Below are 141366 nucleotides of genomic sequence, written 5' to 3'. Positions count from 1 at the left end.
ATCTGGACCCCATTCGTGACATTTTTTAAATCAGTTTTCTAAGCAAAGACTAAAGTGTATTTTGTTTTTCCTGTGAAGGCAGATTATGTCAAGTAAATTTGTCAACAAATTTGCTAAGAACCATTAAATTGACTTGAGAGCAGGAATTCTCCTTGAGCATTTGACGATGTCGTTGCATGTCGATTATTTTTCTCCTCCATCCTCACTCCCAGCGGCCCCCTGGGAGCCCTGTGAAGGACGCCAGGGGGGCTCTGGGCTCTGCCCTGGGCAGGATGGGGGCTGGCTGGCCAAAGGGGAAGGCCTGAACAGGAGATTTGATTTAAGCCTCTGGACTCTAATTCTGAATACTGGCTGCACTTTAGAATCGCCCAAGGAGCTTAAAAGTACATATGCTAATATGCAGATCCCAGTCCCAGAATTTCTGATTTTATTGGGCTGTGCTGAGACCTGGGCACTGGGAGCCTCCAGTGTGTAGCAGGGTGAGACTCACCAGGACAGGGAAGAGAACCCCGACTCCTCAATCAGACTGACCAGACTGGAATCGAGGCTCTGCTTGGCAACTTTGAGCAGGTTAATCAACCTCTCTGAGCCTCAACTTTCTCATTGCCAACACTGGGTTGACCGCAGATGGGTTAACTATCTCAATAATTTTCCCTTGTCAAAAAAACGCAAATTTACCATCAGTAATTAACTATGTTATTAATACCAATAATAATTCAGTTTTTATCAGTTAAAAGTGCTGCTTTGGGGGCTGTGGATAAGAAGACACTTTGGCAGGTGTCAGAACAGAGGCTCCTTTCCTTCTTAACAGTCCTGTTTCAGGACACTGGCTCTTGTGAATCGAACTGTAGTTAGTTCCTTGAGTTTCAGGGGAACTTTTGCATATATTTAAAGCCCTCATGCTAGACCTTATTGTAAGGAAATGAATTCTTTTCTGTTAGAAATAATCACATTTGTATCACAATATAAATAGGAAGTAACTCAGAAACTGAGCCCGGAACTTAATGTCAGATCACCTGGGTTCTAGAGCATTCATGTGCCTTTTGCTAATACCCCTCACTGCTTCTAGCCTCCATTTGCTCAACTAAACTTTAGATCGTGATTCTGAAAAGTGAGGTTGAAATTGCTGCTGCTGCGAAGACCGGGCCATTCTGCAGCTCAGGCTGGATGCAAACATCGGCAGGAGGAGGATGCAGTTTCACCGCACGGTAGGGTGCGACCCAGAGGCATTAAGAGAACCAGCTTTTCCTGAGCGGCCCCCTTTCATCAGACTTTCTGAACCGCTGCTGGTTCTGCACTCGGCCAGGTGTAGAGAGGGATAAAGATAAAATAGATACGAATTCTGCCTGCCTGCCCTCCAGTAGATTGAGGTGTGGAAGTTCAGACAAGTTATGTATGTAACTAACTCTAACACACAGTAAAGAAGGGATCCGGCCAGGAGTCAGAGCAGGCTTGCTAGAGGAGGTAGTATTTCAACTGTGCATTGAGGGGAAGCGGAGTTTGGGTAATGGGGCAGGAAATGCTCTTCTCCCAATGTCAAGGATGCCAAGTAGCCCGGGATGTGAGGCAGATCTCGGATTACTTTTGAGATATTTCTAGAGATGAAGTTGCTTCTCAAGAGGTATGCATATTTTAAGGCCTTTGGTACACATCGCTCAAGTGACGTCCAGAAAACATGCTCCAGTCTACACATTGCCAGGCAGTAAGATGCCGGCAGCCTTGATCTGAAAATGCAGGAGGAGGAGGTGCAGGGACTGGAAGTGGGAGTGGGGTTTGTCTTGTCAGCTCAACAAATCTTTGCCCATCACTGGGCTGGGTGTGGTGTGCAGAGATGCATGGACACATTCCTGCCCTCGGGGAGCTCAGCCAGCTGGGAGACACAGACCATAGCCCAGCTGAGTGGGCAAGCCCAGGGCTCCCTTGAAAGCTACAAGCAGGTTTTTAAGCTGGGAAGATTCTGTTCCTTCTGGGTTCTTCCTTTTGGAGGCACCTCATTCACCTCCGCAGAATGATTCACACGGATCCACCAGCTCTCCTTAGCATCCTTGATTCTCCAGAGGGCAGGGAAATATCCTGGCTGCACAGTGGCTGACACCACTTTCTGCCACATTCCTTGTCCAACCACTTGCCTTCAGCACTGGAGGAATTTCCAAGGTGCTCGGAGGAATCTGCCCAACTCCCTACAAGTGACTTAGCTGTGCCTTCGCAAGCCCGCGGGCAGGAAAGCCATCACTGCGATGGGGGGAGCCCCTGCAGTGGGCATCCAAGGCCTTAAAAATATGCATGCCTGTTAACCTGGCTTTTAGAAATGATCCTTAAAGGAATAAGCACGAGCATTTGCAGAGATTTATCTACAAGAGTACGCATGAGAGCCTTGTTTATGAGAGGGGGAAAAATCATTGAAAATGATCTCAATTTTCATCCATAGGGCTTGGTTAAATAATGTATGGCATATTCACACAATGCAGGCATAAATTACATCGTGGAGGAATATTTAATGACATGAAAAGAAACTTAAGACAACTGCAAAATAGTGTGTGCTGTATGATCCTATTTCTGATAGCAAATATATATATACATATATTAGAGACACAAGGGAGACAGAAAAGTTATGGGTCAAAAATATAAAACATTCATGATTTCAGGGTAGTGGAATTATAAGAAATTGGAATGATCTTCTCTGGATGTTTTCTACAATAATGTTCATTGCTTATGTAATCAGAATAAAAGATAGTCTATTTTTTAAAATGACATATCCCGGGCACAGGACAATGGGTCATATTTGATGCATGCGAAGGTAGGAGCTGGGTGCTGGGTGCTGAGTTGCTGCACTGCCCAGGGCAGGCCTAGGCCAGCAGAGTCCCTCAGAGCCCCGGCGGCTGGGGCATGCTGCCCAGCCCTGCCCTCCTCCGCAGGGTGCCACGCAGCTACCCTGCTTATGCAACGAGCTGCAGGAGAAATGCGCCTGGCAGCCTTGCCCCAGCCCTGGGCAAACAGATCTTCTGACTCCTCAGCTCCATTACAGGCTGCAGTGGGACAAACCAGACCTCAGGCCTGGTGGTTGCGTAAAAGCAGGATGGATGGATTTTCTGGTCACTGCGTTCCACTCAGCTGAGCAGGCACATTGGAGCTCCTTTCCTCCCAGACGGCTTAGCCATGCAAAGCAGGCGCCTTCTTCAGGCAGCCTTTCCGGCTAGCCCTGCTATGCTGTGTGCTGCCAATGCCCCTGCTCTAATTAATAATTAACACTTATAGAGTGCTTTACTCGTAATAACCCAAATGATTCTCCCAACAACCCTGTGAGGTGGTACTGTGATGCTCTCATTACAAATCAGGCATCAGAGGTACAGAGAGCATAAACGACTTCCTCAAAGTCACAGACTAATGAATGGCAGAGCCTGGAGTCAACCTGGGCAGTGCAGCCCCGGGAGCGGCCCTGGGAGACACCATGCCATGCAGCCTCTCTGGCAGACAATTGCTGTCATGGTCATGTTTCCATGGTGATGCTCAGATCTTTCCTGGAAGACTGGATTCCTCAAGTGTATGAACTGTGCCTTTCACTTCCATGGGACCACCCAGGACCCAAGAGAGTGCTGGGTACACAGCACCTTCCCAGGGATTTGTAGGCACCCAAAGCCCCTCTTCCTTACTACTCCAGCTGCAGAGAAGTGGGTGAATCCTACTGAGCTAGACTCTAGCTGCTACAGGCTTGTCTATTAAGTGATTATGCAACAGTCTGGCAAAACACCTCTTTAGGGAAAAAATGTGAGGCTGGAGGACCTTATTCACAGCTTCAGGATGTGTTAGGTCTCAGCTTTCTGTAGGGCTCAAGGCTTCTTGCCACTTCTCCGGAACATCTTCCAAATGCCTGTTCAGCCCCGGGTACCTGGGCAGGAGCCAACTCTACAAAGGATCATGGCCCAAGTCCTTCCACTCCAATGGGGAAGACAGACCCTGTGAGAGAAGGAGCATGCAGCCCAGAGGGGGAGCTGGGCACAGTCACCCTCTCAGCTGTCATTCGCTTCTCTGGGTTTCCAGGCTGGATTCCAACCCAGGATGTAAGAGGCTGTTACCAAGTCTGGGCAGAACAGTGCAGACATATTAACAGGGGTAATCTCAGCATGGCGTGATTACAGATGACTTTTTTCTTGGCTTTGCTTCTCTGCCTTTTCTAATTTTCTGCAATGCACATGACTATTTGGGCAATTAAATAATTAAAGGGAGAAGAAAGTCACCGTCTTGCTCTGGCCCTTGGAGGACTCTTTCCCTAGCCTTACGTAGGCTGCTAAGCACCAACGTGCCCTCTGTTTCATGCGGCCTCCTCCGAGATCTTTCTGGTCTTCACACCAGCAAATTCCATCCCCGTGCCGTGCGTTCACACCCCTCCCTGCATACTGACCTGCTCAGGACTCTGCAGATGACAAAGTGCTTCACTGGCCTGAGTCTGCTGGTCCCCACAGCCCTGATTTCATGAGAAGTCATCTTTCATGTCTTCGCAGAGGAAGTCTGGATCGTATCTCCGTCCTTGGTCCCTCGCCTGGACTTTAGCTCCAATTAACTGTGGAACACCTGCAGCTGGATGTCCTCGAGAAGCATCTCCCCTCCCCCTCCTTTGCTCTGCTCTGCTCAGCAACCCCGCCTCCTGTGCTCACACTTACTGCTGGCCAATTCTTTCAGGGGTTCAGCGTGGCCCTCTCTCCTGTGCTGGGCTGATGACAGTAATGGTCCCCATCTGTTCGCACCTCCCTTTATTGTTCTATTGGGTAGTCTCCTCCCAATTACTCTGCCCTTGGCCATGTGACTTGCTTTGGTCAATGGGAAACAGCAGAGAGGATGTTAGCAGAGACTTCAAAAGTGCTTGCCCATGGGGGGTTGCCATTTTTTGCTGCTCTTGGAAATCCAGCAACTGTCACCACATAACCAAACTCAGGCTAGCCCAGTTACCCTCATCCTCTCAGCTGACAGCCAGCCAATGTATGAGTCGGGACATACTGCTGGACCCACTGAATTATGAGCTAAATAAGTGGTTATTGCTTTAAGCCACTGAGTTTTGGGGGTAGGGTGTTACATAGCGCATGAGCTTGTAAGACTGTGTGTTTGTTGACTGGAGGAAGAGATGCTATGAAGACCACCTTTTGAAACTTCCCAGGTATAGCGACAGACATCCTGATGCAAGTATGAAAACATACACTAAGATTTGTGGTTTATTTTTTATTATTTTGTTTAAGAAGGTCCATAGTGGAGGAAGGAGGGGGTAGGTGAAAGGAGACAAGGAAAAGACAAGGGCCAGGGGAGAGAGAGCACAAGTTCACATAACCAGCATGGACCCTTCCTGGGAGAACCCCAGAGCCCAGTCAGGAGAGAGGCCAGCCCAAAGTGCCAGCAGGGCCTGGCTGGAGGAAGCTGGGGCCATTTGTCCAAGGGACCACTCGGTTCCCTCAGCCACTTCCTCCTTTGAACATGCACACATACCCTGTTGCAAGACTGGCCAGGACTAGCGTGTGGCTGGAACTGTCTGCATCCTAAACATAAGCCCTGGCTTCTCCTTTTCCTAATGCCCACCGGCCCTAGCAGTCAACCAATGTCCTTGGAACTGATGCACGGCACAGCCGATTGACCTGCCCCAGAGCAAATGGAAACCTGTCCCTCCTTAGCTAGCACAGTGCCCTACTCTCCGAGTGAACAGACCCAGCCTGGGGGTTAGGGGGGAACCATCTAATAGGCTTGGTAACCTTATGTTTTCATAAGCTGAGCCTTTAGAAAATGGGGAACCCTAGATTCCTCCGCTATAAGAAGCAGCCCCTTTCTAAAAAAGTATGAGTGAGTCAGGGCTCGGTTATGGTCATGTCTGTCTTCCCCGCCCTCCCCTACTCAGTAGGCCCGTGGGAAGCTCCACACCTGAGCCAGAATCACCCAAGTACGGCACCATGAAGTGAAAATCAGCTTTGGAGGGAGTTGAATAAATATAATGGATCATTTGTTAGTGAACAAAACCATCGGACAGACCTAGAGAAAGTTGAGAAATAGGTCAGATCAAGAGTGGTGAGGGGTTACAAGGGTGGATGTGTCTTGCAGTGGGCTGTCCCCCCATCTGTGGCACTGCGGGGCAGCCTGGCCCCCTGGCATCACTCTGCTTTGCCAACCTGCTTTGCCAACCCAGCCCGTCAGAAGTGCCTTAACACGAAGCCACTGTCATATTTAGTTGGGCATTTATTCCATAGATGTTTATCAAGGGCTTACTATGCACCAGGCACTGCTAAAAGTAACAGACCCATTACTTGACTGAATTATCTAGTTGCTTTTTAGCCCTATCTATAGGCCTGTGTAGACCCCACCTCAGTGTGGGTTGAAAGGCATATTTCCCACAAGAGATTCTGCTTGGGATTACCTAAAATCAGAATGGAGATTTAACTTGTGCCTGCCTTTCTCCCCCCTCAACAGGGCACCAGCAGTCACTCTGCAAAGCACAGGGCTTTATGAGATGACCTTCGGGCCCTGGGCCACCCATGAGAGGCTGCAGCTCAGGGCTGAGGCCAGTAACTCTCCACTGTCACCAGCATCTAGGCCAGGCGGGTGCAGTGGCTCACGCCTGTAATCCTAGCCCTCTGGGAGGCCAAGGTGGGAGGATCGCTTGAGCTCAGGAGTTCGAGATCAGCCTGAGCAAAAGCAAGACCCCATCTTTACTAAAAATAGAAAAATTAGCCGGGTGTGGTGCTGTGCACCTGTAGTCCCAGCTACTTGGGAAGCTGAGGCAGGAGGATCGCTTGAGCCCAGGAGTTTGAGGTTGCTGTGAGCTAGGTTGATGCCACGGCACTCTAGCCCAGGTGACAGAGTGAGCGAGACTCTTTCTCAAAAAAAAAAAAAAAAAAAAAAAAGGAACTGTGGCATCTAATGATGTTTTTTCCTGTCTGGAGAAGGAAATGTTATAAAAAGGTGAGGACAAGCAAGGTGACCAAAAACATAGGCTCTGGCCAGGCTCTTCCACTAACTTGCCAGGCAAGCGCCTGACCCCTCTGGATCTCAAGCTCCCATCAGTCGCATAGAAACAAGACCTGCTCTGCCTCTTTCTGTGGGTTACTGACAAAATCAAATGAGATCATGAAAGTGCTTTGAAAAAGAAAAAGCATTATTCAGATCCAAAGTGCTAGAATTACTTTTTTTTACATTGTGAATGCTGTCAGGATTAAACAGAAAAGACTTTTTTAAGTTTTACCATTTACTAATAAAGTCAAGTCTATCAGAAGTTTGATAATACACAGTAGTTGAGTACAGTAAGCGCCATTTGTTATGGACCCAAGAGCCATTTCTCCTCTCCTTCTTCTGAGCTCAGGGAACCCCAATTCTTACAGTAAGGACAGATGCAGCTTGATCTACGCCAACCCCAGGGGAAGAGTTAGGATTGGTCTTAGTCATGGCAGTCACATTCCATTTTGCCAGCAATTTGTCCACGGAGGGCATATGGCCCAGTTCCAGCTAAAGAGAAATAAGGGAAAGTCTGACTTCCCTTCCCTGACTTGGAACAAAGAATTTCAAGAAGAGAAACCTATTGCCTCTGTCCCACCTTTGCTACTGGTGTGCAGACGTGATGCATCCATCTTGCACCTGCGAAGCAATAAGCACCAGCACACAGTGGCAGAATAGAAGAAGTGAGGTGGGACTCTTAGTGATGCCACTGTGTGACTGCACCCGCCCCCTCCAGGCTCCTGGTTCCGAGAGATAACTAAATGTTGTTAATACTTAAGCCACTGCTACTTGCAGCCATTGCATATGTAAATTGGTGCAATCTCTAAGGAATGTAACTTGTCATTATATTTCTATTTTGAATGCACGTACCCTTTGACTCATTTCTACTTATCAGAATTTCTCCCACAGGTATACTCACACAGCGCTCAAATAAGTATATTTAAACATATTAATTATATTATATATGTAACAATATGGTTAGGTGGATTGTGGTGCATCCATGAAATAGGATATATGGTGACTTTAAAAAGATTGGCCCAGCTCAGTAGGAAATTGCATTCTAGCTATACTAAGTGAAGGAAGTAAGATTAATAATGGTTGAAGCTGGATGATGGGTATGTGGAGATTTGTTATGCTAGTTTTTCTTGTAAATGTATTATGGGGATCAGGAAATTTCAAAAGTAAAAATATTTAAAGACAAGGGCAGGAACAGCAGTATGAATAGTATGACATTTATGTGTGTGTGTGTTTGTGTGTGTGTGAAAATACATATATGAAGGATGGAAAAAGAATATTCCTGGAAAGACAAGAAACTAGTAACAACAGTTACTTCTAGGTAGAGAAGGAGGACTTAGGGGGAAACTGACTCTTCATATCTCTTTGTCCCTTTTGAACTTTTTTAATCCTGTCATTTGCTATTCATTTTAAAACTCAACCAAATGCAAAAAACAGACAGGTGATATATAGATAGACAAGCAGTCCATATCCTCATAATATGGTCTCAAGTGCTGCTTGAATTCAGGCGATAACCACAGGTCCCAACCTGCCCAGTGACTCCAGAAAAGGTGACAATGCTAAGACAGGGAAGCCCCAGGCTGCCAACCCCTGCAAATAAGCTAAGTCTTTGTTTCAAGCAAAATTGGAAAGATGTAGGAAAAACTTGGTTATATCCAGCATCTGTACTGAGTCAGTGCTACTGCCTATGTACATATGCAAAACAAAACAAAACCCTACCATTCCTGTGGGATGTAAAAGATCTCACTTTAAAAGTAATTCCATTGTGGACATTTTTAAAAAGCAGAGAAGTGCAAAGACGAGATTAAAAATCATTCCGAATTTTACTCCCAGTAATGACATTGTATTTTGATGTGCATGTGTGTGTGTCTGCACGTATATGATCAGAAAACACATACCACTTTGTAATCTGATTCTTTTCAGTTTACAAAATATGATTTTTTCCTACATTATTGAATATTACTTTACAAAATAAATTTTAACGTCTGTATATTGCTCTAATGTGTCTTAAATATTCATACCAGTTCCCTATGTTGAACATTTAGGTGGTTTCCTCCCTTTTGGTGGCAACATAGTTATAAATCATAACAATTTCTGACTTCCACAAATATATAACTCAATTTTCTTCCTCCCTGCTTTCCTTCCTGTCTTCAACAAATAATTATTAAGACCAAAACAACCAAGTTGAAACAAAGTAACTGTAAAAGTCATTTCAAAGACATGTTGGAGAAATCTGATGTAGACTAGTTCTTCCATGATGTTAAGGAACTATTAGCATGTGATGATAGTCTTGCTGTTACATAGAAATTCTTATTTGTTATGAAGCACTGAAGTATTTAAGGATAAAATGTCATGATGTATGCAATTTGCTTCAAAATATTTTTGCTAAAAAAATAAATGAAACAAATATGGAACATAATAATGGTTAATTCTAGGTGATGGGTATATTGTAGTTCATTATACTATTGCCTACTTTTTAGTATGTTTGAAATTTTCATTTAAAACATGTTTTAAAAATGAAATACTTTGAGCTAGGCACTGGGCTACAAACTGGGGGTATAGCAGTGAACGAAACAGACCCCTACTGTCTTGCAGAACACGGAGGCTTTGGGGATCATGTTTCCATTAGGAAGTCTCAAATGCAATATGACTGGTGTCTCCAAGACCTGTGTGAGCCTGGCTTTCCTTGTTCCCTTCACACCATCATCACTGCAGATGTATTTTCCCAAGTTTTTTAAAAAATCCAGTGGCCCTGAGTCTAGACTGGGAATCCCCAAACAGCGGTGTACTCATACACATCAAAAATCAGCTCTGTGGTGTGTGGCACCCCTGGGGTTCAATGCGGGCAAACTTTTCCTGGGCACCCATGTGTGCTTGGCACTATACAGGTCCCAGCACTTGAAAAGTGGGTGGCCCTGCCCCTATCCTCCACTCACAACAGAACCCCCCAAAGCAGCCTCGAGGAGGGGAGTTGGCCAGAGGGTAACCTGGATAAGCTTCTTCAGTGGTGGCGAGAGATACCCCAGTGGAATCGAGAGATTAAGGGACGATGAGCAGTCCCAACTTCCCACAAAGGGACTGGAATAAAGGCCCAAGGGGCCAAGCCCTGGTGCACACGGGTTCCCTAGTTCAGGGATCAGCAATTTTTTTCTCTAAAGGGCCAGATAGTAAACATTTCAGGCTTTGCAGGCCAAGAGGCTAAATCGAGGATATTACGTAGGTACTTATACAACAAAACTGAAAACATTTCCACAATTTTTTTGTTGACAACATTCAAAGCTTTATAGACACTGAAATGTAAATTTCCTATCATTTTCACATATCAGAACTATTATTCTTTTTTCGATTTCAACTTTTTTAAACTGTAAAAACCATGCTTAGTTTGTGGGCAGTATCCAACAAGGTGGTGGCAGGATCTGGGTCACCAGAGTAGTTTCCGGACCCCTACCTTACATGATGGCTCTAACCCAACGGTTTGGCTTGGGAGCTTCTCTTCGAATGGGCCTGACCAGTTGTCGCACCCGGGTTCCTGGACGATCTCTGCTCCTTACCAGCTGGGGGTTCTAAGGAAAGTCACTGAACCTCCCTGGACCTCAGTTTTCTAATCCTTGAAGCCTGAGGATACCACCACCCTACGCACAGGCTGTGGTGAGGGAAATGTCGCTATGTCTGAGACACAGTAAATGCTGGGTTGAGGATGGAGATTCCTGGCGTGTCCAGAGCGTCCCCAAAGGCCGAAGTGTCCGGAGCGCTCCAGAGTGAGCGCGCTCCACGTAGCCTTGGAGACAGACTCCTCATAACCAGGCACGCGTGTCTTGCGGGGGTGCCAGCCGGAGACAACCCGTCTGAACTTTGGAACCCGGTTCTCCTCCCGCCAGAGCAGGGGTGGGACAGCAGCACCCCGCCCCCCCCCACACACACTCATTGTGGGTGTGGGCGCTGGGCACACGGCGGGGCGCTCCCTCTAACCGGGGCTTCCCGGGCGCCGCCAAGAACCTTTGGCGCTGAGAACTCGCTCTTCCTCACCGCCCGGCAGTGCCGGCTGCGCGGGGCTCGCCATCTGGGTGCCACCTGACCGCGGGGACGCCGCCGGGTCCCCCAGCCGGCTCCGCAGAGCCCCTCGCCGCCGCCCAGCTCTGGCCGCTCCCCGCACTGCTGGAGGCACTGTCCCGCACGGGCCGATCCTGTGCCACAGTCGCCTCTGGCGGGACCTCGAGGATTTCTGGCTCTTGCCAGCCGCCCCCACACTTTCGGGACGCACCCGAGGCTGAGCGCGTGGCCCCTGGCTCAACCGAGGCTCTCCCTCGAGGCGCCCCGAGGCGTGCACCGCGGCCCGGCCCGCAGCCGCTGGACCTGACGCTGCCCCGTGGGGCGGGGCGGGAGCTGGCGCTCGGGGTGCGCCCGGCCTGCCCGGCACTTGCGCAAGTTGCGCCGCGGGGCTATAAGAGCGGCGGGCAGGCATGGAGCCCCGGAGGAGTCTCGGCGGCCAACAGCTGCGAGGTAAGGTCCCGGCGCGCTCCCTTCTTTTTCTCCACTGGTCTTTCTTGGCAGGCCACAGCGCCCCAGCCTACTCTGGAGATCGGGGAAACTGAGGCAGGCGGGAGGCAGGGTGGATGGCTTGGTTCTGGACTGTGGTAGCTTTGCACAGAGTTCTAGCCAGAGGGAATGTGCTGGGAGCTGGGGAGCGTTGGATTCGGGGTTGGGGCTGTGCCAAGTACCCAAAAGTTAGGACTCTGTCCTTGTAGAGCCAGCAAGGGCCCCAGGAGACCGTCCGACCCGCCTGCCTTGACGAGTCCGCAGAACCGAGATGCTTTGGAAATTGCCTTGGGCACATCCCCAAAGATCAGGGTGCCCCACCCCCATCTTGAGGGGATAAATTTGGGGGTGCAGGGGACCCACGTGCTAGCGGCCAGTTTCTGAGGACTGAACATCGCCTTGCGCTGCGGATAGGAATCCAGGCATTGTTTTCCAGCGAGGGGCCTGTCCCCTGAATGGGAGGGGCTGTGTAAGGCCGAGCGCCAGGACGAGGGCCACCATGGCGTAGAGGTGAGAGAAAAACTGTCAGGAAGAACCCAATGCTTCCAGAGAACTTGTGCCGGGTGTCACCACTCAGGCCTTAAAGCCATGCAAATTGCCTTCCTCACAATGCATAAAATGGGGTTTCATGGAAAAGGCCAATTACCGGCATGTTTCTCACTGTTACGGAATTTCTAGGCAGGACTACTGAAGACACGCTGTTGGCACGTGGGCTCCAAGAGAGACCCTCCCGCCCACCTATCACCTTCCTTCTCTCCAGGCTTGGTCTAGATTTCACTGTGGGTGTGGTCACCCTTACACTCCTGTCTGTATAGCTTAACGATGGTGACACTTTGGAAAAGTCACTCTAATACAGTTAGGTCCAAGTGAGATGCATGGCCTGGTTGTCATTTGAGAATAGCAGCTTTGAAGAGGATGAGATGATTAATTACTGTGGGAAGGGTGGTCTTCAGGGGAGGTAGGTGGAGGGCAGGGTCTTGGCCGTACCACTCCAGGAGCATGAGCTCTCCGACTACCCTTTGCAGTGTAGGAATTGACCTCTGTCAGTTTGTTGTGTTTGTTCTGTTGGATTCTGAGGCCGGCAGAGGGCAGCTGGGACTGGGGAGAGAGTTCCCAATCTCTTTCCCACCAGGATGGTCGGGGGAACCAAACGGGGAGAGGAGGGCTTCTACCAACCTGGCGCTTCCATTCTAAGGCCCAGAAAGGCCAAGCTCAGCATTTGTCTCATTTAGGCAGGGGGAGGAAGGACAGGAAGGAGAAGGGATGCTTTCAGGTTCTTTCCTTTCTCAAGCAATTGAGAACATTGGGCTGAGGGGAACGTTTCCATGTTGGCTAAAGGAGCGTCCTTCTCATATTTGGTACATCTTATGCTCAAAATAACTCTTCTTGGTATTTGGGGGAAATATTTCCCTCCCCCTCTGTTCCAGGAAATGGCTCCAAGCGCCAAGGACAGAGCCAGGGAGGTTGCAGTGAATTCCTGCCCATGAGCCCCAGGCGGATTCCTCGCATGTCTGAGTGACCCATGCAGGGCACCAAGGTGGCCGCCTGGGAGAGCTGTCCTCCCAAGTCACTGTCCCGCCTCCGCCTAGCCACCACCCAGGGCAGCACTGGAGTCATGGAGAGAAGAGAAGCTCCAGGGAGGTAGCTTCCTTGTGGTGTAGGCATCCCTGAACAGCATCGGTGTGATTTAAAGGAAAATTGAGCCAAATTCTCCAGCAGTCAGTCAATCAATCAGTAGGCCCCATCCCCACCTGGGGACTCCAGCAGCTGCAGCTCCCTCTGGCCTCTCAGCAGAGACCTTTGAAATTCTTCGTTGTGCACACAGTTGTCTCAGAGAAAACAGGAAGAGAGGTTGTTTCTGCTTAAAAACAACACACCTGGTACCTGGGCCCACAGAGTCCTTTGCACTTATGCCACCTGTGACAACAGATATGTCGTTTTTCTCAGCAAATGGCATGTTACCACCTTTCCTGCTCAATTTGGTAGCTTTCCGGAACGGAAGCTGCAGTCAGCGTCCATGCCAACATTTCGCTGACACCAGAGGAGATTTAGTGCCCATCTGTGCTCTGGGGTGCTCCAGGCTGGGGGGATGCCAAGCAAGAGGAGAGAAGCCACAGAGAAGACAGGAGAGCAGGGCAGAGGTCTCTGGGAAGGGCAGGGGTGCATGGGGCAGGAGCAGGCGCAGGAGCCAAGCTCGTGAATGGGTCCATGGCAGGGAGCACCCAGGGATGACAGTCTAGATGGAGCAGAGCCAGGAAGCTGAAGGATGTTAGGGCCAGCTAGGAGGGGCCAGAAACAAACAAAGGTCCCCAAGAAAGGGACCTGGACACTGAAGCTTTTTCTGTCTTAATTAAGACAGCTTATTAAGAAGTCTTGCTGGGCAAAAGTAAATTCTAGGATGTGACTTTAAGACAGGAATAAGTAAACTGTCGTAGAGGCAGGTTAACCTGGTTAGCCGATGAAGATCAAGAATGAGAAATGTCTCATTTTTTCATTCAACCAATATTTAACAAATACCTGCTCTGTGCCAGACCTGTGGTAGGTGCTGCAACAAGTATAGGTGTCACTAATAGATCATGGCCCCCTGTCCCTCTGAGTCTGGCTGGCGCGTCAGATGCCTCCCACACAGCCTCCAGGATGCCTCTAACAGTTGACCAGAGTTGACACGGGAGTTGAAATGTGTTTGTTATCCCTGATGGGATCAGATCTGAGGGTAGTTTCTGATGAGCAGGAAGAATATAACCACCGTACTCACAGCCTGGCTACCGGTGAAGGATGTTAACATGATTTCTCAAACGAGGCTTTAGTTACAAACAAGAGAAAAATCACTCACATTAGCTCAATGTTTTCCAAACTGTATATTGTGACCAATATTTGAAAAAAATAACTAAGACTGTCAAGAGTGTATCACCATAGTAAGGGTGAATTTTATTTCTTGACACTTATTTCTCTTACATGTGTGTGTGTGTCTCTAGCAAAAGATATATTTAGAAAGTTGAAAGCTATTCTAGTGAGTATAAGTGGAAAGAGTATCTTACACTGGAGACTAAGGACAGGGAGGGCCATCAAGTCTCATGAGGGCCCAGAACCAAAAACCACGGAGACGGTCAGGAAGGAGCCCAGGCGGTGACCATAATCCACTTCTCAGTAGCTGTGTGGACCGTGGTCTCTCTTGGCTACTCCATGCACAGGGGAGAAGAGCTTCTCCAGTCTCTTGACTACCACTAGTCTGGCAATTGTGGCCAGAGTGGCTGGAGTGTAAATGCAAACACGGCCACGAGGGATTGTGTGTGTGTGTGTGTGTGTGTGTGTGTGTGTGTGTGTGTGTGTGTGTGTGCACGCGTGTGTCGTGGGTAGGTCAGATCTCCCAGAGGTTCCCCACTACACGTGGAATCAAGCCCCCAAAGTCTAGCTCTCCAGCCTCCCATGCTCCACACCTCTACCATACTTAATTCTCCCAAACCCACCAGGGTGGGAGGGAAGGATGGGTAGGGACCCATGGGTGGGGGGCTGGGGGGTGGAATTTGTGTGGGAAGAAGACTTACCCTAGCCAAAGCTTTTTCATCATAATTAGCAGCAAATACCACATTACCCTAATTTAATTCATACTAGCATGCAAAAGACTACCAGAGAGGAATGCGTGAAAAACTAGATGGCTGGAGAGGAAGGAAGAGAGAGAAGAGTGTCCTGGGTGCCTTCCTAACCTCTGGTACTTTCAACCGAGGCTAGCAGGCTCCGGCAGCAAATGCCTCCGTGACCCAGAACCCTCCCCTGCCCCCACCTCCCCCTGCGCCCCCCACTGCTGTCATCCGAAGGCTGTGGGCAGGCCTGGGTCTACAGAAGAGTGGACATCTCTGCCCACCTCCACTCCCACCTTGACATTGGGGCCCCACTTGGTCTGCCTCGTCCCCTGGGGTGGAGGGAAGGCCAGGCAGCCCAGGTCTGCAGGCCACCAGCTTCTTGGGGAAGTAGGAGGGTAGGGCAGGGGCCCTGTCCACAACTGCCAAAGTGGAGGCTGCAGGGGGCATCACCCCAGGACTACGAGTAAAGGTGGGGCCGAGTGAAGTCAGAGGCGGAAATCCTGGTGGTGGATGGTGCAGCTGTGTGAGCCTCCCCACTGGCCCCAGCCTGTTTTCTGTGATTACACTTCATTATCTGGGGCTGCCCCAGGGGCTTCTCTGCCTAGTTTTTCTCTTTTCTTCTCCAGCGCACCGTGGCAGGGGATGATGGTAGAGATGATGGGAGAAGCAGGCCCTTAATTAAAGGAGAAGGAAGACAGCCCGGGAAGAGCTAGAGCGAGGTGGCCCTGGGGAGCCGGAGGCACAAGGCGTGATGGAGATGGCAGAGTAGGGGCTGCGCGCCGCCCTGGAGCTCCCCTCCCCCTCCAGACTCTGCTTCAACCGTGCTCAGAGGACGGAGAAGATGCTGTATCAACATTTCAGGGGTTCATCTTTTAAGTCTTAGAAAACAACAGATCTAAAATGTTCAAAACTGCTTTGGAAACTTTTGGGGAGACAAGGCTTTGCGGCCCAGGCAGATGGCCGACCGGCTGACCACAGCCTTCTTCCCTGCCCTCGGTACCCCAGCCCAGCCCTAGCTTCCCCTGTCCTCTCCTGTGGCCACCCCAGCCCCTGCTCCCGGTCTACGACCCAGGAGCTCGGACTCCAGATTCCAGCTGGCAGCTGGACAGGCCACCTGCATGTCCCGCCAGTCCTCGCAGATCGGCAGGTCCCAGCCTCCTCTTTCCCAAACCTCTCCTCGTGTCTCTCCACTTTCCATCTCCATCCCTCTGGTCAACCGGGCTGAAAACATTTGTCCCTCAGAGCAGAAGGCAGCCTCACAGCCCCACAACCCCAGCCCAACCCCTCCCCTGCCTCGTCGCCCACCACACCCTCGTGTCACTCCCTCCTGCCCGCTAGGAGCCACGTCTCCTAAACCCACCTGTGTTCTTCCACCTCTGCCAGGGCTGCCCCTCTCCTCCACCTTCAGAAACCCAATTCCTACCCACTCTCAGGGCCTTTATCAAATGCCACCTCCTCCACGACGCCTCCCTGATTCCTTCGCTGGAAATGGTGATAATGACAGCTGACACTGGGGTTGGCTGTGTGCCAGGCACAGATTAGCTCTTTACTTGTTTTGTCTCATAACAGCCCCAGTGGGCATTGTGACTCTGTCATCCCCATTTTAGGGCTAGGAAAGCTGAGCCGCAGAGAGGTTAGCTAACTTTCCCAAGGTCCTATACCTGGGCTCAAGCACAGTTTGCTGGACCTTAGCATTCATAACTTTAAGCAGATGACTTCCTTCCCTGAGTTACCCAAGGCATTTTATCTGTTTAAACGTCTTCCCTTGCATTGCAGCTAATTATGTAAATTCCTAAACCAGTTGCTTAAGGGCACAATTTTGTTCTTTACTTTTATTTTTAACAAATACTATAAGTAAGTAGTTGACAAAATCAAATAGAGTAGTACCCTGCCTAGGCTTCCAGGGAAAACCCCCAGCCTCTACCCTGTCCCTCTCCACTCCTGATGCCGGCTTTCCTGTGGTTCCACGTCTCTTTCTTCTTTGTACCTGGCCCATCACAGGCAATCAATGAACATTAGCAGCCAGTCGTCATATTGAGCAATCGCGGTATCTCAGGTGCCATGTCAATGATGTTGCATTTGCAGCCTTGAATTATCCCTCCTCTCCTGGTCCCCACACCCTGCTCTTCCCAGCCTGTCTCCCCTTCTTGGCCACGGCCAGGCCCCACCCAGGGACTGCGACTCAGGTGAACGAAGAAAGACTGGGTGTCCATTCTTTTCTGATGCCCATGTTGGGTTGCATTAAATCAGTTTGAATTAAGTTCAGCTGCATTTAGCAGAGACCAAAAAAAACACAAAAAAACCAAAAATCAGTGGTTAAACAAGGCAGAGATTATGTCTCTCACATACACCCAGCACACGTCCAGAGATAGGTAGTCAGTCCAAGGCCAGCATGGCGTCTTGGCTGCCCCAGGTCGTCAGGAACCCAGACTCCTGCGGCTCCCTGCTCTGTTTTCCATGAGGTAAGGTCTTCATCCTCTGGGTCCAAGCTGGCGCTAGATTGCTGGCTACCACATCCACATTTCAGGCATCAGAATGCAGGAAGGGATGAAAAAGGAAGAGGCAAAGGCACATGACAGGGTCCTGAGAGCTACCACATGACACATCTACTTGTGTTTAATTGGCCAGAGTTTGGTTGCGTGGCCATATGTGGTTGGGAGAAGCTGGCAAGTGTAGTATTTTTCTGAATGGCCACAGCCCTACCTAAGACTTGGGATTTTCTACCGCTGGGGAAGAAGGGAAGACCAGATACTGGGGACAACTGGCAGCTTCTACGGTGTTCTCTGTGTGTGTGCGTGAATGTGTGCGTGAGCATGCTTGTGTGTGCTGGTGGGGCAGGTTCTTGCCAGCGCCCGGATCTCAGACGGACCTGTTACCAGTTCTCTCTGCAGCCCCCGGAAGTCTCCCGAAACCTGGCCTCTCCTCTTAGGCAGACTCACTCAGCGGCAGCTTCCCGTATCCATGTTTTCAAGGAACTGCAATTTATTTTCAGCACCCACTGAAGCATATTGTCAGTGGTGATGGAGGTGGCTTGTAAACCTGTTTTTCCGTTTAGGTTTCAGAGGGAGACCATTACATGAGAGTGTCTATGACCAGAGTTAATCTGGTAATAAATTCTCCTGGGAAGGAAAGTGTCACCAGCACATGAATCTTAGAAAAGGATACAGCCCCATCTTGTGCCTTGGTGGGGGGGTTGCGGGGGAAGACCCTGTTGAGATGGCCTGTGGGAGCCAGTGGGCCAGACGCTAGATTTGGAGTTGGCTACAGGTAGTGTTGCCAGGAAATTATAATAATTTTAAAGAAGCCAGCATCTACTCCCCCACCCTGTGCTGGACACACACACCGTGGGCAGGGGCACCAGGGGTTCATCTCATTTACCCTTGAGCCAGACAGTGGTGTTGGCTCCACTTTACTGATAGGATCCAGTGCTTTAGGGAAGTTAAGTATCCCGCCCAGAGACACACCGCTAACGAGGGCAGAGCCTGCTGCGAAGCCCCGGGGCCTAACCCCTACACCCTCCCACCTTCCCCAGGGTTCGCGGGGTCGTACTGGGGAGTAGCACTATTTAACTCTGTTCCACAAACATTTGGTGTATTGCTCAGCTAACAGTTAATAGAGGAAGTTTTACTTTTTTAAGAGAGAAAACATGCACAAAAACATCTGAACTGCCTTTTCCCAAACTATTTAAGAGATTTTCATATTTGAAATTGATATGGGGGTACAATTTCACAGCTTCCCCCTAGAGCAGGGTGTTTGTTTCCAAGTGCCGTGTTCACAGGAGCTGCCCTTGGTTGGGAATTGAGGTGGTTTATAATTTGCGCTTTTCCGTAAAGCCTGGAGAGGCTGGTGGGGTGGGTTACAAAAGCTCCCACCTCTCATTTTTTTCTCTTCTGTAATTCAGATTTTAAAAATGCCTTTGTTCAAACATTATAAATAATCTGTAAAAAGACTGCTCATTTTTATTACATTGCCAGAAAATGAATTTAATATTGCCACCTATGGACAGAAAATGTATTACCTGTTTTCATCAAGACCCAGACGAGGAAGAACACAAAAATCAGAGATTAACTTTACTACCATCTCCAGAACCTTCATCCTAATATTTACTTGCATTTTATTATCATCTCAGGCTCACACATGCATACTTAGCACGGATCATCAGCCACAGACTCGCCTATACTTACCTTTATTACCTTTTGCCTCATGTATCTCATTAAAACTTTGCTGCTTAATCAAGGCTCTGCATAGTCTTCATTTTAGAGTTCATGGTTCCAAGACGGAAAGTTTCACATGTTCTGGGTGACCATGTCATGCCGTCTCCTGCCCCCGTGCCTTTGCACTCACTGATTTCTTGGCCACTCGCGACACCCACTTTCTACTCATGCTTAGTGTTTAATAGCCAGCTCAGGCGACACTTCTTCCAGGGAGCCCGCTTTGTGCTCCGGTGGTATCTTGCCCTCCTTGCAAAGCCTAGTCAGCTGCTCGAGGGTAGAGAGCGACCATGTTCACCATGGTATCCTTGGCTCCTAGTGCTATGTCCGACGTGTTAGGTGGCCGGTGAGTGCTGGTGGGATTCAGGCCCCCCGAGGGAGAGCAAGGGAAGCAACAAAGCCAGTGGTAAAGGCCACCACAGTGTCAGCAGGCTGCTGGGAGACAGTGATGGAGAGGACAAGAAAGAACATAATCTCTAGTAACAGGGTGGGGGAGAGCACATTTCACACCTTCCAGCTCTTTCACAGGTGTCATCTACCTTGGTCCTCATAGAGCCTGGAGGTAGGGACATTACAGGGACGAAGGTGGAGCAGGGTTTTTTGCAGTTATGTGACATGCCTAAAGTTATGCAGTGAGTAGATGGCTGGACTCACACCAGACCTGTTCTCTTTCCCTTGAAGTACACAGTGAAGCCCTCATCGTCCCCACCACGTCCCTTTGGTCACAGTCCAGCTCACTGCTCTGCTCTGCAGGACACTTCATGGAGGTTTTATTGACCAGGCCATAATCCTCTTCCCAAGGCGATGCATTTCATCAATGCATGTCTGGGTCATGATGTGTCTTTGGCTTTGAGGTGGTGGAAGTCAGGGCAGAAAGCAAAGCTCGTTTACGTCCACATTCTGTGACGCGCCTGGGAATGGGGCCGATGGGTGTATTCTGAGATGCCAGCCCCTTGCAATGTGTGGTTCCTTCTGTTTTCAGGCCCAAGAAGCACATCCTGGGAAGCAAAATGCGTTGTGCACCCCTGTGCCAGTTCCTGTGGCTCTGGCCCTATCTGTCCTACGTTCAAGCTGTGCCCATCGGAAAAGTCCAGGATGACACCAAAACCCTCATCAAGACAATTGTCACCAGGATCAATGACATTTCACACACGGTAGGGAGGGGCTGGGGGGACAAAGTAGAACTGTAGCCAGCCCAGCACTGGCTCCTAGTGGGACTGGAACCAGATAGTCCAAGAAACGTTTATTGAGCGCCTTCTGAATGCCAGGCCCCTGCTGGAAGCTGAGGAGGATTTGAAAGCCCAGGGCTCCCTGGCTGTTTCCTTTGGCCCCTCTTCCTGCTGGGATTCAGGGATGAGTGGCTCCAATTCTAAACCACCCTAAGAGCATTTAACCTTGCCACATGTTTCCATTTAAAAATCATAGGATTCTCTGGTATCAGGAGGCTGCATGTGCTCATTTTCACACTACCATGGGGAAGAGCGCACCCACTGCCTCTTCCTGCCTCGCCCCTTCTGACTCTGCCTCCCGCACTTGCCCTCCTCCCTGACTTCACCCCTTGTGTGCCGTCGGCAGTGCCCAGACCCCCAGTAGCAGCCCCCCTGGGCCTCTGCCCCATCTCTAGGTGTGCTTGTCGTTAGGATCCTCATAGTGCCAGCTGACCCTGGCGCTGTGAAGCGTCCCCACTCCTGCTAGCCCTGCCTCTCAAGGCCGGCCTGAAGAGCTAGTCTACCCTCTTTCACGCTCAGCCTTCTGCATACTTGCAAACAGCAGGCATGTGCCCACCCTGGTCCAGCAGGCCTAGACCTTCAGCCATTTCCCAGCTGAGGTCTGTGTTTGGAATTAGGAAGATTAAGTGTGAATCTTCACACTTCGGTTCTCTGTGATATCCTAAGCCAGTTCCTTAATGTCTTTAAGCCTTAGTTTTGTTATCTAGATAATGGGAATAGTGTAGTCTTCACAAGGCTGTTATGAGACCCAAATTAGAAAAAGCAAGTGACTCCCCCTTTCCCCTACCCCACATGGAGCCACCCGGAGACTTCCATATCTCCTGGCCACTGTAGGGGTCTGACAGTGGCCTTGGGCAGCCAAGGAGAAGTGAAGTGTCTAGAAGCAGGGACAGCTCAGAATTAGATAGAGTCTTAAGCATGTCATAGAGTAAAACCCTTAAGTCTGTTTCTTTCAAAATAGTCATTTGACAAGGCTGCCTGTGACAGAACCAGAGTGTCCCAACTTGGGTGGTGCCGAGACGTGCTATCAATAGAGCAAAGGAGGGTGACGTTGAGGTGGTCACCTCAGTGCTGCAGGCAGTGGGATGGACAGAGGAGGGAGGTGGGACCACTGGGGGCACAGCCTTAATCCCCAGAGAGGAGGGGCTGTGTGAGAACCCCACTAGGAGGGAGGAGTCTGCTGGGGGTGGAGGCCGTGGGACGGCTGGGAAGCGGCTGCTTATGCAGGACTTCAGATGCCTGCGGAAGAGGCTCAGCTAACTAGAACTAGGGCATCATGGCTGGGTCTTCAGCAGAGGCCATTTGGAGAAAAGAACGGCCTGGGAACATTGGTCTGGAATGGAGGGTGAGGTGGTTTGGGAAGGGCAAGAGTCCAGGAGACCAGCTTAGGGCTTGGCAGTCACCTGGGCACAGGAAATAAGGGCTTGGACCAAAATGTTGAGGAAGGGGGCAAGGAGGCGGCCCAGAGAAGGAGCTTCCGTGGCCATGGGGAAGGCAGAGGGCCTTGAGAGTGACTCCCCGCCATGCTGAGCGCTTGCTGTCCTGCTTCCTCCTGCACAGCAGTCGGTCTCCTCCAAACAGAGGGTCACCGGTTTGGACTTCATTCCTGGGGTCCACCCTGTCCTGAGCTTGTCCAAGATGGACCAGACGTTGGCGATCTACCAACAGATCCTCACCAGTCTGCCTTCCAGAAACGTGATCCAAATATCTAATGACCTGGAGAACCTCCGGGACCTTCTCCACCTGCTGGCCTCCTCCAAGAGCTGCCCCTTGCCCTGGGCCAATGGCCTGGACACCCTGGAGAGCCTGGGTAGTGTCCTGGAAGCCTCACTCTACTCCACGGAGGTGGTGGCCCTGAGCAGGCTGCAGGGGTCTCTGCAGGACATGCTGCAGCAGCTGGACCTCAGCCCCGGGTGCTGAGGCCTTCAAGGCTGCTCTTCCCCCAAGGACAACGTTGAGGAAGGAAACCTTGGCTTCCAGGTGTCTCCAGGAGAAGAGAGCCTTGTGTGGGCACCCCGTACCCAGGACTCTGTCCATTTCTCTCACTCCTCTAAGCCACCCTTCGAAAGGCATGAGACTCTAAGCCTCCATGTTGCTTGAAACCAAAGATACATACACCTGATCCCATTCCCGCTAGGAAAGGGTGTCCATCCAGCAAAGAGTGGACTGTGTCTGTGATTCTCACCAAATTCTTCAGCCATCCACAGGAGTTGTCTCGGCCCCTCCCCCTTCCATCTCCCTCTCACTGCACCTGTGACCTGGGGTGATTTCAAAGGAGGGGCCCAGAGCCTTTGGACGATCAGAACAAGGTTCCATCTGAGAATTCTGGGGAGTACCATGAAGGCTACATCCACACACAGCTGGAAACTCCCAAGCAACACAAGTTGGAAGCACTTATTTATTTATTATATATTTTATTCTGAGTGGATTTGAAGCAAAGCATCGGCTTTTCCAGGCTCCTTGGGGTCATCCAGGGATAGGGGTGCTCCTGGGATGCTTTTCCAATCTCATCTATGGGTCTGGCCGAGACAAACCCACTTGAGTGACCTGAGGGCTGGGATTGTCTGAGCAAGAGCTGGCAGAATAACTGGTTTTGTTTCTACTGTGATGCATTTTAAGTCACCATCCTTGCAATAGCATTGCGCTGAGCAAATATCCAAGGGCCAGGTTATTCTAAAAAGAAGAAGGTTAATTTTGTAATTAACTGTAATATGTAGCTATGTGCACCCGGGGGTTGGCAGGCGGGAGAAGGATCCAGAATGTGTTTTCCGAATAACATTTATTTATATGTTGGATTCTTTAGAAGGGGCGAGGTTGTTTTCTGATCTGCAACCACTTAGGATGTTTTCCATGAAAGTAGCAAAGGATAACTCTTTCGGGAGCGCTGAGGTCTGGGGGAGCCCCCGTGGAGGGAAGATGCTGAGGCTGAAGGCTGTTCTTTGGGACAGAGGTGAGATCGGGCTGCATCTCACTGCTGCAGAGTGGCCTTTCCTATCAGGGACAGAGGGTCCCACACTCGACACAGTGGTCCTCAGAGCAGGGGTCCTTGGTGTGACCCTCCAAATGGTCCAGGGTTGATCCACTGTGGATTTATCACTTGACAGTGTCCCTGTTTGGAGTCTGCATGCCAAATTGTAGTTCTCATCTGATCAGCTCATCTAAAGCAAAGCTACATCTCCCACCCAGTCTGGGGGGATTTTTATTCCAAGGGGAAAGCAAAATCCCGTTGGTCCCGAGACCTGGGCAGGCACTGCTGGGTGAGTGCCAGGACCCCAGGCCAGGCCGCCAGGATCACCCTTCCCCCTGGAGGTCACCTTCAACAGGATGGACGAGAAGGCTTGGGTTTTTCCACCATTCTGCTGCCGTGATGTAGCTATCATGCTGTGGATGGTGGATGTGTCCAAGGAAACTTGAATCAAAGTAATAAACTTTAAGACTGAGCGCCTGCTTCCTGCTTCGTGCTCAGCCCTGACTGGTGCTGTGGGCTCGAGAAGCTCACCAAGTAAACATTAAAAAAACCTAGTCCTGCCCTCAGGGACTTTGCATTCCCAATGTTCAAACCTCACTCACCGGTGTGCTGCTGAGGTTACCCCGGCAGCCGAAGAGCTGAAAGCACCGTGCGTCATCGGCAGCTGGGAGAAGGCATGAGCTGAGGGGGCCCACAGGTAACCCCGCTTGCATTTCATAGCATTTTTACTTTTCAGGGCACGTTAGCATCTATTTCTGTGTAGCCAGGATAACTGAGACTTTAACACTAAGAAAATATTTAAGACCGTCATAGCCAATAGGTGGCGGGACCAGGACTACAGCCCAGGTCCCCTGACCCCCCGGGCATCCCTCGAGCCAGGTGATCCTCTCGAGAGAGACAGGAGCAGGGAAGACCGGAGAACTTTCTAGCAGAGAGGTGCTTTGAGGCAGATGTTGGAGGAGGTGAGGTATGTGAATGGCCTGCAGGGAGGAGGCTGTCTTGTTGGAAGCTGTGGTAAGACAGGGAGGTGAAGGTGTCAGCATCGAGTTATATTGAAAGGCAGAGAAGAAAGAGATGGGAGGGAAAGGGACGTGTTAAAGGGACATTGAAGGGGAAAGAAGTTTGGCATTAAAAGGGTTAAGTCACAAGTCCTGGAGCAGAGGCTTCTGCAGTGGTCAGGGTGGGTCGGACCTGCTCTGGGAAGCGGGAGGCAGATCGTCAGGGCCACCTAATCAGGCTGCGATGGCTCAAGCCTTTTGCTCACAAAACCTGACACTATGGCTCATTCTCAGAGTGTGAAACTTCCCAAATGTAAATGATTGTCTTTTTTTTTACTTACAATTTTTTTTCTTGTTTTTTATTTAAAAAAAAATCTAAATAAATTAACTTTGCCCCCTAGTCTTTGTTTTCTGCTGCTTTTCGTAGAGGGGCTTCGGGAGAGCTGTTTGTGTGTGACAGGGCAAGGCCTGGCTGGCCCCCATCCACCGCCGGGGTCAGCTCCGCCCGGGCTTGGCCACAGCCAGCCGCCAGTTATTCAGGCAAAAGGATGACCCTGGAGCCAGAGCTGGCAGCGAGCACATTCTACACCAGTCAGTGCAGTGCTGCGAGTCAGTCTTGGGAAGCACCAAATTATTTAAAAAACAAAAAAAGAACGACAACAACAAAAATCCATGCAAACAATCAAACCAAAAATAACCCCACACAGCCCAGTAACAGAGACCCAGGCAGGTGCGTAGAGTGGAAGAAAAGGGGGAACTTCTCTCGCTGCAGGCACAGAGCACAGCCAACCCTGCAGTGCACACAGGGCCTGACAGTGTCCACCCGAATCAGGGGACTTGGAGACCTGCCCCGCCAAAGGCAATCACTTCCGTGAGCAACTTCAAAGACCCTCCCCTTTGCTCTGAGGATTAAATGAGATAATGACTCAGACAGTGTCTGGATTTGAGTGAACCTTTCTTCCCTTCCCATCCCAATTAGCAACAGGCCTAAATGTCAGTGACCCTGGACTGAGGAACACATGGATGTCAACTCACAATAAGTATGGATGACAGCTCTGGATCTTTCCTGCTGTCTTAATTCAGGCTGCCACGAAAGTACCATAGACTGGGTGGCTTAACCAACAGACATTTATTTCTCACAGTTCTGGAGGCCGGAAGTCCAAGAGCAGGGTGCAGGCATGGCCAGGTTCTCGTGAGGGCCCCCTTCGAGACTGCAGAGAGCGAGTGCCATCTCCTTGTTGTATCCTCGCATGGATGAAAGAGAGCAGGAGAGCTTTCTGGGACCCCTTTCTTAAGCCACTAATCCCACTTATGTGGGCTCCACCCTCATGACCTAAACACCTTCCAAGGCCTCCCTTCCTAACAGCATCACATTGGGGTTAGGATTTCAACATGACTTTTGGGGAGACACAAACATTCAGTCCACTGTACCTGTGTACTTGCTGGGAATGGGGGCTCAAGTTCCTGCATGAAGGAAGGCCATCCGATGTGGGTGGAGCAGCTCTAGTGGGTTACTTGGCAGCTTGGGGACATGGCTGGCCTCTGTAACAGTCAGGACTCCTTTAACAGCAAGTGACAGAAACCCAAGGCAACCAACCTAAATTAAAAAAGAGAGGATGCATTGGCCCACGTTGCTAAGAAGTCCAGGCCCTGGTCCATCTCTTACACCTCTTAACTGTGCACTTGTTTCTTCCTCAGGCAGCCTCTCCCTCTCCGAGCGGTGGAGACGGCCTCCAGCACCTCCGGCATCACAGGAGACAGTGTCTCTCGGTCGGTAGTGCCAGCAAACGTGTTCACGAGGGCTCTTACTGGCCAGGCCTGCGTCACGTGCTCACCCCGTTGCCAAGGATGGGAAGGCCCCATGTAAAGCACATGAGCTGAGACTGTGGGAGCCAGAGCCCCACCATGAGACACTCAGAAAAATCAATAGATCAGTAAAACAAAACAGATGTGTAAACAAATAGAAAACATACACCCACCACCACATCTCCTGCTCTCTGGAGTCCGGTGAAGAGCATGGCTTAGCGTGGGAAGATCTTGAGTCCCACCTCTCACTCCTGGACAGTCCCTGCTACTGCCCACCTCTTCCCACCACGTGCACCTCGTCCTGCTGGGCCCTGGGCTCTCTGGTCCGCCCTCTACTCCCTGGGCAGCAAGTCCCCACCAGTGCGGACTGGGGTCTGTGGGCAGATGCCCAGCCTCCCACAGTCCACAGGGGCAGCTGTGGGTGCCTTCTCCCTGGGACTGAGGCTGGGTCCCACGCCAGTAACCGCATCAGGAAGGCACTCTTTGCTGGCTCTACCCCTGCCTCACTTGCCTCGCTGTCCCCAGCCTCACTCCTGCTTCCCAGGGAGCCCTCCCACATACCTCCTGCACCCAGTCCTCGTCTCGGGGTTTGCTCTTGGAGGTACCCAGAGCAAGACAACTGCAAAGAAAACGGAGACGAGTTTGGACGCTGCGTGAGCTATGAAGCAAGGTTACAGAGAGGCACAGGAACCACACACCAAGACCCAGAGAAAGGGCCCTGTGCCGAAGACATGGGTCTTCAGGACAAAGGGAACCCACTCCAGAGAAGTGTCTTGGACACGGAAACAGAGCAAGGACAGGAAGAGGCATGTTCTGAGACGGGAGAAGTACAAGATTCCCAAAGGAAGAGGGAGGAAGGGACTGAAGAGAGAAGAAACATACAAAGTGAAGCATCACCTTACGACCACCGTCGGGTGCAGCGTTGGGAACATTGTAGGACCTCCGTTCTTACTTGGTGGCCAAAAGAATTGAGACTCTTGTGTAACAAGCCCATTATTTAATGTCAGCAAATTCTCCAAAAAGCCTGAAAACAGCCCTAACTATTTAATATAAAGGTTAAACTTCTTATTAGAATCTGCTCACTTTAAATTTGCTCAGCACACTTCTTTGCGTTCCAAGATACAGATCAAAGCAACTGCAAAAGACGACTCCGAGACAGCGAGGGAGATTTAAATGTGAGCTCCATTTCATATGACCATAAGGAATTATTGCTAATTTTATTAGATGTGATGATGGTATGGTGGTTGGTTATTTTTAAATGCTTTCTTATGCATTAGAGATGCAAATGGAAGTATTTTGCGGTGAAATGGCATGAAGTCTGGGGTGTACCTTAAAATGCTTCAGCAAAAACCAATATTTTTATATATTATTGTATATGAGGTTAGATAAACAAGATCAGCAACATGTTGAAAATTGTTAAAGCTGGGTGGTAGGTACATGGGAGTCTATTGTACCAGGCCTTCTACTTTGGGGTGAAATTTTCAGAATAAATATTTCTGGGAAAGGTCCAGTTGAGCCCGGCCCCCCACTGCCGGGGCACCCTGCGTTCCTGGGAAGAGAGGAAGAGGGAGAATGAGAGTATGATGCAGCGCCGAGTGGTATTTAACTGTACATTTGATTTCACTGCCTGGCACATGTCCCAGGGCCTGGGGGGGACGGCAGACTGTCAGTGCGGGTGTGAAACAGTGAGCTAAACAGAGATTGAGCAAATGAAACAGGGAGACAGTGGTAAGAGCCAGCTGCAAGATGCAGGAGGGGTGAGTCCTGACACTCACAGGAAAAGTCAAGGGAGTGGGTTTCAGGGCCTCGAGCCTGGCCTCATCCCGCCGGGCCTCAGGGTGTCCCATGAAGCCGACTCTGTCTCCCAAGAGGGGATTGTGGCGTCCCCACTGTGCAGCCATCCCTCCCTATCAGACACGCAGTGCAGGGAGAGAATGAGACCATGCCTGCAGGAAGAGGCATTGCTGTCTGCTTCCCGCTTGAGTTACTGTAGCATGAGGTGCCTATCCCTATCTTGCCCCTGGGGATCGGGCAGGAACTTGGGGCATGCTCCTCCTATCCCTCCCCTTGCTCACTTCACACCCCTCCCAGGGCCGGGAGCAGACCACACTTTACCCCCAGCCCCACCCCACCCCAGAGAATTCTTCCGAATTCAGGAGATTCAGAGAGTGCAGAAGAAGACAGGCCAAGGCACCTATACAGAGGTCGTGTGAAGCGTCCCCTTTTGGGCCTCCCTTCAGCCTGCCCAAGTCAGGCTGCTGAACACACCATCTCAGGCAAATGTCCCCAGTCACACATCAGAAAACCAACCCCGAGGTTGCGATGACTGCCCCACCCTTTTATTTTTTTGCCATAATTCTTAAAGAAACCCCAGCCATTACAGCTTCACCTCTTCTGTGTATAAAATGTGTTTTCCTCTGAGGGGGAACTAGCAGGTGCAGCCTGCGCCACACAAAGCGGCTCCCCCTGCACAGGCCTGAGACAGTCACAGAAGGGGGAGGCTCCCTTCCTCTCGTGGGCTTGGACTTTGTCTGACCCCAAATCTGGAAGCAGTCTGCACAGCTTGCAGTTATCTGCAGATCACAAGAATGGTCCAGAAACACCCTCCACACTCCAGGATGGAGGGATTCATGATCCTTCCCACCCTTCAGGGAGCATGGCAGGGCATTTATTATTCATCCCATTAACTGGATGATGGCAATGAGGCTTAGAAGTCTCACAAGACTTGTCCCCAGAGCAACTCACATCTGAGGGTTAGAACCTGAGCCTGACTTGCAATTCCCAGGTGACAGATACATATATATATTTCTAGCTGTCTTCTGTTTGCCAGCCCATCCCCACCCTTTCCATCAGAGGGACAGCCGTCAGGAAAAGCACTTGCTGGCCATGTCACGTCCAAGTGTTGAGGAGCTTGCAGCCTGGGTTGGCTGTACACACACACACACACACACACACACACACACACACAGATTCCCCGTCAGCATTGGCCATCAGCACTGGAGGGGGAAAGCTCCCTCCATCTGTCACCTGTCCTGCTCCTTCTCTGGGGTGACTAGCTCTTTAAATCAGTCATGTTTCCTCTCTCTCATCCATTTGCTCTTCCACACTTTCATACATTCTACTTGTATATTTGGTAATTAATTGGTGTTTCTTCTACCCAAGAAGAATACAGGGTAGTCTCCCAGCGACAGCGATTGTCTTTTGGTCTGTTGTGTTTCCTGCTATATCCCCAGTACCTAGCTCAGATCCTGGCACGGAGCAGGTACAAAACAAATATTTGTTAGCTGAATGGGTGTCCGACCTCGAGAAGCCCTGTGTACACTTTGCATTTGTGCTGTTAAGTATAGGAACAAAAGGAAAAGCATGAGGGGAGGTAGAATTCCAGGCAGTCTGTCCACTAAATGGTCCCAAGCCAGCTGTGCTCACCAAGGCCTTGTCATGTAGACAAGATTGGAGAGAGACTGGGATCAACAGGCAGGATTAGCGGAAGGCAAACTTTGGCTTAAACTCTACCATCAGAGCTGGTCCCCAACAGAAGATCTGTGGGTGGACTGCACAGCAATGGCACCTGGGCACGAGTCCTGCCTTCCAGTCTCCTCCCACGTTGACTCAGGCTTGGCCAAGTGACGTGCCTGCCCCATGGGACAATGGCAAATGATACACAAGCAGATGCTGGAAAAGTGCTTGCACACCAAGGCTTGCCTGTCTCACTACAGAGAAGCCTTCAGCCACCGTGGGAACACACCCAGACTAGCCTCCAAGAGGATGAGCGACTGTGCAGAGAGAGGTCCTAGCCATCCTGACTATATTAATAACGTTTTTTATTTTCTATATTTTCTGATGCTTTGACATCTTGAGACCTTGTTGACACTGGAGGGATTGATCCTCCCAGGGTCAGCTAATTCCCAGAAAGAGGAGCATGCCTTTCCAGTGTAAACCAACCAATCTAGAGCCCATACCCCAACTACCAGCTCATCGGGCTCTCACAATCAAGGCCACTATCCTCCTGCCCTAATCACCCCAGGGCCAGGTACCAGACAATTAAAGATAGCCCCTATGCCCCAGAGCCCACTGAAATTATTCAAACTAGCCCATCCTAAACCTGCTTACCCTGACTCCCTTGCCTTTCCCGTGTGGTTGAACTAGTGCTCAAACCACGCCAACAGGAATCATTCTTTATCTCTCAGCTCTGCTTTCTTCAACATTGGCTTCATTCTTAGGCAGTGGCAAAGGTGATCACCAAAAACTCCAGGCATACACATTCCTTCCAGCTTGGCAACTCCCCAGGAAAGAGAACTTCTCCTTCCTAACAGTTCCAGCAAAAGTCTCAGAACTCACTGTCATTGGCCTGGCTTAGGTCACATGCTTATTGCTGAACCAATCACTGTGGCCAGGAGGATGCAGGCCTCAGATTGGTCAGATTTGAGTCAAACCAGGGAAAGGGTAAATTGTACTTGGACTAAGCATGGGTGTAGGGTAGTTGCCCAAAGGAAAAGAGGGATCTATTACCAAAAGGAGGGAGGAATAGACCCTGGGAAAGCAGAAAAAACAGACTCCCTCCAGGAATGCTCTGAGCTTTTCTTTCCTGGCCTCTCTGACTCCCGGTAGCTCTCCAGAACCTTGCCCCAGTCTGAGTTTCTTTCCGAGAGAGGGAGGAGGGGAGACTCAGTTTTACCCTTTTGTACTGAGAACCAAAACTGGCTCTGACTGGCTCTTTGCTTCAACCACATAGCATCAAATAAAAAATAATGTTTGACCCTGGGTTTAGAAAAGGTGGAGTGATTGTCCTTGGCTCTGACAACTGCTTCTGATAAGAATGAAGAACTCTTTTGTTATTGGTTATACTGGATTGGGCCTTGGTAGTAAATCATCCAAATTGTCATTGCTCTCATTGGGGTTGTTTTATTGGTCTTTATGCTTTGTCTGGGGTCACTCTTTTTCACTGGGAAAATTGGTTCATTTTTTTCCTTTCTTATAATGGAGCTCATGTTGCCTACACCCCATGTTGTAAAGGACGGCTGTTCTGTTCGCTTTACAATAAGCATAATGATCATAATGATTCCTTCCAGTGGAACAGCACCTTGCCATCTATAAAGGACTTCTACACGTATTATTGTATTTGATCTCCACAATAACCAGGGGGAAGGAGAGCAAATAGTATTGTACTCGCTTTCTATGGACATGTGGATAGATTCAGAGGGGTTAAGTGACTGGCTAAAGGTCACAGAGCCATGTTGCCTCAGGTAGCAAGAGAATATCAGCAAAGAATAAGCAGCATTTATTCAAGGCTTGATTTACTTAACAAGATTAGGCTTTATTGCTGCAAAGCTAATCAGGGTGAACCCTCCAACTCCGCTTATTTCAGTGCACAAACTACAGAACTCAGGACAAAAACACAAACACTGGGCCACCAACAGCCGTGACTAAAGCCCAGCCCAGTGAGTCAGCATGTGGGCTCACCCACAAGCAGGTCTAGGAGATGCAGCCCCTGGAGGGCAGATAGTGGCTCAGGGCACCTCGGGTCAGCCCTGCCGTGGAGCTCCTCCACCTGCCCTGCTCTTTCTCTCCTCGGAGGGGCTGGTGGCTGGGCCGATGGGTACAGATGGGGCTTTGACACAAGGGAGGGGGCGAATGTGTAGGGCCTGTCGGGCCTGGAGGGCTGGGGAAATCTCAAGTCCTGAACGGAAACTCCAGGCTGGGCGCTTCCCTTCCAAGGGCTCTCCTCTGCCCACCGCATCCTTGCCTCTCCCCCCTTGCCCAGCTCCCACTCTGCAAAGCCTGATTAAAGAGGCAATTGACAGGCCTCCTTGGTTTCCACATGACCCATAAAGTCTACTCATTACCAAAGAAAATCAGAAAGCCAAGGTCACCAGAGGAAACATATCTCTGCCATTTCTCCTGTCATGGGAGGAAGACCTCTATCAAACACAGGACACTGAGGATCCCTACCTCTCCTTGCCATGACCCTAGACATCTCCAGGCAGTCTTCCCTTACTGGAACACATGCCTGTGTCCACAACAAACAAGGCCAATGGCACCCCCTACAGACGCGGGCCCTGACTGCTGCCCTTCCAGGGCCGGGTGTCCTGGGTGCTCAGCAGGACGGGCCGCCAGGGGGAAGCAACCAGTCCCAGAGCATTCTGGGAAACTGACTCGGCCTTGGCCTCCGCCCCCACCCTGGGGTGTTCACAGGTCAAGGTGCCCTCCCAGCACTGTCCGAGGTGACCAGCACAGGACTTGGTAAACACAGCCCTCCCAGCCTGGGCGACGGCTTTCCTGCACGGCCTAGCTGTGCGCTGCCAGAAGGATTCTATTCTGGAAGGTCCTGCCGGGCAGCACAGAAAAATAGGAGACAGCACGAACTCATCCATCTGATAGAATCTGCTTTTCCCTCATAGGAGAAAAACCCAATCACACCTTCTCCCAGTCAGAATAACTGTAATTCCCCACCCCCCATAAGTGGGGAGGAAAACACCAGAAGTAATCAGATGGCACGACTCTGGGAAGGCACTGTGTCCCAGCGCCAATCTTCTGGAAACCCCCATATGGGAAGCTACAAATTCTATTTGTCTTGTCTAGGGGAAAAATGAGTTTTAAATATGTTGAATCAAAAATGATGTCTTATATACCAGACGTTAGAGATCCAGAACAAATGCCTTGGGAGAAAAATTACCCTGGACATGATTAGTATTCAGGTTGCCAAAGAACTGGGAATTTAGGCCAAAATCCAAGCATGAAAAGTTCACACTGGACACCCACGTGTCCCTGAGGGGCCCCAGAGGAGTGGGTGCCACAGACAGAGCCCTGGTTCCTGAGGCCAGTCTCAGCAGCTTCCCTCAGGGACACTGGGTTCCTGCAGCTCCAACATCTTCCTGCTGGGTCTGAAGAACTTGGGTCCACCCTAGGGAGCCAGCCTAACCAGGTAGGGGGAGGGCTGGGGAGGGAGAAGGGAGGTCCACGTTCCAAGGTTTCCCAAGCCTGCCAGACACTGATGCTGTTAAAATGTCAGTTTACAAACCATGGAGGGCACTGCTGTTCTCTTCCAAGATAAGGTGGTGGAGTGGAAAGCTTCTGGGACCAGATGTCAGGAGAGCTGGGTTCCAATCCCAGCTCTGCCTGTAGCTGGCTAGTGCCAAGGGTCTTGGACAAGTCTCTTCTCCTCTCTAGTCCTTAGTTGATAAAACAAGGAATTGGATTTAAATTACATCCATGGTCTCTTTGAATTCTGCAATTAATATATTTTTCTTTCTTTTTGCTCTCTCTTTCAAGAATCTGAAGAGCATGATGAATAAGAGCACAGTCTTTCAAGTCAGCCTGCACAGGTTTGAATCCCAGCTCTGCAACTTTCAAATTGTGTGACCTTGAGCAAGTAACTTAACCTCTCTGTGCTTCCATTTTCTTTTGTATAACATGAAGATAATATTAACAGTATCTGCCTCATAGCCTTGTGAAAGAATAAGCAGAATTCACCTGTTCAAAGAACTTTGAATAGCTCCTAGCACGTAGCTGTTGTGTATTGAGCAGCACGTAGCTGTTGTGTATTGAGTCTACCAGGCTCTGTGCTAGAGACAGAAATGATCCAGGACGTTATTGTCTCCTAGCAACATGCTGCCCTGGAAGCCCCTCTCCAGTGGTTATGGGTTTGCAGCCCTAAGGGTGTGGTGATTCCCGCATTCTGCCTTTGGCATGTGCTGGGCATGGAGCAAGTCCCGCTGCAGGACTCAAAGCACACACCAGCTGCCTGACACCCCAACCTTTCCCTGCTTCTGTACTCCCATTCCCCCCTGATTCCACTTGAGGTCTGACTTCAAAGAGAATAGAAATAAATAAGATATCCTGCAAAAGAGGCTCTCCTCCTCCTCCCTCACTGCCTTCTCTCTCTGTCTTGTCCCCAGCCTCCACTTGTTCAACCGTATTGCATCACTCTGTCTCACAGCCTTGCTTTGCTTGCCCCATTTGGGGAGCTGCAAGATCCCTCGGTGCCTCCCTGCCCTCCTAAGAACACACTCTGCCCTCGCTCTTCCTAGAACCCCACACAGCCATAATCTCCTTGGTTAGCGAGGACATTGGCTGCGGGAACATTCAGCTTTGTTTTCCCTGGGGATGAGGGTGGGGGCGGGAGAAACTGCTCAGCCCTGCGCAGTCAGCAGGGAAGGTAATCGGGATTAATCTGGGCACTGCCAAATGCAGATGAGTCCCCAGCCCAGGAGGGAGGACAAGCAGCTGCTGTCTCAGGGGCCAGCTGTGGCTGGCAGGAGGGCCTGGGGAGAGGAATGAAGCGCTGGCACAGATCGGGCAGCCCCAAGGGGTTCCGGATAGCATCCCGGAGGTCTGGGGCTGCCCAGCCCAGCCTGGCCAGGAGGGCTGCTTGGTGAATGCTTTTCATGGACATGCTGGGAAGCTGGCCGGCCAAGTGTTTACGCCAAATGCACACTGGCTGTTTGAGGAATTCCCAAATCCCTTGCTGGAGCCTAGATTATGAAAAACAGGATTCCAGAGGAATCCTGTGGCCTCCCCGGCCACCACACTCATCTTTGGGCTACCCGGAGGGTGGGGGTTTGGGTGGAAGGAGAGCAAATGGCAGCCCTCCAGCCAATCCTGTCAGGTCTGGGGTCAGGCAGATTAAATCATGGTATGTGAGGAGCCAGGCAAATGTTTCTTGTGTGCCTACTATGTGCCAGGTACTGTGCCAGGCTCCAGAGAAAGAAAACTGAATAGGAGCACATAGAGGAGCCCATAGCCTAGTGGGCAGACAGCAGTGCAGTGGGGAGAAGAGGCTTCCTGGGCTGTGGGAAACATGGGGGTCATCTCTGGGGTCACTCCCTGCCCTCTTCGTCTCTGCAGGAGCCATAATCCTTTTACAATATTAGTGATTAATGAAGAATTACTTCCAGGATAATTTGTTTAAAGAGGAAATTCTTGAAGCCCTCAAACCCTCCAGTAGTCAAAGGGGGCAGGGGATTATAACAGCAAAGTTTTAGGTGGCCTGACAGATCTGGGGGAGGGGGAAGATTTGGAAGATGGTATCCAATAAACCACTTGCTATCCTGAGGTCAGGATATCTGGGGTCTGCTCTATGCCCTGTCACTCGAGGTGGGTGAGTTGGGGCAAGTCACTAAGCTCTTTAAGCCTCCCTCCCAAGATTCTGCGCAGTTTAGAGCAGATGACGTTTATGGCAGGAAAGGGGAGTAGGCAGACCCTGGCCCCATGCACTTGTGGGAGCCTTCCTGTCTTCCTCCTGCGGTGAGTGGCACATGGCCCTCTCCTCACATACCCAAAGTGTGCTTGCTGCAAGTTTTATATGGCTGACTGTTCATATTCATGTGTGTAGTTGTTGAAAATAGGTGGTGGCTCATACCTGTAATTCCAGCACTTTGGGAAGCCAAGGCAGGAGGATTGCTTGAGGCCAAGAGTTCAAGACTAGCCTGAGCAACATAGCAAGGCCCCATCTCTTTCAAAAAACAGAAAAATTAGCTGAGCGTGGTGGCATGTGCCTGTAGTCCCAGCTACTCAGGAGACTGAAGCAGGAGGATCCCTTGGGCCCAGAAGTTTGAGGTTGTAGTGAACTATGATGACTCCACTGCACTCCAGTCCGGGCAACTGGACTGTCTAAAAAAAAAAGAAAGAAAAGAAAGAAAGAAGGAAGGAAAGAAAGAGAGAGAGAGAGAGAGAGAGAGAGAGAGAGAGAGAGAGAGAGAAAAGAAAAGAAAAGAAAAGAAAAGAAAAGAAAAGAAAAGAAAAGAAAAGAAAAGAAAAGAAAAGAAAGGAAAAGAAAGAAAAAGAAAATAATTCAATATTTCAGGGGGCTATGGGGCTAAACAGAAAAGGTGTGTGTATGGGAGGTGGTTCTTTGTGACTCCCACATTTCGTGGCGCTGGGCAACTGCAAAGGCAGCTTTGGGAACATCTAAAATAGGCTAGACAGGAACCAGGTCTCCCCAGGTGCTGGGCAGGGCAGGCCGTGGGTCTCCCATGAGCGGTTGCCAGTCCTTTAAGCTGATTTAACCCCGATCTGTGCCCAGCGCCTCGTGGCTACACAGAAAACGTTGGCCGTCCTTCTCTCCCCAAATTCAGCCATGACGTGTGCCCTCCGTCGGCTTCCACCGCCAGGCGACGCTTGGCCAAGAGGCCAGCCTCACTCTCCGCGTGGCGCCCGAACGGGAGCGTCCCCTCGTCTGCGGCTCCTCTGCCCCGCCGGCCCCGCGTTCCGCTCGCCTCCCCAGCGCGGCGGAAAGGTCGGGGCCCAGGGACGGCGTCTTGGGCCAAGGCTCCCCAGGCTGGGCTGCGGTGAGGCGCGCAGCGCAGCCGTGCGGGGGAGCTAACAAGGGCCCCTCCGGGATGCCAGACACGCGTTCTAATCCTAACGCTGTGCGCCCTGGGCAGACGTGTCCACGCTTCTGGCCCTCAGTTTCCACACAAGAAAATCGACGCCCAGACTCCCTCGCTTGGGTCCGTCCTGGACCTGCTGTCCTCTGGTTTCACAGACGTAGATTCTGTATCGGGTGGGACGACGCCCAGGCACATCTTCCGGCGGCCGCAGTCGTTTGCCTCTGAACCAACATGCCAGTCTGACAAGTTTGGAAAACAAGTTTTATTGCATGTGTCAACTCAGGTATGTTGGTAGTGGCCGTCCGAGCGCCGCCTTGAGGAGTCTGGGTCCAGCAGGAGACAGGACAACACGGGGTTAAAAGCTGGGCGCAGAGGCAGACCCGCCCGAGTTCAAGTGCCAACTCGGCTGTGCGCTCTGGGGCGAGTCACTCGATCTCCGGGCTCAGGGGACGGCGGCGGTGCCTGCCCTCGGGGCGGCCGTGGGAATGGAAGGAGGTGAAGCGTGGAGGGCCCTGCCCGGTGCGCGCGGGGGCTCCCTGCACACTGCCCGGCTCCTGCGGACCAGGGCGCATCCCCGCGCCCGCTTCCTCCCAGGAAGGGAGCAGGAATCTCCCTAGGACAGAGTCTGAGGAGATCATCATGAAACCGCAGAGACTCTCCTGTGCATTCCCTGTTGCCCCGGGGGGAATTTATCGTGACAGCAAAAGCCCTTACGACGCCGCCGGCTACTCTTCCCGGAGCCCGCCCCGTGCCGGTTGCCTCACTGGGGCTGGGGAGGCAATTCCACCCGCTCAGCAAATCTCCCTTTATCGTTGTCGGTTTTGTCTGTTGGCTTTTCCGCCCTTTCTCTTTTTCCTCCTTCCCCTGAGTCAGCAATGCCGAGCCCAGCGCAGCAGATGGGGCGAAGGGGGAGAGACGTCCCCAGGGCGCCCCAGTGTCCCCCAGCCAGCCTCCCGCAGCGGACCCGCGCTTCTGGGCCTCTTTTCTGCCGGAATGCCCGCCCCGAGGGTCACCTGTGGCCGCGGGCGCTCTGCCTGCCGGCGGCTCCCTTCCCCCAGCTAATTGTACCAGGATGACTTCCGCCCCTTTAACAAGGGCTTTGCGTTTAACTCATTTCATCCTCACTGCAATTCTGGGAGCAGCTGCTATTATTATCCCACACTGTTATTGTCAGCAGCCAAACCAGGCAATAATAATAACATAACAAAGCAGCGCAAACCAGTCATTTTTCAGCTGAGCATTAAGATGTAAAGGGAATATTTGGAAGGTCCCTGCCCACAAAAATATCACCCTACACTCAGGCCTAAAAATCTACCAGTCACGATTCCTTCCTTTGAATTAACTGCTGTGCTCTGTCAGGCTTGGACAGATAAGTCTAGCTGTCTGGACTTCACATGAGTATAAGCATGTGCCATGCAATATTGGGAATATATTTACACTAAAAATGTATCTGTTGTTTATATGGGGCATACTTATACCAAAAAAAAAAACCCAATCCATTGTTTATCTGAAATTCAAATTTAACTGGGCATCCTGTCTTTTTGTTTGCTAAAGCTGGCTGTCCTAGCCCTGTGGGCCCTGCACTGAGTCTCACAGGGCCAACAGCCTGAGGCTGGATGGCCAGACTGCAGAGGGACCTCCCCGACCTGGAAATTCTCTCTCCAGAACTTCTGAGAACCCCCAGCTGTGCAGGAGCCCCAGGCAGCTCTGTTTCTGCTTTGTTCTTCAGGGCACCCTCCTCCCCCAGGGTCTCTTCTTCCTCCTCCCCATGCTCCAGCCTGGTCCCAAGTTCGCAACCACCCACTGCTGACTCAGGGAGTAGAGGCCTCAGCCTCCATGGGAGCTTTTAGGGTTGACTACATCCTGCAAACCTCTCCAAGGAGGCAGCTGCCTTTTTGGCAGAAGACTCAGGGAGCCCATAGTCCAGACTCAGGGATTCCATCCTCTCCTCCTTGGACCCCAGCATATGTCTCTCTTGGGGCACAGCTCTCCCTGGGACACCACCATGAGGCCTAAAGGGGCCAGCATGACAGGAAGGACAGAAACTCTGTGCTGTAGTATGCCAGGCCCTAGGGGGCACCTCGCCCTGGCACTGCAGAAGTGCAGGTGGAGTCAGGGTGCTCTTACCGAAAATCCCAAAGCCAAGGCCAGTCTGTCTGCCGCACTGACTCCTTCAGCAGACACATATTGGACACTTCCTTCCTCTCCAGCACTGGGGATGGGGGAACAAGGACAAACACGGCCTGGGTGGCCTTCAGGAGCTAAGAGCCTGGTCCCTCCAGCTTTGCCTCTCCTGAATCCCTCGCTGCAAAAACTCTGCCAGGCTCTGGGCCGGCAGCTCCCCCGGCCAATCCCCACTATCCCCGATTCTATGAGATACAGGGTCTTGTCCAAATCCCTTCCCTCTATACCCCCAATTCCACCCTGATGTCAGGGAGGAGAAAGACAGGGAAAGAATGAGAGGCCACAGTGAGGCCTCACAGTACCCGTGCTGAATTCCCAGTGGACTCTGCCCAAGATCCAGTAGCTCCTGATTTACTTTTCTCATGCAGCACGTGGTTATTGAGAGTTTTTATGTGCCGGGCCTGGGCAAGGCCCTAGGACACAAGAGGAAACAGGACATCAGGTCCCTTCCCTGATGGAGTTTACGGTGTAGCAGGAGAACAAATTAGATCAGTAACAACAATACAATATGATGAGGGTTATGCTGGGAGAAGTGAGGCTGCTATGGCCTAAGGCAGGGGTCCCAGCCAAGCCTGGGGACAGGGGTCTGGGCCAGAAAAGGGCTCCCCAAGGGGTGAGCCAAGACCTGAAGGATGAGCAGGAGCTCTCCAGATGGAGGGTTGGGGTGGGGGGATGTCACTCAGGCAGAGTAACAGTGTTTTTTAAGTCCCCAAGGCAAGAGAGAGGCCCTGGAACCTTAGAAACATTATGTGCAGTGACAGAAGCCAGACGTGCAGGGCAACATGTATGATTCCACGTATGTGAAATGTTCAGGATCAGTAAATCCATAGAGACAGAAAGTAGATTAGTGGTTGCCAGGATTGGGAGGGGAGAATTGGCAATGACAACTAGTGAGTACGGGCTTCTTTCTGGGGTGATAAAAATCTGTGGAATTAGCAGTAATGATTGCACAGTCTTGTGAATATATTTAAACCCACAGAATTTTACACTTTAAAATGGTGAATTGCATGGTATGTGAATTATATCTCAATTTTTTAAAAAAGAGAGGCCCGAGGCCCACTGAGCAATGAAGCTCAGCTCCCTTGGATGAAAGGGAGAGTTGGGCCCAGCTGGATCATGCAGGGCCACCTTCAGGTGGACTTGACCATGAGGGCTGTGGAAACCAGTGGAAGGACATGGTCATTTTGCACCACAGGAAGACCACTGTGGCTGCAGCATGGAGGATGCATGGAGTAGACAGACCACTTAGGAGACTGCTGCCATGGTCCAGATGGTGGAGTGTGGTGACCAGAACCAGTGGCAGCAGGGAAGGGGAAAAGTAGGATTCAAGTCAGAGGCAGACGGAGTGCACAGTGTAGGGGAGTGCTGGGTGCGGGGAAGGGGTGAGAGGAGGGAGGAGGTGATCGGGGACCATTGGCTGGAATAGGGAAGGCTGGCGGAAGGGGGGAGGAGGGGCTGGGCTCCCTCTGCTTGGCCAGGTTGAGTTTGAGGTGCCTTTAAGAGACCCAAGGGGACTTGAGAAGGAGGCAGTCTGCACCAGGGACGGTGCCCAGGAGACAGCCTAGGTAGGCAGGCGGGTTTAGGAGGAAGCAGCAGTACGGTCACTCTGCCCTGGGAAAGTGTAGAGGGCCAGGCAGAGCACTGGGGACCTACTGGGAGCCCCAGTAGATGAGGGATGAAGAGAGAGGATGCAGTAACCAGGAGCCAACCAGATGAGAGGGGCACGTGGGAGCCCAGGGAGGGAATGTCATGAGAACACGGCAGGGTGAGCTAGGGAGACTGCCACTGGCCATCACGCAGGAGGATTCAGGGACAGGTCAGTCGCTGGAGACCTTGAAGACAGGTTTGGCACTGGGGTTGGACTGAAGGGAGCCCAGGGTAGATTGAGGAGGGCAAGTGGAGGAGGAAGAAGCAGCAACTGGATCGTGGAACAAGTCTATGGAAGGATGCATGATGGGGGGAGCTCTCAGGGAGGTGCGGCTGAGCGTGGGCAGGAAGCACAGCTTTTCAAATTCTGAGTGCCTGGAGAGGAGGAGGGACAAAAGTTGAGCTGAGGTGTCTCTAAGGAAGTGGGTGCAGCCAGAATTCAGAGCAGCAGGAGCTCTGGCCTCAGGTGGGAGCAGGGATGGGGGTCTTTCTTTGTAGCAGCAGGGTGGAGGCAGGGACAGGGCTGAGGCAGTTGGGGGGCAGGGGTTTGTAGACCTAGAAATGAGGAAAGGGAATTCTCATGTGGCTTCTATTTTCTCACTGAAGCAGGGGACAAGGTCAAATACTGAGACTGTAGGCAAAACTGGAGGGGCTGACCAAGCTTATGTCTGAATCTGCTCAGACAGCCAATTGTTAAATTTCCCAGAATTTTGTGCACAGCTATAATTAAAAAGACCAGTTTGGGCAACATAGTAAGACTCTGTCTCTATAAAAAAATTTAAAAAAAATTAGCTGAGCATTGTGGCACATTCCTATAGTCCCAGCTACCTGAGGCTGGAGGATCATTTACGCCAGAAGTTCCAGGCTGCAGTGAACTTTGATTGTGCCACTGCACTCCAGCCTAGGTGATTGAGCAAGACTCAGTCTCTTAAAAAGAAAAGGAAAAAAAAAAGACAGTAAGATCCGGAGGTTACATTTAAAAATAAATAAGTAAAAATTATAATAGATCTAAATAAGTATGCCCAGCTGATTTTTGACAAAGGTACATAAACAATTCAGTAGAGAATAGCGGACAATTGAAACTCATCAAAATTAATAACTTTTGCTCAGTGAAAGACTTTGTTGGGAGGATGAGAAGACAAGCTACAGACTGGAAGAAAATATATGCAAACTACATATCTGACAAAGGACTAGTATCTAGACTGTGTAAAGAACTCTCAAAATTCAACCATGAAAAACCAAACAATCCAATTAGAAAACAAGCAAAAGACAGGAACAGACTTTTCACTGGAAGAGGATGTGCAGATGGCAGACGCTCAGCATCCTTAGACATCAGGGAAATGAGATATCCCTGCTCACCTACCAGAATAACTAAAATAAAAAAGAATGACACCACCAAATGCTGTTGAGGATGTAGACAATTGGATCACTCTCCTACTGCTGTTGAGAATGCAAAATGGTACAGCCACTCTGGAAAAGAATACGGCTGGTTCTTACAAGGTTAAACGTGCTTAACCATATGACCCAGCAATTGCCCTCTCAGACATTTATCCCAGAGAATGAAAACTTAATGTTCACGCCAAGGCCTGTATGTGAATGTTCATAGCAGCTTTATCTGTAAGAGCCACACACTGGAAACCACCCAGATGCCCCTCAGCACACGAACAGTGAACCAACAATGGTGCATCCACACCACAGAGCATCAACAAGAGGTGAACTACTGATACGTGCTCCAACCTGGGAGACTCTCCAGGGCACTATGCTGAGTGAAAAAAGCCAGTCCCCAAAGATCACATACTGCATGATTGCATTCATTTGACAGTCTCAAAATGACACAATTACAGAAACGGAGAACAGATTAGGAGTTGCCAAGCATTAGGGGTGGAAAGAAGATGTGGCTTTGAAAGGGCCACAGGAGATCCCTGCAGTGATGGAAATGTTCTGTATCTTCATGGTACCAACGTCAATATCCTGGTTGCAATATTGTGTTGTGGTTATACATGATGTTACTATGGGGAGAAACTGGGTAGAGTACAAGGTATTTCTGTATCGTTTCTTACAACTCCATGTGAATCTACAATTATCTCAAAATTAAAAGTTTAATTTAAAAATACATTCAAGAGAGGTTTTACACTGTATGATCCCATTTATATAGCATACTTGAAATGAGAAAATTATAGCCTCCAATTTAAAATGAAGAAGCAAGAAGGTATCAGCTTAATTAACTCTCTAATAGTGGTCTCCCAGCTCTCAGTGGATGGCTTCCTGTTCCCTTGGTGGAGAATCGGTGGGAAGAGTCTTCCTTTGCTTCTCAAATGGCCCTGGGACACCCCACCCCTGGCTGGCCGTGGTGAAGCCACTGCTCATTAGTTGCCCCAGCAGCCTGAGAGTGCCGGCCACCATGCCATTTCAACCTCACACAGCCCCTGGAGCAGGGGACTGGTGTTGTGTCCAGGGTACAAATCAGCACCTTCGGGGTCAGAGAGGCTCCAGGGTGACATCACTGGCTGCGGTGGGCCTGGGACATAAAGACTCGTTCCACCCTCAGAGCCTGCGCCTACCACCTCGCAGCTGCCCGTCGCAGACTCTGGACTGGAGTCACAGCCAGTCGCCCTCTTCCTCTCACCTGCTCCGAGCTGGCACCCATGGTCCCTTTGGACAAACACCTGCACTGTCTGGTCACAAAGCTCGTGCCGAACCACTCTCTTGTTCTATAGGTAGAGGCAGGGCATGGAAAAATCCACAGATCCCACTTTGAAAAGACCTTCAATTTGGGGGCAAGGGAGGGGTGGAGGGAGGACGGAAGTAGAGAAAATGATTCAGAAACAGCTGAACTTTGAAAAACAGAAGAAAAATCTCTCAGGCACTGCAGAGAAGTGCATTTATAAATGAAGTTGTGCCAAGGGACTGAAAAATTGCTTATGAGCAGAGGACATGGGCTCACGGAGCAGTTGAACTGACAGGGCAGACAGAACTGCTGGGACGACAGTTTGTTCAGAGGCAGCAAAGGGAGCTCAGAGCACTCTCTTAATCACTGAATTCCAGGAGGCTGCTAAATTCTACAGCCACTGCATAGTGTGATGGATTCCAAATAGGACAGCTGCTGAGTACTATGGCTGCTAAATACCACTGAAACTAAGTACAGGGCCACTAAATACAGACATGACATGTTCTAAATACTACGGCCACTACTACTATAGCAACTGAGCCCTATACCTCAGATGTTAAATACTAGTATTGTTACTCCAATAGCTCAGGCCTAAGGAAAATCAATGTTTATTAAAACAATAACAGCCTTGGGTCCCTGGTGGCCACATTGTCAGTTGGGGTTGGAGGGAGGGGGAAGGAGAAAAGTATTAACTCACTTCCCCTCAAGGCCAGAAGCCCCCCTCTCCCCTGGGGCCTACGGCAGGCCCTGCAACGCCTCCTCTGAGCATGAGTCCTCTGTCTGGGCCTGGCAGCCAGCTCACAGTCCCCCAGGACCTCCCCTAATCTAGCTCGGGGAGGGGACATGAAATTTCTTTCCAGGTTGGTTGTTCCTTTGGCACACAAACCTAATAGTAATGAATGCCCAGAAAGGGCGCCCAGTCCAGCGTGGGTGGTAGATGTTGGGGGCGGAAGGGAGAAAGGCTTCCAGAAACAGGTGATTTCTGAGCTTCGAATCAGCTGGGAAGAGGAGGGAGAAAGTGGGAATTCTGGAGAGAAGGCACGGAAGGGAGAAACAGCACATGCATGGCAAGAACTACAAGAGTTCTACGTTCCCGAGGTCTGAAGTACCGCAATAGAAGAGCAGGAAAAGTTTGGTCAAGCAAGCATGGACCTAACTAGGAAGAGCTCTTAGTGCCTCAGGGCCCGGTTGAACCCTTACCCTGAAGTTACGTGGGTGTAAGCAAGGGAGAGGTGACAAGCACGTTAGGAGATGAGCCTGGCCAAGGTGGAGTTGGAGATGGTCAGTCTGGAAACCACGGCACCCACCTGCCCAGTCCCCTGACATCTATTTGGGACAACTCTGAGGGGCCACCCCAGCTCTAGAGCTCCCCAGGGGACCCTGATGGCTCTGTTGCAGCTGCACCACAGCCCAGGCTCTCCTGCTGCCTCATCCCACTTTCCTCGCTCCCTTGCAGAAGCTGGTCCCTCCCGTCCTCTCCAGTCATCTCCTGCACTTAAATCTCTGTCTCAGAACCTTTCGCAGGAGTCTGACCCTGAAAGGTGGAGCTCTGAACGTGGCAGTTAAGGTGGCCTCTGAGACACAATCGGAGCCTTCTGCAGCAGCAGGATTTGGGAGGGTGGGGTCTGAGGGGAGAGGTCTGGGCCTGTGAGGGAGTGGGCAGGATAAGGGGTCACAAGGTTTAAGTGAAAACCAAGTGGACATTCATTTAACCGATCTAATGTTAATCATTAGCTTGTCTCCAATTTTTATTGCCATAAATAAAAATAACTGCCATACATGTCTTGATACCTAAACTCTTTTATCCACAATTCTGATCACAGAGTTTGAGCAGCAAAATGATGCACTAAAGAATATGAACATTCCGTAAGCCACCAGAATTTTCCAAGGCCCCTTTTTACACTGCATTTACACAGCATTCTCCTTCAGCCAAATTTCCCTAAATTTACAAGAGGACTGATTTAGGTAAGGTCACTGATTCAGCTGGAGAGTTAATTATTCATTTGAATTGGTTTGTGCAAAAAGCCCCAGAGAGCCCACAAGAATAAACTGAAAAGCTATTAGAACTAACAGGCGAGTTTAATAAAGTGGCTGGATGCAAAATTCAATAGCTTCCTCGTCAACTAGCAATAACCAATTAGAAAATATAACGGGGGTGGGTGGATGCAGGGGCAGAGACAGCAACAACAACAACAAAAATACCTAGGATGCACTGTACCGGTAAGGTTTGGAAATAAAATCCTATATCTTAAATTTTTGTTAACTTTTTGAAAACCCACTAAATAATTAATTAGATGGAAAAGCATGCCATGTTCCCAAATGGGAAGACTGAATGCGCTGTACAGTTAACTTATAGATTGAACATGGTCCAATGAAAAGTCTAGGGAGATTTGTTGTTTGGTTGCTGTTAAGCACGCCACAGTTATTCTAAAGTGTACTCAGAAGAAATACACAAGCAAGAATAGCTGAGAAAAAAGTTGGAGAGGAATGATGAGGAATTTTCCCTTATCAGATATTAAATATACAATAAAGCTAAAATAATGAAAATAGTGTACCACGATGCAAGATTTGGCAGACACATCCGTGGGTCTTACCTCCAAGCAGAAGTTAGTGTGCAAGGGTTTAGTGTCCTACAAAGGCAGACTCACAATCCTGTGAGGAGAGGTGGCAGTATTTGATAAACTGTATAGAGAAAATTGGTTAAAATTTTGGGGAAAAAATTATACCTTGTTCACACTTACATGTTCAAGTTAATAAATTCCAGGTGGATAAAAGAGTTAAATGTTGTTATGGGTTGAATTGTATCCCCCCCAAAGAAGATATGTTGAAGACCTCACCCCCAGCACCTCAGAATGTGACCTTATTTGGAACTAGGTCTGTTGCAGATGTAATCAATTGAGCTAAGATGAGGTCAGACTACAGCAGGGTAGGCCCCTAATCCAACACAACTGGCGCCGGTATAAGAAGATGGCATGTGAAGACAGGGGCAGAGATTGGGGTTCTACACGGCTGCAAGCCTAGAAATGTGGGACTACCAGGAACTGGAAGAGGCAGGGAAGACTCCTGCCCCTCCAGGCTTCAGAGGGAGTTTGGCTCTGCTCACACCTTGATTTCAGACCTCTGACCTCGTGAACTGTGAGACAATACATTTCTGTTGTCCTAAGCCACCCAATTTGTGGCACTTTGTTACAACAACCCTGGGAAATTAATACAAATGTATGACTTTAGAAGCATTTTAAAAATTCAAAGAAAATATAGGTGGAAAATGTGTATATTGTACTTTCAAAAGCAGTAAGAACATTATAAGCATAAAAGCAAAGCAAAAACTCCAAAGGGAAAAATCAATACTTTCTACATATAAAAAAAAGATTTTTTAAATAGCTTCACCAAAATTAAAGGTAAACAGCAAACTGGGAAATATAATTGCCACAAAATGACACATGGCCACTATTCTTAATATGTAAGGAGAATCCTAAAACCCCAATAGGGGTTTCAGCATCATGGCCCCTCCCTGTGCTTCTTGCCCTCAGGACTTCGACTCTCTTGGGAGGAGCCTCTGCCTTTCTCTGGTTTCACCCCTTTTGTCCCTCACCCTCCTAGAGCAGCTCAGACCTGCTCACTGTTCCTCCCACCCCCGGCACCAATCCCATGTCAAGACCCAGCGGTTCTGTAGCCGGTCCCTGGGAGCCCACGCACTTCCTGCCCGGGCCCAGACAGGCAGCCCTCGGCCCACGGACATGTTTGCTTCCTGAAATGACTGCCCCAGCTCCCTGCAGGACCACCCCTGGAGACCACTCTCACTACATTCCCTACTGAGTGCCTGCTGTCTACCAAGGATGCCCTGGGGGCCAAGTGAGAGAAGGAAAGACACTCGGGCAGGGAGGTTGGGCCCAGAAATAGACTTTCCATGGCTCTGCTGAGGGGTCCTAAGGCGCTCTAGGGTTCCATAGGAAACTCGATCTGTCAGTTAGCCCAGTTCCCAGAGTGTGTGTTCCAGAATGTGTGAAAGTGCAAGAGGTGCCTAGGGCAGGCAGTGAGCGTCCTGGGACAAGGGACCCCTTTCCTTCCCACACAGAGATTGCCCTTCTGTCCCCTCCATCTGGGCCTCAGGGCGTGGCAATGGGGATGGGATAGCCATTTTACTTAATGAGGCCACTCTTAGCACATGCTTGACACATAGTAGGCACTTGGCAATTGTTAGCTACTATCATTAACTATTATTTGAGTTACAGTGCCCATCCTCTTGCAGAGAGTGAGAGAGCAGAGATAAATGGTTATTCTAAGAAACTGTCCTCTTCCCCGGACTCACTCCCACGGCTGGTCACCAGCCACACCCACATGCAGCTGGCCACTGGGCAGGCGAGCCGGGCTGGGCTCGTTCATGCTGGCAGCTGTCCCTGCAGACAGTGGCTGCTCAGGAAATCATATTTCCTGAGCAGCCACTTCAATCCTAATGTCCCTTTAATAGCCCTCGTCAAATTGCCACGGATCTCCCCAGAGATTTCCATGACTGTGGAAAATAAATAGCCATTATCTGACCTCCAGGGAAATGGAAATGTCTGCAGAATTCGGGGAAAGGCAGTTAGAAAGGGCTGAGCCAATCTACCCTCTCCACACTAGCAGCCCCAACAGGAGCCCTGGCTACTGCCAAGGAAATCGCAAAATAAATGTGTTCACTGCTCAAACTCTCTTTACAGCTATTTGTATGTTATGAGTACACTTGGGCTTCTGGTAGCACAGGAGAGAAAAACAGAAAAAACAAAACAACTACAAAAATATGCAATGACTCGTTTCTTTTGCCCTGGGCTGGGGGGAAAGGACCTGGTCAAGCAAAGGGCTTTAAGTTAATAACGTGGCACAAAAACTTGGCATCGCTGACAAGAATGTGAGAATGAAAGTCCCCTTTCCTTGCCACTTAATTTGAAAAAAGGAAACCATTTTTTACCCTAAAAATACTTGGTGTACCTGGCAAAAAGTGTTTTCAAATACAAGACAGTGCCTTCAATAGGCCCTGGAGACTCAGCTCGGGCTGGGTGGGGCCCGTCCTAGCTCAGGCAGCCAAGGGGTCTTAGCAGAGGGCCTGGACTTGCTTTCATCTGGGTGGGTGGTAGTCCCTGCACCTCAGCAACCTTCTGACTTGCCCAGGCTTCTTGTGACGATCACATGAGATAAGGGATATGAAAGGGCTTTGAAGAAGCCAAAGCCTAAATCAGGCAGCCCTGCCTGGCCTATCTTCCTGGGAAAGGGGCAATGCCCAAGCCCGGTACACATCACAGGGCCTCATGCTGACAACTCTACAAAACTGGTCCTTGGCTGGTCCTCCCCTTGCCAGGGGGAGACTGTGCAAAGCCCCACCCAAAGGCAGCTGCCCCTAGGTGTGGTTTGAAAGGGGTTCAAAACTCTTTCCTACTGACAGCATCTTTCTGTGTGGAGACCTATCTGACCTGAACTTCCCGTAACACTTGTCACTTAAAGAAGACTATAAGAGAAAGGGCCAGGTCTCCACAGGTCACTATGTTACCAAGCAGGGCCAGCTCCCTCTTAGTAACACCCATGCACACATCAGGAGCTGACCATGGAAGGCCAAGGCCTAATGTGGCGCTCTCAGGACTGGCAGATATCTAGGCATAAGGAACAGAATAGTTTTGAGGGGAGAGTAAGAAAAAGAGTCTAGAAAGTTGGACAGAACACTACTTGGGCAACTAAAAAAGGGAGTGGGGACACTCAAAGTAGTGGGCTGGCCACTCCTAGAACCTGGGTAAGCCAGAGACAAAAAGGGTTTATGGCAGTAGTGTGCTGGTAACTGCTTAACAACTGGTTCTCTGATATGAAAATGTATGTATATTGTATGTTTATTATAAATGTCATCGATAAAAAAGGATATGCAGCACATAATTTACAAATAATAATAAAATACACAATGCCATTTATAATTCTATGTAACCGATTTTTACAGAATACTTTTGTTGATTTTTGCAGACTCCTGTATTGGTAGGGAATCTATGGTTGCAATTCAAACATGATTTGATGCTATCAGACCACAAACAAATGTTCGAGTCAGGTAGTAACCTGACTCAGCAAAGTCACTCATGTCATTGAATGGATATGGGCTGTTGGTCAGTGGGAGGACACGTGAGATGGTTCAGTGCTAACTCATCCTTCTGACAGAAAAACGCCAGAATGTTTCCATCCCATTGACAGGGTCAGAATCAGGTGTACACTTGGTGAGCAGAGTTGGCACTGGACTATCCTGAGGGGTAGAACATGCACTTCCCAGGGGCACTTGCCAACCTCTTGCTGACTTGGTGCAGGAGGCCGCTTTTGGACTGCAAGTGGGCACTGCTGGCTTGGAAGGAGGCAAAGGGCTCTGCCCCCAAGAATTGTTCTTCATTTTATCTGTGGCGTTACCCATCTCTGAAATACCACAGGCCTGCTCTGCTGCCCAGAACCCTACTGCAGAGCTGGTGGTGTTCTGAGAGCTGGACAACTTCACATTCTATGACAACTAATGGCCCTTGTGCTACTGGAGGAGGGATGTCTGTTGGGGTGTTTTAGGAGCATTATTAAAAAGGTAGGCCTTAGTCCCATCATCTTATTGTAAATAGCACAGGAATAATGTCCTGGGCCTCTTCCTCCACTGTGGTGCCAAGTGCTACGATAGGGTCTTTCCCACCATGGACCAAAATACAAAGTATCTTTTCTGTGGTAGCATCCAAAGGGAAAACTTCAGAAGTACAGCATGTGAGTAACTTTCAGTTGAAAAGTGCATGCAGACAATGGAGTGTCAGACCCAGGGGAGAGGAAAAGGAGGAGGAACTGGGGAGACAGGTTGAGAGTGGGGAGGGGAGAGGACACTGGAGAATCCGTTTCTGGAAGCTGGGTTTCTTGCACATCCAGCCTTGGCCATCCAGCCCTTTGCACATGGGCGGGGAATCCCTCGGGAAGCAAGGAGACAGGAATGGGATTGGCTCTGGTCACAAGGCAGATTAAGCAACATCTGAGGGGAGTTGCTGGTGAACTGAGGCCCAGACAACAGCACAGGGAAGAAGAGGAAAAGAAAAGGAATGGAGGAGTGGAAGGAACTGACATTTTTTGAGCACTTGCTAAGAATGAGGCTGAGCAAGAAAAAGAAAGGGAAAATACACAAAATAAGGACAGATTGGGGCAAGATTGCTACAGCAGATGACTGCTATGACCTTCACCTTCATCATCCTCAGTAGCCAATCACTAAGGACAGCCCCGAGCCAGGCCGGAGCTGGGACTACAGGGAGCTAGTTCTTGCCACCAGGGGTCTCATACTTGGGCAGGCAAGACCTACAGAAATGACAAGCAAGCCACAGCAGTACATGCTTTGTCGAGTGAGAGGATGCTAACCAGGAAGTGTGCCAGGGACTTAGGGGCAGAGATCACAATGCCCTGGGATGGCTGAGGTCCCCAGGGAGAAGTTGGGCCTTGAGCCCAAACCTGAATGCTGGATGGCACTTGAGTGGAGAAATTGTCCAGGTTGGTGTGGACAGGGCACAGCAGAAAGCACTAACTAGGTGGTAGTCAAGGCACTGCAAACAGCGGTTTATTAGCATTTTCCTATCACTGTGTTCCAGGGCCCTTTCACACGTCACTTCAGGAAATGACTGTTGTCCTTCACAAGCCCAGCTAAGCATGGGAACAGATGGCCTTCAGAGAGTTCCACAGTATTAAATGAACTCCTACTCTGAGTAAATCAATGTTGGGTGTTGCAGGGTATGTGGAAAAATATGAAATATAGTCCCTGCCCTCAAGGACCTAAAGGATTTTTGTCCTATCAAATGTTCAGTGAAGAAGATTCTGGCAGTGAAGCCTGCCTGGGCAGTGTGAACAAGTCTAAGGAAAATTGGATTTGCTGTTAATCAAGATGCTCCATTTGGGGGTGGTCCAAAAGGTTTTTCGGTGACTCTGCAGTTTTTTTCTCAGAATTAGTTCCCAGGCTGTTTCCTCCATGGTCTTTCAGGTGTATCCCTTCACGTAGAAGCTTGTGTGTAGACAGTCACCAGCTCAGAATGAGAAGCCAAAGTCATTGCAAATTATACTGGTAACTCATCCCATGTCTGGGCCACTGAATAACACCCCAACCAATGAGTGGTCTCAGACTCTGCAAGTAATCCTGGAAAGGAAGAGGTACCAGGACAACAACAAAAGAACCAAAGCAAGGCAATGCATGTGGATAACTTCTAGATTAGTCAACCTTGGGCAAAGGGAAATTTGGAAATCTTTACTCGGCCTGAGAGAGACCTCATCCTGGCCCTTAAAGCCCCAGTTAGAGCTGAGGTAAAGGCAGGAATTGAGCACTGTCTGAGACAAAATGAAAACAAACTTATCTCAGGCATCCTCACAATTGACAACGTGGCTATTTCCATGAAGAAACAGTCTGGAAAAGTGTAGGAATTTTCAAAGTTGCATGGGCAGAGCTGCTTCTCATATGACAGAATTGGCAGCTGCCTGTCAGTCACTTCACAAACAGTGAGTCACAAGGACACCAGGCAGGGAACTGGCTACTTGGGTCAGCTGGAAAGCTAGGACTGCAGACTCTGGGGGGTGAGCATGCATTGTGACACATTTGACCCCCTGCCTCCTTAGAGAACTGAAGGCCAATTGTATGATGAAAAGGGGATCTCTGGAGCCTTGAGGTTCTGGGCTCTGAATTTCCAGCTGGAAAACCTCTTTTCAAGATAAAAGCATGCCAAAGGACATTTGGAAGTATTTCGAAGAATGGATCACATGCTAACCTTATAATAGAGGAAACCATGGATATCATTTCTGTGACAGCTGAAGCACAATCCTTGCCACTCTAGAAGGAACTGCACAGCTGGAGCAGAGTCATCAAAACTACAAACTAAACAACATAAATAAATACGTAAAAAGGCAAAGAAACAGCTGCGCACCATCTTACGATTCTTTATTTAAAGGTCTTATCACTGAGTCAGGCTACTAAGTAAGTGGGAAAATGCTACCAAAACTTGACAGTTTTGACTGGTGGCCTTCAGTCTTAGATGTTAACAAAAATGTTTGTTGTTGTTGTTAACCAAGCAGTCTGCCTTGGTTAACCTCAAACTTCATATTAATTCCGAAAACTCCATTTCCTGACACACCAGGCTCTGAGGTGAAGTATTCACACTCTCGGGGGATGGAGCCGACCAAACAAGCCCTGGTGAGGTGTCCCAGAGGAAGACAGCACAGGTGGAATGTGGCTGCTGAGAGAGCACATGATTTGTCCTCACACTGCTCTCTTAGAAGAACTGTGCAATAACTTTCCAAGCAATTGAATGAGGTTTTAACATACTAGGTTACTAAAGCTGTTACAAGAAATATCTGGATCTAAGACAATCTGGCAGCAGTATCTAAACGAATACTAATTTCCATCTATCCTAAATGTTAAGATACATTATATATTTCTCAATGTTAAAGATATTTATATTCTAAAAAACAAAAGTATCTGGTAAGCAGACACAGAGTTGGCCAAAGGAAAACAGATCACCCTTAGTAAAGTCCCTGACTTCCTCTACACTGTCCAGACCATGCTAGGACAGATGCGTTGCCAGGTGATTGCAAGAACCTGTGAAAATCCCCAAGTCACACTGTCTGAAGGTGACCCTGAAGATAAAGCGCTTGTCCTTTTGATCTCTCCAAAAGGTTTAAATATTATCATGGTCTCTTCTTCATACACCTCTAAACCAAATAAGGGCATTTGGGAGCATTTGCTGGTTTCCCAAGATACTGCAATGAAATAGTCATATCCCTAGCTCGGCAGTGGTTCTGTGAAAGCATCATTTATAGTAGCTGTCCCAAAACTTTTTGGCACCAGGGACCGGCTGCATGCAAGACAATTTTTTCCACAGATTGAGGGGATGGGGAGGTGGAGCTCAGGCAGTGATGTGAGCAATGGGGAGTGGCTGTAAATACAGATGAAGCTTTGCTCACCTCCTGCTGTGTGCCTAGTTTCATGGAAGACAATTTTTCCACAGACAGGGTAGGGGGTGGTACAGAGCTCCGGTGGTCCTGTACCAGTACTGTACTGGTCTGTGGCCCTGGGGATGGGGACAGCAGATTTATAGCACTAGACTAGACTGGGGAATCAAGAACTCTGGGCTAGTTCCCAACTTTTTCTCTTGTCTACTGAGTACTGTCTCTTTCTTTCCTCCTTTACTTTTTTCATTCAACAAATATGTATTCAATACCTGTGTGCCAGGGTCAGTAGTAGGTGCTGTGTCTACAGGAGGGAACAAGAGAGATAAAGTCCCTTTCACAGAGCATACATTCTAACTGAGGAGATGAAGGACTTCAGGTAGAGAGCAGTACTAGAAAGAAAACAGAGAAGGTAAAAGAATTCAGTGAGGGGGCAGGACAGAGAAGAGGGGAAGTCTGGGAAGAGCTCCAGGAGGTGACAGCTCAGGGGAGATCTGAGTGATAAGCAAAAGATGTGAGGGAAAAGCTCTCCAGGCAGAGGGAATAGATACAAAGGCTCTGAGGGGCAAAGAGTGAAGAGACAAAGTGGCCAAAAGTGGATGAAGAGGAAAGGGTGGATGAAGTCAGGGCTACAAAGGTGACAGGGGCTGCAGAACCTAGGGCACTGCATGTCCAGGGAAGATGCTACAATTTCAATCAAAGTGAGAAGAGAAACTACTGGAGGGTTTTAGGTAGGGGCTAAACCATCTAAGGGCGGCCCTAATGAGGATCAAGCGCGTGAAGGCTACTACACAGAGAATGTCGGCCAGATATTCTCCAGGAAGGGGCCTCAGGGACCAGGGTGAGACATGAGGCACATCTCCAGGTCACTCTGGGGCCAAACATTCATGAGCTAACCAATCCTTACCACCAAGCCCAACCCTCTGGTATTGGAGTCTCCCGGACAGTATCATGGACTTAGCAGATCTACACTTGGACTGTTTCAGAGACAAACGCATATCCCTCTGACAATGACATTAAAAAGTTTTTCGTTATACTGGAGCCAAAATCTGATTCCTGGTGGCTTTTATGCATCTGCCTCCATATGCCCTTCTGGGCTCTACCATCAGCTATTATATCCCAAGAATTCCCTTCTCAGGCAGGTCAGTATCAGATTCCTTCAGTTACTCATCTGACTTTTCTAACTTTTCATTATGGAAAATTCCAAATGTTCACAAAAGCAGAGAGAATAGCATAACAAATCTTCACTAACCCATGACCAGCTTTGACAACAATCAACTCATGACCAGTTTTGCTTCCATCTGACAGTTTGATTTCCTTCACCAACACAGTCACTCCATTTGTCTTACAGGTTGGCTGGCCAGCTCAAGGTACTAGCAGCTCACTTACCTGAGATATCACGTCTCCTAATACAGCTTGGCAGTCCTATTACATACGAGGTGGCCAGGCTGGTGCTTCACAGTGTGAATTCAATCAACTCAAACTCTCCCATCAGAAGTTGTGCACGTGGGTTTTTAGACCCAAGCATGGGGCTTTATGTTTGTCTCAGTGATTCATCTTATCAGACTCAGCCCTTTCCTTCATGCCATCAGGATGCTAATGGACCATGACTCTCTGATATTTACCACCCCTCTCAGCTTTTGTGACACCTCTAAAATTTAGAAAAGGGAAAGAATTTGAATATAGATGGGAATGAATTAGAAAAAGAGTTCAGAGCTGGGATGGATCAAAGAAAACATTTAGTTAAACTCCTTATTCTATAGATGAGAAAACCAAGACTCAAAGAAACAGCATGTGGCCTAAGGCCACCCACTGGGTGATGGCAGGTTAGGCTATAGCTGGGCCTCATGCTTACTGTTTGTCCCGCCACACCCACTAGCTCTCTGACAGAAACGCAGGTCATCACTCACCAGGCTAGTCTCTTTTGGCCACTGCAAACTGATTTCTGGTCAACTATCAATAATCACCCCCTCATTCTGCAAACACATATCAGGTGCCAGCACCACTCTCTGCCAGGCCTCACCATCCTCCATTAATCTCCAAGTGCCTCCCACCCACACAGATTAGGTTAGAAAGCATTTCTCTCTGCTCAGTCAACTCCTGCAGTGTGTAGGACTATGTAACCAAATTAGTTAGGAATGTCAAGAACCTTCATAAATAATAAAGGATTCACATACATTAGAAATGAGAGAGTCTGTTATTAAAAAGCCACACAGTATTTCATTTAGAGAAGATGCTTAACAAAACATACATCTTAAAAGTTCAGCACTCTAAAATGCTTTTTACATTTGTTTCCATTTGAGAAACAAAGAAAAATGGGTCACAATTATAGACACAACTTCACATAATAATCTGGATAATATGAAAACATCGTGATGTTTTTTGGGTATTTCTCTTTGTAGGTAACCAACCACACACTGGAGGAGAGACAGTTCAGATGTGCACAGCCCAGGGAGCCTCCCAAGAGAGTAATTGTGCCCTCAAGGGTTTTCTTCCCTTCAGGGAAAGACATGGGGGGGGGTAGGGAGGAACCTGGGAGCTTCACCAAAAAGTACACGACCCAGCTTCTTATCCAGTCTGCTGGCATTATCAACTATCAAACCATTTGCTCCTCTTTGCAAGAGGTGTCCCTTTAGAAGGTCCCAACAATTTCTGCTTATATTGTTCAACCAGCTGGTTGAAGCGTGTTTCTGTCTTATTTCCCTTAGCTTTTTTCTTAGGTACCTACAAATGGAAGGAAAAGAAACATAAGATAATCAATTTCAAACACTAAATATCACTTTACCCTTAAGCCACTCCCAAGACAGAAAATAAGTAGGTATAGAGATCATGCCCACCAGGAAGAGGTGGGCTTTCAAAAAGAGACCCTTATAGAGAAGAGCTCAAAAAGAATCATCCATGGGTAAGTAATTGGACCAACAATGCATGGGAGCAGGGCCTGCCTAACATGCTGTGTGGGTGATTAGGAGGCCTCCCCCACTCAAGATCCCAAATGCTCACTTTAATCTCAGACTAATGCAGAGGAGCTAGCCAGGGTTTGGACATTCTCGCTTGCCCATCCCCTCCCCAAGAATACTGCTGATGGGATTTCAGATATCTCTGTAATATAGTACAGTATAGGTCAGGAACTTCCCACAGACAGATTTCTTGAGTGAGATGGGAAGCTAATGCTTCAATTACCCTTAAAACAAAGGGACTAGGGAAGGGGAGAAGAAACGTTGACTTCAAATGCTCAAGAATGTAGGACCACCATTTTCTACTAAAAGGAGTTAGGGCTCCTTGGAAAACTGACTAATGCCAGAACTGGGGGAGAAGTATATATGAGATAGGCCTGGGACATCCTATTGTACTAGAAAGCAAGGACACTACCAAAGACAAATAAGGTCATGTCAGAAGGATTCAGGAGCCAACCTGAATAGGCTTCTGCTGGCCTAAGACAGGGTAAGAATAATGACTGCATTTGAAGCACATCAAGTATATAAGAAACTTCATGATTTCATAATACTAAAAAAATTTTTATCAGTCACCATCATAGGGCAATAGCTCATTATTCTGGAAACTGATACAGAGGCAAAAAAAAAAAAAATCAAGTATTTATCTGTCTTTCCTATACAAATGATATTTTGTGGTTGACAAGGGAAGATTTTTCTTTCTAAAAAGTACAAAAGGATAGAATTAGAAAATCACCATTCTGTAACCCATAATGAAATAATGGATCTAGATAACACTCATCAATGGTTGCTGAAGCCATTAGGTGAAAGGCTGATAGGGAACTTTATCAATGGAGGGATAAGGCAGACAACCCCAAGTCTACTGATCAATCTTACCATCACTAAAACGGGCAACCAGGTAGTATGTGCCTCATGTGATGCAAGGAGACACACCGTACCACTTATGAAATACTCTTGTCAAGAAAACTGAACTTGACCGAGACTCTAGATCTAACTACTGGTTGACAGGCAATATGGGATGTCATAGGAACAAGTTAAATGATATCACAAGGAAGCAAGCAGCTAAATTCAAAATGTAATACATTCTAAAAGGCAAATGACACGGTTTCTCCAATAAATTAACAGCACGGGAAAAAGGAGGGTGATAAGGGAGTGTGGAAATTATAGAAAAAAGATTTAAGAAATATAAAGTGTGGATGTTGGGTACCGATTCATACTAACTATAAAAAAATTTTTTTGAGGCAATTGGGGAAATTTTAATAAGGGCGATAGAGTAGATGATATTAAGGGCTTCTTACTAATTTCATTAGATATGATAATGGCATAATGTGTGTGTGTGCGTGTGTGTGTGTGTGTGTGTGTGTGTGTGTGTGTGTGTGTAAGGCCTAATCAGTCAGAGAGGCATTCTGAAGTTTTTCTGAGCAATATACCTCATTTTCACCTCAGGTGCATTTTTATATGTGGAGTGGGGTTCACTTTAATATACTCTGGCAGGGGAAAGCATGTATGGGCGTAGGTAAAACATGGTAACTATTGAAAGAGAGTAGCAGATATATGTGGGGCTCATTTTCCTTTTTTCTCTACTTTTATAACTGTGGACCTCAACATCCTCTAAAAAGCTGCAGTCCTGCATGGAGTTGTAATCCAGAAGCCCTTTCTTTTTGCTCAACTAGCCAATGTACAAAAGTGGCCACCACCTGGCAGACCCTCGCAATACCAAAGCCATGTACCTGCAGAACTCACCTGCCTGGAAGATAACTGCTGTTTCTCCTGCTTCCACTGGTTTATCTGAAGCTTTGGCTTTTTGGGAGGAAGGGACTTCACTTTGCCTTTGTCCCGCAACCTGAAATAAGATGGCCAAGTATCACCCAGAGTTCTTCCCCTAATTGGCACCCCACCCCTAGGTTCTCTAAGCCCAAGAGACAAAATTCCTTTCCGTACACTAGCTCTAAGCTCGTAAGTTAAATCATTCTAAAAAGGTATACTGCAAAAGACTATCATAAGGCTCAACATTCGTGTACTTACTTTTCTTTGTGGGCTTTTTAATTTTTATTTTGTTTTTGCTTAAAACCTCATGGACATCTCAAAAACCTTCATTTATTTAACACATATTTTGTAAAGACCTACTTTTGTACACAGCAGCTATCTGTTGCTCCAAACAGAAACTACAGGTGAATCTCAAACACGTGGCCTCACAGCTGACAGAGATGGCCACTCGGACAGGAGGGAGATCTTCAAAAGAGGGAAAAATATGGCACAACAGCCTGCCCTGGGAGGCTCCTCTGTGGCTCCCTTTGCCATTTGATTCAAGAGTGACATCTCTGTTGATGTAGAGACTTGTGTGTTAACCCTCTATGTGGGACCAGCACGGCACTTAGCATCCCTTTCCCCCAAACAAATGCCACAAAGAGGAAAAGAGCTAAGTAAAAGCAAACCCACTTAGAAGCCACCCACCATTCTATGCTGCCCTCCTGCATCTCACCTGATCTTGGGGCCCCGGTGTGAAGGGAGCACCAGGACCTTTCTTCTCTTCTTTCCATCAGGCAGTTCCACCTGCTCCACTTCGGCCCTGGTCTGGAACCCTGTCCATGAGGTAGAGCCCACCTTTCCCTTCTGCTCTGGAGGAGCCTTGCCTTGCTCCTTTGTGTGGTTCTGAGCTGCCTTCTTTTGCTGGTCTTTCCTAGACTCTGGTTGCCCCTTCTGGGGCTCACTGGTCACAGGCTTGGATCTCATTTTTTGCTGCAAAAAACAAGAAAATGCCATCTGGTTTCTGGATGAGGTCTGTTTGCTGCAAATACTCAGTAAAAGAGGAGCATTATTTGAGCCAGATGAAAGAAGGAGAATTCTTCCCCCCCACTGTTGGAGACTACAGAAAAGTGAATACAAGCAGTTCACAAGCCTTGTCACAGTAACAGATGGTTTCTGGCTAGGGCACACACAACCACCACCCTCTTCCCATAACATAGAAATAGGAAGAGTACATGGGCAAGACTCAAAAGCCAGTATTGTGAAACAATTACAAAAGGTGTAATATACGTGCAAGGGGAATAACAGGAGAAGAAAGAATGCAACAGAAGAAATAGTTGAAGTAATAAGGACTGAAAATTTTTTAAAATTAATGACAGACATTAAACCACAGAGCTAGGCATCCAGAGAGAACATCAAACAAGATAAACACCAAACAATCGATACCATGTAGCCATATTATAGTCACATTGCAGAAAATCAAAGATAAAATCTTGAAAGAAGCCAGAGGGAGGGAAAATACTTACCTATAGAAGAACAAGGATAAGATAACATTGGATTTCTCTTCAGAAATCATATGAGAGTAGAGAGAGATATATAAAATTTTGAAAGGAAAAAATCACCCGTGAAATTATCTTTCAAAAGTGAAGGAGAAATAAAGACTTTCTCAGACAAACAAAAATTGAGAGAATTTGACATCAGAACACCTGTCTTCCAATAAATGCTAAATGAGCTTCTTCAGAGAGAAGAAAAATGACCTAGGCCAGAAACTCAGATCTACATAAATAAAAGAAGAGCATTAGAGAAGGAATATATGAAGTGAAGAAGACAAGAAAAAGGAAAAGATAGCGTGGGAATAAAGGCCTAAAGGATGTTATAGATTATTTGCCCTGAAGTGGAAGAAAAAGATTCAAGTGAAATTAATGTAATGTAAAGTGTTTGTTATTCTGCCCTTTTATCTTAAAAATCCAGATGGTACACTGATACAACCAGAGTTTCCTACATGTCTATCATGTGCCTGTCCATTTGTAAGTAGTAAGACATACAGGGAAAAAATAAAGTGTCTACCTTTCAGGACTCAGCCTAGTGGAGAAGAGATGCATATACAAATAAAGCAAAGTAAAAAACTAAATACTTTAGGGAAGTTCATGAAAGTCCAAGGCTCATCATCTAAGAGGTGAGATAATGCTATTTTAAAAGGATCATTTGATCTGAATATGGAAAGTGAATAGAACTATCTTTTTCAGTCAGAGGAAAGGGGTATTTTTACACAGAAAGAACAGTATGTACATAAGTATAAGCAACAAATAAAACAATTTGGATATTAAAAAAAAAAGCTGGTAGCTTTAAAACCACCTCTGAAACAATGGTTAAAGGTAACAAACAATTCTACTATCTAGGATAACAAAATTGCCTTGAACAATAACCAGATCCCAGGTTTTCCAACCCAGGACCATTATATTAGCCACTGAAATTCTGAAATTGCTCATCTGTTGGTCATGCTCTTGGTATACACCACAAAGACTACAAATGTTTGCTATATACGCAAGTTAAGGTATAATATCGATGAGAGCTCTAAGAGTTACAGAGTCAAGAATAATTTGGCCCTTTATGTCCTGGGGGAAATCGGGTCAGAGAATGAGTATTGACTGTGTACTGACCATGCAGTATGCTAGACAACTGACATGTATTCTCATTTCACACGCATCAGTCATGTGAAGCACATGGTATTAACACATTTTACAAACTAAAGTGCAGAGAGATGATAACTTGCCAAGGAACATGTAGCAAGAAAGGGGCAGAGCCAGAGTTTGAACATGAGTATGTTCAAAGTCCCTGCTCTTCCCTCTATACCACACTAATTTAAATACAGTACTAAAACTATCAGGCATCACACTGCTAGAGCCATCTAAGAAGAAAAAAGAATTATGTAGCTAAAATCTACAAGCAATGTAAAACCTTAACCTCGCCATTATTTCTGCCATGTGCCATCACCAAACACTGTACAAGAACCGCTGACTGGTAATAACATCAGTATGCTTCTCCTCTCGCCTTCCTTTCCCTCCTCCTGCGGCGCTATCACAGATGGGCCAGCAGAAGAGAAGACCTGGAGAGGTTAAGGAACTTGGAGTAAAGGGTAACAAAAAACCTAATTAAGTAGAGAACTATTCTAAGACAGCAGAAGCACCAACTGAACAAAACAGAAGATTTTAGTGATTTCCTTCAAAAAAAAAAGGACCATTTAAGTTCTGTACCAGGTTGCGCTGGATCCTTAGTTCCTTTATTTTAAGTTTCCTCCGATCTTCCAAAGAGAATTCCACTATTGGTCTCTGTGTCAACAGAAGACAAAATGCCATTCATTAGACTACTTAATCTACGAGTGCAATGATGCAATGAGCTGGGTTGTCCTCCCCCAGCCCTTTTTTTCCCCAAATCAGAGGTTGCTGCTCATTTCCTCTATTTAAAGGTAAGGGGCCAGTTCTGCAAACAGACTATACATTTAGAGTTCCTTCTAATCATCTTAGCACCTAGAACCACCACTCATTCCTTCCCCCATTAGCCCCCACTTCCACTTGCTACTCTTTCCTACTATTCAAATATCAGAAGACACTGGACATGAAGGGGAAGATTGGTTTTGTCCAAGTGGCCCTCAGGGAACAGGTCTCCCCAGAGGATGAGGCTTACCTTCTGAGACCCAAAGATTTCTGGGTTGTTGTTGATGTGGCGGAGAGCTCGCAGAGCATGCTCGTGCTCCTGGAACTCTGCGAAGGCATAGCCTAGGGACTGACCTTTCATGTTTCCATGAACTCCTTTAAGGTCTCGCATCACCCTACACTAAGAGTAAAACAAGAAAAAGAATCAATAATTACACAATGAGAAGTCTTGCCAGACATGAACTGCTTTAATAGATTCAATAAGAAATCAGGTTACTAAAACAGAATCATTTATACCACTGTCATAAAAACTGTACTGATAACATGAATGTCCATCTTATTAGAATATATCTACTAAGTGCACAAAACGATTAAGTTTATATTTTCTTGCTTTTTAAGAGTTTACAGACATCAACAGAGAACTACAAATCAGTACACAAATGAAATAAAACTTCCTAAGGAAAATTTATAATAGCTAACTATTCATAAAACATACAAGTTGAGAGGTACATGGTACTCTAACTTGTATAAGTTAGGATGGAGTACTAAAAAAAGCCCTCTGGAAGAAATTATTGAAGAAGGGAAGTAAGGAAGGCCTGATGGCTTTAAATAAGAAAGACACTTCCAGCATGAGGAAAAGCCTCCCCAACATACAGCCTCAGAAATACAGGAAGAAGTTTCAGCTGTCTTTGCTTAGAGCTCAGATCCCCTCTGGTGTGATTTTCCCCTAAATCCTTAAGCCAGATATAGCAGGCATCCTGGGGTGTTGAGGTATGGTAGGATATTTTGAGAAAACTGACCATTTACAAGCGATTACTACAGGAAGTTGTCATTCCCATGTAACGGAGAAGTCTAAGTATTGGGGACACTTGGATGCCACATTTGGTTTATGTCCAGTGTCTACTTATGCCTAGAACTGTCATGCACTGTAGGGGAATCAAGAGAATCACACAACGAGGTTCCTGTCCTCAAGACCCTTATTATCTTACTGAGACACTATACTTAAACATATGAAAGAATTAAAAGAAAAATTCAATATAAAGCAAATATTATAGAATACACATAAATTTCTCTAGATTATGATAGGTTTTAAATATTAATATGTAGACATTTACTAAATATTATGGATGCTGATATGAGAAATTACACAACTGACCCCTATGCCAATAATACTTTGAGCAGTTTTACTAAGAGTGATGTTAGATATGTGCTGATATAGTCACATTCTCTCATGTAATTTCCCAAATACCAATACATACATTTCAGAGATTAGGAGAACAGTTTCTGGTGATAAACAGACCAAAGCAGATCCAAAATATTGGCAATGGTACCTTTAAAATAAATACTGGTTGAGAGATTACAATGTGCCAGGTTCTATGCCAAGGATTGAGGATAACAAGATAATACTTACCTTAAATGAGCAATCTGGTTGGGAGAAATGACTGACAGATAATTTCAGGCCAGTGTAATAGAAAGCCTTACAACAGAGATATGCAAAGGGGGCTGTGGGGGTAGAAGAGGGGTTTCCGTATTCACACAGTCTAAACAAGTTTCTGTGTGATCCCAGTGTTTTTCTAATTCAACTGTTGAAGACCTACATGGCTCCCTGCTCACCATGGAGTGTGGGGGACTCTGACCAAAGGGTAAGAGCCTAACTGGTAGTAAAATGCTCTTCTAGAGCAAAGCACACAGATCATCTTCTCTGCAAGAAAATTCACATGACAGCACCTAGTATAATGCTAAGCACATGTCAGGCATTTTAAAAATGCTTGCTAAATTAATACATGAGGACAGAGACTTCCTCACATTCTGCTGCAATTTGGTCAGATATGAAAGACAGTTCTTAGAAGAAGAAAAAAAAATAAAACCAAGAAACTGCTGAATTCAGCCTTGCATGCTGACGTGCCCAAAAGAAAATCTGTTGAGACAGGACAACACCTCAACAGCCTAAGATAAATGCTTGATCTGACCAGGATGAGAAGGAAAGTTCCAAATGGGCAGGGCCAACTCTCACCTCCTTAATGCGCACCCCCTTCTCCCCTCTCGTAGCATCCAGCAGCAGCTTTCTGAGCTGTTTGTCATCCAGCGCCTTTGGGAGATTGTGCAGGCAGAGTCTGCACCGGGAGACAAAGATATTCTGGTCCTTGAGTTTCTGATGTTTCAGCAGTTCAAACTGAAAGAACAACAAATTGTTAACAGTACAACTCACCCTTTAAAGAGGAAGACTTGTAATTCTCCAAAAGGAAAGAACCACAACCCCCATCCCATAAGCACACATATAGAAAAAGAAAGGAAATGACCTATCCTGCAGCCTTACAATGTCCAGCACAGGGAGAGAAAGGTTCCAGGGGGCAATACAGTGGGAAGTGAGTAATAAGATCCTGGGCTCTGGAGTCAGATCGGAAAGAGAAAACCAGCCCCAACTGGAACAGTTCCATGAAAATTTAAAGCCTCAATTTTTCACATACAAAATGGAACTGCAGATCAAGAACTCTCACCACTGATGTGAGGCCAAAATCAGATCACAAACAAATTATTCCTAGCTCAAAATGCAGCCCAGAGCAAATAATAATTCTGTGGCTAACATCTATGCCCCATCCTCAACAACCCACCAACTCAAACTAATTATCTAGTCCTTCCAATAGGAAATGGAATTTATTCAAAGAATACTTGATAGAATGTCATCTCATCTCAACTCTGCCACCTTGAGGCAAAGGAATGTCCATGACCACAGAAAGATACTCTGCTTAGAGCAACACCCTCAACCACGCTGGCACAAAACACTAGTTTCCAGGTGACCTGTGTCTAAAATGAAATGAAGGATAACACTTTTCTCCTAATTTGTTCTTTAAAACTAAGTTAGCAGATCGAAGGTGAGGGTGTAAAGGAAAAAAAAAAGAAAAGGAAAAAATTAGAAAAAGAAAAAACTAAGTTAATAGAAAAATGTTGAAAAGTTTTCTTTTACAAGTCTTCTCAGTCCTGCTGCTTCTTGTTTAATAAAGGCACCAACAAATCACAAAATAAACAAATACTCTGGAAATGAATATTAAAGGGACATCTGAAGAGGCTATCATGTCTAAGTTCACCAGACTATTTTTCTCCCAGGAAAAGCTGTACCTGCTGTGAATTTATAATGTATACATATAATCTAGTGAGCTTTTTGCTAACAAAATTAGTTATAAAATTAAATATGTCATTATTGCATTATAGTGAGAAAAGGGTATACAATGCTCCCCAAATACCATGATTTCCAGATGCCTGCTTCCAAAAAAGAACACTAGTTTAGAACCTGTACACACTGAAAAAAGACACACTGCCTTTTGCTGTCATTATATTGTCACCTCTGTTCATCATCTTCTGCATGTTAAGGTTCCATAGCTAATTCTGTTAATGGTTATGCATCTTTACCATTCTAGGCTGGCTTAGCTTTTTGAAAGTAAGTTACATGGCAAAAGTAAAAATTACTGAGAACTAACATACCAAACAGCAAAGGAACTTAATGGTATCGGCTAACAGTGGAAACTCCCATAAGATGGAATTTTTCTAAAATGATTGTATAATCTGGAGATACCAAGCCCTTCCAACCGACATCTTAGCTACCCCTTCCAAGAGCTGCATCTCCTTCATTCACTATTAACTCCAGCCCATACTAATCTTTCTTTCTTATGTTATTCTGCATTTATACTGATACCTAATTATATGCAGCCCTAACCTCTAAGTGTCTGCTGCATGATCTAGCAGCATGCTGTTCAGCAAACATTCAGTGCTGAGTGTTAGGGAAACAGAACAAGATACAGTTCTTAGGCTGATATAATACTATGTATAATGGTGGGCTATTTGCTGTTTCACTTACGTGCTTCTTTTCTCTCTAACAAGACTGTAAGTATGATCTGTGACCCACACTTGCTCTTTGGTGAGCACATCTAGCATTCACTAATTATTTCTGATTGATTTATAAGTCATGCAGAACCTGAAGGTTGGTGCCTCATCTACTCACCCGTTCTCTTTTGGCCATATCAGCAGCACTGACACCCTCTGCAGCCTTCGTCCCAGCACGAATCACTGCAGAAAGAGGGAAAAAGGCCAAGATATCACCAAGGGAATTTTCACTGAGCAACAAGAGGAATGTGATTTGAATGATGCAAACTCTTTGTATGGGGCCCAGAGGACTATGTTGGCCAGGACATGGTGGCATTTGGTTAGGTCCAGAAATAGGGTACAGGGCTAAGTTCTGGGCTCAGAGCTGCTCTCAAGGACTAAAACTCTGAACATTTGTGATTTTGTTCCTCTTCTCCTTCTCTCCTCAAAGAAGCTTCCTGTACATGCCTAAAGTCAGATGGAAAGGACTGAGGGAAGTTCTGAATGTAAATACATTTTAGGCATTTGGAATGCAAAATGTTCTACCTACAACCTGCCCCTGGAACTTAGCTGTTCCTTATGTACTCGGGGGCCATTACTAAGCAGTGAGATAAGCCGGCCTAGAAAAGTCAAATCACTACAGATTCCTAGTATCAAAGGAAAACAGACTAACATTACTAGTCCAGGCTGTCTAGCTATGCAGGAAGTAGGCTGATAAATACCGTGACCTAGAAGAAGGGATTTTTTTTTTTTTTTTTTGAGACATTAGCAGGGTCTCACTCTGTTGCCCAGATTGGAGCACACTGTAACTTCAAACTCCTGGGCTCAAGTGACCCTCCTGCGTCAGCCTCATGAGTAGCTGGGACTACAGACGGACACCACCATGCCCAGCTAATTTTTAAAATTTTTTTATAGAGACAGGGTCTCGCTATATTGCTCAGGTTGGTCTCAAAGTCCTGGCCTCAAATGATCCTCCTGCCTCAGCCTCCCAAAGTGCTGAGATTATAGGCGTGAGCCATCGCACCAGGCCAAAGATTTTTTTTTTTTCTATCTTAAAGCTAATTTCTGATTATTTTTCTGACATTAAGGGAAAGGTACCAAACGTACATTTCAAATCCATGAATAATCCAAAAGAGTAATTTTAGACATAATGAAAACCTCTTATTAGAAACGATGGCAAGAAGCAAATGTAATTTGAATTTTTCTTCTCTCTTTGCTTTGCCAATCCTCTAATGAAAAAGACTAAAGGCAACCAGGCAGAAAAGACAATGGGACTGGTTAATCCACAAAATGGGTGAAGGTTTCCTAACAGAAAGCCACATCTACTAAAGTGGAATGATAATACAACACTGTTAAAGAGGACATTTGGGTTTTTAATTTTAAACATGCTCCAAAACATGCTATTGCTGGATCACTGTAACGGCAAAAAACTGGCTACCGGAGAAGCCTGGTTCACATCTCCCTTCCACTACTCACAGCCTTCTCGGGCCAGATAGAGGTTCCGGGTTCCAGTCGGCTTCTTCACCTTCTTTGTTCGAAGCTTTGCAGCCTCATCACGGGTCACTGCCAAGTCAACCTTGAGCTGCCGGCCATCCAGTTTAAGCCCACCACCCTACAACAAATTGCAGCCCTCTCTTTTAAAACACATAATGAAACTAAGCCCCTGACAAGGAACACCAGGGAAGGGGAAACAGCAAAACCCAATTATGCTACAGAAGCCAAGCTCCAGGAGGTCTCAGCATGGCTGGCTACAAGTGGATCACTGAGCCTGACAATATTTAGCATAGCTGCACAAAAGGCCACATGTGTATTTAGGCAGTTGGCAGTAAAGAATTTATTTTAAGGGAGTTGGTCCTCTTAAAATAGGTCCAAATTGAGAAAAATGATCTGTAAACAGGCAAAATTTTAGTGTTCTAAAGAAAGCTAATGAAATGGTGGAGTGTTTACTCAAGAGAATTTAAGAAATAATGGCAATACAGATTAACTTATCTCAAAACAGTTTATACTTCATTATAGAACACACAGAAAAATTCTCCGTCATCCACACACTTTTTCTCTCAAACAGTTACTCTACTTCATAAATGGCCTTAATACCTTCTTGTCCCAGTCTTTCCTGTTATCAATCTAGGATAGAGGCTGACACACAGACAGCAACCAATAATTATCCGATACATTATTATTCCTGTTTCCTCACCTATGAAGTAGAGAAAATAAGTTCTATCTATCTCATAGGGCTGATGTAATGACTAAATAAGGTAATACACATAAAGATCAATGCCTAACACACACTAAGTGCTCAATAAGTGTTAGCTTTATCATATCAACAGTAATAAGGCTTTGCATAAACACTAGATATTATCTCTAGGAGCCACTATTTCCTGTGTTAAAGGACAAAGGAAATATCTTCCCTACCTCATTCTCTGGAGAAGCAGCAATAAGGCATTTCTGAGCTGCTTCTTGAGTCATGAACTGGGCAAATGCACAACCTGCAGAGACAAAAACAAGTGAGATCCCAAACTCCAACAGCCCACCAGGAAGCCAAAGATAACACTACAAATAGCAGCAGCTTGACACAGAGTAGAAGGGCTAGGTGGCATCCATTTATTAAGTACAGCCATGTACCACATAATGACGTTTCAGTCAATAACAAACCACATATATATGATGGTGGTCCCATAATATTATAATGGAGCTGTCCTATACAGGTGTCCTTTTTAAATCTTTTAATCTGTATTTTTACTATACCTTTTCTATGTTTAATATACAATTACTTACCTTTGTTTTACAATTGCCTACAGTATTCGGTACAGTAACATGTTATTCAGGTTTGTAGCCTAGGAGCAACAGGCCATGCCACATAGTCCAGGTGTGTAGCAGGCTATACCACCTAGGTTTGTGTAAGTACACTCCATCATGTTCACACAATAACAAAATCACCTAAGGATGCATTTCTCAGAACATAGCCCCATTATAAGTGATGCATACCATATGATGAGATAGTCATTATGTTAGGCACTGAAAGGTCAAAGACAAAATACTACACCTGCTCTCGATGAAATTTTATTATGACTTCCTTCATATTTTCCAATAATTCTTAGAACTTTAATCTAATTATCTCCTCTCATTCATAAGAAATATCCACATGAAACGGTAAGAGAAATTTCAGCCTAACACCACCTAGCATCACTTATGGATTAGAGGACTGAAAAATGAAGCAGGAACAACTTAACCCTGAAATTAGTTACAGATCTCACTGTGTCACAGTCACTTGGGAGGCATAACGACAGATCTGCCTCCTGGGGTAAAAGTCCCTGGCCTCGCCTACACAAATACAGCCAGAAACCAGACAGTCATGAGCTCCATTCTTGGCTCATCCTCTAGGATCTCCACAGGCATGTCTTTGTTGGTTACATGCAGGGTCAATCAACCAGTCTGAATTTCCACTATTGATAAAAAACCAAATTTTAAAAGCAAAGAAAGTTAGTTCGCCTTATAGTAGATTGCAAAAAAGAAATATATGTTTCATAATATTTTATTATTATTCCTTTATATTTTAAATATCCTGTCATATATGAAAGCACTGCCATATTTCCTAGAGCTACTGGGGCATTGATCTTCTGCCCCGTATAAAGAATGAAAGGCAGCAGACTAACTGGAAGGACACACATGGCAGGCCAAGCCGAGGGTCACCATCTAGGAGCTGAGTGCTCCTATTTCTGTGTCCCCACTCGCTTCCCATCTTCCACTCACATCTCTATTATAGCACTGGCCAGGTGGCATCTTCCCAAACAGAATGAATGAACCACATATCTTGGCTGTTTCTAATTCCTAGCATCTCTTATAGTGTACAGCATTAATAGATACCCAACAGGAAGAAACAAAGAATAAAGAAAGAAACATGGTAAAAAATGTTTCTAATAGGAAGATGAGCCCAGTCATTCAATATGAAAAAAATGAGTATTCTCTCTGAATGGTAATACTTTTACATTGGAATTTCCAGGGTCCATACTAGGTTCAGTCTTAACATTTCCCTACAAGTCTGCAGATATTTAGCTCTTCCAGGTAGTGAAATGGCATGATCAGAGGAAAAAACTGTAGGAGTGAAAGGCTGTATGAGCAGGCAAAAAAGTTGTCAGAAAAATTTAATTAGCTAGAGAAAGACAATACATTATGAAAAAAATAATTAAAAACATGCTTACTAAGATCATTAACTCTGTTAACATTAATAGACCAAAAAGGACATCTAGTAAGTCAACTGTAGACTTCACTCTGAAAATATTAACCCAATATACTACTGCACTACAAAAGGGATAACAGATGCTGGCCATCATCAAAGTAAAGCAATATCACACCAGTACTTGGAAGATTCTATGCAATTCTAATTGCCTATGTTTAGAAAACATCGTGGAAACGGAGAAGGTCTAAGAAGTGTAACCAAACATGAGAGCTGAAGGCACCTTAAGTGATTGCTCTACTCAAATCCATCCATTTTATAGGTAAAAAACTGAAGCCAACAGTGGTTAAATGATTTGCCAAAAAGTACCCAGCTGGCATAGCTGGGATTAGATCCTAATATCCAAGAAGCAGTTCAGTGTTTTTTTTTCCCACAGTACTGCCTTATTTACATGCTTATTTTTAGCTGAGCAAAAAATAAAAACTATCAGGTCTTACCAATTTGGAAAACAAGGAGTTTTAGAATGGAGGTTCCACGGACAGACTCAAGAAATCCCACAAACCCTCAGAAGTGGTACTTTTATGGGGAGAGGGTTCACAGCTTTTGCTAGATCTCAAAGGAGTAAAAAAAAAAAATGCTTACCTAACAATAGTATACTAGAATGAAGAATGGTCAACTCTTGAAACTCAAAATAAATAGCTTTACGGGGGGGGGGGGGGGGGGATCTAAGACAGCACTCCTACAATACACAGTTTTCCTTCTGATTGTTGCCAGTGCAACAGAGTTTCTCTGTCAGCTTCCATCTCTAACAAAAGCAACAGGAAAAAAAAAAAAGATCCCAGTAATTTCAAGCAATGTGGAATGATTACCACCCATGAGATATTATCATATCTGAAATTCACAGGAGAACAACAAAGGGAATTTCTTACCCTAAAGTAATTAAGAGCTTAAAAACCTTAGGCAAAATTATGGCTGGCAGCCCCATTAAAGATGCTGAGTTTGACATGAGAGAAGACAACCTCAGGACATCCTTAGTGCTTCTATGGAACCCAGAAACTTGGCCTGGATTGACCGTGGACCCCTCAAAATGGTACATATTATGCTCTCGTGTAACCTACTTAATTAATGCCCATGGCAGTGGTCTCAACCCTGGCCAGTTGACAGCACATACCTTTAGAATGCTCTGTGTCTGGATGCAAGACAACGCGGACATATTTAAGATCTCCAAACTGCTGAAGTAGCTCCCCAAGGTCTTCTTCCTCTGAGTCAAAGGACAGATTTCTATGGAAGACAACCAGAAGGTCACAAGAAAGGTCAATTATGGGCCAGGTAAGGTAGATCATGCCTGTAATCCCAGTACTTTGGGAGGTCAAGGTGAGAGGACTACTTGAGGCTAAGGGTTTGAGACCAGTCTGGGCTACATAGTGAGACTCTATCTCTACAAAAAATAATAAATTAAAAAATTAGCCAGGTGTGGTGGTGTGCACCTATAGTCCCAGCTACACAGGAGGATCACTTGAGCCCAGGAGTTTAAGGCTACAATGAGCTCCAATCGTACCACTGTACTCCAGCCTAGGCAACAGAGTGAGACCTTGTCTCAAAAAAAAAAAAAAAAAAAGTCAATTACAAAAGTGAGATTCTATGTTCCGGTACAAGGTGAGTAAGACATCACCTGAGGTGGTTCCCTTGCTTGCAACCACCCTTCCTTGTTCAGAAATAGCACCAATACATAGGGATACCCCCAGTGGCCAAGCCTCTGTTATATGACTGTACCCCTTGGTCCCAACTGACTGACCTTTGTCAATCAGGCTCCCTCTCCCAAAAATTTCAAACTTAGACATATACAAAGACCAGAAATTGTAGGTGCAGATTCACTTCAAAATAGCAGTGCCCCACAAAAGGGAAACTTCTAGGATGCTGGAAATGTTCTATATCTTGATCTGGGTGGTAGTTACATGGATAAATACATACGAAAAATTTCATTTAGATGTACCCTTAAATTAATGCAGTTTCTTTGTTATACCTAAAAAAAAAAAGTAGTGCCCCACAGACTCCAGCAGCTGGGGCCCAGAACTGCCTAGATTTTCATCCTCTTCTTGATGTTTGCTCTTTGACAACTTTGATTCTGTGAGCCACTCCAGTGTTCATCCGACAAACCCCTTTTCACATAAATTGGCCAAAATTAGTTTCTCTTACTACAACAAGACGACTCACAGTAAGCTAGTGAGAAAAGTCAAATATCTCTTTCTCTCAATTAGCCATTTCTTCCTCTGAGTTACTATGAAATCAAGATTTCAGTTAAAATTTTACAAAAGTCAGAAAATCCTTCAAAATAATAACATAAAAGCAAATATGGTAAAGTTTACTAGCTAACAGCAAGAAAACTATTTATTTCTCTCGATGGGATTAAAAAATGTCCTAAATTTCAACATAGTATAAAGATTCCTCATTTCCCCAGCTATGCACATCCTTCCAGGAGTAAGAAAAACAGTCCCTAATAGCTATCTACAATTTTACTTCTCTCATACTCAATAACAGCCCCATAAATTATTCTATTTCATGAAGTAACTCAGATAAAAAAGGGTTTCTGCAATAAGACATATCCTAGCTACATTATCTCCTCTAATTTACCTTATCATATACATAGTTTTCTCTCTTCCATTTCTTTATTTCCTTAAGTTAATTAAAAGATATATAAGAAATAGTATCATTAGTATTGAGGTCACAGCTTCCATATGTGACATTTCTTCCTTCCTGTTAGATGGAATCCTCCATGAATACAAAGTTATTTATATGGCAGTTCCAAGTAACACAACTAAAAAACTACATGGAAAAACATGCTGTTAAGTGAGAAAATGGGCTACAGCACAGCATATATAGGCTAAACTCATCTTTGTAAATATTTATGATATGGGCATGTGTGTAGGTGTTCTCTGAGTAGTGATTAAGGTTAATTTTGTCTTTTTTGCTTAAGTATTTCATAAATTTCCTACAATGAACATAAACTACTTATAAAAGAAAAACAATTTTAAAAGATTGTATAGGAGGATAAAATATATACCTCTAAAATCAGACTCAAATGACCCTATGACATTGGTACTTAAGAAACAGTAATTGTTAGGCAATGTTTGCTATAAGAAAAAGAAAAAAAAAAAAAGAAAGGGTGAGAAGGCATGCTGAGCTTATGAAAATGCCAATCTACTGTAGTGAGTGGGGTTGAAACAGTAAGAGCAACATGAAATAAAACCTATCTCCACCCCGACTCCCACCCCCAGTTTTCTTGGAAACAAATTGGATGTTTTACTTTATCCTGGACATGCTTTAGATGATAAGCTGGGCATGAAGAGAGAAATTATTTGGGATAAATGACATCACCCCTCCCCAGCACTCCCCCTAAAACAAAGGCCAGAAGTGAGATGTTTCCAACAGTTGAACTGATTTGTTCCAAATGATGATACCCAATTACAAAGAATGAAATCTAAATGAGGACAAGCTATCAGAACCCATGCTGTCTACCTTCTGTGATATAGTTCTGATTCTCCTACATTTCTCATTGTTTGGTATGTTCCCGGGACCAGATACACTAACGGTTTTAGAGGTATCTAATTTTCTGGGCTAGGTAAAAGAACTAGTGCCAAAAAGAAGGAAGAGAGGAAGAAAGGGAGGGAGGGAGGAAGGCAGGAAAGAAGGGAAGGAGAGAAAAAAGAGAAAAGAGGAGAGGAGAAGAAATCTATGAAGGTGACACAAACAGCAATTCTTGAGGTATTGTAGAAAGGCATACCTGATAAAAACAGTTTTTCCTTCATTCACATCAGACGGTAATTTCCTCTTCTTTTTCCTTGAGACTTGCACATCTAAAGTACAAAGAAAAACAAACTGAGAAAGACTAGTGTAAGCCATATGACAAAGAGCTAACTTCTTAAATATATAAAGATCTCACATAAATTGATAAAACAAAAAAAAATTGTTTTTTAATTTTTATTTTTTTTGAGACAGAATCTTGCTCTGTTGCCTGGGCTAGAGTGCCGTGGTGTCAGCCTAGCTCACAGCAACCTCAAACTCCTGGGCTCAAGCAATCCTTCTGCCTCAGCCTCCCGAGTAGCTGGGACTACGGGCATGCGCCACCATGCCCTGCTAATTTTTTCTATTTTTTTAGTTGTTAGGCTAATTTCTTTCTATTTTTAGTAGAGATGGGGTCTCACTCTTGCTCAGGCTGGTCTCGAACTCCTGAGCTCAAACAATCCTCCCACCTCAGCCTCCCAGAGTGCTAATTTTTTCTACATATTTTCAGTTGTCCAGCTAATTTCTTTCTATTTTTAGTAGAGATAGGGTCTCACTCTTGCTCAGGCTGGTCTTGAACTCCTGACCTTGAGCGATCCTCTCACCTTGGCATTCCAGAGTGCTAGGATTACAGGTGTGAGCCACCAGGCCCGGCCAAGAAAAAAATTTTTAAATGAACAAAGGATATGCAACTAAATACATGAAAAAATACTCAGACTCACTCATAATTAAAGAAAAACATAGCACAAGGAATGAAATACTATTTTTCACCAACAGATTGACAAAATCAAAAAGAATGATAAAATCCAATGAGGTAAGGGTGTGGGGGAAAAGGCACTCCCATACACTACTGTGACAGTGTAAACTTCATAGAAATATTGTATATAGGATACATAGAAACTGTGAGGAGAAAACAAACATATACATTCACAAACTATGAAATACACTATATTTTGTGTGTATGCATGTGTAATATGCATATTTATGTGTACTTTTGCTTATAAAATTATTAAATATCTCTAGATACACGAGAAACATATATAACATTGATTGTCTCTGGGGAAGCACCCTAAGACACTGAAGATCTGGGTATAAGAGAGACACACTGCTCTGAAGAATGGACATGCACGCTTATATACACATAGAAAATGTCTATAAGGAAACATCAGAAACCTCAGTGGGGCTGGGCGCAGTGGCTCACGCCTGTAATCCTAGCACTCTGGGAGGCCGAGGCGGGAGGATTGCTTGAGCTCAGCAGTTCGAGACCAGCCTGAGCAAGAGCGAGAGCCCATCTCTACTAAAAATATAAAGAAATTAGCCAAACAACTAAAAACAGAAAAAATTAGCCAGGCATGGTGGTGCATGCCTGTAGTCTCAGCTACTTGGGAGGCTGAGGCAGGAGGATTGCTTGAGCCCAGGAGTTTGAGGTTGCTGTGAGCTAGGCTGATGCCACGGCACTCTAGCCTGCGCAACAGAGCGAGACTCTGTCTCAAAAAAAGAAAAAAGAAACAATAGTGGTTATTTTGGGGGATTTGTTAGGATTGGTATTTTTTATTAACTTTCTCTCATTATTATGTATTTGTCCTATAATTTTTTTCAGGTGAAAGAATGGCAAGAGACAGCTGAATGCAGGTTGTAGAATACAGGGTCTCATAGTGCCTTCAGTGTAAAAGCTTCAATTCTAAGCTGACTACTATTCCGTCCTCATGGAAAAAGCTTATTTCCTCAGATTTCTTATATGGTCAAACCAACATGCCAGACTTACAGAAATGGAAGCAGAATAAAAATAGCTGAATATAAATTTCTACCCAGGACAAACCAAAGAAACACTTCTTGGCCATTTCTTGTTCTGTAATGACCTTCCTTCCTCAATAAACAAGCTGAATTTATTCTTCATAAAGGTAGCAATAGGGATTGGTAAGTTTTACAAAATGCTCAAAGAAGTCCTTGTTATGAACTGAATTGTGTGCCCCCATAATTCATACATTGAAGCTCTAACCCCTAGTATGACTATATTTGGAGATAGGGACTTTAGGGAAGTAATTAAGGCTAAAGGAGGTCATAAGGGTAGGGTCCTAATCCGACAGGACTGGGGCCCTTATAAGAAAAGGAAGAGATCAGAGCTTATTCTCACTCCTTATCCCTCTTTCCCCTCAGGAATACAGAGGAAAGGCCATGTGAGGACACAGCAAGAAGGCAGCAGTCTGTAAGCCAGGAAGAGAGCCTCACCAGGAGCCAAATCAGCCAGCACCTTGATCTGGGACTTCCAGCATCCAGAACTGTGAGAAAATACGCTTCTATTGTTTAAGCCGCCCAGTATATAGTATTTTGTTATGGCAGCCTGAACTGATAATACAGTCCTTTACCCCTACCTCAACTCAAAAGAGTTGCTTAAAATCCACCTTGCTGTTAAGATGCAATATCCTGTTTATCCAGTTATGCATTCAACTTGGATAATCAAGAGAGAGAGGTAGTACCTCAGCATTAAGCTAGGTTTTAAATTCTCTAAGAAACAATCTTAACCCTCAAACACCACTACAAACTCATTAAAACAGTTTCCTTTTCAGTATTTAAACATAAATGTGATAGAACACCTTAGTGTCCTATTTAAAAGGAGGCCTGAGCAGAACTGATGCATATTTCTCAGTAACTTAAAGTTTCAAGGCATTTATGAAGATCCAAGCAAACCTTCATCCTCTTGCACCTCAGTGCTGGCGTCACTCTGAGCCAGTTCCTCTCCTCCATCAATACTATCTCTCTCCTCCAGGTCACTGTCTTCGTCAGAATGATCTTCTTCACTGCTTTCTGTGGAGGCTGCTCTTTTGACTGCTCTGCAATGGCACAGTTCAGAACAGAAAATCGGGGCTCAGAGAGGGACCTATTCTACTTAATTACACATGTCAATTCTGCAATGATGGAAAAAAGACAATCCTGAATGTTCCTCTGTTGTCTCAGACAGGCTGAGCTGCTTACCTCTTCTGAATCTGCACAGGCTCCATCAACTTTGAGTCTTTACTCTCCTCCTCCTCTTCATTGTCGTCATCATTGTCATCATTATCGTCGTTGTCATCATCGTCATCGTCGTCGTCATCCTCATCATCATCTTTTTCTTCCTCTTCCATATTCTCTTTCCCCCTGCCATTCTTTTTAACTGATTCCTGAGATTTAGGTTCCTGGCTCTTTTCCTCACCTATGGAGGGAGACAAAGAAAGTTATGAATTCATTTAATATCCTAAACAAGGTTATTTTAACAGGAATAACTAATACTCCAAGTTCCTGGTTTCTTTGGTTTTATAGAATTTCATGTATTTTTTCTTACTGTATTTAATATAGTAAGTATGAGAGGCCGAGAGCGGTGGCTCATGCCTGTAATCCTAGCACTCTGGGAGGCCGAGGCGGGAGGATCGCTCCAGGTCAGGAGGTTCGAGACCAGCCTGAGCAAGAGTGAGACCCCCGTCTCTACTAAAAATAAAAAGAAATTAGCTGGACAACTAAAAATATATAGAAAAAATGAGCCAGGCATGGTGGCGCCATGTCTGTAGTCCCAGCTACTCCGGAGGCTGAGGCAGAAGGATCGCTTAACCCCAGGAGTTTGAGGTTGCTGTGAGCTAGGCTGACACCATGGCACTCTAGCCCAGGCCACAGAGCAAGACTCTGTCTCAAAAAAAAAAAAAAAGTAAGTATGAGAGAGAAAGTGTGAGGTAGGAAATATCAAAAACAACCAACCAACCCTCATCACTCAGATTCCTTTGGAGTTTGTCTCATTCACCAGAAGCCTGAAGGTTATCTGGCCCAGAAGGAAAGAAGTAGCCACTGAGCCTCTGCAAACAGCCTACCACCCACACAGCGCACACCACAGCCAGCATAATGCTCGCGCTGGGGCAAAGCCAAGCCATGAACTTTGATCTCAGTCTAAGATTCTGGTAGCTTAAAAGCCAATTATTTTCTAAATAAAAATCAGGTTTTACATTTCTCTATTCTTAATGTTTCATCACATCCTATTACGAAAAGCTGGGAAGGGACAGCAAGTAGAGGGGACAATGAACCCCCCGCTACCCAACACTACCACATCTTACCTGAGGCAGAAACAGACTGAATATCTTTATATTTATCCTTTGCCACGGCCCAATCCACAGCCACTGTCCGCCCTGTCAAACAAAAAAGTGGCATCAGAAAGGCTTTCCTTTTAACATCCCTACTTCCTGTAAATGATCCCTAGTCATCAAAGACAATATAATGGAACCAGTAGAGACAAAGAAACTGGCAAGTCAGAGAATGCTGGCCCTTAAATAAAGCACCCAGTAGCTGCCTACTCTTTTTAACCCTTAACCTTTTTATCAATAAACAGAAGTGTTGCTTTCTACACAGCCACCACCCTGGGATACTCCAGCACCCTGGAGTAAAAAAATAATTAGAACAGTGTTTCCAGTTAGACTAGCAAGAAGTGAAACAGACATTCTGACCACCTGCACCCTACTCAAAGTTAAGAATTCTCTAAGCCAATCCCTTCTTTAGGCATAATACCTAATAAATCAATACCCAGAGTAGTATCACAGTCAGTTTAATAGCCCAGGGATGCTGAACAGTGATCATAGCCAAGGAGGAACCTAGACATCAACCTGCATCTATCAACAATTATTTCATGGACATTTTTCATTAGGGATTTAAAAGGACACTCTCACCAAATAAAGGAAAGAATATCGGCATGGGTTCTTTCAAGTTTAACCCCAAGAGCAAGTACTAGGAATATTTCACCAAAACAGCTTCCATGTTAGCAGTGAGACTCTCAAAAATGCAAACACCTTTTTGAAAATGTAGAAAGTGGGTTACTCTGCTAATTCACCACAACACCAGAAATATCTGGGTCAATGGTATGGGCATAGAAAACTTACCTTTTATCTCTTTCATGTTCATGCCTTTGAGAGCTTTACCTGCTTCTAGGAGGTTTTTGAACTGAACAAAAGCAAAACCACGCATCTTTCCATCTGTGCGCAAAAGTACAGAGAAGTTAGAGGCAACAGCAGGAAGCTAACAGAGCACTAAGAAGGAAATTACAGCAACTTGGGCTGACAAGACGGCCCAAATCCTCAGCAGGACGGCCTCTTGCTGACTATACTTTGACTTGGGCTTGGAGAGCACAATACATTTTCTCAAACTGTAACTAGTCTTCTAGAACTAATTCTGATTTAACTGAAAATACCACCAGGGGAACAGCACTATTATTTGGGTTTTTATTACTTGTCAAGCACTATGCCAGATACTTCATATATATTATATTATCCAGGGCTCACAAAGAGTATGACATGAACCTTGTATTTCTATTTCAAAAGGTGCTTAGGTCAAGGGTAATATGGAAAAAGACATGTTAAATTATCTTAATCCAATCCACACCACATGAAGGTTTACTAGTACCTGGCTTCCTAGGGATATTTACTTCCAGGACAGCTCCAAATTGAGTAAATATTGTCTTCAAGTCAACTTCTGAACACTGAAGCCAAAGTGAAGAAAGAAAAGAGAAATATTATCACAGCAAATAACCATAAAACATCAACCACTAAGTTCATTAGGAAAAACTTGAATATTTTTACTCTTTTTTTTTTTTTTTTTACAGACAGGGTCTTGTCACTGTGTCACCCAGGCCATCACTCTGTCACTCAGGCTGAAGTGCAGTGGCACAATTATACCTCACTATAACCTCAAACTCCTGGGCTCAAGCAATTCTCCTGCCTTAGCCTCCCAAGTAGCTAGGGTTATAGCTGTGTGACGCCACACCCAGCTAATTTTACTTCTGGTAGAGATGGAGTCTCACTATGTTGCCTAGGCTGATCTTGAACTCCTGGCCTCAAGTGATCCTCCTGCCTCAGCCTCCCGAAATGCTGGGATTACAGGTATGAACCACTGTGCCCAGGCTCCATTTAAGACTAGGACATCAAACATTTCTGAATAGAAGACATCTTACTTTGTATCTAAGAGGCAAAAAAGACAGACATCAGAGGGCTTTTTCTCCCCTCTCTTTCTCAGTAGCAGTTTCCCCAAAAGGAAGGCATCTTCACACTTAGTGTCCTTAATAAGTTCTTATTTATACAGGCCCACTTTCTGAATTCAACAGGGCTAAGGTTCATTCCCAAAAGGAATTAAGCCCAATTATACCATCTTGGTGAGGACTTCCACCAGTGAGCACACCTTAGCTCTAACAGCCTTCAGAACATGCAGTGTTGGTTTTCTCTCTCACTTACCTTAAAGCTCAGGTTCCGAATAATTAATCTGGCTTTCTTATCTGCCACTTTGGCTTTTTTAGGCTTCATATTCTTCTTTGGGGACTCTGAATTTTCCAAAAAGTAAGAAGCAATGGAATTAGTTTGTGCTCCAAAATCACCCAGTTCTAGCCCAAAACATCACAGAAAAAAGCTACTAGTGACAGATGGCATTTACCACAGGGTTAAGTGTGACAATACCCAGAACATCAGATTTTTCAGAGTGAGATGGAAATAAAGGAACTGAGTATCAAAATACGCTAAATGATCAAAAAGAAACACAGGAAGCTTAAGTTCTAGCAGCTCTGGCCATGCCTCTCTCTCATTGTGGCAGTGCTCCTCCTAACCCCGATGGAAAAAGTCCTTCAATCACTAGAAACTTACCATTTTTCCCCTTTTCCTTTGTCTTGTTCCTCAGTTTTTTCTTGGCAACAGTCACATTGATCTTGCGACCTTCAAAGGTAGTAATCTCCTTCAGGGCCCTCTGAACATCTTCCGCCATAGAAAAAGTGACATAGCCAAAGCCTCGACATGCCTTATTCCCTGGAACAATGCAAGTGGGGGATGAAAAGGAGAGAGGTTCATAAGCCAAGAGCACTAAATGGGTAAATAAATCCACAAAGTCTAAACTAGCAGATATACCGCCAAGCCACACTGTTATCAGCTGGCCAAAAGTCTCAGGAGGGAAAGAAACAGGGTGGCATCAGTGGCCCCTTCCCCACTTTGCACAGAAACTGTTAGGCTTCCTTCCCTTTTAATTTGGTGTCTTTGCTGTTAGCACTTCTTTTTCCCCCATCCCAATAATCTCAAGAATATAGAGGATACATAACACACATTAGGCCCTCAAAGAAGAACTCAACATCAAAAAGAACAACTACTTCTGCTGATCCAGATTGTAAAAAAAAAAAACCACCAGAGAAGGTAGGAAAGGTATGAGCTATGGTTTGAATATGTCCTTTAAATTTCATGTGATGGAAATTTAATCCCCAATGTGGCAGTATTGAAAGGTGGGGCCTCTAAGAAATAATTAGATCATGATTAATACATGGATTAATGGGTTAATGGATTAATGGGTTATTATGAGAGAGGAACTAGTGGAGAGACCTGAGCTAGCATGTTAGCCCACTTAGCCCCCTTGCCAAGTAATACTCTGTGCCGCCTCGAGATTCTGCCAGAGTTCCCACCAGCAAGAAGGCTCCCACCAAATATGGCCCCTCCACCTTGGACTTCTCAGCCTCTAAAACTGTAAGAAATAAATTTCTCTTCTTCATAAATTACTCAGTTTCAGGTATTCTGTTATAAGCAACAGAAAATGGACTGAGACGGTATGGGAGCTTCCAAAGTGAGAATATAATAATGCAGTTCCCCCCTCAGAATAGATTAGCAATAAATGCCTAAGGCCCTGACAAAAGAACATCAAACAATAAACACTGCTTCAGGAGCCTGTAGATATTATTACTATTATTACCAATGCCTTAGCCATCAATACCAAAGTAAACCTTTCTAAAGTAGCTATGAGTCTCTTATCTCATTTTATCTTCAGAACACCTCAAGGTAGGAAAAGCAAATATTATCATCCCTTCTTTCCAAATGAATAATTTGAGATAGAGGTAGAGGAAAGCAAATAAATGTCACACAGGGTGTTAGTAGCTGAATCAATTCCTGCGTTCCAGCCCCATGTTCTTCCACAGAACTCCACAGAGAAGAATATAAGGATCAAGCAGATGAAAAATTGCAAGTATCAACTATAACCCACCTTTGCCCTTTTTTGATTTAACATTTTCATATAGTGAAAGTAATTTATTGCATCAGAAAGGAAAAGAACAGACCAAGAACTCTGCCTACTACCTGAAGAAGAAACTAAGCTCACGTGCTCTGCTTCTCTTTCAGCTACACTTGAATCTGCGTCAGGGTACAAGCCTGACAGGATGCTGATCCACACAATCTGGGTAAAGGTGACACTTGGCACCAGGAAAGCACACTGTGATGTGGAGACTGGTTTCCTTTCTCTTGGAACTCCTTCTCACAAAAGCCTGCCCACTCACCTTCAGAAAATAAGAGCAAGAAAACTCAGGGCCCTTCCTGATCAGTACAACCAAAAATAAAGCAGATGAAACACAAAGCAGTTCAGTGCCCAAACAAAAGGACGTAAACAATAAATACCAATTCATTCTACGTGTCTGCAAAGCACTCTCATATACATTTAGAATTCTTCACAACCCTGTGAAATTATTCCCATCTTAAAGAGGTTAAGTGACATGCCACTACTATTGACAAAGACCTCACTCCACATACCCTCCCTCCAACTCCACTGAGTGCAACACTCTTTCCAACACATCTCTGCTGTCTGGATAGGAAAGTGCATAGTTTTTTAAAAAGGGAATAAGAGATTTTGTTAAGAATTATACCAAGTACACAAGGCTTAAGGTAAAGTTACATGTAGCCAATATTCTGAGGTCTCAAAGGAGAATCCCCATTCAATGGCCTGTTTTTCCCTGGAACACAACCACCTAGCACTGTATAGCAGTGTTTCTCAAATTGTTTAGACAACTCACAGTAAGGAATGTGGAACCGGGTACACACACACATTCTTTATTTGAAACTGAAATAAAAGTTTTACAAATAATCATCCTTTACCATATATAGATGTATTCCTTCTATACTATTTCATTTTTTAAAAACTCTAGTCACGACCCACTCAAGACCCACTAATGGGTAATGATCTGCAGTTTAAGAAACAGTATTGTACAACACCCTCATTCTCTCATTCAGCTACTTCTACACATAAAATGACAAAGAACAGGCAGGTACCATGGCTTGTATAGCAATCAAAGGTAGGATGACAGTCCTAAGTATAACTTGTTACTAACAAAATAGAAGCTAAGGATGGGGTGATTATTAACACATGTTAGTCTGTCTACTCACATATTCAGATACCATGAGAGGAAAGCAGGAGTCCATGAGTTGCCAATCCCACCAGAGGTAAAGAGGCAGCCACCTAGAGAAACAGCCTGGTGACTTGGAAGAGAGCTAAATGTTTGTTCGGAGTAACATCAAGTACCTATCTCAGGTGCCCCTCGACAGTCCAGGTAAGAGGAAAAAATGCTTCTACCATTAAAATACTTGTTATTCTTCTTCACTCTAATACATGCCAACCCTACTTCATAGCAACATGATGGGCATTAAACAGAATGTGAAGTATATTGCATTACTCCACAAGTCAGTAAATCTCCCCAGTGACTCAAGACAAAAACTTTGGAGTCAGACTTAACTCTTTGACTCCTCTTTTTCTCATACTCCACACCTGACCCATCAGCAAATCCTCTCAGGTCTACCTTCAAAAATGTCCACATCCTAACCACCTTTTCCTACCTCCTCTGCTACCATCCTGGTCCAATATCATTATCTCTCACCTGGATTACTTTAAGTGACTACTAACTGGTCTCTCTGTTTCCATCCTATTCCCCAACAGTCTATTTGGAACACCTTAGCCAGAGAGAGAATCTTTCAAAATGTAAGCCAGATAATATTTACTGCTCTCTGCTTAAAACCAGTGGCCTCCTATCTCAGAGTAAAAGCCAAAGTCCTTGCAACAGCCTATAAGGACCTACATGATCTGGTACTCTAGATCTCATCTCCTAATTCTCTTCCCTAAACTCCACTCCAGTCACCCTGGCCTCCTTGCTTCTCCTCCAGTATACCAGGCACACTCCTTCTTCAGTGTCTTTGAGCTTGCTGTTTCCTCTGCCCAATTGCTCTTTCCCCTGGGAGGCAGATGTTCACTCTCTGACCTCAGTCAGGTCTTCCCTGGCCACTCTTTTTTTATTGCCATTCCTCACCTCCTCTTCTTCTACCCACACATACACATAGGCTTCCTAACTCCCTTCTCTGATTTATTTTTCTCCTTAGCATTTATCATCATTATCACTATATATGTGGCTTATGTGTTTATTGGCTATCTTCCCCACCTTGAAGACATAAGAGCTATGATTGCTTTGGTGTTGTACACTGCTGTATCTCCAGGACCTTCAACAGTGCCTGGCACATAGTAAGCATTCAGTAAGTATTTGCTGAATATATAAATGGACGAATGAAGAGTATACTGCCTAAGAGCTGCAGGTCTGATGATCAAAATCTGTATTACTTAATAGCTGTACGAACTTAAACTAAAGTTACTAAATTTCCCTAAGTCCCAGATTCCTGTCTGTAAAATGAGATTAAGACTCTCCATCCAGTAAGTTTGTTGAGAAAATTAAATGACATAACCTGTGTCAAACTCAATACCGTGCCTAGCAATCAGCTGATCCCCAATAAGCCTCACTGATGCTTTACTAAAAGTTAGCTAGTTTCATTATTACCAAATAAGACTGTGTATGTGAGCATGCATAATAACAGAAAGCGCTATAGAAACGTCAGGAAATGCTTTGCTTTTCATAAACCGACTCTATAGACCCATAGAAAACTCTATTCCCTATCCCTTCTCTTAGAGGAGGGTAAAGAATTATATGGCTCCCTGAAGCTTGGGAAGGTGTTCTCGTCGGGATCCCGCTCCCAAGAAACCCCAGCCCTATCCTCGACCGCCCCGCCCCCCCTACCTTTCTCAGTCACCACGAAGCACTGCTTCACCGGCCCCACCTGACTGAACAGCTCCTCCAGCTGCTCACTGCGGGCCGAGGGCGGGAGACGGCCCACAAACAGGGTCAGGCCGGCCATGAGACCGGGAAACACAAGGCGAGCGAGGACGCGAGAAAAGCGGGTCTGCGAAAGGGAGCCGAGAGACTGACTTTGGCAGGAGGACCACGCTGTTGCCACCGAGCGGCTGGGAGATTCCGGAAGTGCTCGTTGCTCAAAAGAGTCCGGAGGAAAACATGGTGGGAAGGAGGAAAAAGCGTTCCGGAATGAAAAAAATAATGACGCCCCAGGGGCGGAGCTTTTTGAGCGGGGCTCCACCCCCTATCCCAGCACAGCCCCCGCCTCCGTAGGGAACGGTGGCATCAACTTCTACCATCCTAAAAATCTCGTCTCCGGGAGATCGACCCGATTCACCAGAAGAGGTAGGAGAAGTCGTTTTTGGCCTGGTCCTAACCCAGGGTGTTTAATACTTTCTGAAGTGTCTCTACAAATTCCCAGATTATGTGCATAAAACACCGCCAGAAAGCACAGACACAAGTATGTCACATACATCATTCGGGCAATTCTCTTGTTCTCAAAGAATATGAAACATCTGACACCTCGGCCTCAGAAACAAATTGTAGTTACTAAAGTGCACGTAGACACAGACTGCACACAATTATTCTCTCAATAAATATGTACTGAGCTCCTACTATGTGTCAGGCATTAGAGATAAAATTGGCGAGCTAAAAATTAGCTGGGTGTGGTGCTGCACACCTGTGTAGTCCTAACTACTCAGAGGGCTAAAGCAGGAGGATGGCTTGAACCCAGGCATTCCAGACTGCAATGAGCTATGATCATACCACTGCACTCCAGTCTGGGGAACAGAGCGACACCCCGTCTAAAAAAAATCTTACAAGTAAATCATACCATGCACATTGTGAGACCACATCAGAACACACAAAGCAAACATAACATCCAGCTTATACACAGAGACAGAAGATCTTCCCTTAGGTCAATTCACCAGACAGACCCAAGACTGAAAGGTCTCACTTGGCCAAGAGGAGATCTGGGTGCTCCTAGATCCTAGAACACAGAGAGTGTTTGTTATCCCACTGGGCAGAAGAATGGACCTATGTGCCAGACAGCTGCATCCTGCAGAATGCCTGCCTAACTTAAAAAAGTACTCAAGACATTTTTTATTACTTTTAAATGGTAGTGACATGGTAGGCAGAACACTCAAAAAGTATAAAAGGTACTACATTGAAAAGTGGATGGATGGATGACTGGTTGGTAGTAATGGAGTTAAGGGGACACCAAACATCAGATTTATGAAGCTCTAGCTCCAAGTATGTAACATATGCTTAAAAGATAGCATCAAGTATTTTTAAAAACATAACTTAGGAGAGGAAGTATTGAAATACAGAACAGATTTTTAAGGCTACTGAGTTAATCCTATCCAGGATAAAGAGAAATAAATAGACAAAGGAAATGGGATGGGTCACTTGAACAAAGTTGGTTTGGCATTCCATATCCCTCCCTCTTCTTTTTCCTTCCCTCCTGAGCCTCCCTCCTACCACCAACACCTTAGGAATTAAAATTCCATCCCCAAACACTAAGTCGCAAGCTTCAGGACCCCAGCTGTAAGAAAGTCTTCCCAGTTATGGCTGCAGTATGTACAAAGTACCCTGAGAAGATTGTTCTGACATCCCTTAAATACCTTGGACCCAAATCTTCCTTAAAGGACAAAACCAAACTGTGTCCCTATGCCCATCAGGGGGCAGCAGCCACCCACAGTGCAGGGTTCTGTGCTCCTCTGGGAGGACAACAGTCTAGCTAATCTTTTCTACTCTCCCCATGGTTCAGACCGGGTTCCCCATCTCTCTCCCAGCCCCACCACCTCCCATCCATTTATATCAGGGAGGGCACATGGTTCTTCAGTCAAGAATATTTTCTCATCCATCTCCCCAGGATACATGCAACATTCTTTACTAAATAGCAGGAGTCATGGTACCTTGCATCACACCAGCAACGTGTCTTCCAGGGGAAATAAACTGCTGACCTCGCCCTCACCCATCACTGTACAGGAGCCCAGAAAGGAAGTAAGAGAGGCCTGGGCTGTTCTCAGTGGGCCTCTCCCAGAGCCCATCCCTCTAGCTCCACTCCCCCTTACAAGCCAAACCTTTTTATAGTACAGTATAGCTCTGGTTCTTAGCACTTCTCACAACTGTAATTAATTACTTGAGCTATTGTGATTAGTTATTTAATGTCTGCCTTCTCCCAAAAGACCTTCAATTTCATAAATTCAGGGGGGGTGTCCACCCTGTTTGCCTCTCTATTCCCAGCACCTAGCACACTGTAAGCATTAAATAAATATTTTTTAGGCTATGCACAGTGGCTCATGCCTGTAATTCCAGCACTTTGGGAGGCAGAGATGGGAGGATCACTTGAGGCTAGGAGTTCAAGACCAGCCTAGACAACATGGCAGGACCCTATCTCTACATAGAATAAAAAAAAAAAAAATTAGCTGGACTTGGTGGTGCAAACCTGTAGTCCCAGCTACTTGGGAGGCTGAGGTAGGAGGATCACATGAACCCAGGAGTTCCAGGCTGCCGTCAGCTGTGATTGTGCCATTGCACTCCAGCTTGGATGATAGAGCAAGATCCTATCTCAAAGAAAAAAAATTTTTAAGAGATTGAATGAATGAATAAAGCCAAGTTTATATCTTTCGGTCCTCCACAGTACCAAGATTTAGAACTGAAGGGTGTATGCATTAGGATCTACCTGGACTCCTGGGAAACCTGCTTTGGGTAAGGGATGAGGCCTGAAATACAAGAGAAGAGTCATCTCAATAAAGTCTTGGCCTCTTTATGAAGTCAAAGATCTGAGCTAATTCTTGCTGAGGAAAATCAGAGAAGTGTTAGAGCTGGTAACACTGAGCTGAATTCCCCCTTCCCCCACCCCTCACCAGCCCCATCCAGAGCTTGCAGACAAAAAAGGAGTGTGCATGTGTGTGTGTATGAGAGAGAGGGGGCGGGGAGAGACTGGCTGGGAGTATTTGGGCTTGGACTGCTCTGTTGGGAGGTATGTGCATGAACCCAAGGACCCTTGAGGGGAAGAGTGAGTGAGAGGGAGCAGCTGGAAAGGATGAGAATGAGGAAGAGATAGATGACAGAGAAGAACTGAGAGTGAGAAGGGGCAGATGAGAGGCAGCTGGAAGGGTAAATAGGGAAGAAAGGGAGCAATTTCTCAGAGCAGCAAGCACTCCTTGCACGACACAAAGCAACTCCGATGCTGGGCCCACTACAGTCACTACGACACCAGTGAGAAATGCCTGTAATTAGGAGGTTGGCAGTTTTCTGGGCCTCAGCCCAGAGTGACGATGCAGCAAGAATTTCTGAGCCAAGCTGAGCCAGGTGATGGAGGAGACAGAATCAAAACCATTCCAGGCCCATCCCTCAGCCATGCCTGCACCCGCCTTCCTCTCATTTCTCTTCCCTACTATGATTCACACTCTTCCCAAACATCACTGACTCCCCTCCTCCATCTGAGGTCCCAGGCCCTCAACATTCCTCTAGCCAAGACAGATGTTCATCTGCAGGGAGAGCAGTGCTTGAATCTTCCTCTTGTGCACTGGACCTCGTCTGGCTGAGGGCCCCACCCCCTCTAGGCCTCCCTGCCTGCTTCCCTCTTGGCTCCCCCCTTCTCCAATCCCCACGAGCTAATGGGCAGAGCTGGGAGAAAAACCGCTAGATTCCTGTTTTCCACTTTGAGACTAGTGTGTGTACTCCTGCAGGTCTCCCTGTGATGTGCAGGGCATCTGCCAAAACACTGTCAGATTTTCATTTTCAAACCTAATCCACAACGCTGTTTTTGTGCCACTCTCAACCATTGCATTTTAGCCAAATGACAAATGCATACTACAGACCTCAGAGCCAAATGCTCCAGGCAAGGGAGGGATTAGGGAGCGCCTGGTGGTTGGATGTGTTTATGGGTCTCTACACTGTGAGTTCTGCTTTGGGAGCTGGCTGGGGCTGGACAGACTTTCTCCAGGGAGGATCTGCACCCCTGATATTTGAGAGTTCTTTGGATGGGGTGAAGAGGGTGTTTTGAGCCCAACCTTCCAACCTTGAGGAGGCCCTGTTGGTGGATGAAGAAGGTAATTTCCTATTCGGGAATCCCAAACTGTGAGAACAGGGCGGGGGCGGGGGGGAGTGGTGCTGGGGGTCCCAGCTCATGCTGATCAAGCTCTTGTGCATGTGCATCAACATTTTCATGAAGGACTTTACCACAAACTAGCCCCTAGCCAGCTGTACACCAGGACCTGAATCCAGGCTCCTAGGAACACAGGCATTCCCACCAATGACTGTAGAGTTTCTGCTTCATTTCTCAGGGCTATGTTCTACCTCTGTGAAAAGCCACTTCCCAGAGAGTCACAGGGGTCTTCAAAGGACTGCTCCCAGGACCCTCACTCATCCCAGACACAAGGCAAGACTTCCTGGTCTTGTGTGAATGTCCCTGGGGTCTGAGGCATACCCAACCCACCCAAAAGCTTCTTCTCTTCCACTTCCAGTGGAATCTCTGCTGCGGTTGCCCCATCTAACCTTTCCCAAGAAGGTCAGACCTTTATCCTCTGAAAATATTTTATTGATAAATTAACTCTGAAAGCATTCACCTCCCACCCAACTCCTATAAAGTCTCCTAGATGGGCTATGGACCCCTGTGGGGAAGGGTCACCTGGAGAGCAGGGAGTCTCACTCTCACAAGAGTGGGATTCCTGGGCATGGCAGAGGTGGGTATGGGGCCTGAGGACAGCCCCTCTCACTCAGCACCAGAGTGGGAAGTGGTCAGGAGTGGAGCACCTTGGAGCTTTATTGCTGGTGAATGCCAAGGAGAGTAGGACCCCTGCCAGCCTAGAATTGCAGCTGAGGGCATCAATGCCCAGGGCTCCAGAAAAGGTGGCACTGACTCCCAATCAATAGAGGCTGGCTGCTGACCTACCCACCCAGGGACCCTGGATGGAGAAGGAATGGGGAGAGGTATCTGAGCCAGGCAGGATTGGGGAACGGTTACAGTGTGCAGGTCTGGGGCAGAACAGGCGCCAGAAAGGGGCATATGGCCCGTGGCAGCTAGCTGGCTGCCTCTTCACAGGTCTATGGTGTCGCTGCCCACACTCAGCTCGTCGATCTGTCGACAGGCGTCCAGAAATTGCTCCTGCAGCAAGGCCTCCTCGGCCTGCAGCTCAGGAGCAGGCTCTGGGGAGTCGCGGGAGGGTGGGGACAGGGCCTGGTAGGATCCTGAGGCTGGGAGGCTGGGGCTGCTCCCTGAGGGCCGCGGGGGACTGAGGACACAGACCAGAGGGCAGCGCGGGGGCCTGTCGGGGCTGGAGCACAGCAGCATGGACGAGCTGTCCCTCGAGAGTCCACACAGAGAGCCGGAGGAGGCACTGCTGCCTGCGGGCCAAGCCCCGGGGGAGGGGAGCTCCAGGGGCGCAGGGGAGCCAGGGGCCTTTTCCAACCGCTCACTGGGCCCGGGCCCGGTCTTCGTCCCCAGCGAGGCAGTGCGGTAGAGGCCAAGCCCAGGCAGGGCGTCCCCGAAGGCAGGGTCCTGGAAGAGGCCGGGCGCCAGCAGGGCCTCGCTGCAGAGGGCCTCCTCTATACTGCGCCGCAGGTTGATCGGGGAGGGAGGGCGGAAGTCCACGGTGTAATCGCTGCAGGGGGAGGAGGCCGGGGACGGGGCCGGGTTGGCCGAGGCGCTTTCGAAGCCCCTGCAGCCCTGGAGTAGGAGGTCCGGGCCTGGCCCTGCCAGGGCGCACAGCTGCAACAGCTCTGCGTCGCCACGCCCAATGGCACTAGGCAGGGTTTCCTTGTCTGGGGCCCCGGAGACCCAGCCTCCGGGCAGCAGCGGGGCCGCATGGCCCGGGGACAAGCGGAAGAGCTTGGCCCAGCAGCGCGGAGGTACGCGGGGACTGCAGAGCGCCGGGTAGAGGCCCAGCAGCGCCAACGGGAGCGCGACGCCCACCTCGCCTAGGCGCAGGCCTAACTGGAACGCCCACCAGGGCCAGGGCCCTTCCAGGCCAGGTTGGCCACCGTAGCCCAGGGCGTGCAGCACCTCATAGCCCTGCAGGGCTCCGCTCAGCAGCCCGAAGGTACCCGCCACCGGGGCCGTGCGCGCCGCGCGCCGCCAGGACTCCCGCGGGGCGAAGGGGCTGCGCGCCTGCGGGAGAGGGGTGGCGCCCTTGAAGCCAGATCCTCCCAAGGGCGCTCCGGCCCGCCGCCGCCGGCCCCCCCAGCAGGAGAGCGCCAGCAGGAGCCCCGAAAGAAGGGCGGCGAGGAAGGCGTGCAGCCCGCGCGAGGCCAGCCGCAGAGGCCGCAGCGGGCGGTGCGCGGCGCTGCCGAGGGCGGCGGCGGCCGCCAGCCCCAGCCCCAGGAGCAGCAGCGCGGCCAGGCCAGCGGGACACCGCGGCGGGCGCGGCCGGGCCAGCAGCAGGCAGGCCAGTCCCAGGCCGGCGGCCAGGCAGGGCAGCGGTAGGTCCTGCAGCAGCAGCCAGGCAAGCGCGGGCAGTCGCTCCCTGTGCCCGTAGGCGTCGTAGAAGAGTGGGAAGGCCCGCGTGGTCCCCGCTGAGAGCAGCAGCAGATCCAGCAGCGCCAGACAGGGGGCGCCGGGCGGGCAGCGCCAGGGCAAGAGGGCCAGGGCTAGCAGCGCCAACAGGGCCACCAGGCCGAAGAGCGCGCCTACCCCATACACATGGGCCTCCCAGGCCACCCCCCAGCGAGCCCTGGCCTCTGCCCAGTCGGCCTCCAGAGTCAAGAAGAAGAGGGGCAGCGGGGCCACAGGCGGCTGCCCCTCACGTTCAGGCAATCCTCCCACGCTGCAGGACTCGGGCCCACACTCTGGCCGCACTGAAGGGTTCCCAAGGCTGGCAGGAGAGGGGTCATCTGAGCCAGAGGTGGAGACGGTGGGGTCTGTGGGTAAAGAACGTTTGGCTGAGGCAGTTATGCAGCCCTCCCCTGCCCACCCTACAGCCGGTATCCTGAGTGTCAAAGAGTCCCTTAAAGTATCCAGGACTCACTTGACTTACAAGAGATTCATCAGACCTCTTGGCCTCTCACCTTCCCTGCCCCCAATCTCCTCATCCTGAAGTTTCAGCCCTCATCCTTCCCCATCTTCTTCCTCCTGATTCCCACCCCACCGTCCTCCTGCCCCAGCTCCCAGATTTGTTCCCTTGTGATTCTACTGAAAAGAGTTTTTCTTAAGAAGTCACAGAACTTTACAAGTGGGAGGAACTTTAGACGCCACCTCCAGTTCAATTATCCCACCAGACAGGAAGCTTTATGAGAACAAGGATTTTTGTTTGCTTTGCTCACATCTGAATCTCCATGCCTAAAATGGTTTCTGTCACAAAGTTGGCACAGAACAGATATTCATTGAATAAATGAACCTTCTTATTTGCCAGATGAAGATACTGAGGCTCTGCTGAGAGGCAAAATGACTTGCCCAAGGTCACAAATTGGCAGAGCTGCAACTAATTTCCAGATCTGAGCCCCAATCTGAGCCCCTTGCTGGGATTGCAAAGCCTCTTCATAATACCAGTTTGCTTATCTCTTGTTCTTCGCCCCACTCCCCAACTTGGTGCCAGGAGAAGCTTCCCCTGGCCTTTTTCAACTGCTCCTCTCATGACCCTAGCTCAAGGAAAAGCCTATGCATTTGTGTGTACACACACATGTAAACACACACGTACACACACACACCCGGGAGAGGGGTCAGCCACTCCTGTCCCAGCACTCTGAGGAGAACACCACCGGTCTTCCTCCTGCTATCCCCCAATCCTTGGCTTACCCATGGCTGTGGTCCCCATCCTGACTCAATCACAAAGCCAAGTCTGTCTCTTAATATATATGCCCCTTTGGTTCTGCCCCCATTTTACAGAAGGTGACATTGAGATTGACTCACCTGGGTCTCAGAAGCTGCCCTTGAATTGTCCCAGGGGGAACAATTGGGGAGATGATAGTGGGATAAAATGCAATCTGAGTAAGTGGGCCTCTCAGGTGCTCTGGAATTTGCTAACTCAGGCCCCCAGCCCCATCCTGTGCTCCAACATCTTCCCACATCCCCTGGGGAAAGGGAAGTCAGCTAAGAGAGGAGGAGGGGTAAAATCCCTAATTCTACTCTCCCAGAGCAAGAGAGGAGTTAGAAAGATTTAGACCCAAGGATTCTCCCCATGGCCAGGCAGCAAGGGAAGATGCTGGAAGCTAGACCTCTCCCTACCACCAACTAGCAGGCTTAGCAGGACTGCAGCTACAGGAAAGGATGGGGGGAGAAAACATGGAGGTGAAGGATGGGGACAGCCTGGCAGGGATGGGGAGGAGGACAAAAGACAAATGTGGAATGTGGGGGGTGGGTGTCCTGACAATCAGACTCCTGCCCCAACTGCCTGGCTACACCCCAGCCACACCCCCACTACACTCCAGCCATTCCCCAGCTGGACAACACAGGACAACCCCAGGAGCACCCTTACCCTGAGGCAGGGCCAGCTCATGCTGGGGACATGCAAACACAGCAGTTCTGAGGACAAGGAAAAGGGGTGAGGGGACCAGAATGTGGCTCTGGGGAGAAGAAAGGGGAGTATGGAATGGACAACATGGGAGGGTAGAGAGGGCACAGCCAAAAAATCAAATACACACAGTCACTGCCAATTGCAAATGACAGCATGTGACGGTTCCCTTCTATCACATTCCTCCAATCCGAAGTGGATGAGAGCACCTACTGCATAGGACAGTATGAGGATAAGTGAGATGATGTGGGTAAAACTCTTTGGAGTGTCGACTGAATAATAATCCTTCAATATTTGATTGTTGTCAGTGTCATTGTTACCAGCGAATGTCCATCACTGATCAATCATCAGTTTGTGTGTGTGTGAGTGTGACCACTTCTGGCCTCAAACTAATTCTTGATTTAACTAACTAAAGGCTGTGGTCTGTCTTAAAAGCCCTTAGCACATCCTAAACTTGCTTAGACAATAATTAGTCAAATGAATGAACATCAACACATTGTCTCACTTTATGAACTCTGTTTAAAGAACACCATTCTGATGGCCTAACCACCCCCGAACATGAATTAAGATGCCAGGCCTCAACTAAATGAGGAACCACTCAGCTGGGAACAGAAAGCTTGCTGCCCAGGGATGGCATCAGTCTGGAGCTGGCAGGATCAAATGCACACACTCCCTCACTCCTCATTCTCTGCTCCTTACCCAACACAGTTCTGCAAAGAGAAGGAATTTGCTTGGTCTTTCTTTGGCCTCTGTGGGCTCTGCAGAGAGGCAGGGAAACCCTACCTGGGAGCCCACAGTCTGCCCCAGCCTGTCGTCCCTCACCACCCCCTTTGCTCACTGTACAGACAAGTGCAGCTCTCAGAGGCCAGCTCCATTTCACTGTCTTCCACCTCCAGGTCTCACCCGTGGGCCTCAGGTAACCCCATCTTTCATCTCTGTCCCCAAGCACTATGGCAACTAGAGCAAATTTGTACATTCATAAGAATCCAGAAAAGAAATAAAACCCAGAAAATAGGCAAAGTACAGGGCAGCTCAAGTGTCAGGGAAGGAGTTCTGAATTAGAGACACTGATTCGTGAGGTCAGAGCATGGCCAGTGTGCCTTGCACTGGTCCAGGAATGGGTGGGGACAAGTGGCAGGAAACCCAGCTTCTGCCTTTGAAGGGCCCACTTGACCTCACCTCCTGACTCCCCATTGGAGGCTTCCCCGGAAAAAGCCTTCAGCTTCCCACCAGAAGAGCCCAGAAGATAGTGATCTCTGGCCCTCCCTTCCCAGGGTCCCTCTCCTGGGCAGGCCTCCCCTACAGGGAGGTCCCACTCTGGCCCTGTGGCCCCTCTTGGCTCAGGGTGAGGGAGGACATGGGATGTCATTGTGAGTAACTGGTGTGACAGGAGCTGGCAGGGAAGGGGCAGCTCCATTCAGAGAAAAGTCAGGCCTGATTATCCCCCAGCTGCCCAGATCAAAGGGCTAGAGAGTCACATCACTCGGATGCTGGACGCTGCAGCCCGTTTAGCAGCCTGGCCTTATCCCTCTCCCCACCCCCAACTCCAGGATCATGGAGGATTGATACTCTTTGTAGCGGTGACACTCAAAATATTTAACAACTGGATGGCACAGGTGCCAGCCATTCAGAACAGACACCAGCCAGGGTGGTCAGGGAGTGAAGGGGAACACTCAGGAGACTAAGGGAAGTAGATACTGATCCACTGGCATAAAAGTCCTTCACACTGCTATGACCTGTACAACTGTTTTAGTGTGTATGGCTAAATGCAAGCTGTGTCCAAGGTGAAGGACACCTACTGCAAGGAAGGCCCAAGAGTCAAAGGTTAACTGCACCTAGGTTAGAAGTGCTGGGTGCAGTGATCCCAGCTACTGGGATGGCAGAAACAAGAGGATTGCTTGAGCCCAGGAGTTTGAGACCAGTCTGGGCAATACAGTGAGACCTCTGTCTCAAAAAAAAGAGAGAGAGAGAGAAAGAAAGAAAGAAAGAAAGGAAGGAAGGAAGGAAGGAAGGAAGGAAGGAAGGAAGGAAGGAAGGAAGGAAGGAAGGAAAAAAAAGAAAGAAAGAAAGAAAGATCGGTCCTAGAGGAGACAGAGAGACTTCATTTGTCCCATAACTGCTTACTCTTTACATGCATGCTGCTGACACGAGCAAGGCCACAGGCCTTGTCTCCAGAAGGCCTGTAGCCCTCCCAGGTTATCCAAGAGGAGCAGCCAGAGAGAGGCTGGGTTCCTGCAGCCATCAGTGAGGAGGAGGAGTGAGGGTGGGGCCACCAGCCTGCCCAGCTGCACTGCCTCTGATACTGTCCAGACTCATTAAACCTGCTTGGCCAGCACTGTCACTGGGGCCGACAGACTGCCAGCCAGCATCCTTCCCCTGAGGCACAGAGCCTGCCCCCTACCCCGCAGCGGATCCTGCCACTGCTGCACACTGGGCTGGACAGGGTGGGGAGGGATGGCAGCTCCTCACCCACTCTCTGAGGGAGAGAAGTGACTGCAGCTGGAATGAGCCAGAGAATCGGGTGCTGGGTTAAGTCTGGAGCTGGAAGAAGCCAGGGAGACCAGTGGTTTCCACTGCTGAGCCTAGTGTGGGCTGGTTGAGAGGTTTCACAGCCACAGTAAAACCCTTTGCAGAGCAAAGCTGGGCCTGGAAGTCCCTCTCCATGGCTCTCTTGGCCTCAGCTACCAGAACCTCTCCTAGAGCACCTCTATCCTTTGCCCTGGGGGTTATGTGTTGTCCCACCCTCGCCTAGTGCCAGGGTTGTGTGTCTGAGAGGTAGGGTCTGGAAGTGTATTTGGGGTGCAGTGGAGGAAAGAAGCAAAGTTAATAGCTACCATTTAATGAGCTTCTACTTTGTGCTCAGTATCATGCCAAGAGCTTACATTATCTGGAAGATTTATAATTACTCAGAAAAATAAGTACTGTTATTAAACCCTAGATATATGAGAAAATTTAGGTTCAGAGAGGTTAAATAACCTGCCCAAGGCCACTCAGCTAGTAAGTAAGTGAATTGAGATTCAAAGCCAGGTCTCAAGATTCTGGAGCCTGTGGTCTCTCCTCTGCACCACTAGCTTGTCTATGTGCATGTTCTGAAAGGCCCCCTTGAATGAAGGTGGCATCTGCCTGCTCAAGCTCTCCTCTTCAGTGTCTTCCCGATGAGGTGCCCAGCTCTGCCCACATCTGACAGCATGTCATGTCAGATCAGACAGCAAAAGAGAGAGCCCCAAGGTGGGGAGGTCAGGCCAACTGGAGTAGAGGGTGCGGCTGGCACTGAGGCTGTGGGAATCACGAAGGAATTCCTGCATCTGTCTGCCCTGATACCTCTGTCTACATCCTGCTCTGCCTGTGATTGCAAAACTCTCAGAGGACCATTACTTAACTCTATGTGGGACTCTCCCCAGCAACACTTGTTCTCAGACCATTATTAATATATATCTCCATGGTGATAATAAAGAGATTGGTGATTATTATGATGACAATGAAATAAAGGGGTCCCAGAATACTGATAAGTGACTAACATGTAGTAAGTGCTCAGCAAATAATTGCCAAGTTTAAATGAACTGGACACTTACCTAGTGATGTTGTTACAATCAAGGCAGAGCTTGGGGAAGCAGCTGGGTCCAGCAGGATTGGGCTGGAGAGCTTCCTTTCCAGGGGGTTTGGGGGTGGGGACAGAGTGGTGCCAAAGAACCCTGCAAAGGGAGCACATGGGGCTCAAATGCCATCCTACCAGCTGGCCTTGGCCTCTGGGGTTTTAGAGAAAATCCTCTCCTTCCCCAGAGCTGGCCCTAAGGAAGCCACTGTCCCAGGAATTGTAGCCACATGCTAAGCTTATGTACACCATGAGCTAAGCTAAAAGGACCAAACTAGCCTCAGTATATGGCAAAGAGAATGATTCCACCATGGGAGCGGAAGCCCATGTCCTAGAGCCTGGAAGAAGCAATGCAGATCTCCCATGAGTCAAGAAAGAATGGGACAATTCACAATTGCAAAAATGTAGAAATAACCCAAGTGCCCATCAATACCTGAGTGAATTAATAAAATATGGTATATGTACACCATGGAGTTCTACTCAGCCACAAAAAGTAGTGGTGAACTAGCATCTCTTGTATTATCCTGGCTGGTGCTGGAGCCCGTTCTTCTAAGTGAAGTATCACAAGAATGGAGAAACAAGTACCACATGTACTTATTATCAAATTGGTACTTATTGATCAACACATATACAACATACGGAAGTAACATTCATCAGGTTTGGGGCAGGTGGGAGGGGGGAGAGGGGATGGGTAAATGCACACCTAATGGGTGCGGTGCGCACTATCTGGGATGGACACACTTGTAGCTCTGACTCGGGCGGTACAAAGGCAATATATGTAACCTAAACGTTTGTACCCCTGTAAAATTTTGAAACTAAGAAAAAAAAAAAAGAAAGAAAGAAAGAACAGGAGGTATTGGTTAGGCCCCTAGCACAGAGCCTGGCATGGAGAGGTATTCCACAATTCTTTATTGCAATGACATAAACACTCACCTGGAGAACCTGAAACTCCAGAGGCAGAGCTTGGGGATGCAGTTTCACCTGGGGGGCTCAGGCCTGAGAAGTTCCGGAGTGGGGACAGAGTAGTGCCAAAGAATGCTGCAAAAGAAGCCCAGGCTGAAGCTGCCTCCTATCTGCCAGGGGTGCCCAGTAGGGCTTCCTTTGGGATGGGGTGGGTACTCACCAAAGGGTCCCAGGCGCCCAGCAATCTCTGCCAGGCTGGCCCGCAGGCTGGGCAGCAGGGGCAGTGTCCGATGCCCAAGTGTTGGGGCTGCTCCTGCTCTCAGTGCCATGTCAAACTTCAGCTCCAGCTCACTCTGGTGGGGCCTAGGAGCACTGGATGGAGGTGCTGTAGCCGTCAGAGCAGTGTCCCAGGTCACAGTGCCCATCCTTGGCTGATAGGGAGCAGTGGGCCCATCAGTGGGCCCAGAAAGGGGGGATGTGGACTCTGGAGGCAGGGAGGAGGCCCAGGGCGTAGAGCTGCCTTCAGCGGAGCCCCACTCTGGGGGAGAGTTCCCAGGGGAGCCCACCAGTAGTTCCCAAAGGGGGTCAGTCCTCAGCCCACTGACCACCTCTCCCCCTGGCTCCTCGCCTGGCCTAAGAGAGAGAGGTTGGGTCTCTGTGACAGGGCTCCCCCAGACAGCAGCAGGTCCCCGAAGATGGAATTTGAAGTTAAGTCCCAAGTTGAGAGAGAGCATAGAGTCCTCACTCTGAGGTGGTGGGGTCAGAGTGGTGAGAGGGGCACCTGGGACGGAGGAGGCAGGCTGGGGGCCCACAGGAACAGCAAGCAGGACCCAGCAGAACAGCCCCAGCCCCAGACAGCCATGCCCTGCCATGGCCCCACCTGGCCTCGGGTGCCCTTGGTGGGCAATGGGCTCAGTTCTTCAGCACGCTTTGAGCACGAAGGTCCTGGAGAGAAGAGAGGCCCTATGAGCCCCGGCCACTGCCACCTTCTTCACTTCCCGGGGATCGGATGCCCCAGAGAGAGGCTTCTGATCACAGAGAAGCAGGTGGTGGGGGCAGGAGGCAGTGTTCCACCCAAGGAGAGAGACATGATGGCTCTTCTTACAGGGTCCTTGCTGTACCTTCAGACCCCAGCACAAATCCCTGCCTTGAAGTTTCTTCTCCCCAACCTGCTTGTGGAGGGAATAGGGTCTGACTGCAGCCAGTGGCCTTCATTCTTAACTGACAGCAGAGGGGATGGACTTGGATTCCCAGGCTCAGATTCCTTCCCTCCTTCACTCCCTGTGTTTCCCTGAGCCTTCTCTCCGCCTTGAAATATTTACTGGGGCCTACAGAGTACCACATACCCTTCAGGGCATACAACTGCCAACAAGCCAGCCCTCCCCACCCCCACTTCTGTCCCCAATCTCAGGTGCTGGCCCTTTCCCTCTCAGACCACTGGCATACAGGGCAGGGAGAGGGTGAAGCCCAACAGAGAGCTATCTGGCAGCGCCGGGAAGGCCGCCCAGGTTCCAACCAGAGAAGCAGGGTTCCCAGTCTGGCAGAAGCACCCTCCCCTCAGCCCCTCCCCTCTTTCCTGGGGCTTGGCCCGCTCTCTTCCCCAGGGCCCTGCAAGTATTTGGGGGAGGGGCAGCTTGGCGATCTCGCCTTCCTAGGGGAGAAGGCCCTGCAAGCGAGCCGAGCCCGGCAAGGGGCAGCTGCGGTAGGCTCCCACCCCTCCCCAGAACTCTCCCCTCCACCTGCACACATCTGGTGGAGGAAGGGAGGGTGAGCCAGGGACACACGTGCACTCGGCACCCTTACATCACACACACAGCCACACCTAGCCCCCGTGACACACTCACCCACTCACCCTTCGCACACTCCTGCCCCTGCACACACAAGCACTCCGTCCTGCTGACCCCCTCCCTCCTACATGGGTTCAGACCCAAGCTCTGAGAGCTCCCAGCCTCCCTGTCTCTCTCTCACTCGCACACCACAGCATGCACTGTACGGAGAGGCACACACCCCCTCCACACGCATTCACACACTGTAGAGACACACACTTCACATCGTCACCCCCCACCCCCCTACACACCCACCACCCCTCGCAGGCACACACGCACGCACACACGCACACACTCCCCTGACCGCTCCACCTGCTCCTCTCGCTCTCTCCCGCAGGCAGGTCTCCTAGCCAAGTCCCCCGAGAAGGGGCGGTCGCGGCGGCCCGGGCGCCCAGGAGGGCAACGCTCCGCGGCGTGTCGCCCGCTGTCTCCGCGGCGCCCGGACTGGAGATCCCGACCCCCACTCCCCGACGCCCCCTCGGCTCGCCGGGCGACCGCAGCTTCGCCGACCCTCTGCCCCGGCCCGGCCCCCGGGCTGCGGCGCTCTCACCAGGCGGGCGCCCGGCTCCGCGCTCCGCACTCCGCGCTCCCTCCCGCGGCGCCGCCTCCTGGCTCCGAGCCTCGCTACCCGGAGAAGCTGCCCGCGCCGGGGCTCCGCGGCGGCGGCTCTGACGGCCCGCCCTCCCTCGCCGCTCCCGCGCCCTCCCTTCCTCTCCCCCTCCTCCGCCTCCTCCGCCTCCTCCTTCTCCTCCCACCCAGCCCGCCGCCCGCCGTACGCCCCACACCGGCCGCCAAGCGGGCGCACAGCAGCGCCGAGCCGCGGCCGCCCCGTGCCGGCGGCCCCGCGCGCGCTCATTCACCCAGCGCTGCCAATCAGCCGTGGCGGGCACCGCTCTCAGCCTGGCGAGGGCAGCCGCGCACTCCCAGGGCGGCCCGGCACACACGTCCACACGCACTCCTTCCCTAGCAAACACACCCGCAGGTCAGGGCGTGCGCGCGTACACACACACACACACACACACACACACACACACACACACACACACACACAAACACGTGCGGCAGCCTGGCTCAGAATGACACCCGAGGCAATAAGAGCCACTGCGTTTGCTAATCCTCCACCATACGTAGAAGTATAACAGGCACTTCTACATCCCTTATCTCGTTAGTCCTCACCACAACCCTGTCTGTGTCCCCGTTTTGCGGATAGGTAAATTGAGACTCAGAAAATTACCGAATTTGCCTGCGATTGCACAGCTTGGCAGAGACTTGAACCCAATCCCCCTACCCGCCCTCTCCACCGCCTGGAGGTTTTCACCAGTTGTACAGCTGCACGGGAGTGCCTCCAACAGGTCACAGGCGAACTGCCAAATGTCAATCCGTGTACCATTTCTTTTTGCTAAAAGGTATCTATCAAAAATACTCAGTTTCAGAAACGTCGGCCAGAAAGAATGGTGAGTGAAGCTGCTTGTGAGAGGTGGATCACAATGTTTCTAGTAAGAGGTGAAAGGAGAACAGTAAAATCAAAGGAGCGTGCAGCCTCGCCAGAAAATAAGAGCGCCCGGGCAAAAGCTGACACATGCCGAAGATGACCAAGACAACAGAGTTACCACTGTGGATGCTGCATGGATCCTGTTAGGCTGTAGTCATGACTGATTTAAGTAGTACTGGTTCACTCATCTGTTTTTGAGTGTCTAAATCCCTTCATGTTTTCTCCAAAAAATGCTAGTGATTTAAACGTATGCGGAGAACGTTAAACACTTGAGGCTCCCTGCACCATTTAAAGTTTCCCCTCAAAATCCATACATCCGACTGTGTGCCAAGCACTGTGGAGGATGCTTTGTGTGAGTCTCCTCATTCATTTCTCATCACAAGCCTCAGAGAGAGAGAGAGAAATTATTGTCACCATGTTACAGCCCTAGACGTGACCCTGAACCCCCTTTCCATTTACACCCCTCCCTTCTGCTTTTGGAGGAGGGGAGGAGCATTGCTTCATGAGTGACCTAGGACGGCTTCTGTCTTAGTTATCAAGATGTAGCATAGCACTTTGCCCATGGTAGATGCTCAATGACTATTTGATAAGTGAATAATGAATGAATGATTCTGAGGACCGTCTGGGCCCTGGGTTGCATTTCAGAAAGGTATAGGGATCTCACTTCCATATCACAGAACTCCCCCAATTGATGTCAAATCAAATTAGGCCACCAACTGAGCTCCTCTTGTATTCATCAAGGATAAAGTCTGGGATGTATTCTGGGTCCCTAAACAAAACATTGCATCTCCTGATGCACCCTCAGGGGTTACTATAGCACCCCCTCCCCCCGTTCATTAGGGGTTGCCTGGAGACTACATCCTGGGATTCAGCCTCTGTCCTTTCTTATATACTTAATGAAAGTTATCCCACTGGACACGTTTTCTTTGAATCCTCCTCATAGAAAGGCCCATTTCCTGCTAATCATGTTCGCTTAAAGACTTCTAAATGGAAAGACAGAAATAAACAAATCTCAGTACATTAAAATAGCAACTCTCGATGGCCAAGTAGGGTTATTCCCAGGAATTATAATTTTAAAAATATATTGAAAATGCAAGTTAGGGTTCTGGGTTAAGATGGTGATTGAATGCATACATCTAATTTCACTCCCTCCTCACACCCCGTTAAACATCAGTAAAGAGATTTTCAAATCAAGAGATAAACCTACAAAGATAGAGAGATCAGGAAAGGAGATGACAACAACAGAATTTTTGAGACAGGATGGCAGGCAGTCATGCGGTTACTGACTTCTCAGCCCTGAGGAAAAAGACATCTCAAACTGGCAGTGGGGAAAACTGAGAGCCAATTTATATTGAAAGGTTCTCAGAAGGCACAGAAACTTGCAGTCCAAGGTCCCTCCGGAACTGGGGAAGAGGTTGCTAATGGCAGGACTGAGCTGAAATGCAGTTGGATCCCTAGATCTCTTCTCTAACTCCGAACCACTGGGCAACAGTCCTTCTCATATCCCAGCCAGAGCCTGGAGGATTTTCCTCTAAACAAGGTAAGATAGAAGGTATCTGGACTGGGAAAGCTTCATGCACAGTTGTGAGCAGAGATATCATACTGAAAATGCTGAAAACAAGGGTATTAAGTGTCCATGTCATATGGAATGCTGAAGGCAGAGACCCTGAGCCTTCTCCCACACCTAGTTGCCAAAGTGGTGGGAGCAGGACCTATGCTTACCAGGCTGGAGATGGGAAGACTCTATCTTGAGACATTATACCAGCCGAAGAGGAAAGATCTAAACATACTGACATAAGGGGTTCTCCAAAAACAGCCCAGCTAGATCACCTTACTGTGGCAAACCCAACCTGTGAGCTCAGAGTTTCTGACCAACTTCACACCCCATCCCCCAAACTTAATTATTATCGAAGATTACCAGATGTCCAGGAAATTATCTAACACAGAAGAGAGAGACAAAACAAACAATGAGAAAAAGTAACTTGGAGGAAACAAGTTACACAAAGAGAAGGCATCAAAAAGATCATTGTTAATATCCTCAGAGAGATGAGAAGATACTGTATGCATGAAACAAGAATAAGATGCTATACAAAGGAACATTCAGAGAACAACAACAATGATGTCTTAGAAAATAAAACCGTGATTGCAGAAACAAAAACTTCAATAAGAAGATTGGAAGACAGGGTTGATTTAATTTCCCTAGGAAGTAAAGCAAACATACTAAGAGATAGAAGATCTAGGAGAGAAAATATAAGAATATTAGGGGACAATTCCAGTTCAACATCAAAATAATAGAAATTACAAAAAGAAAAGAAGAACCAGATGAAAGTGAAAGGGAGGAAATCATCAATTAACTAATTTGAGGAAATTTTCCAGAACAGAAGGATGTGAGTTGCCAGGCAATATGGGTGAGTCCACCAAGTCCCCAGCACTGTAGATGAAAATAAACCCACACCAAGACAATTAAAGAGAAGAGTCCAGAAACTTCCAGGAAGAAGGAAAAAATAAATGTGCAAAGAATCAATTATCAGAAAGGCTTTGAATTTCTCAACAGCAACACTGGGAGTTAAAAGTAATACTTTCAAAATTTTGAAGAAAATTACTTACAACCTGTAATTTATACACATTCAAACAATTGATCAAGTAAGAAGTTAGAATATAGGTATATACATTTTCAGACATGAGATTTCAAAAGGTTTACCTCACATACACAATTTCTGAAAAAGTTACTAAAGAAAGTGCTCCACCAAAACCAGAGAGTAAACTAGGAAAGTGGAAGACATGGGTTGCAAAAAACAGAGACCCACGACAGGAGACAGGCAAAGGAAGCTCCTTGGAAGATGGTGAAGGGGGATCCAAGGTTGTCAGCTGTGCATCATGTATACAGAGACACCAGTTCAGACTGAGCAGTGTAACTAACTCAGCAGGCAGACACACTGACAGCTGTCATCACCAAGATCCCTGCTGCCAGTGTACCATTTCTGGAAACCTCGGGTCAGAATATCTGGTGAGCCTGATCTGGATTCTTGTTTGTACTTGCCTTGTCTTGACCAAGTGCTATGAGGCTCCTGTTCTCCCCCCACACCTCGCTGCCTGATCAGGAAATGTTCTACTTGACCTGCTCGTGACAGGAGATAGGAGTGAGCTCCTAAGCAGAAAACACAGAGCAGCCAGCTGCCTCTGACCGTATTCCACCCAGATGTCCAAGGTCTGGTCAACACAACAGACCTGCCATATGCCCTCATTGCAGGGAGCTCTGTGTTTCCCAGCACTTCCTCCTGACCTTGCTCTGACATCTCCAGAAAAGGTTCTTATGAACTCTCAGGGAAGCTAAATCCACACCAAGACCCAGAGGTGCTGGTCAGTCAGCATCTCTTCTCCTGGGAGTCTTCATGTGGTACAAAACTGTCCTTTTCTTTCACAGTTAGGATGAAGCTTCCTTCTCAGTATTGTTTAGGAATATACTCATATGTGGTGAAACCATAAACAAAAGCAATGAAAGATTAACCTAAAAGTCAAGACAATCATACCCTAGGGTAGGGGAGGCAAAGAGGGAGTGGTTATGACAGGGGAGGAGAACTCAAGAGGTTTCTATACAGGTCATATTTCATTTCTTAACCTATGTTACACAGATGTTTATTTTCTTATTTTTTAAAAAACATACATATACTTTCCCTCTTTTTTCACATATACTTTAATATACTTTTCTGAATGCATTATTCATTTTTCAATAAAAATGTAAATGCATTAATATAATTTATTACATCAACAGGCCAACTCAGAAAACTATATGATCATTTTAATAGATATTCAAAAGACATACTCAAAAATTAATAATGGAAGGACATTTCCTTAATTGATGAAAAGTCTATTTTGAAAGAACAGCTAGCCTCATACTGAGTTAAAAATAAGAGGAATTCCCATTAAATTACAATTGGAGATTCTGCTATCAATGCTGACATTGAACTTTGTTCGACAAGTTGTAGCCGATGCAATAAGAGCAGAAGCAAAAAGAGGGGGTGGATAAAGAGAATAGAAGATGAAGGGGAGGAGATTAAGGAGACGTAAGAGGAGAGGAGGAGCAGGAGAAATAACAAGTACAGAATATTGGAAAAAAGTAAAGGAAAAGCCATAATATCATTATTTTGTGAAAAAAATGAATAATCATTGGGGAAAAATTGTGGTTAGATTAAAGCCAAATATTCTTATCAATAGCTTAATAGCTTTTCTATGTAAGAAGAAGGAGGGAGAAATCCCATTTAATATAGACAAGATGCCTCAAAGAAAGAAATAAGTTTATCAAGAAATGAAAACAACTTATGTGAAGAAAACTACAACACTTTATTGAGAGAGAGAAAAGAGGACTTGATAAATGGAGGAACAACTCTGTGGTTTCGTGGGGGGGGGGTGTTGTTTGTTTGTTTTTTAGAGACAGGATCTTGCTCTGTCACCCAGGCTGGAGTGCAGGGCAATCATAGCTCACTGCAACCTCAAACTCCTGGGCTCAAATGATTCTCCTGCCTCGGCCTCCTAAGTAGCTGGGACTACAGGCATGAGCCACTGTGCCAGGCTAATTTTTTTATTATTATTTTTTGTAGAGACAAGGATCTCGCTATGTTGACCAGGCTGGTCTTGAACTCCAGGCCTCAAGCGATCCTCCTACCTCAACCTCCAAAATGCTAGGATTGTAAGCATGAGCCACCACACCCAGCCAACTCTTATTTTGTTTATGGATAGAACCCCTCAATATTTTGCAAGGTCATTCATTCTCTCCAAATTGACTTTTATTTTTAGTACTATTCCAATTAAAATATCAATATAATTTTTTAAAATTTGAAATAATTATTTTAAAGCTCATTTGTAAGAATAACATGCAAAAATACTTTAAAATCTTTTGAAAAAGAAGAGTAGCAAATGTGATGCATGGCAGAAACTCGAATTATTTATAATAACAACACTGGGTGCTACTATGTGGGCTAACAATAGGCAAACAGCTAAATAAATTATGAAACATCCCTAATGCAACTGTCACAAAGAAAGTGTAAAAGACTGTAATGAAATGAAATAATAAATATGTTACAATGTTAATTTTTCAAACCAGGTGGAACTAAAATATCAACCAAAAGAGAGAGCGAGAGACAAAAGAAGTACATAAAAGCATATATACAATAGCATCACAACTGTTACTTTTATGAATTTATACATATAAATGCCTAGAAAAGGGATAGAAAGAAAACATGAGATTTAACAGTGGTTATGTTAGCTTGCTAAGATCACGGATAGTTTTTACTTTCTCTGTATATTCCTGACATTTTTACATTTACATTTTTCTGTGTATTCCTAAGTTTCGGGCCCAAACTAGACTACTTTTTTTTTTTTAACATGAAAAGCTATTTTATTTGTATTTGTGCTTTTAATTTACATGAATGGCATTGGATAATTGGCTTCATTCTCTTTCCTTTTTCACTCAATCAATACTTTAACAAATTTTAATAGAGTTTATTTTTTACAGCAGTTTTAGGTTCACAATGAAGTTGAGCAGAAAGAACAGAGATTTCCCATTATGCCTCTGCCTCACCTATGCAAAGCCTCCCTCATTATCAGCATCCCCCACCAGAGTGGTACATTTGTTACATTGGATGAACCTACATTGACACATCACCCAAAGACCATAGTTTACACCAGGGTATACATTCTATGGTGGTATACATTCTTGGTGGTATACATTCTATGGCTTTGCATATCCACCATTATAATATCACACAGAGCAGTTTCACTGCCTGAAAAATCCTCTGTGCTCCACATGTTCATTCCTCCTTTTCTCTAACCCCTGGTCACCACTGATCCTTTTACTGTCTCCACAGTCTTGCCTTTTCCAGAAGATCATATAGTTGGAATCACACAGTATGTTTTCAGATTGGCTTCTTTCACTCAGTAATGTTCATTTCAGTGTCCTCCATTTATTTTCATGACTTGACAGCTCATTTCTTTTCAGCACTGAATAATATTCCATTATCTATATGTACCACAGTTGATCCATTCACCAACTGAAGGATATTTTGGTTGCTTCCCAGGTTTTCAGTTATGAATAAAGCAGCTATAAACATTCTTGTGCAAGTTTTTGTGTGGATGTGTTTTCAATTCGAGAAAATGCCAAAAAGCATGATTGCTGGATCATATGGTAAGACTATGTTTAGTTTTGTAATTAACCATCAAACTGTCTTCCAAAGTGGCTCTAACATTTTGCATTCCCTCCAGCAATGAATGAGAATTCCTGTTGCTCTACGTCCTTGCCAGCATTCGGTGTTTTGGATTTTTGCCATTCTGATAGGTGTATAGTGGCATCTGATTGTTGTTTTAGTTTGCAATTTCCTTACAACATGTGATGTTGAGAATCTTTCATATGCTTATTCACTATCTGTATATCTTTGGATCTTTGGTGGGCTATCCTTCCAGGTCTTTTGCCCATTTTTAAATCAGGTTGCTCATTTTCTTATTATTGAGTTTTAAGGGTTTTCAAAATATTTTTAATAACAGTCCTTTATCAGATATGTCTTTTGCAAATATTTTCTCCCAATCTTTGCTTGCCCATAGGTTACTTTTTAATCAGGGAGAAAAAGGGCTATTCTGATTAAATACAAATCACCCAGGTGTGTGTCCCAACACCTGATGTACATCTATCGCCTAAGAATCCTGTGATCTTCCTGAGTCCCAGACTAGGATTTTCCCCACCCCTTCCCAGTGGCCCTGGCCAATATCTTCCCAATAGCCACTTCCCTGTCTAGCCTTCCTGAGCTTAGCTGTTCTCTCTCACTCCCTCTCCAACCATGCTCCAAGGCTTTCTGCCCTTTCTCCCAGGGCAGAGGGTGAAGCCACATTCTAAGGATACTCCTGGGGCTGAGTCCTCCTGGTAGGAGATAGTGACCCAAGAACATCATGGGGCTCATGCACCAGCCATCTGAGAGTGGAGTTGGCTTGGGCCAGGGAGGCAGAGGAAAGGGATGTCGGGATGGAGGGGCTGTGACAGGAATGTTGGGAAGACACAGGCCTGGAACAAGGGGCCCTCAGCCCAGCTCTGTGGGGCTGCCCCCTCCCAGGCAGGCCAGAACACCTTCCCCAGCACCCACAGGTCCAGGGCCAGCAGGTGACTGCCTGCTCTCTCCAAGACAGATGAAGAAAAATGGGGTGAATGAGAAGCAGAGTCGGGCGTGGGGCTTGAGGAGTAGGAGCCCTCCCTGCCCTGGTCCCCGTCCTCCCCTTCCTGCCCTGGATCCTGGGAAGCTGGACAGGCCCACAGAGGGGCCCTCTAGCGAGTTCCTGCTTTTCATCTCTTTGTGTCTGTAGCTCTTGTAGATTAGGGGTGAGTAGGGCAAAGGTCAGGGAGGTCTGCTGCACACATTACTTTGTAATTAAAACAACAACAGTGTTTTCATCTTTTGTCAAGGGCAGCTGCTCCCAAATGTCTGCTTTGTGGGTCTCTGTCCCCTCCTTTCTTCAGCCCTCGGACTTAACTCAACCTTACTGTTTCCAGTGTATCAGGTTCCTCACTTGCAGAATGAGGATAATAACAGTTCTTCCCTCGTGGAGTTACTGTGACCACTGGATAAGTCAATACATACAGAGTGCTCTGAACAGTGCCTGGCATACAGAAATGCCGTGTGAGTGTTTGCTGTTATCTGTACCTCGCTGCTGGGATTCCAGGAGTGAAAAATGAGACACTGGGAGGATGGAGGAGGTGTAGAAGCCTGGGTCAGTGAACAGAAGAGATTGGTGGGGACAGCGGGACAGATGGGGAGTAAGAGACAAATGGGGCTAGGAGAGGAGGATTCCTCCTGGGGGCGGGGCTGCAAGGTGCACTCTCACTAGCAGGTAGAGGCAACAAGGCTGGTGGCTGGTAGGAGCTGTGCGACCACTTGCAAGATTGATCCGTTTGCTTTGTAGGACAGAGTGGGCCCCAGGGAAAAGTGTCCCAGTTCTCATGTCACTGTGAAAAAGCACACGACTTGCCCATTTAGAGCAGAGGCCCCCTACTCCTGCCTCTCCCACCCTGCTGCAGACCCATGGACCACCCAGACACAGGATAAGGGAGGCTGGGGTGACAGGTGGATGGCAGTGCTGGGGGCTCTGATCCAATCCCCTCCTCCCGCATGAATGCCAACGCCAACAGTGGGAACAAACCTCAGGGGAGCTTTGGCTTGTGACAGCCTGAAGGCTTTCCACAAGTGCCAGGAGAATGCAGCTGTTTCACGCAGCAGGAGAGTGGAGACCGCTGCCTGTGACCCCTCCCCTCCTGGGGCATGCCCCCCAACCCTTAGGTCCTCAAAGAACAGGAACAGGAGCAGCTGAGGGGCTTGCGGCCGAGGGAGGATAACAACAGAGCTACCAGGTCAGCACCCACAAGAGGCATACTCAGGCCATCGATGCCAGGGAAGACATCCTTCTCCCCCTCTGGAGCCCCAATCCGGGCCCCCAGCTCACCTCTGCAGGCCTTCCCACTCCTGTGGCCAACAGCTGGGAGGAGCCTCATGGCAACCTCTGGTCTCAGCCCTCCCCTGATGCCCCTCCTCCATTGTTGTTTCCCCTGAGATGTGAGGCCTTCATCGTGTAAGTGGCAATGTTGACGCAGGGGCCACTTGGCTCCCTCCCCTACCAGACAGCTGGGCTGAGCAGGGAGGCTGAGGCAGGGGCTGGGGTAGGGGACATGCCCTGTGCCTGGGGCTGCTGGGGGAGAAGAGAGGAACCCTTCTGGATACCCTCAGTTCCTTTTCTCTCCCTGTCACCCCCTTGACCCTCTCCAGTGGGTGGGCAGTTTGGTATCTGGAGTGCAGGCTGTGGGCACAAACAGCTTGTGTTCTACAAGTTTCTGCTCTCTGCTCCCCCCACCCCATCACAGGTGGAGCCTCTGAGCATGTGGCCTGCAGGGGGCGCTGGGGAAACCGCTTTGTAACACCTGCCCAGGAATGACGGCCTGGGTGAAATGGCACACTGGAAATACGAGTGCCCGTGGCTATTGGAGCAGATTGCCCAACATACCCTTCCTGTTTTACAAGGTGAAATAAGCCATTCATCGGACTCCATCCCAGATTCTGAAATCCTAATCATGTGTCTGTATCAGTCTTCCTGGGGAGCTGGGAGCACTGTGTTCCAGTCCCGCCTTGGCAAAGCTTCGAGGACCACACGCCTTCTTCTTCCAGGCTGGGCCACTGCTGATAGGAGAGTGAAGTCATGTCTGCAGGGCCCCGGGCAGGAAAGGCTGGGAGGGCGGAGACCACCATGGAGCTGCAGGGCAAGCAGGGGGGTGGGAGGTGACGAGTAGCCCGGAGGTGGACGTTGAGAAGCTGAGGGGAGGAGCACCCTGCTTCATCCTGGCACCCAAGCAAGGCCATGTTCTGCTCCCAAGGGACCAATCTCTGCCAGGGAAAGGAGAGGGGGCAGCTGCTCCCACCCAGGCCCTCACAGCTGGCCTCGGGGGTGAACATGACATATTGTGGGAGCTCCAAAAATATTGACTCACTGAACGAATCCCGAGAAGGAGAAAAGGACGAGGGTGGGCCTAGGTCCTCTAGAGCCTCGTTTCGAAGTGTGGTCCATGGACCAGCAGCACTGTTCGCACCACCCACGTGCTTGGTAGAAAAGCATCTGCACTTCAGCGAGTGATTGCCTGCCCCACAGGCAAGTGTGAGTGGAGCTGTCTAGAGGGGAGAGCAGGGTTGCACTGCCACCCCCATCCGTGTCTCCTTATAGACATTCAGCCACCTTGGTGACCTGCCCTGGCTTGAACCAGGCCCAGGAAGCTCCCCTGTCCTGTGACCAATCAGGTCTGGGTAGGTCCTTCCAGAGGGCAGTGGGGAACAGTCCCTCATCCCACGCCCTCAACACTGCCTCCCTGGCCTTGGCCCCTGGTGCTGAATGAACCCTGGTGACAAGCAGACTCAGAGAAGGGAGCCCAGGAAAAGGGGTGGGGGCAGCCTAGAGCAGAGATTCTTGATCTGGGGAGGTTGAACCTCCACTGAAAATAAGGTGGAAGCTCTGCTCCATCCGCCCAGAGAAATGGACAGACACGCAATGCTGCATACACGGCAGTGGGGTGTGTGTGTCATAGATCCTCCAGAGCCCACCTGTGTACCCCAACCCACAAAATCCCCTCTCTCCTATTCTGATGTTGTCCGTGTGCCTACTCCTCCTTGCCCCATGCCAGGGCCCCAGAGGCTAAGGCAAAACCTCTGCCTCGGGGAGCTTGCAGGCCAGTCCAAAATGCAAACCCAAGGAATGCAACGCCAAAGCAGAGGACCATGGGGCGGGGGGCATTCCCCAGGAGGGAAGGTCTCATTTCCAATCTGGGAAGCGGCCTTGGAATCATGGTGAGCCCACAGGCTTAGGAGTCAGCCAGGCTTTCCATCTGTACAGCGGGGATCCAAGCCCCCCTCACAAGGGTGGCATTAGATAATGTTGACAATGTTTAGGGCGGGGCACGGCTCATGGTAAGTGTGCTATAAATACACTTAGGAGGAGGCTGAACGATAGCCCTCCAAAGATGTCCGCATCCTATTCTCCAGGACCTGTGACTATGTTACCTTACATGGCAAAAGGGACTTTGCAGATGTGATTGGGTTAAGGGTGTTGAGATGAGGAGATTATCGAGGGTTATACAGTGAGCTCAATGTAATCACAAGTGTAAGGAGGCAGGAATGTCCGAGTCAGAGCACATGTGAAAATGGAAGCAGGTCACAAAGACAGGGAGATTCGAAGACATGCTGCTGGCTTTGAAGATGGAGGAAGGAGCCGCAAGCCAAAGAATTCAGGCAGCCTCTAGAAGCTGGCAACAGCGAGGACGGATGCTCCCCTAGAGCTTCCAGAAGGAATGCAGCCCAGAGGACCCACTTTAGATTCTGACCTCCAGAACAGTAAGATAATAAATTTCTGTTGTTTTAGGCTGCTAAATTTGTGGTGATTTGTTACAGCAGCAACAGGAAACTAATACACTAGGACTCACCAGGTAGAGGCCAGAGGCTTCTGGGATGCCGCTGTAGGACGGGAGGGAGTCGGGGGAATTTTGCAGACAGGCAGGGCAAGGACTGAGCCTGTGATGAGAGGGAGGAGGGGCTGGGCTCGAGTGCTCAGCCTGTGACCTCACCCTTGGCCAGCCACAGCTGCCCTGGCACCCGGATGCCTGTCAGCCCAGGGTTATACGCGTGACTGGGCCAGAAAGGGATCCCTGTGTAGCCAGTCCTGCGGCAAGTGTGGGGTGTGGCAAAGAGAGCTGATGCCACGGAGGGAGCCCGGTCAGCCCTAGGGCTGCAGAACATATATGGGTGGAGGGAGGAGGCTGGCAGGGCTGGCACAGTGCCCTGTTGCCCAGGGCCCCCTGCCAGCTCTGTCCTCTACCATTCTCCCCTGGACAGGAAGCAACCCCTGCCCCTGTCCCCTCTTCTGTCCTTCTCCATCCCAAGGCTCTCTTGACTTCCCCTGGGGCTAGAGAGTGAGGCTGGGGTCACAACTTCAGCTCAGTGCTGAGGAGCTGGGTGACCTTAGGCAAATGACCGTGCCCCTCTGAGCCTGTTCTCTCCTCTGGAAATGGGGACTGTAATAGTCCCCACTTCCTAGGGCTGTAATAAAAGGCATAATGCATGTAAACCCAGTGTCCAGTGTAGAGTAAACCCTCCAAGTGTACTTTGTGTTACCATTGTGTACACACTGTACTGCCCACAAATACAAGATAAAGTTGATCTTCCCTTACTCGGTGCCAAGTTCCTTGAGGGAACAGGCATCCTCTCTCTATCTTTGCATCCTCAGTATTGCCATACTTCCAGGTGTGCAAGAGGTGATGAATATGTGTTTTCTGTGTTCATTAATTCATTTAACAAGTATTTATGAGTGACACCATTTTGCCAGATAAAGACATATGAAGGAAAACAGACACTATGCATATGAGCAGAAAGCATGTTTGTGATGTGATATGGGATCCAGGAGGGGTGGAAGGGATGGGGAGGGGTGAGAGAGGTTTGGTCTTTTGTGGGGGGCAGTGTAGAGAGAAGGTCTAACATGCTGCCCTTGAGCAGAGACCTGAAGGACACGAGGGAATGAGCCATAGGTCATGGGGTAAGGGAGAGGAAAACGGCCAGGAGGCCAGTGTGACTGACTGAGACAGAATGGGTGAGGGGACAGCTAGAGAAAACAAGGCCCAAGACAGTGGGGGCCAGCTCATGAAGGACCTTGTGGGCCACAGTGAAGACTGATTTTTACTTTGACCCCAGGAAAACCAGTGGAGGGTTTTGAGCAGAGGAATGCCATGCTCTGACTTATAGTTTAAAAGAGTCACCCTGGCCACTGTGCTGACAGAACTCTAGAAGGAGGCAACAGTGGGGACTGGGAAAATCTGAGCCCATTGCGGTAACCCAGGGGGGAGAGGGTGGTGCTCTGGGCTGGCGTGGTCGTGGTTGGGAAGAGCCTGGAGGAGGTGCAGGCTGAAGATGCGTTACGCAGCCAGTGTCCAGAAGATTTGCTGATGGATTAAACATGGAGTGTGGAAGAAAGAGGAGCCAAGAATATTTTGTTTTCTTTATCTGAGGAACTAGAGGAATAGAATTGCTATGTTTTGAGATGGGGTAGATTTAAGGAGGATCAGATCTCGGAGGGTGGTGGGGAGTGTGATGGTTAATTATATCTCACAACTTGGCTGGGCCACAGGGTACCCAGATATCTGGTTGTATATATTTCTGGGCATGTCTATGAGGGTGTTTCTGGATGAGATTAACACTTGAATCGGCAGACTGAATAAAGCAGAATGCCCTCCCCAGTGTGGGTGGCCCTCATCCAATCAGTTGAAAGCTTGAATAAACAAAAAGGCTGAGTAAGAGAGAATTTGCTCTCTCTGCCTGACTGTCTTAGAGCCGGGACATCAGTCTTCTTTGGACTTCAGACTTACATTATCAGCTCTCCTGCTTCTCAGGCCTGGGGACTCAAACTGGAACTGCATCACCGGCTCTCCTGGGTCTCCAGCTTGCCAACTGCAGGTCTTGGACTTGTCAGCCTCCATAATCATGTGAGCCAATTCTTTACAATAAGTCTTGCTCTCTCTATATATGTATGTGTGTCTTAAAAGAATATATACATATATATATATATGTAATTGGTTCTGTTTATCTGGAGAACCCAGGCTAATAATACAGGGAGCCAGAAGTTCAGTGTTGGTTATGTTCAGTGTGAGATGTGGCATAGGTAGGGAGATGAGATCTCAAGGGAGCATAGATTAGATAATCGAATTGAATTAGATCCTCCAGATCTGCCCCTTGACCCACGTGAAGTTGGTTTCCTCCTCTGCACAGTCCCTGAAACTAAATCCTTTCCTGCAACTCTTCTCCCCAGAATAGTCCTGCGTTCCAGCTTTGTGCCCTTCTTGGAGAGCTCGCCTGCCTTTGGTTTCAGAGGGGTCACACAATCTCCAGAATTCCTAAGTCCCCTTCCCTCCACCTTTGTGGTGATCCTGTGACAGAGAGAAGCCCCACTTCGAGGTCAGGGGAGACCCTGAGCAGAGGGACCCCCCCACTCAAGCTGGTCAAGGAAAGAACTCAGCCGGAAGGAGCTGGACTCCTTTCGACTCTCTGTGCCCACTGCAGCTGCTCCTGGTTTCGCAGCAAGCCTGGGGCCTTGGACTTCGCACGCCCTCCAGGAGGCAGAATAGGGTGGGCCCGAGGCCATCCAGGCGGGCCTAGGTTCTTACCACCTGGTGACTCGGGGAAGTCACTTGATCTCTCCGAACCTCGCCTTCCCCATCCACTGTAAAAGAATACGCATTGCTGCCATAGGGTCGCTTAGGAGAAGACGCACCTAGCACGGCGACTGGCGCGCAGTAGGATAGTAAATGGCCGCCGAAAACGAGGTCTTTTAGGCTCCTCTCTGCATCCCAGCCAGCCTCTCTCCTTTCTGAGAGATTATTTTGCCCCCATTCCCCTCCTGTCCTTCAGAAGCCAAATTTTACAGTGGACCCGGGCGACCAGGGAATGGTTGCCAAGGGCGGAGCTTTCGGAAGTGCTGCCCGTTGCCTAGGAAACTGCCCCGCTCCGGGTTCCTCAGGTCCCACAGGTCGGTGGGCGCTGGTGCCATCTGGTGGGTGCGGTGCCGCATTGCTTCTGAAGCTCTCAAACCCGGAGTCGCAGCCTGGAGCAGGGAACACGGTTCGGCCCCATTTCTCCCCCCAACATCTCTACATAAAAGCTCTTTGCTTCTTTTGCCCCCATATTTTCTCAGAGACCAGAGGTATGGGAGGGAGTTGGCAGCACTGTGACCCCGGGGAGGGCAGGAAGCGATGTCCTCCCCCCCACACGGAGGGAAAGAGGACAGGGAGCAGGACTCCTGGGGGCGTCGGGTCCCAGAAGTCTCTCCCCTTAGTTGATTTTCTGAAGTCCGGAATCCGCAGCGCAGTGACACACTTTGTGTCCCACTGGCCCGCTTTCCACGGGGAGGGAGCTGTGGGGACGCAGAGGTTAAAGTCGGGGGTGGGAAAGTGACGTGTGGGTCACAGCGAGGTCCCGAGGCAACATTCCCTCTTGGTGAGCCGCTCAGCTCCTGGTCCCCTAGTCCTGACTCCCTTTTTGTTCTCTGGGGAGAACCTTCCTACCCACCGTGACAGTTGTCAGACGAACCCCTTTGAGCCTAGTCACCCTGCCAGCAGGCAGCAGAGGGAGCAGCAGAAAGACGCCTCCGTGAGCGCCCGAGCGCTGCCTGAGGCAGCCCCTGCCCCTGGCCACCCTGGGGTTAGCCTGCCCTGAAGGGTGAAGGGCGAAGGGGAATAGCCGAGGCGTGCCGTCAAGAGGCAGGAAGCTGTTGGGGTGCCGGAGAGTGGGGGTGCTTCCCTCCCCGTTAGGATCGTAAGTAGAGAAACCGAGGCACGGGGCGAGGGAAAGGTCCTGCACCTTGCAGTCCGGATGCCCCCTCTCCAACGCCAGCGGGGCTGGGGGCATAGCTGACTCCGGAGCCAGACAGCCTGGCTCTCAGCCCAGAAGCTGACGTCACCAATGGGCTTAGCGGGGGGTGGAGCAAGAGGCTGGAGACCAGGTCTCCTGGGTCCCTGGTTCCGCCCATCTTCCCTCCTGAGCTGAGCCGCAAGGAAGGTGACCGAGGAAGAGGCTGGGGACTCCCGCGCACCCCGCAGGTGAGGGGTCCTGCCCTGAGGACAAGAGGTATGAGGATGGGGCTGGACGCTGGGGCTGGACGCTGGGGCTGGAAGAGGTGGCAGCGGGTGGGGCGCTCCCACCCCGCCACTCCCCTCTGCCCAGAGTCCCTGCCTCCCAACTCTCCCCAGCAGGGGGTGTGGTGAGGCGGAAAGAGCTGCTCTCCTAACCCCTAATTAGCTGAGTCTCTGTGTAAGGCTGGGGTGGGGCCCAGGGAGCTAAGGTTGGAGTCTGGCCCTTAAGAGCTAGGAGGGATGCTGAAAGAATAAAAAGCTCGGCGGAAGCACAGACGGAGGAGCCCCTCACCCCTACACCCGGTGGCTGGGCCCCTCTTCCTATGCAGACCACAGTCCGGATGTGAGAGGAGGGGCTGGAGGGAGGGATCATTGAGGGCGCTGAGCCACACACAGCTGGAACCCAGACCCCTCCCCTGCGGCTGGCTGCCCAGTTCCTGATTGGCACTAGAGCCACAGAAACTGAAAGGGGCCCCTCCTGGACTACTAGGTCATGCCATCTGAGAGGCTCTGTTCTCAGCCCTGGGAGGGACCAGCTGCTCCTCCATGGGTCCACCAGAGGTGGCCCCATTGCCACCCACTCTCCTGCTCCATCCACCTGTACTACAGGCCTGGCCTCCCAGGGTGCCCTGGCCCCAACGGCTGCTCCTGCCCCTGCCCTGGCTGACCAGGCCAAGTACTTGTAGCTCTGCCTGGCCTGGTGGTGCTGATGTGCTGGCCACAGACAGCGTCCTGAGCCACTTCCTGCGTGGGCTGCCCAGTGCTGGTTTCTGCAAGGCCCTGGGGCACAGGCTGGCCACCCCACAGTGGTGCACACTCTCTTCCTGGGTGGCTACACCTTATGAGACGGGACCTGGGATGTCCACATTTTTGACAGCCTGCTAGTGGGCAGCCTGGGCCGTAGGATGTGGGGTAAGTGTGCTGGCGAGGACCGGGCTGCACAGACCTGGCTGGACTCCAGGTGGACATGCAGTTCTGCTGAGCAAGGTGTCTCTGGTCTGCATCCCAAATGTGGCTCTGGGCTGCCTCTGAATATCCACCTGATGTGGCCTTCCTACCCAGAGCATCTGTCCCTTTGTCCCGCCTGGGCCTCCCCCACTGTGGCTGAATTTGCAACCCAGCATGCTGTTGGGTCCAGACTTATGTGCATTTGCCCCCCCCCCCCAACCGCCTCCATTCATCTGGGCAAGAGGAAGGCATATAGGAGACAAGAAGACTAATTTGCTGAGCACCTATAACCAACCATGTTCTCTCACAATCCTCACGATGAGGCATGAGGTAGGTGCTCTGGCACCTGAAATTCTTTTCTTAGGACACACGCTTTGGACATTGTCTCAGAAAATCATGTAGCCAGATGCACAGGTTTCCTCTAAAGCAGTGATTTTCAAGCTGCATTGTTTTTAATAGTACAAACTTTATTCACAAATAAGACTTCATAAAGTTAAAAGCAGGGGCAGCAAGCTGTGCTATGTATCAGCACCTGGGGCTGAGTCACAATTCCGCAGCCTAGACCCCAACCTACTGCAGTGAGCCTGGGCCTCTGTGCTCATTATTAGCTCTCCAGGTGATTGACATGCTCCAAAATTCGAGGACCACCACTCTAAAACTTCCTCTAGAGGAGCCACACTAACACTAACATACTTCAAGGAATGGGAAGGTCACTGACTACAAGGTAGCTTTTCCTGTTGGTCAGTTCTATTGACCAACTAGGTTTAGTTCAAAAGGAAACTTCTCCCTCTGACCCACTCACACTCTTGATTCAGGGCAACTTGGCATTTATCTGAGAACTCTTAGACCTTTCCTGTATCGATGGCTGGTGGAGCTGCTTCCTGAATGGTTTTTGTAAACCAACGTGCAAGACAAACCGTGAAACATGGCCTCCTTTTGGTCCATCCCCTGTCATCTGTTACCATCCCCTGTGATCTGGGCATCATCCTCCCTCCAAGTTGGGCCACCTTGGACTCTTAGGTGCTCACCAAGGCCACACATTCCAGGGCACAAGGCCTTCGGGGACTGTCAATGACCCACTCACTTTGCCACAACTTCTGAAGCAATTGTTGAACGAGCTGTGAAACCACCCAACAGTCCTGGCATCCAGCTCTTTCCTTCTCACCCCTGAAGCAGTGCAGAGCTGGAAAATGGTGCAGTAAAAGCTGGCCCCAGATACACTGTCCACAGATATCTGGCCCCTGATCAAGTGGCTCTCTCTGTCAGAGGGGCCTCGAGAAGGCAGATGTTAGCACAGCATGCCAACAAGGGACAGTGGGAGCCCCTCCCTGGCAGTCATGGGAATATTTCCAGATCTCATTTCCCACAAACTAGGACCTTCTTCACCCTCTGCTCATTCCTGCCACCAGAACATTCCCAGGCCATCTTCCTTGCTTTTGCCCCTTTGAATGGTGTCTGTACCTTGGTGGGACGGCTTTGTGCCCACTGCCCAACTACAACACAGGCACAGGAAGCCAGTGTGAATGTCCCAAGACCCCTCGACTCTAGGGGGTATTCAGCAGCTCATGTGGCAGTGCTGTCCCCTCCAGCAGGTGGATTGAGGCAGGGAGGCACATCCTGAGCCACATGGGAGCAGCAAGAGCTGATCTGCTCTGCTCTGTGCCCACAGATGGGTGTCATTGACCACAGGCCCTGGGCTCAGCAGTCAGGGCCACAGCCACGCTGTACTTCCACCTGTGCCCGGACTGCACTGTTCTGCATTATGAGGTTGCACTGGGTGCTTTCTGGCAGCCACAAGGCCTCAGTTGCTGGTCTTCTACAGCCACAATGACCCTGTCTGTGAGACTGCCTGGCTGCAGGAGCTGCTGGCCAGAGGGCAGCAGAAGAGTACTGCAATGCCCTCATCACCTTCCTGGGGAGGCTGGGCCTGGTGCCCCAACTAGCCTGGCTCTGATGGGGCTCCAGCCACTGAGTGGTCAAGGGACAGAGACAGGACAGTGGAAGTGTTGAGACCTGCTTGATTTATTCAGATTTAATATACAATGATGCAACTGTGACCCCAAAGTGTGCAAAGTTAAAGCCTTCAACTGCAGCTGAGGAGAGGGCAGGAATGGTGCACCTGGGGATGGTGGTGAGTCAGGAATGATGGGCAGGCGGCCATTATCAGGGCAGCCTCCTCCTCAGGGCCAGGGACGGGGGAGTGGCCTGAGGAGCAGAGCCCAAGGGTAGCCTAGGGACAGAGGAAGGGGGCAGAGACCTCCCCCTGGCCTAGGTCAGGAGCCCAGAAGTGCCACATGGCTGAGGGGGCAGCAGCCCAGGAAGGGCCAGAGGCAGGGCCAGGAGAGCACCTTTTCCTGGGGTGGGAGGTAGGGAGGGAGGTGTCCTACAGAAGCCAGGAGGGGCCACCTGCCCCAGGGTGGGAGCCAGGCCAGAGCAGGCTGCAGCGAGAAAGACCTGAGGCAGGCACAGGGCCTGAGAGCCCGGGCTGGCTAGGCTCAGGGGGCTGAGGAAGGGAGAACCGAGGGCTCCCAGGGCAGCCTGGCCCAGGGAGCAGTCATGACTCTGCAGGGGACACCCAGGGAGGGGCCTCAGACCCCTCAGGGGCTCCCCTCCTCTCTCCCTGGAAAGGAGCTGGGGAACCCGTAGTGCAAATCTGTGGACCACTCAGTTATGGAGGGAGGCTGTGCCCGAAGGGGGACCCTGGGGTGCATCCCCTCCACCACCTCGGCCTCCGCCGCTGTCCTCAGTACAGCCGCTTCTCGTAACTGTGGGGACAAGGCAAAAGGGGGACCAAGAGTAGGTGTGTGGATCCGGCTCCCTTCCCAAAATCCCACCCAGGGCCCCCAGACATGGGAGAGGACAGGGAGCTGCAGGAGCCTCGGCCTCTCAGCCACAGGGCATGGGCAGTGAGCAGGCCCTGGGCCTCTGTCCTTCCCAGGCCAGGGCTCCCTGAACAACTGTGCAGATCCAAAGAGAGTCGTGCTCCTTTGGGCCCCTGCCACATCTGAGTGGACTGTCCTCAGTGCCTGGGGTGGAGACACAGCTCAGGAAGGCACGGCCTATCCTCACAGAGCAAGCTCCGACGAGACAACGAACCTCGGCTGCCACGTCTCCACCCCATCCCTGCACGCACAGTGGCCTAAGTCCCTTGTGGTCACTGGGTCCAGTGTAAGACGGGGCAGCCTCAAGCCTGGGGTCATGGGCATATCTCTGTACCACAGAAGGGGCTTTGTCTTTCAGCTAGATGAGGGGCCACTGCTGGCTTCCTCCACTATGGTGTTGGGCACAGGGGGCCAGGAGGGCTCAATCCCAGGGTCCATGTCCCATGACTACACCCGAGCACCACCCCTACCCAACGCCCATGCCCCCAGCCCAGGTCCCACCCAGACTGCCCCTGCTCTACTCTACGCTTGGCCCGGGCAGCGCGGTTACTTACACGGCAGAAAGGTATAGCTATGGGAGGGTGGGGCAGAAAGAGACACAGGTTAGACGCCCGCGATGCCTGGGGAGATGGGCCTCTTGACCCGGGCGGGGCGCATGCCTACTATGACTACTGCCGCCGACTAGCACTGCCCCCGCCCATGGTCACTGGCGCTGGCCCTGGCATCCGTCTCTCTGCCCTTGTCCCCACCAGAGGGCTCATGCCCCCATCTTCTGCCTGCCTGCCTGAGGCCACCACCAGCAAGAGCCCAGCACCACCAGCCCCCTGCCACCAGCCACCAAGCTTCCTGAGCAAGCAAGGGCTGGCGTCCAGCTGTGGCTAGCGGCCACACCTCCCGTGTCCTGCTCGGGGAGAGGCCCGAGGGGAAGGGAGTGGCCTGTCTGCATAACGGCAAAAGGACAAGGGACAGGGTGGACTGGGCACTGCAGGAGAGGGTGAAAGGTCATCCTGCTACAGCATCCCTGCTGCAGATGGTCCGTGGGGTCCCTGGAATCTCAGCTTGGCCTTGGAGCCCTGGCCCCACCTGCCCAACCCCGTGCCAGCAGGTGAGGGCAAGGAGTCCACCACACTTACGAGTGCAGACCATGGACGCCACCCTCGATCTGGGCCGACATGGTCCGCTTCTCAAACTTGAGCTCTCCTGAGTACATCATGGACCTGTAAGGCAGGTGGGTGGGGCATGTCAGGGGCACCAAGGGCCAAGGAAAGAGAGAGAGAGAGAGAGAGGAAGGAAGCAGGAGGGGGCTGGGAGCCTCCCAGGTATCTCGCTCTCCGCCCCCTCTAGTCCAGCACTCACCGCAGGACAGACAGGCTCCGGGCCCCGATATCCTGGCAGCCATGCTGGATACCCGCTATGAGGTAGGGCACAAACTTCTGGATGGAGCCTTTGTCCTGGATGGAGCCCGAGACGCCCTGCGCAATCTTCACCTTATCCCCCTCGCTGTGTGGAGGGTGAGGAGACTCAGCCCAGCAGCCCGATGTTCATAGGACCCCATCCCACCTCCCGAGGGCACAGGGAGAGGACAGCCACCCAGCAGGGCCCCAGGCAGCCACTCACTGGCTACAGCACACGCAAGCATGGCCTCCGAGTCAGGGGCAGGTCCCAGTCTGCTGCGTCTGCCCCGCGCCTGGGTTTCCAGGACCACGACATGGGGAGTGGGCGCCTTCTGGGGGAATTAGTGGTGTGCTGGGCCCGAGGGGTGGGGCTGATCTGCCTGGGCTGGGGCTGGGGCACCTGAAGTATCGCTTCTGGCTGCTGCTGCTCTTCTCCATGGCGTCCAGCGAGCCCATGCCCCGGTACTTCTTGAGCCTCACCCCGTCTGAGAAGAAGTACTCGCCAGGGGCCTCCGTGGTAGCAGCCAGCAGAGAGCCCATCATCACTACGGCGGTCAAGGGGTCAGTGCCTCCGGCCCCACGGCCCTTCTGCTGCCCCACCGGCTCCCAGCCCCCCACCTGCCCAAGCCCCACAGCACCCCCTCACCTGTGGAGGCTCCCAGGGCCAGGGCCTTGACCACGTGCCCCACGGTCTGGATGCCGCCATCAGCTATGACGGGTACACCAAAGCGCCGGGCGTACTCGGCCACCTTGTACACAGCAGTGCCCTGGGGCCGGCCACAGGCCATCACTGGGGGAGGGTGGGGTACACAAGCCAGAGCAGAGTCAATACAGCGCAGGCGCCAGGCCCAGGGGAAGGCCAGCCCCTTCTCCTTGTGCCCTACCTCTGCCCTGGGGAGGGATGGGGCTGGAGGGTGTTTCTGAGGCATATTAGAGGTGTTGCCAAATAACACCAGGGCAAATGCCACTCCAGGGACTGAAGCCACTCCACCCATGACAGCACTACAAGGGGTTCTGATCCAGGAGCAGCACTGACCTCCAGAGCACAGCGCCCCCAGACAGGTCCTGAGCCTCACCTGCCCTGGATGTTCAAGTTCCCCTCCCAGGCCTTCATTTGCAAAAACTGTTACTAGGTTTATGTATGGCCTCCTTTGGGATACTGGTTTGAGTTTCTTCAAGTTTAATTGTCCAAGGTCCTCAAGTGTCAGGTTTTAAGTGGGAATTGTAAGGAGCCAGGGATGGCTGCAAGGCTGGATAAACTAGGGAAGGAGCCTTTCATTTATTTTGTCCTTACTATATCCCAAGGCTTACCACTGCCTGACACTTAGTAGGTGCTTAATTAATATTTGCTAAGTGAGTGAGAGAGGGCCCACATCTCACTACAGTGATCAGCTAAGGTGAAGGGTAGAAACTTACAAAGCAGAGACTCCAAAGACCGAAAGGGAGAGATGCTTGGGAAAGGAAGGCCAAATGAGTCACTCGGTGTTTTTGGAGAAATGACCTTCACAGGAGGGGCCAGACACACCCCCTCAGGCCACGCCAGGACTCAACTCCTCCAGGCAGCCACCCCACAAGTCAGACAGTCAGACACCAGCCTCCAGGGAGCATCCCTCAACCCACACGGTGGACACGTGTCAGGGTCACCCCCTCCTCCCTCCCCATCAGGAACCCACCCCACAAAAGGGCTTTGCGATTGAGTGGAACCCCCCACGTCACCACATGGTAATGTGGGTGTGTATCCTTACATGTGCAGGGACATGTCGTCTCCATGTCTTAAGTATCTGCCTTGTCACAAATCTAATCCAAACCCTGAGCTGGCTTCCCACAAGCCCCTGTGAAAGGTTGTCACACCAACCTCGGGCCTCCAGACTGGTTGTCCTTGGGCAGAATCTGAGAAGCAGCTGGTGCGTGTCAGTACCCTCACCTGCTTACACCTCCCTCCCCGAGGTCAGGCACCAGACGGGGCAGAGCCCACCACCCCAGGAAGGGTCCTGGCAGAGAGAGCACTCGGCCTGCATTTGTGGAGCAAGAGGGAGGCCCCGGGGCAGGGGTGGGCCCGCAGGGGTTCCAAAGGGCCAGCACTCATCCTCCTACTGACACCCACCTTCTTGGGTGATGCAGATGGAGCCGCAGCCCATGCCCACACGCAGCCCGTCCACACCCGCGTCAATCAGGTTCTTGGCCTGGGCTGCTGTCACCACTGAGGGTGGGGATGGGGCAGAGGAACAATGTGAGGACGGGGTGCCCCTGTCCTGTCCAGGGGCTTCCTGGGACCCTGGCATAGCCCCCTGGTCCCCCTTCCGTGACCAAAGCCCATCATGCTCCCTGCCCTCCATGCCAGCAGCAATGCCATCACCTAGGAATACTGAGGGACAGAGAGGGGTTACACAGTGAGGGGACAAGAGCAGGGGATGAGAGGGGACCCCGCACTCACCATTCCCCCCAATCACCTGGAGGTGGGGGTACTTCTGCTTGATGTAGTGCACCATGGCAATCTGATACACCGAGTTCCCTTGGGATGAGTCCTGTGAGAAGGGGACAGAAGAGCCAGGGCTTAGCTAAGGATCCTCGCTGGGGGAGGGAGGTTCCGAGTGGACAGACCCCCAAAATTCTATGAAAACTGTTATGACAATGCTCTTTCTTATTTTTTTTTTTTTTTTTTCTGAAAAGTCACTTGACAACCCTCAGCTGATTCTCCAAGGGGCCTGCCTAACACCACTAACGTACAGTCTTGGAGCAGACACGGCCCTTTTGTACCCACTGGACAGACTGATGCCTCTGCAAGGAGGCGTCCTGGGGTTGCATCCTGCTCCCTAACTCACTAAGCAAATGAAACTACTTAACCTCTTTGAGCCTCAGTTTCTTCATCTGACAACTGGGAATGGAACCACACCTCAAGGGGCTGATACATATAAAGGTCTTAGCAAAGTGCCTGGCAAGGGGGAGGTTTGTCACTGAACATGAGTTATAATTATTAGTGAGGGACAGTCACAAGCTTTAGTAGAGGTGAACCTGGGTCCTCATAAGCCTCTACTCTCCTGAACCCCCCCCCCACCCAGGCAGTGTCCTTACCAGCACTATGACGTCGGCGCCTGCCTGGGTGAGCAAGTCCAGGCGGTACTTGTCATCCTCACGGGTGCCCACAGCTGCTCCGCACAACAGCTGCTTGTGGGAGTCCTTGGAGGCCAGAGGGTAGTCCCGGTTCTTCTTCAGGTCGGTACGGGCAATGATGGCCACTAGCTCATCATGGTCATTAACAATAGGCAGCTTTCCTGGTAAGGAATGCAAAGGTGAGATGGGAGGGGATGGACGGTGAAGATAAAAGTGGCTCAAGCCAGAATTCCACTGAAGTATCCAAACCAGCCACTAGGTGACAGCACCCACCGGGGTAGTGCTCCTAAGGACCTGGACCTCTTCCTGAGGAACAGAAAGCAAAGAAACCTCCTAACAGAACAGGTTCCTGGAGCTCTTCCCGCCCTGCGGCCTGGCCATGCTGGGACAGGCAGCCCCTGAGTGCTGGCAGCCTTTCACCTGCTGGGCCACAGGCCACAGTGGTCGAAAACTCCTAGCTAGGGCACAAATGTAAGGCTATCTTGCAGGGGGAACGTGTACTCTGCCCAATACAAACCCCAAAGAACTCTCCAGTATGGACCAGGGAAGCATTTCCCAAATAGCCCACAAGGCCCTAGTGAATATTATGTAAACAGCTCCAATGTCAAATAAATTTAACTGCAGGACTTCTCAGAGCCTTTAATAAGCTAATGTGCAATTCTTTATGCAGATGGGGGATATAGAAAGCAGTATTTCTCAGCCTTTTAAGACCACAGAGGCCTTTTTCATGATAAGTATCTCACAGGACTAGTTTTGGGAAACATACTGTGAAGAGGCTAAATTAGGGACAGGTTTCCTGAAGCAAGGAGAAAGATGTTAGGAACTGTGTTCTTGCCTGCCTGAGATTATTAAAAAACCTTCCCTAAGGCCCAGGGTGGCTGCTGGGACAACCTGCAAGGCTGGGAAGGAATGGGGGACCCGGGGTACAGAGTCAGGACGGGTGGTTGGGTTTTCTGCCTGCTCCCTGGTACCTTTCTTGCTACGCTGCAGGATCTCATTTGCCTCTTTCAAAGTCACACCTGCTGGAGCCACCACCAGCTCGATCCGCGGCGTCATCACCTGTGGGGCCAGGAACATTTGCCTGCAGGTTGGCAGGTGAGAGAGAAGGAGCCAGGCCTCCCTCTGGTCCTGGTCACAGGTACCAGCCTGAGGCCCCAGGGTGAAGGGTCCTCTCTGCACCCCAGTCCCGCTCTCCCTGCCCTGCAGGTACCTCACTGAGGAGGGTGGTGTGGTCCTTCTCAGCGAGGAAGTCGATGTCTCGAGAGGTGACAATGCCCACCAGCTTGCTGCCCATGGTGCCCGTCTCAGTGATGGGGATGCCGGAGAAGCCATGGCGAATCTTGGCCTCCAGCACATCCCCCACGGTGTGCGAGGGGCTCAGCACCACGGGGTCTGTGATGAAGCCCTGTTCAAACTTCTGTGGGCAGAGACAGGGGAAAGAAAAGGCTGGGAGAAAGCCAGGGATAGGGTCCAGCCTGGCCACAGGGGACAGAGGGTGCCCTGGCTGTGCCACAGAGAAGCCGGGATGCTTAATGGGGTGAGGGGCCAATGGGAAAGTGAGGGCTCAGCCCTGGGAACCCCACTGAGAGGAGAGGCAGGTGGGACCCCACAGCAATCAGCCAGGGAATGCGGCAGCCTCCAGGGCTGGCAAGGGAGGCCAGGAGGGTCTCTGAGGTGGGGGCTGCAGGTGGCATCTTCCTGGGGGTGGGCCTAGTACTTGCCTTGACCTTCCGCACCTCATTGGCCTGGAACTCTGGGGTGCAGTTGTGGTGAATGAAACCGATGCCTCCCATCAGCTGGTGTGGAAGGGAAGTGTGGTCAGAGCTGGGGGCCGACCCTCCTAGCCCCTGCCCCTCAGCACAGCCTGCCCTGCTCAGTTCCCTCTGCCCTGAGGTCCCCACCCAGGCATGGGACTCACAGCCATTGCGATGGCCATGTCAGCCTCTGTCACAGTGTCCATGGGGGAGGAGATCAGTGGCGTCTTCAGCGTGACCTTCCGAGTCAGGGCTGAAGTCAGGTCCTGAGGATGGAGGCACAGTCCACGTGAAGAGTTTATCATCCAGTGGACAAACATTCACCAAGCTCCTACATGTATCCAGCACCAGGCCAGGCCTGGGGATACGGCAGTGAACAAGGAGGATGAGGTCCCTGCTAGTCTAACGGAGCTTACGTTCTACTTGGAAAGAAAGATGACAGACACGAGACACAGGGACAAGATGATTACAGTCAGGACAAAGGCTACGAAGAAAAACAACAAGGCCAGTGGCCACCGGGAAAGTGGGTGGTCAGGGAGACCCTCTTTCCTGGGAGGGGTGGGAGCCAGTCAAGGAACAGCACGTGGAACTGTCATGCAGGCTGCGGGAGCTGCGCGTGCGAGCCCGCCTCTGACGCCTATTCCTCCCGAGCGCATTTAGGAAAGAAAAAGCAGGCGAGTGGAGTGGAAGGAAAGGACGGAGGCAGGAGGCAGGCAGGGCGGGCATGTGTGGCTGTGAAGCCATGGAGACGGGCTCAGGTTCTGTTCTGAGAGAAGAAGCCACTGGAGGGTCTTAGGCAGAGGAGAGACACTATCTGATTATGTTTTTAAGAGGTCACGCAGGCTCCGATGTGGAGAATGGGTTCTGGGTGCCAACGGCTGCGGCGGGGGAGGATGGGAAGGAGTCTACTGGCCATCCAGGAAAGTAGGTGACTAAGGGTGTGGAGCTCGAGAGAGTGGTTGGAATTACAAATGTACATTTAGGCGTCACCTGCCCATGAATGGTATAGAAGGCAGGTCACAGACCCCTCCGAGATTCATGTCAATAGTCATGGATCCCAGTCCCCCACACGCTCAGACACTGAATTTGGTGTACAATTTTTGAGATTCACAGGCCCCTTAAGTCCATCACTGACCCTGGTTCAGAACCCTGGCCCTGCAGTTTAGAAAATGCCACCTTCTCCTCCCTCAGCATCCATAGGAGAAGAGATACAAACTTCCTGACAGAGGCTACAGGACAGGGAAGCCTGACAGGCCAGGCAGGGGTCTCTTCCATCTCTCTCTTCCTAGCACCCAGCCCAGGGTCTGGCACAAAGCCAGGGTGCTCAGTAAACTCTGTTAACTGAACAGCTGAACCAAGAAGGCATCCTGGTTGCTGTCATAAAGGAAATATCCAAAATAGTGAAAATTTCCCCCTAAAAATCTGCCTGGGTCAGCTCTGTCCGCTGACCCACAGCGTTTCCCCAACACATAAGTGATCTAGGCACACTCGGCCCTCTGGCCACTCATGAGAATGAGACCAGAATAAATACCGATAATGACAGCAACAGAAAAGAAACTGGCTCTTCAAAATGTGGATGAACTCATTATAGAACCACCCAACTTTTTCTTGAAATGACCTATGCCATCATCGTTACCTCCCCTTGGCTTCTGTGAGTTTACCATATATTAATTGTTCATTGATTCGGCTCACTGGAGAGCCCCTCCTGAAAAGTAAGGCAGTGTTGCCCTGTATTTGTCCAAAATCTAACTCCTTCACACCCTCTCACCAGTTCTTGTACACTGTGGATCTGCGAACAAATCTGCCCACTGCTTCAAAGTCTCCGTAATTTTACTGGCTTCTATCACGTCCTTGCTCAGCATTTCAGACAAAAATTCAGTCCTTATGGTCTATACAATAAGGCAGTCACACCCAAGCCCCACTGAGGGCCTTTTCTGTACCAGGCCCCCACTCAGGACACCCCCTGATTCCCCACAGCAGCCTCTGCCCATCAGGCGTAACACTTTGCACCGCGCAGTGTCTCTGGCAACAGTAGAGGCTACATATCCACCACATTCCCAAGGAAAGTCGCCCCCACACCCTGCCCTTGGGCAAGAAGTCAGGCTCATCCACCACATACACACCCCTTGCCCCCTTGTAAAAGGAAGAGGTACTCACCACCTCATCAGCTATGAAGTCTATGAATCCTGGGAGAATCAGGAAGTCGCTGTGAAGACAGAAAAGGGAATGTTACTGGTGGGGAGGAGTGGCCCAAAGGGCCAGGGCCTGCCCTGCCAGGGGAGGCAGCACGTGGGTGGGGAAAAGGCTAGAGGAGCAGAGGCTGGAGCCCTCTGATCCCTGCTGCCCCATCAGGGCGGACCCTGCCCTGTACCCCCCACTACTGCAGACTCCAACCCAGAGATCTAGAGTCAGAGACAGTGAAGGTCTGTGGACCTGGGCCACCAGCAAGGCAGCTGGCCCAAAATATCCATTACCTTCAGGGCTCAGAGTTTGTCAAGTGCCACACATCAAATACAGTGCTTGCCTTTGAAAACTTCTCAATCTTGATAGGGAGAGACCATAAGTAAACACATGGAAGGAAGCTGAGAGCAGTTCTGTAGTACAACATGGCATGAACAAGACCCAGCACAAGACAAGCTGCACACCCCAGTGCCTGGGCTGCTGAGTCACACAAGGTTCAGAACAGCATGGAGGGACCCCAGGGGGCTGAGCACAGGGCACGTTCTGACAGAGCAGGCACTCGGGACTTGGGTAACCAACAGATATGGCCGGGATGGGGAAGGGGAGGAGGGAGACCCTGCACTTGGGACTAGGACATGGGGGTAAAGTATGGCAGCTGCCAACACTCGGGTGGGCCATGGTCATGGCGCACCCCAGAAGGGGAGGCCTGCATTGGTCCATCTAGGTGCAGTGCCACATCCCAGGGGCCTCAACAGGCTCAAGCTCCCTGAAATCACAGCAGGTCTTGACAGACACACCCAAAAACAAATACCCCACACTTCAGGAACACTGGGCTAAGCAAAGCAGCAGGCACCCTAGTGCAGGAAGGAAAAGCCACAAGGTAGATGGGAATGGGGTCATTAATCTGCTCCAAGGCCTAGAGGAACTCCTAGGAGTTTCCCTAGAAGGCTCCAGTGAAAAATATACAAAAATATACTCTCTCCCATCACCAAAACCACAAAGAAACAAAGAATTTCAGCCGCTCCCACCCCTTGGCAGTCCTCCTTCTGTATAGCAAGGAGGCCTTTGTGGCTCACTTAGAGGCCAGAGAAGAAATGCTGGTGTCTGGAACTCTTGGCATTTTCTGGGTATTATATACCACCCTCACCTACGGGCAGGCAAGAGGAGGCACTCCTCAGGAGTGACGGGGTATCCTGGCATTTAGGGAAACTGCCTGCCAAGCAGGAGTGCTCACAAGCCAGGGTAGGGATGGCAGGAGGCAGGCCAGGGATGCTCTCGGTTTGCCAGCATCCCCTCTTCACCCAGTCCTGATGCTCCTTCCTGGCAGGGACACTGTCCTGCAGCCAGGAGCCAGAGCTAGTGCCAGGCCTGCTGCAGCCGGCAGGACAACTGGCCTGGGCCCACAAGAAAAGGCAAACTAAGCCAGAGGCAGACGGGTAGGTCTCTATCCTCCTCCAAAATCCCATATGGGGTGGGCTTGGGGGTGGCAGTCACAGAATGCTTGTGCAGGGAGTAGGGGCACCAGTGCCAACCTGTGGGCAGGCAGGGTCACAAGTGGAAGGAGGGCTGGACTGGACAGTGGAAAAAAGGAGCCATCCCAACCACCCAGCTGGGCCTCTCCTGGGGGCAACACTCCAGCAGCTGGCAGAGCCAGCTCCACGGCCCCCTCTGCCCTCGTGGTGGGGCTAGGAGAGGGCGTCCTGGCCCAAGGGCGGGGAAAAGTCTCCCCAAGACGCCCACAGCTCGAGTTCCCACATGCCCCAAGGCAGCCCCACTCCATGCTCATAAGAGGAGAAAGGGGCAGGCAGAACCCAGACCTGGCCAGAAACAGGTCAGGGCACTGAGGGCCGCGATGTCGCTGGTGCCACGTCCCTCTGTTCTCAGCGCGGGCCTCCTTCCTTCCCCGGCCATCCCTCCCCAACCCCTCCCCCCAGTCACTCGCACTGGGCCGGGAACGCGGCGTCTGCGAGGGGGGCGCCGTGCGCTCCCAGGGCCGGGGCCGGAGATCGCGGGCGGCGGTGCGCGCACCGAGCGGGGCCTCGGCCCCCCGCGCTTACTTGTAGGTGAGGCCGTCGGCGTTGGCGAAGAGCTGCTGCGCGGTGAGCCCATCCTCGGGCACGTAGCCGGTGCCGCCGCTGATCAGGTAGTCCGCCATGCTGCTGGGAGACCCCGCGACCCGACATAAACACCCGCGCGGGCCGCCCCGCTGCTGCTGCCACTGCTGCTGTCGCCGCCGCTGCTGCTGACGCCGCGCCGCGGCCACGCTGCCGCCGCGGGCCGGGCGGGCCGGGGGCGGGGGCTGCGGCAGCGGCGGGGCGGGCTGGGGCGCCGCCCTCCTCCCCTGCCCCGCCCCCGGCACCGCCGCCTCCGCCCCGCGCCGCACAAAGGGCCCCGCGGAGTCTGGCCCAGCAGCCGCCACCGCCGCCGCCGCCGCCGCCGCCGCGCACGCCCTGGGCCGCCTGCAGTGGCACAGCGACCCTGCCGGCCCGGGCTGGCTGGGGGCCGGGGGGTTGTTATCCAGAGGGGGAGGGGACTGAGCCAGGCTGGGACACGCCCCCTCGGCCGCTCCTCTTGGCAGCGTCCCAGGACCCCCATCAGCGCGCGCCCCGGATTCGCCCACAGCCTGGGCCACCCCAGGCCCCTGAGCCCCCGCCAGCTTGAGTCTCCCTTGCCCTACTCCCCACCCCCAGGGGTACCCCTAACATGGTTCTCTCTTTCCACAGTACTAATCCCTGGACCCTATCAAGGCCCGGACGCCTGAGAAACTGGTCTGGGCTCCCCAACACACAGGCGTTTGAGTTTGGACCCCTACGCCTGCCAGGACATCATTCCTAGGGGGCCGGCATTCTTAACAGTGGCATTACTTGACCTTTAGGTGGCCTTGAAGCCCTCTGCAGTTTACAAAGCATTTTTCATAAATGATCACATTTACTCCACAGTCTATTAATTGCTAATTACTAGGTATCCCCCCTTGACAGATGCAAAACCTACAGTTCAGGAAGCGGGGGAGGGGTGCTGCTTCTGACTCCCGGCCCAATGCTTCAGCCTAACCACCCTATCCCCAGCTCAGAAAATGGTGCACATACCAGAAGTCTGAACCCCAAAGAGGAAAGTTTGTTTCTATTTGGGAGGGTGGTACGGTGGTAAGATGAGGGGAGGGGCACAGGCCTGGCCTAGAGAAGTGAGGATGCATAGAAATGAGGACAGAGGCTAGGGAACTTTGGAAAAATCCCCAAAGCAGAAGTTTGGTGGCCCTGGGTGCCCAGCAAGACCTAGATTTCTACATGGGGACAGTGAGATTAGGCAGCAAACTGATTCACATGGGGAAAGGTGGGAAGGTAGGAGGCAGAGCCTTCCCTCTTATGTGCCAGAACTGCCACTGTTCCCCCTTGACCAAAAGCTAGAGAGTGGGTCCCCACCCCACCCCCAAACTCCACAGCCTCCTCCCTGTGTCCTCCTGTGGTACCACAGCTTACTTCTTGGTGAGGTGAGAGAACAGGCGGGGCAGGGACACAGTCCTCTCCTTGCCATGGTGGCTGTCTGTGGCCCTGGGAGGCTGGGTTTGTTTACCTCTCAGCAGTGTGGTGACAGCCAGGCCCAGGGAGGCTTGGCCTCCAAGCCACAGGGCTCCCTGGGATGCCCAGCCTCCCCAGGGACCCTGCCAGGAAAACACAGACTGTTCCATCTGTGTGCAGAGGGGAGGCTTCCCACAGAGCTCAGGCCATAAGGCTGGTGTGGCTGAGAGTGTTAAAGACTCACAGATGTCCTCTTTACCCTTACTATGGGGGATAGGGACATCACATCCCTCCCCATCAGTGGAGCCCACAGGAGTGCTCTTGACTGGGAGCCCCTGGTATTGGAAGGGAGTAGGGGCTGGGGCCAGCTTGCCAGGATGGCTGGAAAGAACCTGTGAACCTTCAGCATTCATAGACCCACCCAGGGAGCCAAGGCCATAGGGGGAAAGGCAGGGAGAGTATCCTGAGGTGCACCAGCACTAGGACCTTTCACTGGCCGCCTGGAGCAGAGTAGTGAGGGCTGCCCCGGGGCACCTTTACTGCCACAGAAAGACACAGCTATCATGCCAATTGCAGGCACAGAGCGCAGGCTGCTCCAGTGGTCTCTCTGGGTCTCTAAGGGACCTGCTCTGGATCACTACCTCCTACAGCATGAGTCAGGAATGCCTAGGTTGCTATTCAGGGTTCTGCCAGGGCTGGGGCCCAGGACAGCAGCTAGGTTCTGCCATCTCAGGTGACCTTAATGTAACATATGCCCCAGCCTAGAACTCTGGGACCCAGGGGAGGTGGCTTCCAGGCTGAGTATGGGATGGGTCACCTTCCCAGTGATTGCAGATTCCACGACTCCACTCCTCTTCTCCTGCTCCCCCACCCCTCCTGCTTTGACCTGTGTCAGCGCTCCTCATCACTCTAAGCTGCTGGGCTCAGCCCTGAGTTAGGCTGTCCTTTTCCAGAGACTGTGTTAATCCACCTCCCCACCCCCCTACTTGCCTCCTCCCTCTTCCTGATCTTCCCCAGCTGCTTCCTCCCTGGGGAGGAGACACCAAGGCAACCAGTGGGCCTCTTCAGCCTGAGGAAGGGCTGTTGGTCCCCTGAGACTCCCCACCTAGCAGCTGTGAGGGTGGGAGGGAGGGTCTAAGCCCCTTCCTCAGGGCAGTAGGGCGATGGTGCCCAGCTCAGCACTGGGGGCCAGGCAGGGGCTGTTTGAAGGAACAAGATTTCAAAACATTCTTGAGGGGGAAAGAAGTAATAACAACATTAGCATTGTTGAGCTGGGACAGGGTCATGGCTTGCCCAAGTTCACACCAGATAGCGGTAACACTGGACTCAAACCCAGCACTTCCCATGGAACCCTGCCCTCTTCCCACAGCTCCAGGTTGGCGAAGGCAGATGGAGGTCTAGCCAGCAGGTTTTGAGTCTCATACCACCTGGCTGCGGCTCAGGCCAGGTGGTTTACACAGGCTCTTCTGAGCCTAAATGGGGGTGTGGGGGGTAGGGATGACTCTTGCTGCAGAAGTACAATCTGGAGAAGGGACACGCTTGAAAGGACCTGGCCTGAGCTCTGAAGCGATCGATACCTTTGCAATAACTGCTCTAACCAAGGCACTGCCTCCGTCCAGCCTGCAAGTGCCCCAGCCTGCTCCTCACCCCCAGGGCCCCTGCCTATCCCCCTGGGCCCTGAGCCCCAGGAACTGGATTTCTAGGATAGGAGGAAAGATAGGGGTTGCCCAAGCCTGTGTCAATTCTAGAGAGGCCTGCCAGGACAGGAGGGGCCAGGCTTCACCTGGCAGCCTGGCTGCCCAGCAGCCCCTTAAGCCGTTAAAAGTTCTTACATAAGTGACCAGCCCCTGGGCAGAGCTGCTGGGCTAATTCCCTCAGACCACCCCCCCCCAAACCCAGCTGCCAGGTCACCTCCCCAAGCTGCTGAGCACCAGCAGATGGGGCAGAGAAAGAAGTCCAAATCCTCTGAACCGGAAGGACAGTGGGATTGCATTTCAAGCTGCGATGCAATCCAGAGATTAGCTGCTGTCTCCTTTTCAGCCAGTCCCTTTGGGGCCCAGCTCACTACCCCACTCTCTCTCCAGTGCTCCTCATTGCCATACAGACCCCAGCATGGGGGCTTGAGTCTTCGGAGAGAGCTTGAGGTGAGCTGCCACAGCAGCCTCATCTGACCTTAGTGCATGGTGAGGAGGGGACAGTGTCCTCAACTGGCCCTGCGGAGGCCACCCATCTGGACACCTACACCTGCCAGTAAGACTACTGAAGATAGTTCTAGGAGCTAACAGCCAAAGAGGAGTAAGCAAAGTCGGCCAGGGACTCCAACAAGCACTGTTTGAACCCCAGGAGTTGGAGCCACTTGGACTGGGTGCCGTTGGGTGTGTAATCGAGGTCCGATCCAGGGCTAAGATTTTAGGGAACGTTTTAAGGAACTGTTCCCTCTCCCCTGCTCTCCTGTGCAACGCAGCACCGAATCCTTTGCACAGTGCACGCCTGGATCCCCCAACCAAAGCCCGGAGCGTGGCGTTTCAGGAAGTTAGATGTTGAGGCGGTAAGACGAGAAGGGTGTGTGGGGCCTGCCCCTCCCCTCCCCCGCAGCGCCGTGGGTTCCTAGAGCCGCCGCACCCTCCTAGGCCTCCCGCCCCGGGTGCGCCCCCTGCGCTCTGCCCTGGGCGTCACCTCTCGGGCTCGTAGCCGGCCTGCAGCAGGCGGGCGATGTACCGCTGCGCCGCCGTCTCGTGTCCCGAGTGTTGCCGGACTCCGGGCTCCAGAACAGCGGCGACTCCGCCTTCCAGCAGCGGCGGCGAGAGCGGCCCCGACCCCGGTGGCAGAACGAGCGGCCCCTCCATGGGGAGGCCGCGGCTCAGAGCGGGCGGGAGCCTCTCCGCCTGGAGGCTCCCGGGCCCCGGCTGGGCAGTGAGCGCAGCCCGCTCGGGTCCCCGGAGGGGGCGGGGCCGCGGGGGCGGGGCGTGCTGCCCGGGGCGGGGCGGGGCGGCGGGTGCCGGATCCGGGAGTCGGCCCGGCTCCGCCCTTGGCTCCGAGTTCTTCCCGCCCCGCTACGCGGCCGCCGGGGCTCAGCGTGTCTCTCCCATCCCGGGTTCAGCAAGGGTCTATCGGAAGGCGGAGGGGGTGTGTCTTCAAGGCTGGAAATGTGAAGGACCCCCGCCTCTTCCCCGCCGTGCAGACCTTCCAGTTTCTTCTGGCTCTTTCAGAGGAAAGCCAGGAGAGGACGGGGACGTGGGGCGATGCCAAAGGCAGGGGTCTCCTCGCGGCTTGTGTCCGCTCCTTTGCCGCACACGACGACGGCTTGGGCCGCTGCGGCTCCTCCTACTGGGCGGCCGCAGACCTCCAGCGCCAGGGCGAGAGAGCTGCGGGACACTGCCCACCTCCCTTTGCCTACTCAACAGACGCCACCTTAGATGGGAGGAAAGGAGATTTTCCGCAGCCCTTACCTGCCACTACCTTAGGAAGAACAGATAAGGCTGCAATTTCCTTAAGGAAAAGGACCTAGTCTTGCCTCGTTGCGGGGGCACGGTGCCTTGTTATGGGAGTACCCCATAGCAAGGGAGTGGGGCAGAGCGCACCATCAACTCGAACTTGTTCACATCTACTGCCTAGAAAGCGCACCTTTTCCTATCGTATCACTGTTACCATTGTCAACAGTGATTGAGCAACTAGCAAATACGTCAAGGAAAAGTAAGAGTCCCCGCCCTCAGGTAATTTATTTGAGGAGACAGAGTGAATAGAAAATAAACAGCTGATAATTCTTATACCATGTACAGGCGGTACTTAGACAAAGTTCGACTTAAAATTTTTGACTTTACAAGGGGTTTATCCAGCTGTAAACTGAGGAGCATCTAGACTTTAAAACAACATCTGGCAATCTAAGGGAACAAATGGTAAACACTGAGTGATTTAGGGATGCTAAGAGGCATTCCAAGGAGCCACAGTTATGGGTCAGACTTTTCAGCAACTATTTCCCAAAATAAATTGAATTTGTGCAATGGTAAGATCTTGGACTTTATCTTTTGTGGTAGTTTCCTATACATATACACACCCACTCCCCAGAATCAGAATTAAAATATAGTTTCTCTGACTCCCAGCCACAGGTGGAATCTTGGTGAATGCCATTATAGACAAGACTTTGTATAATGAGATCATTTCCATGTCTCTGCAGATCTCCCAAAGAGACAAAGGTGGACTGATCTAAATTATACACAATGATAACGTCATTTTTCTGGTCCCAGTTCATAAAATGATCATTCCATACACAAAAAGAGCCATCACACAGGTTTACGATTGTAGACAGAAGAGATAGTACAAAGAGACTTCAAAAAGTTCATGGAAGTCCAGGCACAGTGGCTCCTGCCTGTAATCCTAGCACTCTGGGAGGCCAAGACCAGAGGATCGCTTGAGGCCAGGAGTTTAAGACCAGCCTAAGCAACAGCGAGACCCCTGTCTCTATAAAAAATAGAGAAATTAGCTGGGCATGGCAGTGCACACCTTTAGTCCCAGGTACACAGGAGGCTGAGGCAGGAGGATCACTTGAGCCCAGGTGTTTGAGACTTTAGTGAGCTATGATGACGCCACTGCACTCCAGCCCAGGTGACAGAGTGAGACCTTGTCTCAAAAAAAAAAAAAAAGATAAAAATATAGACTTTATTTCTCAGCATCAGCTGTATCAAGTGCAAGACACTTTTGTAAGTGATAATACCAGCCATTTAGCCCATCCCCAAAGAACTGAGAGTCTTGGGAATTTAACCATGATAATGCAGTGAGAAAAATGGGTGCCCTTTACAGATTTTTTAAGATCAGGAAGCAAAAGAAGTCAGAAGGAGCCAAATCAGGACTGTAAGGTGGATGCCTGATGATTTCCCATGGAAATGTTCACAAAATTACCTTCATTTGATGAGAACAATGAGCAAGAGCATTGTCATGGCGAAGAAGGACCCTCTGGTAAAGATTTCATGGGCGTTTTTCTACTAAAGCTTTGGCTAACTTTCTCAAAACACTCTGATAATAAGCAGATGTCATTGTTCTTTGGTCCTCCAGAAAGTCAACAAGCAAAATGTCTTGAGTATCACAAAAAACTGTTGCCATCATCTTTTCTCTTGAACATTCTGCTTTTCCTTTGACTGGACCACTTCCACCTCCTGGTAGCCATCACCTTGTGCTTTGTCTTCAGGATCATACTGGTGAAGGCGTGTTTCATCTCCTGTTACACTTCTTGAAAGAAATGCTTCAGGATCTATTGTTTAAAATCTACATTCAAATCTCTGCTCTTGTCTGCAGCTGATCTGGGTGCAATGGTTCTGGCACCCACGGAGTGGAAAGTTTGCTCAATTTTTAAGTTTTCAGTCAGAATTGTGTAAACTGAATCAATGGAGATATCTACAGTGTTGGCTATTGTTTCTGCTGTTAATCATCAGTCCTCTTCAATTAAGGTGCAAACACAGTTACTTTTTTCCTTGCAAATTGATGTGGATAGTCTGCTGCTACAGGCTTCATCTTCAGCATCTTCTTGTCCCTTCTTAAAATGAGTTACCCATTTGTAAACTGCTGATTTCTTTGGAGAATTGTCCCCATAAACTTTTTCTAAAGCATGAGTGATTTCACCGTTCTTCCACTCCTGCTTCACCATACACTTCATGTTTGTTCTTGCTTTAAATTTTGGCAGAATTCATATTGCTCTAATAGGGACTCTTTTCAAACTGATGTCTTATCCTTCTGAGTGCTGCAGACTAAATCCTGTTCAGATATGTTATAACAAGTTAGTAGTTTATTTTGGTATAAAAATTTTTTGAAATGCATGTGTAGTTTTTTTCATAATATGCATTTTCCATCAACTTAAAAAAAAACCTCATATATCAAGGCAGACTAGGGCTCAGTCCTGCAGTTAAGTGAGCCTAGGTCCGAATAGGGGCTTCTTACTATATAATCGTCCAAGTCGTAAACTCTCTCTGAAGCCCAATTTCTCATCTTTCAAAAGGAGTTAAATAAGGTTGCCTTGTGATTAGTGAGATAACACATGTAAGGTACATAGCAGGCTCTTAATAAACACAAGCAATGATTATTGTAAACTAAACTAAATAACCTGTAAGCTATAGATAGCTAAGTTCTGTTCTTCTGACCTACACTTAAATACAATATATAATTTCTATTACAAATTCATTCAACAAATGTTTACTGGGCACCTCCCATGTGCCAACTAGATGCTGGGAGTACAATGGTGAACAAGATGGTCCATTGTTTTTACTGTCATGGGCCAAATAGGACAGAGAGACAAACAGGCAATCAGAATACAATGTGAGAAGGGTTCTGACTGGGAAGGACACTTTTCCACACAGCGCAGATGCCTGGACAATGCACAGACAGGGCCAGGTGTTCTGAGAAGGAAATGAGTTGGGACCACTTTAAAGGCTCCTGAAAGCAGGCAGAATACAATAAATACATGAACACACATACATAATGACATAATGAGAGGGCTCGAGTAGTGACTGAGACCTGGCACTCACTATAGAGTGGCTCTGTGTTATCTCCAGAGCTTGTTGGCTACAAATGAGATTTGCTAGCAAACTATTCATTAAAACAACCATATTACGAAGACATAACCTGAGGGCCTCAGCATTTCATATGAAGGGATTTTATCTGCAAATATATCTAGACCAGTTGTTCTCTACGGGACATTTGGCAATGTCTGCAGACATTTTTATTGTCAAGACTGAGGGGAGAAAGGACATATTAGTAGCATCTAGTGTGTAGAAGCCAGGGACACTGCTGCACATCCTATAATGCACGGGGGAGCCCTTGAATTATCCAGCCCAAAATGTCAATAATGCTAAGATTGAGATATCCTGGTCTAGAGGAATTATTGGAAGAAATTAGAACTCAAGCAAAACTATTTAATCTTCCTAAAGGCATCAGAACAATGGACTGTTTCAATTTTTGTACACGAAAGAACTATGCCTCCTCACTGGGCCTCAGTTTCCTCATCTAAGAAATGAGACTATTGGATTAGATGATGTAGAAAGTCCTTTTCAGCTTGAAAAAAGTATATGAATCAAATATACTTATAGGATCATAGCTCACTGCAGCCTCAAACTCCTGGGCTCAGGTGATCCTCCTGCCTCAGCCTCCTGAGTAGCTGGGACTACAGGCATGAGCCACCATGCCTGGCTAATATTTTTTTATTTTTTGTAGAGACTGAGGTCTCACTGTTGCTCAGGCTGGTCTAAAGCTCCTGGCCTCAAGCGATCCTCCTGCCTCAGCCTCCCAAAGTGCTAGAATTATAGGCGTGAGCCACTGCACCCGGCCTACTTGCACTTTTAATGCTTGAAAAGAGTGTATTGATTTGTTCAACAGGTAATTATGGAGCACATGACATGTATGACAGTGCACTAGGCACGTGAGGACACTCAGCAGAATCTAGCCAGGGAAATGAAACATTAATAGCTAAATAACAATATAAAGTAGCGGTTCTCAACTGGGGGTAATTTTATCCCCAGGATTTACTTGGCCATGTCTGGAGACATTTTTGGTTGTCACAACCTGAGGAGTGCTGCTGGCATCTAATGATGCTGCTGAACATCCTAAAACGCACAGGGAAACACCCACGTCAAAGAATTATCCAGCTCAAAATGGCCATAGTGCTGAGGTTGAGAAATCCTGATGTAAGAATGACATGCTCACTGGGTAGTGCCAACTATGAGTGTAATAGAGGTCGAAAGAAGAGACACAACACTATGAGCTGGAGTATATTCATGGATGGTTCCATAGAGAATAAAACATTAGACTGAGTCTTTGAAGAAGCGTTAGGATCTAGGAAGGGAAGGGGCTAGGGAGAACATTCCAAGGAGGGAATGTGGGCAAGGTGCTGAGGTGGAGCGAGCTAGGAGGTTTCTGGGAGCAGTGAGCAGACCTCCCTGGGTGGAGTATCACCTCCACACCACAGCCTGTGGGTTGGGTCAGGCAGGTAATGTTATCTCCGTGTGACAGATGAGGAAACCAAAGTGCAGGAAGCTTGAGAGAAGGTCCTGTGATTGTCCCAGAGGTGGGGCTAGAAGCCAGTCCACCTGTTGCCCAGGCCTTGACCTTCCCCCAGTGGAATCTACCTCACCTGAGCCTTGACCCCCACCTTGTGCTGATAGCAGCCAGCAGGAGCCAAACAAAGGCTTTCTTCTCTGTCCTACTCTGGAACATCACTGTCTCTTTATTTGAAAGGACACCCTATAGAAACACACACACACACACACACACACACACACACACACACACACACACTTCTTAAACAAGAAATGGAGAGAGAGGCTGGTGGAAAACGGAATCACATCCTCAAGAGCACAGATACACAGGGAGCATGGAACAGTTAGGAAGAGAAGCTGCTGACGCAATAGCAACACAACAGCTTCCGGCCGCAGTCGCTGGAAATGAAGAAGTCAGACGTGTTCAGTGTCGCCAGGGCAGGGCCACGGGGAGAAACATCCCCTGGCGAAGTGAAGGGAGACCTGGGAACTCCCACTCAGACACTCCGAGGCACAGGCTGCTGCAAATCTGAGGAGCAGGGAGCAGTCAAGGTCCCTCGGGAATTATTACACAACCTCAGTTCCTGAAAGTCTCTTTGACTGCCTGGTGTCACTGCTCTCCATTCTGCATTTAGGGACCCTGAGGTAAAGCGGTCAGAAAAAGGAGAAAAGGAGAATGAAGGGCAGAAGGAAAGGAAGAGTAACTGCAGGTGTTTTAGGCCAGAGGGGGATGGGATTTGGGGAAGGAAAGATGTGGATTGCCAGGGGCTGCCCCCCACCCCCAATTCCTGCTCAGCGGACAGAGATGAGAGGGCCATGCAGTAGGTGGGGCCCAAGCCTGGGTCTCTCTCCCACCCCTGCCAGCCACCCACGCCCAAGGGATGGGGTCTATGGGAGAGAGCAGGGTCCCAGGCACCAGCCTTGTGACTCCTCTCCCTCACCCCTCCTTGTCCCGGCGCTGGCCTGTAGATCTTAAATACAGTGGCCCCCCTACCATCCACAGTTTCACTTTCTGTGGTTTCGTTTACCTGCAACCAACCAAGCTCCATCCAAAAATATTCAATGGGAAATTCCAGGAAAAAAATGTGTAAGTTTTAAATTGTGTGCCATTCTGACTAGTGGGATGAAATCTCAAGCCATCCTGTTCCATCCTGTCCGAGTCGCGGATTGTCCCTTTTTCCAGTGTATCCACGCTGTCTACAGGTTGCCTGTTAGTCACTTAGGAGCCATCCAGGTCATCAGATCAAAAGAATATAGTATATATAGGGTTCGATTTCAGGCATCCACTAGGGGGCTTGGAACGTATCCCCCAAGGGTAAGGGGGCCACTGTAGCCTGAAAGCGTCGCCTGGCTGTGCATGCTTCTGCACCTCCTCTGAGGGGGAAGTTGGGCTCATGAAGAGCTGGGGCAGCTGTGGGGGTCCCTGATCCAGGAAATATCCAGTCCAAGATGCAGCAATTCCTTCCACCCATGCCCACAGCACCCTCTGCCCTGGGTCCCCACTGAAACGCCCTGCCCTGGCCCCCAGGGGTGCAGGGGGCACCAACAGCCAGTCTCCGAGGCCAGAGTGCCCACCCTCCCTCACTTTTATTCCCAACCAGTTCCCAGCACGGCCTCATAAGAAAAATGTAAGCAATGTGCAAGCTGCACTTTTCTCTTGCCTAGGAGGCCCTGACATTATCAGAGCCACAACAAACCCTGGCCTTCACCCCAACCCACTCCTGCCTCTCACACAGGGCTTGAAGGCAGAGGGACGTGGGGTGCTGGTGCTGCAGTGTGGGCCCAGGGCACCAGGGCGGGCCCCCAGCCTGGCCCCGGCATTGCCTGGACTGGAAGTTGCTATTGGGGTTATTTTTCAGTCCAAAGGGTGCCCAGAGGGCAGAGAGGGGAAGATGTTCTGGTCCGGGTTCAG

The 141366-nt window shown here is 49.2% G+C and overlaps 4 protein-coding genes across 9 annotated transcripts; 1 reads left to right on the top strand and 3 right to left on the bottom strand.

Annotated features, from left to right (window-relative positions):
- The first annotated feature begins 20294 nt into the window (after positions 1 to 20294).
- On the top strand, positions 20295 to 22583 carry LOC123647019 (leptin). Of its 2 annotated transcripts, none has more exons than XM_045564205.1 (2): positions 20295 to 20460; positions 22096 to 22573. In XM_045564205.1, the coding sequence occupies exons 1-2, from the start codon at positions 20317 to 20319 to the stop codon at positions 22453 to 22455; spliced, it is 504 nt and encodes a 167-aa protein (XP_045420161.1). In that variant the 5' UTR covers positions 20295 to 20316; the 3' UTR covers positions 22456 to 22573. The 2 variants fall into 2 exon arrangements, with proteins under 2 accessions (XP_045420161.1, XP_045420162.1); XM_045564206.1 differs by having other exon boundaries at positions 20309 to 20460; positions 22099 to 22583.
- Positions 22584 to 54631: 32048 nt separating this feature from the next.
- On the bottom strand, positions 54632 to 84352 carry RBM28 (RNA binding motif protein 28). Of its 2 annotated transcripts, none has more exons than XM_045564203.1 (19): positions 84085 to 84352; positions 79874 to 80032; positions 79472 to 79557; positions 78642 to 78723; positions 78128 to 78220; positions 77312 to 77383; positions 76209 to 76425; positions 75924 to 76066; positions 73237 to 73309; positions 70627 to 70736; positions 67694 to 67767; positions 66758 to 66893; positions 65421 to 65485; positions 63438 to 63596; positions 61455 to 61604; positions 61025 to 61099; positions 58507 to 58763; positions 57768 to 57867; positions 54632 to 55797 (listed from the first exon to the last, which is right to left on the bottom strand). In XM_045564203.1, the coding sequence occupies exons 1-19, from the start codon at positions 84200 to 84202 to the stop codon at positions 55663 to 55665; spliced, it is 2304 nt and encodes a 767-aa protein (XP_045420159.1). In that variant the 5' UTR covers positions 84203 to 84352; the 3' UTR covers positions 54632 to 55662. The 2 variants fall into 2 exon arrangements, with proteins under 2 accessions (XP_045420159.1, XP_045420160.1); XM_045564204.1 differs by having other exon boundaries at positions 78648 to 78723; positions 84085 to 84351.
- A 4377-nt stretch (positions 84353 to 88729) lies between these two features.
- On the bottom strand, positions 88730 to 99645 carry PRRT4 (proline rich transmembrane protein 4). Of its 2 annotated transcripts, XM_045564202.1 has the most exons (6): positions 99526 to 99645; positions 97370 to 98094; positions 97180 to 97284; positions 96227 to 96346; positions 90839 to 91065; positions 88730 to 89810 (listed from the first exon to the last, which is right to left on the bottom strand). In XM_045564202.1, the coding sequence occupies exons 2-6, from the start codon at positions 98019 to 98021 to the stop codon at positions 89622 to 89624; spliced, it is 1293 nt and encodes a 430-aa protein (XP_045420158.1). In that variant the 5' UTR covers positions 98022 to 98094; positions 99526 to 99645; the 3' UTR covers positions 88730 to 89621. The 2 variants fall into 2 exon arrangements, with proteins under 2 accessions (XP_045420158.1, XP_045420157.1); XM_045564201.1 differs by having other exon boundaries at positions 88730 to 91065.
- An 18958-nt stretch (positions 99646 to 118603) lies between these two features.
- IMPDH1 (inosine monophosphate dehydrogenase 1) lies at positions 118604 to 134375 on the bottom strand. 3 transcript variants are annotated; one of them, XM_045564197.1, is made up of 15 exons: positions 134113 to 134375; positions 129979 to 130080; positions 127898 to 127946; positions 125905 to 126006; positions 125708 to 125782; positions 125197 to 125403; positions 124958 to 125045; positions 123948 to 124147; positions 123310 to 123400; positions 122980 to 123075; positions 121522 to 121665; positions 121276 to 121420; positions 120838 to 120981; positions 120615 to 120698; positions 118604 to 119364 (listed from the first exon to the last, which is right to left on the bottom strand). In XM_045564197.1, exons 1-15 carry the CDS (start codon positions 134280 to 134282, stop codon positions 119343 to 119345), a joined length of 1719 nt encoding a protein of 572 aa, XP_045420153.1. In that variant the 5' UTR covers positions 134283 to 134375; the 3' UTR covers positions 118604 to 119342. The 3 variants fall into 3 exon arrangements, with proteins under 3 accessions (XP_045420153.1, XP_045420155.1, XP_045420156.1); XM_045564199.1 differs by having other exon boundaries at positions 129979 to 130077; XM_045564200.1 differs by lacking the exon at positions 129979 to 130080.
- Between the last annotated feature and the right edge of the window lie 6991 nt (positions 134376 to 141366).

The sequence above is a fragment of the Lemur catta genome, chromosome 11 (assembly GCF_020740605.2).
Source record: "Lemur catta isolate mLemCat1 chromosome 11, mLemCat1.pri, whole genome shotgun sequence".
Taxonomy (NCBI): domain Eukaryota; kingdom Metazoa; phylum Chordata; class Mammalia; order Primates; family Lemuridae; genus Lemur; species Lemur catta.
The sequence above is the reverse complement of the archived record's forward strand: the minus strand, read 5'-3'. Positions and strand labels throughout refer to the sequence as shown.

What these genes read in the sequence shown, in the direction of transcription:
- RBM28 (XM_045564203.1), bottom strand. Translation starts at nt 84,202, where the DNA reads ATGGCCGGCCTGACCCTGTTTGTGGGCCGTCTCCCGCCCTCGGCCCGC. An exon ending in TCAGTCTGTTTCTGCCTCAG is followed by an intron (nt 76,426 to 77,311) that starts GTAAGATGTGGT and finishes CTCCCTCCATAG; the next exon opens with GTGAGGAAAAGAGCCAGGAA. An exon ending in AAATCTTTGGGTCTCAGAAG is followed by an intron (nt 61,100 to 61,454) that starts GTAAGCCTCATC and finishes CTGTTGACACAG; the next exon opens with AGACCAATAGTGGAATTCTC.
- PRRT4 (XM_045564201.1), bottom strand. Translation starts at nt 98,021, where the DNA reads ATGGCAGGGCATGGCTGTCTGGGGCTGGGGCTGTTCTGCTGGGTCCTG. An exon ending in TGGAGTTTCAGGTTCTCCAG is followed by an intron (nt 96,347 to 97,179) that starts GTGAGTGTTTAT and finishes CTCCCTTTGCAG; the next exon opens with GGTTCTTTGGCACCACTCTG. An exon ending in GATTGTAACAACATCACTAG is followed by an intron (nt 91,066 to 96,226) that starts GTAAGTGTCCAG and finishes CTTTACCCACAG; the next exon opens with ACCCCACCGTCTCCACCTCT.
- IMPDH1 (XM_045564197.1), bottom strand. Translation starts at nt 134,282, where the DNA reads ATGGAGGGGCCGCTCGTTCTGCCACCGGGGTCGGGGCCGCTCTCGCCG. An exon ending in CCTGCAGCGTAGCAAGAAAG is followed by an intron (nt 124,148 to 124,957) that starts GTACCAGGGAGC and finishes ATTCCTTACCAG; the next exon opens with GAAAGCTGCCTATTGTTAAT. An exon ending in GGCGTCCATGGTCTGCACTC is followed by an intron (nt 119,365 to 120,614) that starts GTAAGTGTGGTG and finishes TTGTCCCCACAG; the next exon opens with TTACGAGAAGCGGCTGTACT.
- LOC123647019 (XM_045564205.1), top strand. Translation starts at nt 20,317, where the DNA reads ATGCGTTGTGCACCCCTGTGCCAGTTCCTGTGGCTCTGGCCCTATCTG. An exon ending in TCAATGACATTTCACACACG is followed by an intron (nt 20,461 to 22,095) that starts GTAGGGAGGGGC and finishes CCTCCTGCACAG; the next exon opens with CAGTCGGTCTCCTCCAAACA.